Below are 144,179 nucleotides of genomic sequence, written 5' to 3'. Positions count from 1 at the left end.
AGTCTCGCGTTGTAAGATTCACTTCCCTACATTAAAATATGAAATACTAAATATATAATATAGTATTAAATATTTTAAGTGCCTTTTTTGCGTGTATTATCAGATGATTTTGCCCAGCCAAAAAACAACATAATTACAAGAATAATGCAACATATCATAAGTATATACATTTGATTCCCTTTTTTTTATATACAAAACCCAAAACCAGTGAAGTTGGCAAGTTGTGTAAATGGTAAATAAAAACAGGACACAATGATTTGCAAATTCTTTTCAAATAATATTTAATTTAATCGACTGCAAAGACAAGGTAATAATTGTTCGAACTGAGAAACATTTTTTTTATTTTTTTTTTTACAAATAATCATTAACTCATAATTTAATGGCAGCAACACGTTGCAAAAAAGTTGGCACACTGCCAGTTTTACCACTGTGTTACATGGCCTTTCCATTTAACAACACTCAGTAAACGTTTGGGAACTGAGGAGACCAATTTTTGAAGCTTTACAGGTGGAATTCTTTCCCATTCTTGCTTGATGTACAGCTTAAGTTGTTCAACTGTCGGGGTATTTGACGCTTTATAATGCGGCACACATTTTCAATGCGAGGCAGGCCAGTCTAGCACCCAAACTCTTTGACTACGAAGCCACGCTCTTAATTTAACACGTGCAGAATGTGGCTTAGCATTGTCTGGTTGAAATAAACAGGGGCGTCCATGAAATAGACGTTGCTTGGATGGCAACATATGTTGTTTCAAAACATGCACCTACCTTTCAGCATTTATGTTGCCTTCACAGATGTGTAAGTTACTCATGCCCTGGGTACTTATTCACCCCCATAGCATCACAGATGCTGTTTTTTTAACTTTGCACCTAGAACAGTCCGGATGGTTCTTTTTCTCTTTGGTCCGGAGGACACGACGTCCACAGTTTCCAAAAATAATTCAAAATGTGGACTCGTCAGACTACAGAACACTTTTCCACTTTACATCAGTCCATCTTAGATGAGTCTGGGCCCAGCGAAGCCGGCGGCGTTTCTGGGTGTTATTGATAAATTGGTTTCGCTTTGCATAGTCAAGTTCTAACTTGCACTTACAAATGTGGCGACGAACTAAAGTGGTTTTCTGAAGTGTTCCTGAGCCCATGTGGTGATATCCTTTACACATTAATGACATATTTTGATGCAGTACCACCCGAGGGATCGAAAGTCGCGGGCGTTGCCGCTTACGTTCAGCAATTTCTCCAAATTCTCTGAAACTTTTGATGATATTACGGACCATAGATGGTAAAATCCCTAAATTCCTTGCAATAGCTTGTTGAGAAATGTTGTTCTAAAACTGTTGGACAATTTGCTTGCGCATTTGTTAAGTAAGTGGTGAACATCGCCCCATACTTGTTTGGGAATGACTAGGCATTTCATGAAAGCTGCTCTCACACCCACTTATGGCACCCACCCGTTTCCAATTAGCCTGTTCACCTGTGGCATGTTCCAAATAAGTGTTTGATGAGCATTCCTCAACTTTCTCAGTCTTTTTTACCACTTATGCCAGCTTTTTTGAAAACATGTTGGGGGCATCGAATTCCAAATGAGATAAAATTTGCAAAAATTAACAAATTTTTCCAGTTTGAACAATGAATATCTTGTTCTTGCAGTCTATTCAAATGAATATAAGTTGGAATGGATTTGTAAATGTTCTATTCTATTTTTATTTACCATTTACACAACATGCCAACTTCACTGGTTTTGGGGTTTTTACAAAAGGGAATAATTTTAACAGAAATAATCTGTTCCAGTGTCAATCTGTCACCATCACAACCGCATCATTGGCTGTGCAGACTATAATTTTAAAAAATGAATTTAAAAAATGCCTCACAGGTACTTGAATTTGCTAAAAGTCACTTGTTCTTAAGTTGAAGTTGAAGTATCAATGATTGTCACACACACACTAGGTGTGGCGAAATTATTCTCTCCATTTGACCCATCACCCTTGATTACCCCCTGGGAGGTGAGGGGAGCAGTGAGCAGCAGTGCTGGTCGCGCCCGGGATTCATTTTTGGTGATTAAACCCCCAATTCCAACCCTCGATGCTGAGTGCCAAGCAGGGAGGTAATGGGTTCCATTTTTATAGTCTTTGGTATGACTCGGCCGGGGTTTGCACTCATGACCTACGATCTCAGGGCGAACTGTCATAAAGCGTAAAAAATAGAACAACCAAAATTAATAGTCCATATCAATCCAACTGTCATGATGAAGACATAAAGGGGAGTCGATTACTTCTTAGTAGTCTTAATTATGGCATATAAATGTAAAACTAAGTTAACCAGTGTCATGTTTTGTGGTCACGTTTTGTTTTGTTTTGGATTCATTGGGCACTCGTTTGTTTTGTCTCCATGCCAACCCATAAGTTTTCACCTGTATGTGTTCACGACTCGCGCACCTGATTTGTCTGGACTCACGCACCTGTCATCACTGCACTTATTTAAGCCTGTAGTTGCCAGGCAGTCAGTCTGGTGACGCCACCCTCGCTCCATGCTGATGATCCATGCTCTTTTCTCGTTCCCAGTAAGTTTTGTTATTCGTGCCATGGATGTAGTAATAGTTTCATAGCCATGTTTTGGACCTACTCTGAGAGCGCCTTTTGTTTACACACTTTGTTTTGTTTGTACTTTTCGAGTTAAAATTAAAAGATGTCATTACCTTCACGTTTTGCACCACGGGAAAACAAACCGCACCATAGTCCAAGTCATGACAACCAGGTGGTAGAACAAAAAAAACATTCTAGATTTGAATGGTCCTGTATCAAAAACGGAATTGTATTGACCTGGGTCTTCCCTCCACCAGCTCGACGGGCCCACCGGTACCGGCGCCACCACCACCGGAACCAGCACCAGCACAAGGGCAGACGGGAGCGCAGGAAGCACAAGCGACACGGCCACCGAGACGGAGCTCACCACCACGACAAAAACCAAGGCCAAGTCTGAACCAAAACAAGATCGCCTCCCTTCCCCTCCTATTCCTCTTTTCCTATTTATTACTCCTCCCACCTTTCCCTCATAACGTCATGTCCTACCTTTTGGCTCCGCCCCCTTGTATCATAGTCAATTCCGAGGCCTGCCAAACTGTTGCCAGGCACCACCGGGACAATAGCAATCCCTTTGTATCTCTTTTTACTTTCCCTTTCTCGTCTCGTGTGTCTTGACCCCAATTTCCTAAAATGACTCTCGTTTTTAAAAACTTTTTTTGTTTCCGGGCTTTGAGGGAGAAGGTTCTAGTTTTATTGTTTGCTGTTGTCTTGTATTGTGTACCTTTCACTTCTGGTTTAGGTCCGCCGTTCGGAGCTGGCTTTGTTTGCTTCCATTTTGCAGCGGTGTTGACATGTAAACAGCACTTCATCACCTCCGGCCGGTAAGAAGCTCCCACCGGCAGGAAGCAATAACCAGATTGAGACGTGTGGAATATTCCCACCCAGACGACGTGTCCCCGAGTCGGCAGTTCCCACTGAACCGTGGATGGCTGGAAAAGTGTTTGTTACTTTTCGCTGGCATCATTTTATCATTTGCCCATGATATAATACAAGTCATCTTCTTTCAAGAGTCTTTTGGAACTAATTTTACAAGGAAAATGGCAACAAAACTTAAGTTAATTAAAAAAAAAGCTCTTGGTTCTTAGAATTTTATTGTTTTTAAATTATTGTGGTTTTGTAGCAATATTACTCCTTTTATTTGAAGAAACTTTTTTTCTTGTAAAATTGCAGCTTTGTTCTCAAATTGCTATCATTCCTACACAATTATCAGCTTTTATTTTGTTTTAAAAGCTTGTAATATTGCTTATTTATTGTCATAATATTGTGAGTTATTTTGTTTTCATACTATTGAGGCTTTTATCGTATTTCCTAACTTTATTCTCATTGAATAAAATATCCATACAAAATGTATTGAGTTCTCTTCTTGTAACTTCATTTTCTTTTCACGAAAAGTCCGTACAAATATTTTTCAAAAATTCATGTTTAATTTCCATACCAGTGGCTCTCAAGTACCGCCTCAGAATATACTCGGCTCTCCAAGCACCACCACAATGACCGTCATTAAAATACAGTAGCGTAGTAGGCATAAGTGTTCATTAAAAACAAAGCAGAGGTTTTATTCAACTATTTTTGCCCACTGTCACATTACACACAGTTTGAACAGTAACACCGTCTTTCACTGGAGAAAAATAAAACACTGTACTTTGATCAAGTGATTCTTTGGCATACCACTCGATCTGGGGTCGGCAACCCAAAACGTTGAAAGAGCCATAAAGGACCAAAAATACAAAATTAAAAGCCGTATATAAAAGTTATAATGAAGGCAACACATGACGTAAGTGTCTATATTATCTGTATTTGCCTACTACCAAGATGACTTTATGTCGCAGACGGAAGCAAATGTTGAGATGTAATATTTATTCCACACATTTTTACAACATTAGACACCATTAGTAAATCAGATGCTACTCGGAAGGTGAGATAACTCCTGGAAATGACTGGCTTTTAATGACCAAAGGTATAGATGTGTGTGTCCAAGTTAAAGGAAATGGCAGGCTATCTTTTTTTTAATAGATTTATTACAATATTTGGCAAGTTAGGCAATGTTTGCTGTGGTCTGGAACAACATGGCACATAAAGAACTATCTGAAATTCTCTTAATATTTTTTTTTACAGAGAATGAGTCATGAGACACGCAAAACTAAATTATATACAAAGAGGAAATAAGTAAAGGATATTAAATGTGCTCAAATTTACCTGCAAATGAGGCATAATTATCATAAGTATCTACAGCTAGCTTAAATAGCATGTTAGCATTGATTAGCTTGCAGTCATGCACTGACTAAATATGCCTGATTCGCACTCAAACAAGTCAATAACATCAACAAAGCGCGCTTTGTGCATTCTCGCACAGTATACAACTTTTGGAGGACAAAATGAGACAAAGGAGGAGTGGAAGATTTTACATGTAAACAAGCTGTTGCATCACAGTCCACACTATGGTGAGTTCAAGAACCGCGAAAATTAGTAAGAAAAAATGTTCACCAAATACTCTCATCAGTGAAGCACACATACAAACATATTAAACAGTGGACTTTCTAACAATTGGGAAGGTTTGTGTCATGTTTGTCCTCAAACAAAAAAAACATACTAGAACAAAAACAACAACAAAATTCCCCCATCTTTTACCATTTTCAATCTTTTTTTAAAAATGCTCCAGGGTGCCACTAGGGCGGCACTAAAGAGCCGCATGCGACTCGAGAGCCACGGGTTGCTGACTAGATGGAGTCAAATCCCTGTTTTATAGTATTGTGAGTTTTCATAAAACAAAATCTGACTGTACTTTTCATCCAATTCTGACTTTTTTCATTCAATATTACAACTTTAATCCCGTAAATTTGTACAAACAATAAAATCCTTGCAAAATGTTCATGTTTCCCGCAATCCCCGTAAGGGACAAGCGGTAAGGATGGATGGATGCTCATGTTTTTTCTCACAAAAATGTTATTCGTCACTGACTTCTGACTTTTTTTTCTTGTAATATTTCTGTTTATTCTTCAGCAACATCATCATTTTTTGTTATATTGCCACATTATTTGCATGAATTGGAATTTTCTTCCATCACAGATTACCCTAACCCAGTGGTTCTCAAATGGGGGTACGCGTACCCCTGGGGGTACTTGAAGGTATGCCAAGGGGTACGTGAGATGTTTTCAAAATATTCTAAAAACAGCAACAATTCAAAAATCCTTTATAAATATATTTATTGAATAATACATCAACCAAATATGAATGTAAGTTCATAAACTGTGAAAAAAAATGCATCATTGCAATATTCAGTGTTGACAGCTAGATTTTTTGTAGACATGTTCCATAAATATTGATATTAAAGATTTCTTTTTTTGTGAAGAAATGTTTAGAATGAAGTTCATGACTCCAGATGGATCTCTATTACAATCCCCAAAGAGTGCACTTTAAGTTGATGATTACTTCTATGTGTTGAAATCTTTATTTATAACTGAATCAGTTGTTTATTTTTCCACAAGTTTTGAGTTATTTTTATATATTTTTTTCCAAATAGTTCGAGAAAGACCACTACAAATGAGAAATATTTAGCACTGTTATACAATTTAATACATCAGAAACTGATGACATAGTGCTGTATTTTACTTCCTTATCTCTTTTTTTCAACCCAAAATGTTTTGCTCTGATTAGGGGGTACTTGAATTTAAAAAATGTTCATAGGAGTACATCATTGAAAAAAGGTTGAGAACCACTGCCCTAACCCATCCATCCATTTTCTACCGCTTGTCACGTTCGGGGTCGCGGGTGTGCTGGAGCCCATCTCAGCTGCATTCGGGCGGAAGACGGGAAACACCCTGGACAAGTCGCCACCTCATCACAGGGCCAACACAGATAGACAGACAACATTCACAAACTAGGGCCAAATTACCCTAACATAATCTTGTAATATTACAATTGTATTCTCTTAAAATTATTTTTAATCAAAATGTAGACTACATTTTAGCAAAAAAGAATAATAAATAGTGTCATGGTCGATACAGACTTCATTCTTATAGCTTTGTATTTATTTATTATTTTTTTTTAATGAAATGTTTTTAAATGCTCATATTATGATTCAATGTCTACAATATTGTGATCTTTTTATTGCAAAATGACAACTATCTGGCCCTTTTTTTTCTGGTAATGTTCTTATAAAACTTCCATTTGATTCTTTAGCAACAAGATACATTTAAATATTAGGATGCTGTTTTTTTTTTTTTAATATAACTGTGTGAGGGAAGAGTGGATCGTGAGATCGACAGGCAGATTGGTGCGGCGTCTTCAGTAATGCAGACATTGTACCGATCCGTTGTGGTGAAGAAGGAGCTGAGCCGGAAGGCAGAGCTCTCAATTTACCGGTCAATCTACGTTCCCATCCTCACCTATGGTCATGAGCTTTGGGTCATGACCGAAAGGACAAGATCACGGGTACAAGCGGCCGAAATGAGTTTCCTCCGCCGTGTGGCGGGGCTCTCCCTTAGAGATAGGGTGAGAAGCTCTGCCATCCGGGAGGGACTCAAAGTAAAGCCGCTGCTCCTCCACATCGAGAGGAGCCAGATGAGGTGGTTCGGCCATCTGGTCAGGATGCCACCCGAACGCCTCCCTAGGGAGGTGTTTAGGGCATGTTCAACCGGTAGGAGGCCACGGGGAAGACCCAGGACACGTTGGGAAGACTATGTCTCCCGGCTGGCCTGGGAACGCCTCGGGATCCCCGGGAAGAGCTGGACGAAGTGGCTGGGGAGAGGGAAATCTGGGCTTCCCTGCTTAGGCTGCTGCCCCCGCGACCCGACCTCAGATAAGCAAAAGAAGATGGATGGATGGATGGATGGATAACTGTGTGAAAGCTCTAAAGCATTTACACCAAAATTCATATATTTATTATTATTCAACGACTTCAATTTCTTCTTCTCCATATTTTGCTCACTCTACTTTCCACATTTTTTACCTGATTCGAAGTGTTCCAACTTCAAACTGTTTAATCTATTCGGGCTTTCCCTTGACAAATTCAAAAAATTCCCAGATTTCCAAGAATTCCAGGTTTTCCGGGACATTCTCCCATTCAAAATGAATTGGCCATTTTTCAAACTTAAATCCATTTCCACATTTTTCAACCAATGCAAACTATTCCACTTTCAAAATATTCCACTTATTCTGTATATTCAAACTGTTACTTTTTTAAGTAAAAAAAAATTCCAGGAATTCCCAGAATTTCCTTTTTTTTTTCAAACTCTTTTTTGACCCTTTTTTCTGGCGACTACTCCTTCCACATTTTTCAATACATTTCAACGGTTCCACCGTCAAAACATTCCTTTTAATCAGGATAAAAAACAAAGTTGTTTTTTGAACTGGAAAAATTTCTTGTTTTCCCGAAATTCCAGGAATTCCGTAAGACCATTTCCCAATTCAACATGTTACTACTTCAACATTTCTCGACCGATTTGGAAAAACTTCAACACCAACCATTTCAACTATTTTCAAAAAAATTCCCGGTTTTCCAGAAATTTCCAATTTTTGTTGAAATTCCAATTGAAATCAATGGGACATTCTTCAAAGCTGCACAACTTCCACATTTTTCATCCGATTCAAAATGTTCCAACTTCAAAATATTCAGCCTGTTCAAGAATTGTGTGCTCTATTTCACCAATTCTGAAAAAAAAAAAAAAATCCCGGATATGCCATAATTCCCTTTTGATTTTTGCATTCTCCCCATTCAAAATGAATTGACGATTTTTCAAACTTCCACAATCCCCACATTTTTCAACACTTTGAAACCATTTCCCCCTTAGCACATTCTACCAGTCTTGAAATTCAAACTACCCTTTTTTCAAGTTCAAAAAAATTCCCGATTTTCCCCAAATTCCACAATTCCGTATACTACTTCAACATTTCTTGACCGATTTAAGCAATTCCAATACAAACCAATTCAGCTCATTCAGGACATCCATCCATCCATCTTCTACCGCTTATTCCCTTTTGGGGTCGCTGGGGGCGCTGGCGCCTATCTCAGCTACAATCGGGCGGAAGGCGGGGTACATCCTGGACAAGTCGCAATCATTCAGGACATTCATGTTCCTAATCATTTTCAAAAAATCCTGTTTTTCCCATTGAAATGAATAGGAAATTTTTCCAAGTTGCACAATTCCCACATTTTTCAACATGTTCAAACCATTCCAAAATCTATACATTCCACTCATCCTGGACATTCAATCTGTCATGATCTGTGGTTTGGATCATGTTTTCTGTTTCAGACTCTATTAGTTCCTGTTTGCACTTCCTTGTTTGTTTTGTCACCATGGTTACTCATTGTGTTCACCTGTCTCTGATTAGTGCTCGCCCGCTCACCTGCTGCCCGAGCACTAATCAGAGGCAGTATTTAAACCTGTCTCTGTCTATCAGTCGGTCTGGTGATATTGCTGTTTTTTTAATGCCAAAGTTCATGCTGCTCCTTCCTGCCATAGATCCATGCTCGATTTCCTGTCAAGTAAGTTTTGTTTAGTTTTGTCTAAGTTGGGTTTCCGCTAGTGATGGGTTGATGAGGCGTCATGTAGCGTTTCGACTCATTGCAAAACTGTATTGATACTGTGTCACTAAATACTGTCATCTGCTGGACATTAAAAATCCCTACAGGCAACCTATGGACCGACTCAACTGACACTGATTTTATGACCTAGTATATACAATAATAGAAACCAAGTCATTGTATTTCATTTAGGATTATTTCATATCTTCATTTGAATAAAGTATATAAGTATATGTTTATCTTTTTTAGATACAGTCAATAAATGTGAACATGTATCATGGGACGGCCTGGCGCAGTGGAGAGAGTGGCCGTGCGCAACCCGAGCGTCCCTGGTTCAATTCCCACCTAGTACCAACCTCGTCACGTCCGTTGTGTCCTGAGCAAGACACTTCACCCTTGCTCCTGATGGGTGCTGGTTGGCGCCTTGCATGGCAGCTCCCTCCATCAGTGTGTGAATGTGTGTGTGAATGGGTAAATGTGGAAGTAGTGTCAAAGCGCTTTGAGTACCTTGAAGGTAGAAAAGCGCTATACAAGTACAACCCTATAACATGGAACTCTAAGAGAATGTGTTGTGAATGAGGATACTTGTGGACTGGGATTTATTTATTTTACATGCGCTCTGAATACACGATTGATTGATTGAAACTTTTAGTAGTAGATTGTACAGTTGAAAAAAATTCCAGGAATTCCCAGGAGTTCCCAATAATTGCCGTTTTTTTCAAACCCTTTTTGACCCTTTTTTCTGGCGATGACTCCTTCCACATTTTTTCAACCCACCTCAACTGTTGCACCATCCTAACATTCCTCTTAATCAGGACAAAAAAACAAAGTTGTTTTTCGAACTGGAAAATTTCCCGGTTTTCCAGGAATTCCGTAACACCATTTCTCAATTCAAAATGTTACTACTTCAACATTCATCGACCCTTTTGAAAAATTCCAACACCAACCATTTCAAGTCATTCAGAACATTCACATTTTTTAGTAATTTCCTAAAAATTCTCGCTTCTGCCGTAAGTCCCTTTTTTATTTTATCCGTTTCAAACCGCTCCCACTTCAAATTATTCAGTCTGTCCGGTAATTGTGTGCTCCCTCTCAACAATTATTCAAAAAAATAATACATCCCGGATTTCCTACAACTCCCAGTCTTTAGGGACATTTTCCCCATTCAAAATGAATTATCCATTTTTCAAACTTCCACCATTTCCACATTTTTCAACCGATTCTAACGATTCCACCTTCAACATATTTTACTCGTTCTGACATTCAAACAATCATTTTTTAAATAAAATTAAAAAAAAACAGGAATTCCCGTTTTTTCAAACCCTTTTTTAAACCCTTTTTCTGGCAACGACTCCTTCCACATTTTTTAACCCACTTCAACCGTTCTACCTTCCCAAAATTCCTCTTGATCAGAACAAAAAACAAAAATGTTTTTCAAACTGAAAACTTCCCGGTTTTCCAGGAATTCCGTAATACCATTTTTCAATTCAACATGTTACTACTTCAACATTCTTCTACCCCTTTGAAAAATTCCAAAACCAACCATTTGAAGTCACTCAGAACATTCACTTTTTTTAGCATTTTCCCAAAAACGGTTCTCACTTCAAAATATTCAGCCTGTCCGGGAATTGTGTGGTCTCTTTCAACAATTAAAAAAAAATAAAAAATTTCCTAGATTTCCCAGGCTTTGGGGACATTTTCCCCATTCAAAATGAATTATCCATTTTTCAAACTTCCACTATTTCCGCATTTTTTTAACCGATTCAAACCATTCCACCTTCAACACCTTTTTTAGCATTTTCCCAAAAATTCCCGCTTCCCCCGAAATTCCCAAATTTCCATGAAATTCCCATTTTTTTTATCCGATTCAACTATTTAAACTATTCAGCCTGTTCGGGAATTGTGTGCTCTCTTTCAACAATTATAATAAATTAAAAATTCGCGGATTTCCTAGAGTGCCCAGTCTTTAGGGACATTTTCCCCATTCAAAGTGAATTATCCATTTTTCAAACTTTCCCCATTTCCACATTTTTCAACCCAATCTAAGGATTCCACCTTCAACATAGTTCACTCATCCTGACATTCAAACTATCATTTTTTTAAGTAAAAAAAAAAATCCAGGAATTACCAAGACTTCACGCTTTTTAATACCCTTTTTTGACCTCCTTCCACATATTTTCAACTCCCTTCAACCATTCAACCGTCCTAACATTCCTCTTAATCAGGGCAAAAAAAAAGTTGTTTTTCGAAAATTTGGGAATTGTGTGCTCTCTTACAACAAATATAAAATTAAAAAAAACTCCGGATTTCCTAAAATTCCCAGTCTTTAGGGACATTTTCCCCATTCAAAATTAATTATCCATTTTTCGAACTTCCACATTTTTCAACATTTAACATATTTCACTCATCCTTACATTCAAACTATAATATTTTTAAGTAAAAACAATTCCAGGAATTATCAAGACTTCCCGTTTTTTCATACCCTTTTTTGACCTTTTTATTCTGGCGACGACTCCTTCCACATTTTTTCAACCGTCCTAACATTCCTTTTAATCAGGACAAAAAACTTTGTTTTTTGAAAATTCGGGAATTGTGTGCTCTCTTTCAACAAATTATAATAAATAAAAAATTCCCGGATTTCCTAGAGTGCCCAGTCTTTAGGGACATTTTCCCCATTCAAAGTGAATTATCCATTTTTCAAACTTTCCCCATTTCCACATTTTTCAACCCAATCTAAGGATTCCACCTTCAACATAGTTCACTCATCCTGACATTCAAACTATAATTTTTTTAAGTAAAAAAAAAAATCCAGGAATTACCAAGACTTCCCGTTTTTTAATACCCGTTTTTGACCTTTTTATTCTGGCGACGACTCCTTCCACATATTTTCAACTTATTTCAACCATTCAACCGTCCTAACACTCCTCTTAATCAGGGCAAAAAAAAAAAGGTTTTTTTTCGAAAATTTGGGAATTGTGTGCTCTCTTACAACAAATATATATAAAAAAAAAAACTCCGGATTTCCTAAAATTCCCAGTCTTTAGGGACATTTTCCCCATTCAAAATGAATTATCCATTTTTCGAACTTCCACATTTTTCAACCTTTAACATATTTCACTCATCCTTACATTCAAACTATAATAGTTTTAAGTAAAAACAATTCCAGGAATTACCAAAACTTCCCGTTTTTTCATACCCTTTTTTGACCTTTTTATTCTGGCGACGACTCCTTCCACATTTTTTCAACCGTCCTAACATTCCTTTTAATCAGGACAAAAAACTTTGTTTTTTGAAAATTCGGGAATTGTGTGCTCTCTTTCAACAAATTATAATAAATAAAAAATTCCCGGATTTCCTAGAGTGCCCAGTCTTTAGGGACATTTTCCCCATTCAAAGTGAATTATCCATTTTTCAAACTTTCCCCATTTCCACATTTTTCAACCCAATCTAAGGATTCCACATTCAACATAGTTCACTCATCCTGACATTCAAACTATCATTTTTTTAAGTAAAAAAAAAAATCCAGGAATTACCAAGACTTCCCGTTTTTTAATACCCTTTTTTGACCTTTTTATTCTGGCGACGACTCCTTCCACATATTTTCAACTCACTTCAACCATTCAACCGTCCTAACATTCCTCTTAATCAGGGCAAAAAAAAAGTTGTTTTTCGAAAATTTGGGAATTGTGTGCTCTCTTACAACAAATATAAATAAAAAAAACTCCGGATTTCCCAAAATTCCCAGTCTTTAGGGACATTTTCCCCATTCAAAATGAATTATCCATTTTTCAAACTTCCAAATTTTTCAACCGAATCTAAGGATTCCGCCTTTAACATATTTCACTCATCCTTACATTCAAACTATAATATTTTTAAGTAAAAAAAATTCCAGGAATTACCAAGACTTCCCGTTTTTTCATACCCTTTTTTGACCTTTTTATTCTGGCGACGACTCCTTCCACATTTTTTCAACCGTCCTAACATTCCTTTTAATCGGGACAAAAAACTTTGTTTTTTGAAAATTCGGGAATTGTGTGCTCTCTTTCAACAAATTATTAAAAAAAAAAAAATTCCCGGATTTCCAAGAATTCCCAGTGTTTAGGGACATTTTCCCAATTCAAAATGAATTATCTATTTTTCAAACTTCCACCATTTCCACATTTTTCAACCGATTCAAACCATTCCACCTTCATGCTGGACATTTAAACCCTTCAACATTCCAACTATTCTTACATTCATACTACATTCTGCCAGCATCTCAGTTCAACTTCAGTATTGGAGCATTCACACGCAATTCCTTCAGTAATTGCCTCGGTTCATTGTAACTTTATTGACGTAAAAGTTGAGTTTGTTTATTCAGGACAATGCACATTGACGAATAATCAGATTTACAGACTGTAGATAAAACAGATTATAGCACAATTGGTATTTTGCATGTGTTAGCACCACAGCTTTTTCCTTTTGAGGGACATTTTCGGCTAATTGTGTGTGTGTGTGCGTGTGTGTGGGTGTGTGTGTGTGTGTGTGTCGGTGCATGTAGAAACAGATGACAGCGACAAATGCACCCCTATGTATCTCCAAAGCAGGGATTGAGTCCGACAGAAAAAGGCTTGCTTTTCCGCGCTTCACTGACAAGTTAAAATGATGTTGTTTTTTCTTCTAAATCCTCCAGTAAAAACTGCAGTTTGAGGGATTATGTCCAAACCACTGACTCCAATGTTATCATTTTCTTCTATTTCCCCTTCCCCTGCTTCTTACTTTCATGTGTTTATTTGATGGCTGGTCCTCACCGGAGACTCATTTCACCACCTCGACCGTCTTCTTTATGTGACCCACAGTGGAGGAGCACACACACTAATTCAACCATCTTTAATAAGTAGGAACAGAGAACCCTTTATGTTGTCTGGCTGCATGCTTCCACAGGTTGTGGGTGTAATTGCCATGCAGAATAGTGTGACATCATAGCTTGGAGTCTACTGACGGATATAAGTTTGAACTATATGCTATTTTCTAATAGAAATAGCAACAGCGGAGGATGAATGTGCATATACAAACCCCAAAGCCAGTGAAGTTGTCACGTTGTGTTAATCGCAAATAAAAACAGAATACAATGATTTGCAAATCCTTTTCAACCTATATATAGACTGCAAAGACAAGATATTTAAAGTTCGAACTGAGAAACTTTTTTATTTTTTTTTGCAAATAATCATTAACTTAGAATTGAATGGCATTGCGAAAAAGTTGTCGAAGGGGCATTTTTACCACTGTGTTACATGGCCTTTCCTTTTAACAACACTCAGTAAACGTTTGGGAACTGAGGAGAGCAAATTTTGAGGCTTTTCAGGTGGAATTATTGAATTATTTCCCATTCTTGCTTGATGTACAGCTTTAGTTTTTCAACAGTCCCTGGGGCTCTGTTGTGGTATTTTAGGCTTCATAATGTGCCACACATTTTCAATGGGGGACAGGTCTGGATTACAGGCAGGCCAGTCTAGTACCCGCACTCTTTTATTATGAAGCAATGCTGTTGTAACACGTGGCTTGGCATTGTCTTGCTGAAATAAGCAGGGGAGTCATTGATAACATTGCTTGGATGGCAACATATGTTGCTCCAAAACCTAAATGTACCTTTTCAGCATTAATGGTGCCTTCACAGATGTGTAAATTACCCGTGCCTTGGGCACTAATACACCCCCATACCATCACAGATACTGGCTTTCGAACTTTGCGCCGAGAACAATCTGGATGGTTATTTTCCTCTTTGGTCCGGAGGATACGACATCCACAGTTTCCTAAAACAATTTGAAATGTGGACTCGTCAGACCACAGAACACTTTTGTACTTACCATCAGTCCATCTTCGATGAGCTCGGCAGGCCCAGCGAAGCTGGCCGCGTTTCTGGGTGTTGTTGATAAATGGCTTTCGCTGTGCATAGTAGTTTTAATTTGCACTTACAGATGTAGCGACCAACTGTAGTTACTAACGGTGGTTTTCTGAAGTGTTCCTGAGCCTATGGGACGATATCCTTTACACACTGATGTCACTTTTTGAGAGATTGAAAGACACAGGTCTTGCCGCTTATGTGCAGTAATTTCTCAAGTCTGTGAACCTCTTGATGATATTACGGATCATTAATGGTGAAATCCCTAAATTCCTTGCAATAGCTCGTAGAGAAACATTGTTCTTAAACTGTTTGAAAATTTGCTCACGCATTTGGGGTGACCCTCACCCCATCCTTGTTTGTGGATGACTGAGCATTTCATGGAAGCTGCTTTTATACCCAATCATGGCACCCACCTGTTCCCAATCAGCCTGTTCACCTGTGGAATGTTCTAAATAAGTGTTTGATGAGCATTCCTCACCTTTCTTAGTCTTTTTTGCCACTTATGCCAGCGTTTTTGAAACATGTTGCAGGCATCAAATTCCAAATGAGCTAATATTTACAAAAAATAACAGTGTAGCACAGGGCTAGGGAACCTATGGCTCTAGAGCCAGATGCGGCTCTTTTGATGACTGCATCTGGCTCTCAGATACATCTTAGTTGACATTGCTTAACACGATAAGTAATGAATAATTCCGCTGGTAATCACAATGTTAAAAATAACGTATAAAATAAAAAACACTCTCATGCATTTTAATCCATCCATCCATTTTCTACCGCACCTGTTTAAGAAATAACAATGTTATTAAAAAGAATTAGAGACTTATTATACTCTAAAAATGTTGGTTTCACTTAAAAAATGCACGCATTTAGTTGTATTCAGTGTTAAAATATATGATATACATTTTCAAATTATTGGCTTTCATGGCTCTCTCAGCCAAAAAGGTTACCGACCCCTGGTGTAGCAGTTCGAACATTAAGTATATTGTCTTTGCAGTCTATTCAATTGAAATATAGGTTGAAAAGGATTTGTAAATCAATAAAATAACGTGCCAACTTCACTGGTTTTGGGTTTTGTATGAGCCAGTCTGCCCACAACAAGAGGACAGAGGAAATAAGGAAGTCCTTTGGCTACAGCGTCAGACTCCAATGGCAAACTCGCGCAAAGTTCTTCGGGTAAATCTCCCATATATGGAGATATCCGCTAATGTCACTTTGGAAAAAAACTCACGAATTGGGCAAGTTCCAAATGGCTCATTTGGAGGAAGTATAACGGAAGGCAAGATTGTTTTGTAAATATCTGTGCCATGCTTCCGCGGTTTGATTTCAAATTTTCGGGACTTTTGCAGATCCAAAATAGGTACCAATGAGTAAAAAAGAAGTTGGGTCCCCTTGAAGCATTTTTCTTTTGATATTAGGATGGGGTTTTTTCTGATCTAAAATTACAGTTTTCATTTAAAAATCATTACAACAATTAACAAACATTACAAAAATGCTAAATATTTACCATTTATGTAATATTTCATTATTATTTCATAATTAAAAAAATATTGCAAAACTACAGCAGTATTCAGTATTTACAATGTAAATTCCTTACTATACAACAATGTGGTCCTATTATTAGCACTTTATCATATTGGGAAATTTTAACATTATTTTCAAAGATTCACACTTTTTTCATAATACAAGTTTATATTTAAAAACATTGCATGCATTTTTCTCATTTTACTGCAACTTTAGTGTGCAATTCAACAATACAATTTTGTTGACATTTTTGTAAAAAATATTCATAAATAATTGTACAAAATTATTTTGTTGGAATAACCAATTCATGTTGGTCATATTATTAGCACTTATTTTTGATATTGGGAAATTTTACCAAGATTTTCAAAGAATTCAAGTTTTTTTCATAGTACAAGTTTATACTTGGCCCTGCGATGAGGGTGGCGACTTGTCCAGGGTGTACACCCGCCTTCCGCCCAAGTGCGTCTGGGATAAGCTCCAGCATAATCCACCCCCCCCCCCCTTCCCACCACCACCCATAAGGGACAAGCAATAGAAAATGGATGGAAGTTTAGATTTTTTTTAAATGCATGCAGTTTTCTCATAATGCTACAAATACAATTGTGTTGACATTTTAGGGAAAAAAATATTTTTGCTAGAATGACCAATTCATTTTTGGTCATTATTAGCACTTATTATGATATTGGGAAATCTTACATTATTTTAAAAAAATTCAAATTTTTTTCATAGTACAAGTTTATATTTGGCCCCGTAATGAGGGGGAGACTTGTCCAGGGAGTACCCCGCCTTCCGCCCATGTGCGTCTGGGATAGGCTCCAGCACCCCCACACCCTATAAGGGACAAGTCGTAGAAATGGATGAATGGAAGTTTAGATTTAAAAAAAAAATGCATGCCATTTTCTCATAATGCTACAACTTCTTTGTGCAATTCTACAATAAAATGTTGACAATTTTGTAAAAAATATTCATTAAAAATTGTACAAAATAATTTTTGTTAGAATAACCAATTCATTTTGGCCATATTATTAGCACTTCTTTATCATATTGGGACATTTTAACATATTTTCAAAGAGTTTACATTTTTTTCATGGTACAAGTTTATATTTGGCCCTGTGATGAGGTGGAAACTTGTCCAGGTTGTACACGCCCTCCGCCCATGTGTGGCTGGGATAGGCTCAGCACCCCTCACCACCCCATAAGGGACAAGCACCTCACCACCCCATAAGGGACAAGCGGTAGAAAATGGATGGATGGATTTAAGTTTATATTTTTTTTTAAACGCATGCATTTTTCTCATAATACTACAACTTTATTGTGCAACTGTACAATACAGTTATGAATTTTTATTTGTAAAATAATTTGTAATTTGTAAAAAAATAAAATATTTTAGGTGTACGTTATCCCTGGTGGTGCAATGTTACCTGCCTTTATTTGGAGATGTGTGGATTCGATTCCCAGCCAAGATTGTCAGGAAACGGAAAAAAAAAAAAATCCAAAAGCATTCATGCATCTGACTCTTTTCCCTATATGTCAAAACTAAAAACAAAATGTCAACTTTAGTCCTGTCATATTTTGAAATTTTTTTTCATTGCAGTACTTCATATTTACATAAATCAACCCTTAATATCTATTTTTGTGGATTCGCAAAGGTTTTTCTTGCAATATAACTGTTTTGCCATAATTTGATTCAGTTAAATTAGAACTGATCTATATATGACACTTACAATTAGTAGTCACAATTGTTTTGTAAAATGAATGTGTAAATAGAGCATCCTAATTTAGTTCGAGGTATTTTCATATCTAAAGTCACAGTCACAGGCCTACTGGAATAAGATTTTGTTATTTGAACGGGAATAGCAGGTCCACTCTGTGTCATACTTGATCATTTCGAGATATTGCCATATTTTTGCTGAAAGGATTTAGTAGAGAATATCGACGATAAAGTTCGCAACTTTTGGTCGCTAATAGAAAAGCCCTGCCTGTACTGGAAGTATGTGCGTGTGACGTCAAGAGTTGCAGGGCTCTACACATATTCACATTGTTTATAATGGGAGCCACCTGCAGTAAGAGCAATTCGGACCGAGAAAGCAACAATTTCCCAATTAATTTGAGCGAGGATGAAAGATTTGGGAATTAGGATATTGATAGTGAAGGACTGTGAGCGTTTCAGATGTAATTTGACATATTTACTAGGATAATTCTGGAAGATCCCTTATCTGCTTATTGTTTTAATAGTGTTTTAGTGAGATTGTAAAGACATACCTCGAGGTCGGATGGCTGCGGTGAACACGCAGTGTCTCAGAGAGGATCCAAGCTCACCGCTTCCTTTTTTGACAGCTGCTGCAGGATGACGAATAATCCAATGATGTCTCCAGTAAGATATGGATCACAATTTTCCCATCCAAAAACATGCTGGTTGACGTAGAGAAAACATGTTCGCTTTACCGCTCTGCTTCACAAACAAAGGAACACCGGCTGTGTCTCGGTGCTAAAGACAGCTGCAATCCACCGCTTTCCACCAACAGCATTCTTCTTTATAGTCTCCATTATTAAATGAACAAATTGCAAAAGATTCAGCAACACAGATGTCCAAAATACTGTTTAATTATGCGATTAAAGCAGACGACTTTTAGCCGCTAGTGACAGTCCGTGACGTCACGCGTCCGCGTCATCATTCCGCGACGTTTTCAACAAGAAACTCGCGGGAAATTTAAAATTGCAATTTAGTAAACTAAAAAGGCCATATTGGCATGTGTTGCAATGTTAATATTTCATCATTGATATATAAATTCAGACTGCGTGGTCGGTAGTAGTGGGTTTCAGTAGGCCTTTAATTAAAGTGTTTGGTTCCAAGCTGAATGACACAAGACATGTTATTCCACCACGCCAGCAGAGGGAGCCCTCGTATAGGAAAGGAGGGAAATGGGAGGTGCTTATTAGTGCTTCCATGTCTCAGTCAGGCCACACCCTGCGATGAGAACCAATTAAGCATTTTGTGTCTTCTTTTTATTCCTATAAAACAGGTCGGTAAAGTGTGATAATATTAACACATTTGTCTCCAAGCAATTATAAGTGTTTCTGAAAATAGAAATATTAAAGTATGTTTTTTAAAAGTGTGTATTAGTGCTGAAATTTGTAACGTAAAATAAGCAATGTCTCCCTTTGTGTGCGATCGCGTGGTTGGGCGGTAATGGCGGTGGCAATGGACTTGGTGAAGATAAACTCTGTTAAGACGTTTTATAGGTATAGTGAGGCAACCATATTTAGGGACTGAATGTCCCTTTGGGACGGAGGACCCTATTGAATTTCTATCGTTTTATTATTTCTTTCTTTCTTTTTCTTTCTTCATTTCTTTATTTATTTATTATTATTCCGCAGCTTTGAGCTGGGATTTGACCCCCTTAACATGCTTCAAAACTCACCACATTTGACGCACACATCAGGACTGGCGAACATTGCGATTTAGTCAAAAATCCTAACCACAAAACTAAAAATTGCGCTTTAGCGCCTCCTAGGAAGAAAACACAGACAAAACTGCCTGTAACTTCCAGTAGGAAGGTTGTAGCGACATGAAACATAAACTTCTATGTAGGTCTCACTTAGACCTAGATTTGATACACTGACATCCTTCAGCAAAAATCAACAGGAAGTTTGCAATTCCCCCTTTAGAACAAAAGTTTTGTAAAAATACTCACCTTGCCTCTTTGAGCTGTAATTTGACCCCCTTAACAAAACTCACCAAACTGGACACACACATCAGGACTGGTGAAAATTGCGATCCAATTAAAACACCTAACCCCAAAACTCAAAATCCCTATGAATAAAACACAGACAAAAAACTGCTCCTAGGAAGAAAACACAGACAAAACTGCCTGTAACTTCCAGTAGGAATGTCGTACAGACATGAAACAAAAACCTCTATGTAGGTCTTACTCAGACCTACAGTTCATATAGCAACAACTCCCAGCAAAAATCAACAGGAAGTTTGTAATTCCCCCTTTAGAACAAAAGTTTTGTAAAAAACACTCACTTTGCCTCTTTGAGCTGTAATTTGACCCCCTTAACATGCTTCAAAACTCACCAAACTGGACACACACATCAGGACTGGCGAAAATTGCGATCTAATCAAAACCCTTAACCCCAAAACTCAAAATTGCGCTCTAGCGCCCCCTAGGAATAAAACACAGACAAAAAACTGCTCTTAGGAAGAAAACACAGACAAAACTGCCTGTAACTTCCAGTAGGAATGTCGTACAGACATGAAACAAAAACCTCTATGTAGGTCTTACTCAGACCTACAGTTCATATATCGACTCCCAGCAAAAATCAACAGGAAGTTTGTAATTCCCCCTTCAAAACAGAAGTTTTGTAAAAAACGGTCAGCTTTTTTCAAACATTATCTCCTCTGAGCGTGTTTGTCGTGTCGGCTTCAAACTACCACAGGAGAGAGATTGAACCCTTATGATTAAAAGTTGATGAAAGAGTTTTTATAACTGCTACGGTTTTGATTTTATCAGCCTTCAAAGAACCGCTGCGCTGAAAACCATTTCAAAGATGGCCGCCGTGCGCAGACAGCGAGGAAGACGTTTTTTTCCGTACCGTCTGCTGCTGGTGCGCACGCACCAACATTCTTGAGCGAGGGGCTGTGATCGTCAATACCAAGATGGCTGCCATGTGCCGAAGCTAAGCCGGTATGTTTTAAAGTTGTCGTTTGCCTGCATATGGTAAAAACAACCGTCCAACATTTTAGAACTAATTGTAAACTTATATGTGCCGACCATCAGGGCTGAGTTGCGACGAGAGAGTGTGTCGATGTTAAGATATTACGCCGAGTTGGTAAGTCTGTTTGCTAATAGTAGCTACTAGCCGTACCCATGTATTTTAAATTGCCGGTTAGCATCTGGTTTTAATCCTGTTTCCTCCTATGTTTCTGCTACGATTGAATTTCTTTGTATGTCGAGTTTTTATTTTGGGTACTTACATATGGTGCCTGACTTTTGTGGCGTATCTGCACTTTTTATGCTACGGTAAAGACAATGAATGGTCCGGTTTTGATTTTATTAGCCTTCAAAGAATCGCTGTGCTGAAAAACATTTCTAAGATGGCCGCCGTGCGCTCCCACAGAGAGCTAGACGTTTTATTTTTTCGTTTTTTTTCCCCTACCGCTCCCATAATGTAACCGCTTATGTGGGCTTAGGTCGCGGGGGCAGCAGCCAAAGCGGTCCCGACCATCGCTGATTCTTATGTCAGAAGAATAGTGTTGGGGTATTTAACGATCAATGCAAAAAATGTTTGTGGATTTGTTTAATCATTTCAAAAGTAAAGATGTAATCAGTTAACGATGTGAATGAACAAATGTGGAATTGAAATAAAATTATCGAAACCATTTGGATGTGATTAAAAGTGCAATACAAATGCAATGGAGAGTAAATAAATCAAGAAATGTTTAATAAATATAAGAACGCAATCAAGCACTTCATGTCTTCTTTTTATTCCTATAAAACAGGACACACCTTTCCGAACACTGGGACCAGGCTACTCAGTCCGAGGCCTGTAACACATACATTACCAGTTGTCTAATGTTCATAAACTACAAGTCAAGAAGAAATAATGTCCTCCATTGTTGTTTTCTGTCTTTACTGGCTGCTCCCACTGTTATGATGTCACACTGTTTGCACAGGAGGAGTATCTAGAATACTTTAGACAACAACATTCATTCTCTGCCACTGTTCGCCTCCTCTCACCTTGGCGCTGACTGAGAATAACGGGCACCCTCCACCTCTTATCGTTTAATTAATCTTGTGCATGTCTAATTAGCAAGCTGCATTATCTGCAGCACTGCGAGCTGGGGTCATCACGGCGGACACACAGAGGAATGTCCGGCGCGCGAAAGTCATCCTAATCAGTTTTTTGCTGCTATCACAAAATACGTCCTGTGCATGTCATTTTATATTGAAGCAGAAAACATGCGGGCTGAAGACTACTACATGCATTAAGAGCTGCTTGTGATTGTCAAACAGGCAAGATTGTAGTCCTTCGCTTATTGTTTTGCAATCTTTTGTGCCCGCACACATCATAATTAGTGGCAAATTAGGACGGCGAACCAGTGCCACAAAGCAATAAAACATTTTTTTTTTAAGTCTTTATGATACTCGAATAAAATCATTATTTACTAAATAACAAGTTTTAGTTTGACAGGGGTGATTTCCTTCAGGTTTTTGTCTTAAAGGGGTACACATTGTTGTGGAAGAGGCTTCCTAGCAGCTCCACGGTAAACACGGCACGAGAGCCAAGCGTGCAGGTTTTTACAAGGTTTTAATGATCAATTGTTTTAACAAAGTCTTTTTCCAGCAGAACGTGACTTTTCGGTCACGTCCGTATCCTCTCGGTATCTCTCTCTGCTCTCGGCCGCTTACTGCCAGCTGTGTCTCGCCCACCGTCTGATGGTGCTCTGTCCTCTGCACCATGGACAGAGGTGGTAACCTTTGCTCCTGCAGGCAGCGCTGACAACATCGCCCCCCACAATTGTGTTTGAGGAAAAAGTTGCAGTCTGTTTTTCTCATTAAAAATGTATTTAGATTAAATTGCTGTTTTAAAAAAAAATTACACAATACTTTCTGGGGGAGGAAGTTCTTGTGCATTGTATGTTTTTTTTCCGCAAAAATCCAAACTTAATCTTGTAAGGCAGAGTTTGTTCCCATAATACCAAAATTCAAGCAATCAATCAATCAAAGTTTACTTATATGGCCCTTAATCACAAATGTCTCAAAGGACTGCAAGGGCCACAAACACATCCTCGGCTCGGATCCCACATCGGGGCAAGAAATAAAACTCAACCCAATAGGATACAATGAGCACCCTTGGAGGGGACCGCCCCGAGTGGATCTAGTTAATAGTTTGAGAGTCCAGTCCAAAGTGGGGCCATCAGCAGATCATCTTGAGTGGAGACAAATGCACCACCCAGGGTCCCGACTTTGAACAGCTAGCGCGTCATCTGTGGTAACCTAATAACCTGTCCACACAGGAGAGGGGGGCAGAGCAGAAAAGAGAGACGGCAGATCTACTGGTCTAAAAGGGGGGTCTATTTAAAGGCAAGCGTATACAAATGAGTTTTAAGATAGGACTTAAATGCTTCTACAGAGATAGCTTCTCGAGTACTGGAGCCTGAATAGAAAACGCTCGAAAGCCTGCACACTGTTTTTGGGCTCTGGGAATCACTAATAAGTCGGAGTTCTGTGTAGTATTTTATACGTATTTACACACTACAAGCAATAGGAAATGGATGGATGGATGGATTTCATATGTAAGTAGTAAAACCTTTATAGTCGCATCTTAATGAACGTGTTTTTCTCGGTGAATTAGTTGAGGGTGTCAAACGTACGGCAGGTTTTATGTGACCCGGAATATGAGTTTGATAAGTTTTAAAATTAAATGTCTACACTGAGAGGGGGTTGGCGCGATGTGCGGTGTTAAGGCAGGAAAATAGAGGCAAAACTTTCCTGTTTGGACACTGTGTATTTATACTGCTTCTTAGTGATGAGGTATTAGTCAAATATTTCTAACCTTGATTCGTACATTTTCAAAATGCGCTTGGTCTATTTTTGAACAAAAGAAAAAATCCGATGTTGTCTTTATTGGCTTTATTTTGAAGTTATCATCCCATGATTTTAACAGTCTGGCCCACTTGGGAATAGATTTTCCTCCATGCGGCTCCTGAGCTAGAATTAGTTTGACTAAAAACTAAATTTTTTACAAGCCTAAAAATACTATACAAAAAAAAGCTATAATGTGATGAAAACGTAATACTACGAAAAAATAAATCACTTATTTTTTGGGGGGGAGGGGGAGTCAGAATTCGCTCCCCCCAAAGTTTTACAACAAATACGAAAGCAACACCACACAAAAGTTTGTAACAAACAATATTTATTCCTCAAAAGTCATTCACACTGTCACTTTACTTACCAACCGTTCGATCCATATTGAACATTAAAGGCCTACTGAAATGAGATTTTCTTATTTAAATGTGGATAGCAGGTCCATTCTATGTGTCACACTTGATCATTTCGCGATATTGCCATATTTTTGATGAAAGGATTTAGTAGAGAAAATCGACGATAAAGTTCGCCACTTTTGATACTTCCTGAAAAAGCCTCGCCTTTACCGGAAGTCGCAGACGATGACGTCACATGTTGATGGCTTCTCACATATTCACATTGATTTTAATGGGAGCCTCCAACAAAAAACAGTTATTCGGACCGAGAAAACGACAATTTCCCCATTAATTCGAGCGAGGATGAAAGATTTGTGTTTGAAGGTATTGATAGCGACGGACTAGGAAAAAAAAAAAAAAAACGCGATAGCATTGGGACGTATTCCGATGTTTTTAAACACATTTACTAGGATAATTCTGGGAAATCCCTTATCTTTCTATTGTATTGCTAGTGTTTTAGTGAGTTTAATATTACTTGATATTCGGAGGGGTGTGTCCACGGGTGTGTTGACGCCATGTGTCCCGGGTGTCGACGGCAGCTGTACAGACGACACAAGCTCAGCTGATATCCGGTAAGTGACGACTTTTTAACCACAATTTTCTCACTGAAACCTGCTGGTTGACATTCGGTTGGGATCCATGTCTGCTTGACCGCGCTCTGATCCAGAGTAAATTTTCACCTCCGGGAATTTTAAACAAGGAATCACCATGTGTTTGTGTGGCTAAAAGCTAAAGCTTCCCAACTCCATCTTTCTACTGTGACTTGTCCATTATTAATTGAACAAATTGCAAAAGATTCAGCAACACAGATCTCCAAAATACCGTGTAATCATGCCGTTAAAGCAGCCGACTTTTACCTGTGTGTGTGTGCATAGCACTCATACTTCCTAAAAACGCGTGACGTCACGCGTACACGTCATTACACGACGTTTCTAAGACAAAACTCCCGGGAAATTTAAAATTGTAATTTAGTAAACTAAAAAGGCCGTATTGGCATGTGTTGCAATGTTAATATTTCATCGTTGATATATAACTATCAGACTGCGTGGTCGGTAGTAGTGGGTTTCAATAGGCCTTTAAGATGTTCAATACGTATTTACTATAACTTAAATTTTTGCCTACAGAGATGAGTCCATTCAATTGTTTTGGTTTATTTATTGAGAACAACAAAATTTTCCTTCCAATTACAGTACAATGGCAAACAATTCAACAGTAATGAGAAATAGAAGTTTATTTCCTTCTAAATGTTTTTTCGCAACTGGAATCTTTTGGGAGAAAAATTCCAATTGTTATTATTTTTTTCTCAAAATCGTGCTGCCTTTGGAATAATGCAAAATAATAACATGATTTCAGTAAAAAATAAAATCTTTGTTTGAAAAAGAATAAAGTTGTAATATTCAGATAAAAAATGTTGCACGAAAGTCACATTTTTCTCAAGAAAAAGTAAAGTACGTACAACATTTATTGATTCAAATACACACAAAGGCAAAGAGACAAAAAATCTATGTCTTTACACCCAAAACTTACTTTTTTCCACCCTAACCTTTCTGCTGCCGTTCCCTTGAGTCTTTCCCCTTTCACCTCGTCCCGTCCTAACACAAATGCATTGAGCAATTGCATTAACCTTTCTTGCTCTCTTATCTGATCCTATCTGGGATCGTTGAAAATGCCTGGCAGACGAGCGTGACCACTGGACGCGGCTTTGACTGTGCACACATGAGATAAGTTAAAGTCCCCGACCAAATGATGGCGAACATCCTTCCACTTAGGGCCTCATCTACTAAAATCCTGAATAATAAGCGCTAAATAGCGTGTGCAAACTAAAAAAAATGCACATACTATTACTCGGCGTTTTGCAGGTGATCTACTAATAATGCATGCACAGTTGATAACAAGTGCAAAAGTGGTGCAGACCGCCCTATTTAAATGTACCACTGGCTGTCACCATGGAGACACTCATTTCCTGCTCAGCTATGGCATCAAGCTGTGTTGTTTTGTAATGTAGAAAACCATATGTGCCACCTTTTGGGGCTTTTAGAAGCACTCTTACGGTGCAATCTACAACAGAACCGATACGTTTTAGCCCGTTCAAAGTTCTCACTGGGAGGATTGTGCCAGTGTCCTCCTCGCTAAATTTCACAAGGTCTATCCACTCACTGCATGCCATGCTGGGGACACATTTCCGTTTGTTCATTGCTATGCGCTCTGTGAAATCCCAGCGCCCAGGAAAGTACAAAACCCAAAACCTGTTGGTACAGATAGTACCAACAGGGCCCTCGCTTGGATTTCTGGGGCCTTCACTGTCCTTGTTTTTTGGTGTTCTTGAGATTGCCTGGTGTAATACACCCAATTAGTATCCTTCTTTATGATTAACCACTTTACGAGTTTTGTTAAATGAATTATGTACTATCTTATCTAAAATCTTTTAACTATTTTGTATTTAGGCTCGTTAAATTTCCCTACTTATAACACATTAGAGAAGACCACATCAGACACAACTCAATACCAAAGCCAACCATCGTCAGAATGACTACTAGATCGGTAGGTTGTGAGGTCAAACCCCAGCCGAGTCATACCAAAGACTATAAAAATAGGACCCATTACCTCCCTGCTTGGCACTCAGCATTAAAGGTTGGAATTGGGGGTTAAATCACTAAAGATGGTTCCTGGGTGCAACACTACTCCCCTCACCTCCCAGGAGATGATCAAGGGTGATTGGTCAAATGAGAGAATAATTTCACCGCACCTAGTATGTGTGTGACAATCATTGGTACTTTAACAGATGCTCATAATTACTTGGCACGTTGTGTAAATAAAAACAGATTTGCAAATCCTTTTCAACCTATATTCAATTGAATAGACTGCAAAGACAAGATACTTAACGTTCAAACTGGTAAACTTGTATTTTTGCAAATATTAGCTCATTTGGAATTTGCTGCCTGCGATATGTTTCAAAAAACCATGACTGAAAAGCAAAACGATGGACAAAGTTGAGGAATGCTCATCGAACACCTATTTGGAACATCCGACGGATGAACAGGCTCATTGGGAACAGGTGGGTGCTATGATTGGGTATAAAAGCAGCTTCCATGAAATGCTCAGTCATTCACAAACAAGGATGGGGCGAGCATCACAACTTTGTGAACAAATGTGTGAGCAAATTGTCCAACAGTTTAAGAACAACATTTCTCAAACAGCTAATGCAAGGAATTTAAAGATTTCACCATCTACAGTCCGTAATATCATGAAAAGGTTCAAAAAATCTGGAGAAATCACTGCACATAAGCGATTATATTACAGACCTTCAATCCCTCAGGCCGTAGTGCATCAAAAAGCGACATCAGTGTGTAAAGGATATCACCACATGGGCTCAGGAACACGTCAAAAAACTACTGTCAGTAACTACAGTTGGTCACTAAATCTGTAAGTGCAAGTTAAAACTCTACTGTGCAAAGCGAACACCATTTATCAACAACACCCAGAAAGGCCGCCGGCTTTGCTGGGCCTAAGCTCATCTAAGATGGACTGATGCAAAGTGGAAAAGTGTTCTGTGGTCTGACGAGTCTACATTTCAAATTGTTTTTGGAAACTGCGGATGTCGTTTCCGCCGCAACGAAGAGGAAAAGAACCATCCGGATCGTTATAGGCGCAAAGTTCAAAAGCCAGCATCTTTGATGGTATGGGGGTGTATTAGTGCCCAAAGCATGGGTAACTTACACGTCTGTGAAGGCACCATTAATGCTGAAAGGTATATACAGGTTTTGGAGCGACATATGTTGCCATCTAAGCAATGTCATTTTCATGGACACCCCTGCTTATTTCATCTAGACCAGGGGTGCCCATTATGTTGATCGCGAGCTACCGGTGGACCACGGGGGGGGTGTCAGTCGATCGCCAGCCAGGCTTTTAAAAAAAATAGACCTAAAAATTAGCGATCATTAATCTTCACCAAGACGTTACTTGATTGACATTCATGGCACCCGAAGGTCTTATGAGATGACGCTGGCTGCTGTGAGATCATTATTAAGAAAAAATTACCAAGAGGAAGGCGAGAAACACTTTTTAGCGATCGTTTGGAAAGCTGGCGTGCACCAGCGTCATCTCACAAGACCTTCGGGTGCTGTGAATGTCAAACAGGCAAGCTACGGAATTTGCCGCCAATGTTTTTCTTGTAAAGTGTATGGAAGCTGGATAAATAAAATGCCAAAAACCAACCACTTTCATGTGGTATTGTAAAGAAAGGAGGACTTTTTTTCTCCTCCAGTCGAAAATGTGGGCGTTATCATATACTGTCTGATTCCAATCAATGCAAAGCATCAGAATCAGGTAATACACCAACTTATATTCTTGTCTTCATGAAAGAAAGACATCTATATGTGTTACACATGCTTGTGTTATCATTAAACACATTTAACTTAACAAAAACGTCTCTTTCATAAATAAATAAATATAAATGATATATTTGAATGAGGTAGATCCCCTCCATTTGGTCAATTGAAAAGTAGCTCACCTGCAGAAAAAGTGTGGGCACCCCTAATCTAGACAATGCCAAGCCACGTGTTACAACAGCGTGGCTTCATAGTAAAAGAATGTGGGTACTAGACTGGCCTGCCTGTAGTCCAGACCTGTCTCCCATTGAAAATGTGTGGCATATTATGAAGCGTAAAATATGACAATGGAGACCCCGGACTGTTAAACAACTTAAGCTATACATCAAGCAAGAATGGAAAATAATTCCACCTTAAAAGCTTCAACAATTGGTCTCCTCAGTTCCCAAACGTTTACTGAGTGTTGTTAAAAGGAAAAACCATGTAACACAGTGGTAAAAATGCCCCTGGGCCAACTTTTTTGCAATGTGTTGCTGCCATTAAATTCTAAGGTAATGATTATTTGCAAAAATAAATAAAGTTTCTCAGTTCGAACATTAAGTATCTTGTCTTTGCAGTCTATTCAATTGAATATAATTTGAAAAGGATTTGCAAATCATTGTGTTCTATTCTTATATACCATTTACACTACGTGCTAACTTCACTGGCTTTGGGATTTGTAGTTCCAATAATCCTTAAAACGACCAAAATACTGTTACGTGTTACCATGAACTCACCTGTCACTGTTTTTGGAGGTTGTTTAGAGGATTTTATAGGCAGAGGGGGCTATAACAATGTTAAACCTAGCAGTTTTGTCTCTATCTAGAACAGTGGTTCTCAACCTTTTTTCAGTGATGTACCCCCTGTGAACATTTTTTTAATTCAAGTACCCCCTAATCAGAGCAAAGCATTTTTGGTTGAAAAAAAGACAATGTCATCAGTTTCTGATTTATTAAATTGTATAACAGTGCAAAATATTGCTCATTTGTAGTGGTCTTTCTTGAACTATTTGGAAAAAATATATATAAAAATAACTAAAAACTTGTTGAAAAATAAACAAGTGATTCAATTATAAATAAAGATTTCTACACATAGAAGTAATCATCAACTTAAAGTGCCCTCTTTGGGGATTGCAATAGAGATCCATCTGGATTCATGAACTTAATTCTAAACATTTCTTCACAAAAAAAAGAAATCTTTAACATCAATATTTATGGAACATGTCCACAAATTATCTGGCTGTCAACACTGAATATTGCATTGTTGCATTTCTTTTCACAGTTTATGAACTTACATTCCTATTTTGTTGAAGTATTATTCAACAAATATATCTATAAAGGATTTTTGAATTGTTGCTATTTTTAGAATATTTTTTAAAAAATCTCACGTACCCCTTGGCATACCTTCAAGAACCCCCAGGGGTACACGTACCCCTATTTGGGAACCACTGATCTAGAACACACAGAAAAAGTGTGTTTTTGTTTCAAATAAGGATTGTGGATGATGAGCATTCCCCAATTCCCTCAAAAAGTGCAGTTTGAATAAGCAACATGGACTTCATGTGCAATTTTCCGCCGTTGATGTGTCCTTAGACCCGGTTTATGAGCACCAAACTTAAGTCATTAGTTATTGCATGAGCAACTGTTTTGTGTGTTCCTTGAGCTAAACTTTGTCTTGTGTTTTTTCACTTTAGCAATTCTGTTAGCTTTCCTTGTGTTTTCTGTTTTTTTCCTGCCTGATTTGTTGGACAATAAATCATCTCCTTCCTGCACACCTTCTTCGTCGGAAGAACAATCCGCATCATTAAGCCTCCTCGTCCCCGACCCCGTTACACAGGGTGCTAAAAAAAAGCGGGTTCTGATGTAGATGCACTGCAGGACCGCTTCTAAAATGCTCAGGAAAACAACGCCACAGGTAGGAGCGTAACATGAATGAGCAGTAAATGTGAGTCGTTGGTGCAAAACCCCGTGCATGCTAAAATGTCATTTTGAATAAGGCGATGAGCACCACTTTCCCTAAACAGTAGGGGTGTCAAAATGATTTGCAATTCTTAGTTGTAATGAGTATTAAATCAATTAAAAAATAATCAATCTATTTATTTATTTTTTAGCTGTCCTGTCCAGCCACTCAGGCAGTCATAGTTCAGTGGTTCGCAAATGGGGGTACGCGTACCCCTGGGGGTACTTGAAGGTATGTAAGCGCAGCCATGCACCTTTAGTGGTTAAAAAATAATAATTTACAAAAAGTGGTGTCAATGTAGATGCACTGCATGACTCTTTCTAAAAACCCATAAAAAGTGGAAAATATCTTCTGCTTGTTTGAAAACAAAGCAAAACACCACAGGTAGATCGATAACATGGATGTGCAGTAAATGAGTGTCTCCATGGTGATGCCCTGTATAGTACACCTAGCTTATTAGTGATTTCCGGAGCACAAAGAGGGTCTGTGGGCTATAGAGCGTTTTCTAATCAGGCTCCAGTACTCTGGAATGCCCTCCCGATAACAGCTACTTTAGTAGAAGCATTTAAGTCCCATCTTATACTTGTATACTCCAGCCTTTAAATAGACGCCCTTTTTAGACCACTTGATCTGACGTTTCTTTCCCCCCCTGCCTGTACATTGGTTGGGGACATCTCTGTGCTGCTGACCTGTCTCCGCTCGGGATGGTCTCCTGCTGGCCCCACTATGGACTGGATTCTCACTTTTATGTTAGATCCACTATGGACTGGACTTTCACATCATTATGCTAGACCTACTCGACGTCCACTGCACCAGTCTCCCCTAGAAGGGAGGTTGGGGGGGGGGGGGTGTCACCCACATCCGCGGTCCTCTCCAAGGTTTGTCATTGTCATCCCACTGGGTTGCGTTTTTCCTTGCCCTGATGTGGGCTCTGAACCGGGGATGTCGTTGTGGCTTGTGCAGCCCTTTGAGACACATGTAATTTAGGGCTATATAAATAAACATTGATTGACATTGATTGAGAACACGCAAAATCCTAATTCAAATAAGGCAGCTGGCACCACTTTGCAAACACGCCGAGTAATAGTACACACATTTATTTTTTTATTTTTTTTAAGTAATCAGATTTTTTTGGGCTTCACGGTGGCAGAGGGGTTAGTGCGTCTGCCTCACAATACGAAGTTCCTGCAGTCCTGGGTTCAAATCCAGGCTTGGGATCTTTTTGGGCTTCACGGTGGCAGAGGGGTTAGTGTGTCTGCCTCACAATACGAAGTTCCTGCAGTCCTGGGTTCAAATCCAGGCTTGGGATCTTTCTGTGTGAAGTTTACATGTTCTCCCCGTGAATGCGTGGGTTCCCTCCGGGTACTCCGGCTTCCTCCCACTTCCAAAGACATGCACCTGGGGATAGGTTGATTGGCAACACTAAATTAGCCCTAGTGTGTGAATGTGAGTGTGAATGTTGTCTGTCTATCTGTGTTGGCCCTGCGATGAGGTGGCGACTTGTCCAGGGTGTACCCTGCCTTCCGCCCGATTGTAGCTGAGATAGGCGCCAGCGCCCCCCGCGACCCTGAAAGGGAATAAGTGGTAGAAAATGGATGGATGGGTAATCAGATTTTAGTATAAGACCATATGTGACCCCAGAAAGTTATATTGTGTACCGTATGCTCCTTTACATACACAGTAACTGGAATGGATCTCATGTATCAAATACAACAACATACAACCTACGAATGGGGCGAAAAATGAACGTCTGTAGCGGACTGAGGGCTTTATTTGAAGATATGTAGCAAAGCCTGTTTGCGTGGTGGGTGTAGAGTATACAAAGAGCGAGCTAAATGGGGCTGGTCAATTCGGTTTTATGTCCATTAGGAACAAAGTATTTCCATCTGAATATTATTAGGTTTGCCATCACCAGTCTTCATGCAAAAAAACCAAAGAAAAATTCAAATGACTGGAGGAATGAGGTGCAGAATGCATAATCTGCCTTCATGATGGAAGCCACAATGCATCAAGCAGGACTTGCTGACTAATTTAGTGGCAGCGAGTCAAAATTCACACAACTAACAACTCATTAAAACCTTTTGATCGTGGACGTCATGCTTTCAAACCATAAAGATGCGTCACACTTAATTATTCATGCGAGTTCTCTCCTAGCAGACACACAAATAGTGATGTTAATGATGGATCAAATATAAAACGGAATATTTTCTCTTAGCTCTGTAGGAAGCCATTTTAATTATACTTAATTCCTTACTAGGTGAAGTTTAAAAATTTGTAAAGGGTGTGTAATTGTTTTTAGCTTTTGAGGGGCTTGTAGCATGTGCTAAACTAACTGGCGAGTTGGACTTTCCGGTTGTTTAAGTAAAACAAATCCATGAATCCATCTTCTTCGGCTTATCCGAGGTCGGGTCGCGGGGGCAGCAGCCTAAGCAGGGAAGCCCAGTCTTCCCTCTCCCCAGCCACTTCGTCCAGCTCCTACCGGGTGATCCTGAGGCGTTCTCAGGCCAGCCGGGAGACATAGTCTACCCAATGTGTCCTGGGTCTTCCCCGTTGACACGTTGAGAAATGTTTCAAATCCTACCTGTTGCACCTTCCCGAAACACCTCCGACACCTAATCCTGCAGCAACCAAACCAGATCCCCTCAACGATTTGACTGTGCCTAGAAATTCTGTCCATAAAAGATATGAACAGAATCGGTGACAAAGGGCAGGCAACCCGAAAAAGTCAAATATCCAAGTAAAACAAATGAGAATCTAAATATGATGTTTAAAGGGCTGTTTGCAACATTTACACATTTAAAGGGCGCAACGGTTTCGAAGCATTTCACACAGTGCATCCCGCCCTCTTACGGCTAAAAGATGGGAAAAAGGGAAATGCTGGGGAAGGATGAGTAAAAAAATACAATCCAGACTGGGCTCCTAAGGGGACCCAGTCTGGAGTGGGAAAAAAAAACTCCATAGCAAAGCACATATACATATTACAACAGACATCTCGAGATATCTAGCAACAGAGGGAAGGTAGTTCAAGGTCACGGTGGTAGGCCGCAGCTCTCAGGCGCTGACCATCCAGTCATCATCCCTATGGGATTTGCGTCGAGGGTGTTGGGTTGGGGAGGTGGGGTGTGTATGTGTGGCATTAACTAATAACTATTTGGATAGCTATTGGTAGCTCTCAACATTGCCGTTATGTCTATTCTTCTTAAGCCCCCCTTAGATAATTCAGTTAGATTTTTATATTGATATTTACAAAAAATTGCAGAAAAAATCTATATAAATTTTCAGGAATATGAATTGAAATAATAACATAACATGTCATTATTCACCGATTATTAATCATTTAAAGACCCTTTGTCACCGCTTATTATCCAATCCGGTCCATCAGAAACACCCGCATTACTATACTGCTATACCAGTAGGCGTTTTCACTGTTACCTTAGCAAGGTGGAGCCAGACCACAGACGCACATCCTGCAGTGTTTACGAAAGTTATTTTACACCCCCGGGCCCCAAACTCCGCCCACCTTACCAACGCACGGGGAGGGGGGCGGGGTTTGGTGCTAGCGGGGTTTATAATATAGTAAGGAATAGTCATGGATGCAAAGGATTCTGGGTATTTGTGTTGCGTTTGTGTTGTTACTGTGAGGATGTTCTCCCGAAATGTGTTTGTCATTCTTGTTTGGTGTGGCTTCACAGTGTGGTGCATATTAGTAAGAGTGTTAAAATTGTTTATACAACAACCATCAGTGTACTCTGTGTCACCCAGTGTACGTGTGTCTGCGGAAGCTGCATATAACATGTTGCTGGACTGGCTATTAGTTTATACATGTCGTAGAAGGCATCAAAGGCAATGGCATCATAGCACGCCTTAATTCTTGTTAACTGGGTGACCGCCAGCAGATATTTGCGAGAATGTTTGCGGCCCCTGTTGTCTTATATACTTTGTGACGCAGGTCAAAATGGCCCTTTGTGTGGTAAAAGTTGCCGATCCCTGAACCATGTATATCAAATATTTCCGAATGGACCACCCGCTCGAATCTATTTAAAATCTAATTTTTTGTCATGTCACCCGCCCGACCCGCGGTTTATCCGCGGACTCCACGGATGAGACCGCAAACCGCGCATCTCATATATATATATATATATATATATGTGTGTGTGTGTGTGTGTGTGTGTGTGTGTGTGTGTGTGTGTGTGTGTGTGTGTGTAAATGTATATATGAATTTATATATATATATATATATGTGTGTGTGTAAACAGACACATGTATATATAGATATATCCATCCATCCCTTTTCTACCGCTTATTCCCTTTATTGGGGTCGCGGGGGGCGCTGGCGCCTATCTCAGCTACAATCGGGCGGAAGGCGGGATACACCCTGGACAAGTCGCCACCTCATCGCAGGGCCAACACAGATAGACAGACAACATTCACACTCACATTCACACACTAGGGCCAATTTAGTGTTGCCAATCAACCTATCCCCAGGTGCATGTCTTTGGAAGTGGGAGGAAGCCGGAGTACCCGGAGGGAACCCACGCAGTCATGGGGAGAACATGCAAACTCTACACAGAAAGATCCCGACCCTGGGATCGAACCCAAGACTGCATGACCTTCATATTGTGAGGCAGACACACTAACCCCTCTTCCACAGTGATATATAATATGTATATATATATATATATATGTATATATATATATGTATATGTATATGTATATGTACATGTGTGTGTGTGTGTGTGTGTGTGTGTGTACACCTACATGCAAAATGGTTCATACCTTTCGGTAGCAAACACAGCTTGGAACATTTCAGTGTTTGCTAAAATAATGTCTTCAAAGCTCACCTCTCATGCAATCAAGCTCAGCACTAATATTCGGAAACCAGGATGAGGTGAAAACAGCAATGTAGAAATTTTACAATTCATAGTCATGTTGAAGTTTCACTTTAATATCTTATAGCAGGGGTCGGGAACCTTTTTGGCTGAGAGAGCCAAAAAGCCAAATATTTTAAAAGTATTTCCGTAAGAGCCATATAATATTTTTCTGAACACAACTAAACGTGTGCATTTTTAAGTAAGACCAATGTTTCTAGGGTATAAGAGATCTCTTATTCTTTGTAATAACATTGTTATTCTGAAGCTAACTGTGGAGGGGGCGTGGCCTGCGGGCCTGCAGCGAACTGAAATCAGCAACAGGTGCGTAGATGGTCCACTTGGGCCTTGATATCTAATCACCTGTCGCTCTTTTATAAGCAGCAGCCAGTTGGAGAGACGGGGTTGGGGCTGGAGCCAGAGCGCGAGCGAGAACGAAAGACGAAAATACAATTGCTGGACACCAACTGAGAGACTTATTGAAAAATAAAACAATATTGTAACCCTGAAACAGGCTCTCATTTCGGTGCTTGGTGGTCTGAAGAACCCCCTGAGGGGCAAGCCCCACACTAACAAATAATAAATAAATAACTTCTTACCATTACGCAACCTCTTGAACAGGTGCGGTAGAAAACGGATGGATGGAATAAAAATGCATGAGAATGTTTTATATTTTGAACGTTATTTTTAACACTGTGATTACAAGTGGAATCATTCATTACTTATCATGTTAAGCAATGTCAGCTCAGATTTATCCAAGAGCCAGATGCAGTCATCAAAAGAGCCACATCTGGCTCGCGAGCCATAGGTTCCTTACCCCTGTCTTATAGCGTTTATAGAACCTTGATTGAAGGTTAAAACAGAGGTATTAGTTGGTTTTCTAACCCCCAGTAGAGTAGATGCACCAATATTAATATATTATTATTATTATTATTATAATCCACTGATGGTAATTCTACATGAAACAGGTACAATACATTATGAAGTAAAGAAAATATGTATAATCTTATTTAAGTGGATTATGACTACTTACATTGTTGCTCCTTTTTATTAAATTTGTTGGCACTTTCTTGTTGAAAAGTAAAAAAAATAAGGCGTGTTTAAGAATTTTTTAGCCCCCGTAAAAAGGCCCACTAGTTGGAACGCTTGATGTAAAACCTTACTGATGACACAAACATATAAATATTGTCAACTCTGATCTTTGCTGTACGGTAATATTAAAACACTAAAACATTGTGTCAGCGCTCAAGTTTTGAGTATTTAGCAAGTTATCTCTTTGCCACGTTTTTTTTTTTTTTTAGATAAAGCAATTTGTTTTTAAGCCACCTTGTTGACGAATTTGGGTCGTTTATTTGTTTTGTCCAAGCATCCATCAATGGAGCCATTGCAAACCCACTCGGTGTTAAAGGTCACCGCAGGCGACATTTATGGTGCAATCACCAGCCCGGAAACGTAGTCTGCGACGTGAGCAAAATAGGAATGATTGTTTGGCTTTGTGACATTTACGACCACAACAGGACAAATATTAACGCGAAATGCTGATATTTTCAATCCAGTAAGCCGCTTCACTGGGATCACACGTCCTTGTTAATTAGAAAAAAATTAGTCCCGCTCCAAAATGGGATGCTCACCAAACATGGCATTCAGTTACAGGCGATTACTTTTGGCATAAACAATACTTGCAACTGCCATCTTGGATTTTTTTTTTCCCCCATTTAGCCAAGCCAGCCTACTCGCTAATGCCTGGCATTAAGTCACACGTGGCTTAGACTAGCGCCAGAACATGTCCTCTCCCCACCCAGGACAGGAATATTGATTCAAAACTGCAACCATGAAGGTGTGGATGTGCTCATTAATAAAACTAGATTTTATTTTACCCTCCAAAAAGTCCTTGAAATGGTCTCACTCAACATGTCAGATGTAAATAAAAACTGCTATAAAAGTGATAAACAGTACTGGCCAAACGTTTTGACACAGCTTCTCATTTCAACGCGTTTAAATTTTTTTTTTCATGATTGGCAACACTAAATTGGCCCTACTGTGTGAATGTGAGTGTGAATGTTGTCTGCCCATCTGTGCCTTCCGCCCAATTGTAGCTGAGATAGGTACTAGCGTCCCCTGTGACCCCAAAGGGAATAAGCGGTAGAAAATGGATGGATGGATGGATTGCCACTAATGGCATCAAAACTGACACCTGTGAAGTGGAAAACACATTTATACTGTGCAATTTACTCATAAAAGTTTCATTCAATCAATCTAAAGTGTAAAGGAAAAAAGACACTTTATTTCAACCGTACTTCCCGTCAAAAGCATAAAGACTGATCGCACAGTTCCTGTCTTCACAATAAAAGGTGCCGCTCCATCGCGCCTGCGCTAACAAAATAAGAGGCCGAAAGCCAGCGCAAACAAGCTAGCAGGCTACGGAGTTTGCCGCCAATGTATTTCTTGTAAAGTGTATAAAAACAAATATGGAAGCTGGACAAATAAGATGCCAAAAACCAACGACTTTCATGTGGCATTAGACAGAAAAGAGGTGTTACCATTTAGTGGTCAATTGTAAGGAATATGTACTGTACTGTGCAATCTACTAATACAAGTTTCAATCAATCAATCAATAAATCAATCAATGAATGTCTACTGAGCCTATGGTGCTGTTAAGTTATTGTGGCTCAATGTGCCTTAATTTTTTTCATTTTAATGTACTATTATTTAATATATATTATTGTTTTAGTTGCTTAAGAGACATTCTTGGCTCTGAATTTGCTCATTGCAATTTTTTATGGTTTTGTGCATTTTTTGTTGCCGTAATCAGGTTACTCATCAGTTACTCAGTACTTGAGTAGTTTTTTCACAACATACTTTTTACTTTTACTCAAGTAAATATTTGGGTGACTACTACTTACTTTTACTTGAGTAATAAATCTCTAAAGTAACAGTACTCTTACTTGAGTACAATTTCTGGCTACTCTACCCACCTCTGCAAAACAGTAATCAGAGCAAAGGGTGTCTATTTTTTTGTTATTTTGTTTTCAGTTTTTTCACCTTTTTTTGTTAAGTACTTAACTCCACATGTGTTCATTCATAGTTTTGATGCCTTCAGTGACAATCTACAATGTAAAGATTCATGAAAATAAAGAAAATGCATTGAATGAGAAGGTGAGTCCAAACTTTTGGACTGTACTGTATATTGTTTTCCCATATCTCACTTTTTTTGGGGGGAGTTTGCCTATCATTCACAATCCTAACAAGACACAAGAACGTAAAAGGTGTTTTGTTTTGCAGTCTAACATAAAAAAAATCGGTTTGTTCTTAGTGGCGAGCAACACAGTTAATGGGAGCAATCAATCCTACCTCTAAATCACTTTCAAAATCCGTCAACAATACTTCTGTGGAGGTCTTGCTCCTCCGGGTTCTTTGGACCACCAAGGACGGACATGACAGCCTCGTTCATGGTTAAAAACAATTGTTTATTTTTCGACAATCGTCTCTTGTTCTACTTTTCAGCCAGCAGTTTCTCTCCGCTCCAACAACTCCCCCTTCTCCTTCCCGACTGCTGCATTTAACAGAGCGACAGGTGATAAGACACTCACAGCTGCGTCATCTACGCACCCGTCACTGATGTTGAAGCCGTTTTTGGCAAACCCCGCTTCGCAGCAGGCCACGCCCCCCCACAACTTAATTTACGTTCCGTTCTTCGGTGTTAGCCGTAAAAGCCAACGACGGCAAGAGATCAGCCACCTTCTACGTCAGCTCGAAACGCGTCTGAGTTTGTAACCGACAATACATGCCGATAAGACACCAATTTGTACTGACTGAAAAACATGAACAATCATATTACAGTTGTAAGCAATCCATTTATGTCCAAAAAGCAAGTCTTCAAATTCCACATTTTGCAGCTTTGAGTCACACGATCCCTATATCTCTCACTCTCTCTCTCTTTTTCTCTGAACCACAAACTTAACCCCCTGGTGTCTTTGCCGTCATCTCCCCTCCGTAACCATAACAAGAACAATGTTTTTGAGGTTTCAGTAACATCAAATATGCAAAGTTCACTGCTCTTTTCCATCCATAGTCCCTGAACGGGTACAAATACAGTCCATCCATTTTCCATACAGCCTGTTGTCATTAGGGTGGTAGGTAAGATGCTAAATGGCTGTGCCATGGCAGCAGAGCGGATACGTTTCTTTGCAGATCAATATGTCAGTTTCCACTTCCTGTGGACGCGTTACTCTGATCCACATCCCTTTTTTTGTCTAACAGTCATAGTTACTCTCCTGGAAGATTTCACAAGCATTTATTTGGGGCGGCGTGGCTCAGATGATAAGGCAGACGTCCAAAAAAGTGTTGTTTTTTTTGCTGAGAATCCAACTTCCGCCATCCTAGTCACTGCCGTTGTGTCCTTGAGCAATACTCGTAATATATCTTGGTCCCAGTGCCTCTCACACTGGTGTATGAATGTGAATGAATGTTTGGTGATGGTTCGAGGGGCCCCTAAGCACAATTAGCAATTAACACAAATAATAAATGAACCCACGCATCGCAACGGTAATACGATAGACCTAGTGCTTGTCAGGGGTATCACCGCTTCCAAAGTTACGATACTCCCGTATACTAAAGTATTGTCCGATCATTACCTTATAAAATTCGAGGTTCAGACGCATGTTCGTCAAACTAATAATAATAATAACTGCTATAGCAGCCGCAACATTAATACGGCCACAACGACAACTCTTGCTGACCTACTGCCCTCGGTAATGGCACCATTCCCAAAATATGTGGGCTCTATTGATAACCTCACTAACAACTTTAACGACGCCCTGCGCGAAACCATTGATAACATAGCACCGCTAAAATTAAAAAAGGCTCCAAAAAAGCGCACCCCGTGGTTTACAGAAGAAACTAGAGCTCAGAAATTATTATGCAGAAAGCTGGAACGCAAATGGCGCACGACTAAACTTGAGGTGCACCGTCAAGCATGGAGTGATGGTTTAATAACTTATAAACGCATGCTTACCTTAGCTAAAGCTAATTATCACTCAAATCTCATCCACCGTAATAAAAACGATCCTAAATTTTTGTTTAGTACCGTAGCATTGCTAACCCAACAAGGGACTCCTTCCAGTAGCTCCACCCACTCAGCTGATGACTTTATGCAATTCTTTAGTAAGAAAATTGAAGTCATTAGAAAGGAGATTAAAGACAATGCGTCCCAGCTACAACAGGGTTCTATTAACACTGACACGATTGTATATACGGCGGATACTGCCCTCCAAAATAGTTTCTCTCGTTTTGAGGAAATAACATTAGAGGAATTGTTACAACGTGTAAATGGAATAAAACAAACGACATGTTTACTTGACCCGCTTCCTGTGAAACTGATCAAGGAGCTCTTTGTATTATTAGGTCCATCAGTGCTAAATATTATAAACTTATCACTTTCCTCGGGCACTGTTCCCCTAGCATTCAAAAAAGCGGTTATTCATCCTCTTCTTAAAAGACCTAACCTCGATCCTGACCTCATGGTAAACTACCGACCGGTGTCTCACCTTCCCTTTATTTCACAAATCCTCGAAAAAATTGTTGCGGAGCAGTTAAATGAACACTTAGCGTCTAACAATCTATGTGAAACCTTTCAATCCGGTTTCAGGGCAAATCACTCGACGGAGACAGCCCTCGCAAAAATGACTAATGATCTATTGCTAACGATGGATTCTGATGCGTCATCTATGTTGCTGCTCCTCGATCTTAGCGCTGCTTTCGATACTGTCGATCATAATATTTTATTAGAACGTATCAAAACACGAATTGGTATGTCAGACTTAGCCCTGTCTTGGTTTAACTCTTATCTTACTGATAGGATGCAGTGTGTCTCCCATAACAATGTGACCTCGGACTACGTTAAGGTAACGTGTGGAGTTCCCCAGGGTTCGGTCCTTGGCCCTGCACTCTTCAGCATCTACATGCTGCCGCTAGGTGACATCATACGCAAATACGGTGTTAGCTTTCACTGTTATGCTGATGACACCCAACTCTACATGCCCCTAAAGCTGACCAACATGCCGGATTGTAGTCAGCTGGAGGCGTGTCTTAATGAAATTAAACAATGGATGTCCGCTAACTTTTTGCAACTCAACGCCCAAAAAACGGAAATGTTGATTATCGGTCCTGCTAGACACCGAACTCTATTTAATAATACAACTCTAACATTTGACAACCAAACAATTAAACAAGGCGACACGGTAAAGAATCTGGGTATTATCTTCGACCCAACTCTCTCCTTTGAGGCACACATTAAAAGCGTTACTAAAACGGCCTTCTTTCATCTCCGCAACATCGCTAAAATTCGCTCCATTCTGTCCACTAAAGACGCTGAGATCATTATCCATGCGTTTGTTACGTCTCGCCTCGACTACTGTAACGTATTATTTTCGGGTCTCCCCATGTCTAGCATTAAAAGATTACAGTTGGTACAAAATGCGGCTGCTAGACTTTTGACAAGAACAAGAAAGTTTGATCACATTACGCCTGTACTGGCTCACCTGCACTGGCTTCCTGTGCACTTAAGATGTGACTTTAAGGTTTTACTACTTACGTATAAAATACTACACGGTCTAGCTCCATCCTATCTTGCCGACTGTATTGTACCATATGTCCCGGCAAGAAATCTGCGTTCAAAGGACTCCGGCTTATTAGTGATCCCCAAAGCCCAAAAAAAGTCTGCGGGCTGTAGAGCTTTTTCATTTCGGGCTCCAGTACTCTGGAATGCCCTCCCGGTAACAGTTCGAGATGCTACCTCAGTAGAAGCATTTAAGTCTCACCTTAAAACTCATTTGTATACTCTAGCCTTTAAATAGACTCCCTTTTTAGACCAGTTGATCTGCCGTTTCTTTTCTTTTTCTTCTATGTCCCACTCTCCTTTGTGGAGGGAGTCCGGTCCGATCCGGTGGCCATGTACTGCTCGCCTGTGTATCGGCTGGGGACATCTCTGCGCTGCTGATCAGCCTCCGCTTGGGATGGTTTCCTGCTGGCTCCGCTGTGAACGGGACTCTCGCTGCTGTGTTGGATCCGCTTTGGAATGAACTCTCGCGACTGTGTTGGATCCATTATGGATTGATCTTTCACAGTATCATGTTCTCATATGTTCTCATAGTCATCAGTATCATCAGTATCACAGTATCACGTTCTCATAGTCATTATTGTCACCGATGTCCCACTGGGTGTGAGTTTTCCTTGCCCGAGGATGTCGTAGTGGTTTGTGCAGCCCTTTGAGACACTAGTGATTTAGGGCTATATAAGTAAACATTGATTGATTGATTGAACACAATTAGGTAATGATCCCTGGTCGGATCATGATTTGTGTTTTCTGTTAGTTTTGGACTCCTTTAGTTCCTGTTTGTGCACCTCTGAGTTTATTTTGAATGCCATGGTTACTTATTTCTACCTGTCTCTGATTAATGTTCACCCGCTCACCTGCTGATTATTTAAGCCTGCCTTTGCCGGTCCTTCGGCCTGGCTTCTTTGTTTGCTGTATGTACCTGTTACGTGAGTTTTGCCTTGTCTCTAGTTGTTTGCTTCATCCCTCGCTACGTAAGTCTTGTTTGTTTCATGCCACAGTTTTATGAATATTCCTTGTCCATAGTCTATGCTTAGTGATAGCGATAGCTCAAAGTGCGATCACTTCGGCTCGTTTTGTTGTACTCCTTTGATATTTTGAGGAATGAATCATGTTTTTACCTGCACGCCATGGTCCGTCTGCATTCCTGGGAGAACGACCCCGCAGCAAGATGCGACCCAATCGTGACAATTAATATCATTACTGGTTTTTTGCATGTCATCTTGTTTATTGCACAGTCAAAAATTGCGCCCAACAAAACGGTTAGTCAGTCTACATTTTTAAGTCATTTTACACCAGGGCAGCTTTAGCTGGTGTAGTATAGTAAATAGTTTAGATCTTTGAGTAGAACGTACGAAAAATCAGAGCAAAAACAAAAGTGTTGCGTTTATATTTTTGTTCAGTGTAAGATAAGCTACACGTTTTACCAGCTGAGTGCTAAACTGGTGCAGCTTTAGCTGCAGTAAGAGCTCAACAAGAAATACAAACCTATGAACATAATAAAACACTAAGTCACTTACTGTACAATGTCTGTTCTCATTAAAGTGCCACTGATGGGATATTTATATTTTTTCGTTTAATTCTTTTGCAGGTTAAGAAAATAAAAGTTGCAGCAAACAAACGTCTTTTCATGTCTTTCTTGCCATATCCGGGTATTGGATGTCAAAGTTGACCAGCTTCTCGGTTTATGGCTACAACCTTCTATGCAGGTGAGCAGCGTGATTTATAATATAGATTTAACTTTCACCAACTTAGAGGCAAAGCAGCAGCTCACTTGCTCATTATGTGAATATAGCAACATAAGATAGTTACCTCCTGTGTGACCAATGCACCCTTAAATATACAGCAGTCCCTGAACCTTATGGCTTCTAAAAACAATATTGTAATATTAATACTATATTTTCTGGACGGCAGGGCGCACCGGATTAAAAGGCGCACAGCCGATGAGTGGGTCTCGTCAGGTATATTTTCCTACAAAAGGCACACCGGTTTATAAGGCGCATTGAAGGGGTCATATTTTTATTTTCTAAATGTAAAACACTTCCTTGTGGTCTACATAACATGTAATGGTGGTTCTTTGATCAAAGTGTGGCATAAATTATATTTTACATATCTTCTTCAAGTCGCTTTCTGACAGTCGCTTCAGAATGCGCGTTTTGTGGGCGGGTCTTATTGACGTGGCTCACCTTTGGCAGCATCTTTTCTCCATCATCTTTATTGTAGCTGTGTAGCGTGCAAGGACGGGAGCGGAAGAAGTGTCAAAAGATGGAGCTAACTGTTTTAATGATATTCAGACTTTACTTCAATCAATAACGGAGCAGCATCTTCTCATCCGTGGCTCACTAGTGCAATAACAACAAATGTGTCCCGTGAAAAATCAGAACTCTTTAATAACTAAAGTTCCTTGGGTGAATAATGTAAACTCATTACACGGGTATGTTTTGGCGCTTTATTGGCGAATTTACTGACAGATACAAGTAAGAACTTTACACTACTTTATATTAGAAATGGCAACAGTGGAGGATGAATGTCCCATAACTAGAAGATAAACTTTTTCTGTTTGTTTATCGACTACGGTGTCGCCACGGACTACAAAGGCACATACGCGCAAATTTTCAGGACTTATGCAGATCCAAAATACAGATCAGCAGGTATCAGAAGGTAAGAAAAGTTGCTTTATATATACAAAGTATATTGCGAAACAAAACGCCAGATAATGTCTTACCTTATACATACACCATGATAATACTCGTATGATGAAGCATAGTACAGTCCATCAAGCGGCGCGGCTTAATAGCTTACCAAAGTCACACCAAAACATTTTAATAGATTGTGTTTCAATGGAACATATAACATTTTGGTGTTTACTTGAGTCATATTGTAGTCTACACATATGTCTTATGTGTGACTGCCATTTACTGGATCATTACACCATGTACCAAATCAAATAGTGTTGAGGTTTTGCTCATTCGGGTTCTTCGGACCACTAATTACCAACATGCCAGGCTCTTCCAGGTTGACAACCCTGTTTAATTTCATTATAAAAGTGCAATGTCTTTCGGGGTGCTTTTCAGCAGCTGTCTTTTCTCTCAATCGAACACACGAATGGTTTCTCTCCAGAGTGTCGTCTGTCTTGCTCTCGTGCTTGTTCATGCTCGTTTTTCACCAACCGCCATCAACAACTCTCCCTTCACTCCTTCCCGGTTGCTGCCTTTAACAGAGCGACCGGTTAATTAGATAGAAGCTCCCAGATGGGCCATCTGTGCACCTGTCGCACACCCCACTTCGCTGCAGGTCCGCAGGCCACGTCCCCCACAAACAGCTTCGAGGTTGGTAAGCACGAACAAAATGATGCCGTACATTAGGCACACCGGGTTATAAGGCGCGCTGTCGATTTTTGAGAAAATTTAAGGATTTTAAGTGGGCCTTATGGTCTGAAAAATATGTTACTTTGTTAATATTCTGGTCACAAGATGTAAATGGAGTATTGTGGGTGGTTTTGGGATGTTTTTTTACAAGGATTTATGGGCACAGTAGACTGAATGGCGTCATAAATCCCATTACCTCCATTGTTGGCTAACTAGAAAGCATAAACTTATGTGGTCTTGTCTTACAGGGACATTGTGAATGATAGGCAAATATTCACATTTGTTCACATGTATTCCCATTGTGTTATTTGCATGAAGATGCGGATCAATACAAGGCCCACTCGAGATAAACACACCCACACAATACACTTTCCAGCATGTGTTTACATTTGCGCCGCCCCTCTTTATGATGAATGGCGGAGGACACAAGCGTTCCTCCAATACAAATTGATCTATTACTTGACTCTGGGTCAGAATCATCATGACAACAAAATCCAGGAGTTAAGTGGCTGTGTGTGTGTGTGTGTGTGTGTGTGTGTGTGCGTGCGTGTGTGTGTGTGTTGCACTGCTGGAAGTCTGCAGTGTTTGTATCCACATAACGCTGCTGCAGCAATTAAATGCAAAGACAAACCCCAGAGGCTGCATCAACTAACAGCTGCTACAATACATGCAGTCGATAAACAGGCCTGCCGCATCATTAAGTCGGTCCAGTAGTGGTCATCCCTGTGGTTTTACATGCGGAACAGAAGCACAGAAGTCAACTTAGGAGCATGTTCGCTGCTGTGCATCACTTAAGTCCTGAGGCGTGCTAAATGTAGTTCTCCAACCACTCATCCTATTACTAGACCTAGAAATTAACAGTAAGGAGGCCTTTTAAGACATTTTTATTAAGCTTCATGTAATGCATGCATGTTTTTTTTAAACATGTCTTACTGTTTTTATCGCTTTTAAGCATTTTTAATTGTTAGTCAACACCTAACTGTTGCTGATGCTAACTTTGAGATTTCTGTGAAATGCAAAGTGCATTACAAAAAATGCATTATTATTTTTACTTAATAACAGATGTTCAAAATGTCAGCTGCTGTCAAAATAATCCAATCCAATTCACTTTGTTTATATAGCACATTTAAACAACAAGAACGTTTCCAAAGTGCTGCACAGCCATGTTAAAAACATTAAAAAACAATATCATGCTCCACCAATGACTGAATTCAAACAAAACATAAATAAATATAAAAACAATATAAAATAATTATGATTAAAAACAATTTTAAAGGGTAAAATCAATTAAAACAGTAAAATAAAAATCAAAGTGTATAAAAAACACAGAGGACAGAGGACCATAAAACTCACGTAGTGTTAAAAGTGGGTCTTAAGACGAGACTTAAAACACTCCACTGTGGAAGCAAAATACTCTATTAATTTAATAAAATGTCATTCTCCCTAAAATTGGTTGTAATTGTTGCTACTAATAATTTGTATAATTAGTGACCGAATGTCCCTTTGGGACAGAGGACCCTATTGTATTTCTAAGGTTGTATTATTCTTTAGTATTATTTTTATACCTCCGCCTCTTTGAGCTGTAATTTGACCCCCTTAACATGCTTCAAATTTTACACACACATCAGGACTGGCAAAAATTGCCATCTAATAAAAAAACCAAACCCCAAAACTCTAAACTGCGCTCCAGCGCCCCCAAGGAAAAAAACACAGACAAAACTGCTTGTAACTTCCGTTAGGAATGTCGTAGAGACATGAAACAAAAACCTCTGTGTAGGTCTGGCTTAGACCTACATTTAATTAACAGACACCTTTCAGCAAAAATTAACAGAAAGTTGGCAAACACACCTTAAAAACAAAAGTTTCCTAAAAAATGTCATTTTTGCCTCTTTGGACTGTAATTTGACCCCCTTAACATGCTTCAAAACTCACCAAATTTTACACACACGTCAGAACTGGCGAAAATTGCCATCTAATAAAAAAACAAACCCCAAAAATTTTGCTCCAGCACCCCCTAGGAAAAAAACACAGACACAACTGCTTGTAACTTCCGTTAGGAATGTCGTAGAGACATGAAACAAACACTTCTGTGTAGGTCTGGCTTAGGCCTACATTTCATTAACTGACACCCTTCAGCAAAAAATAACAGAAAGTTGGCAAACACACCTTAAAAACAAAAGTTTTCTAAAAAATTTCCTTTTTGCCTCTTTGAGCTGTATTTTGACCCCCTTAAAATGCTTCAAAACTCAACAAATTGGACACACACATCAGGACTGGCGAAAATTGCGATCTAATTAAAAAATAAATAAATAAAAAAATGAATAAAAATTGCGCTCTAGCGCCCCCTTGGAACAAAACACAGACAAAACTGCTCCTAGGAAGAAAACACAGACGAAACTGCTTGTTTGTTTTATTTCTCTAAAAACAGAACAATAAGTTCAAAAGAAGGCTTTATTTAAGTTATTACGGTTCAAATATCATTTACTGCCTTTTTGTTAAGTTTGTAGTCATACTTTTATTTTGAAGTGTCGCGTGTGGTCTGTCGTCTGATGTAAGGAAGCTACTTCCGAGTATGAGTAAACATTTTTGACCCAATGTGAAGGGAGTAAGACAGATACTGACTGTTACAAAGACTATAAAGTGTCACAAGGACTTTAAGCATTTGGGCTATAAGAGCCTGAAGATCACAATTTCTTCCTAAAAGAAGCATGCAGGCCAACGAAGTATTTGTCATTTCTGTTTTATTTTACTTCGGTAAAATGTTTGATCCACATGCTGTGCATGTTGTTATTTTCACGTTTGTAACGTGCTTTATTTATTACGGTTTTCACAGTGAATTTGAAGGGAAGGGAAGCCTTCAAATAAATCAGTTTAAGAAAGCCATTGTGTCTGTGCCATTTGGAGGGCGTTGCACTGGTGTCAAAACATACAGTATCATTAATTTGCTAGAGCGTGGGTGTCAAACTCTGGCCCGCGGGCCAAATTTGGCCTATCATGTAATTTCATTTGGCCCTTGAGGCAAAGGCAGAATCAAATTAACATTAGAGCCGTCAATACTATACAGCAGCGGTGCCACTGTAACACCGCATTCACCGCTAATACTCATACTGGTCAACCCTCTTGATTTTCTCGGGAGAATCCCGAAGTTCAGTGCCCCTACCGCAAACCTCCCGGGGCAACCATTCTTCCGAATTTCTCCTGATTTCCACCAGGACAACTATATTGTAGCAAAATCCTACAACCTGTCGTAACGTCCGCTTTTCCTCCAAGTCGCATAATGTAAGCGGCTTGTACACACAAACACAAATGAATGCAACGCATACTTGGTCCACAGCCATACAGGTCACACTGAGGGTGGCCATATAAACAACTTTAACACTCTTACTAATATGCGCCAAACTGTGAACCCACACCAAACAAGAATGACAACCACATTTCGGGAGAACATCCGCACCGTAACACAACATAGACACAATAGAAGCCATTGCAGCACTAACCCTTCCGGGACGCTGCAATGTACACCCAAACCCCGCCCACCTAATTGTTGTTTTATTTTCAAATGTATTAGCCCGTGGAGTAAGTTAATGTTGATATTTACCTCAGAAAGCTGCAAATAGAAAAGAGGCCTTATCTTTTTTATTTAAATTGTATTTAATATACCATTGATGTTTTTTTGGTTGTTTTTTGAAAGTTGATTTTGCTGTATATAAGCGTTGCTTGTTCCATATTCTGTGTTCAAGCAAATCAGATTAGCAAACTGAGCAATAATTAAGGTTTTATTCACGCACTTTCTCTTACGACTTCAAGGCTTGAATGTTTGATTCATTCATTATTGTTATTTTATTTTCTAATTTATTATTAGCCTGTGGAAAAAGTTTATTTTGATATTTACCTGAGAAGGCTGCAAATAGGAAAAGAGACATTACATTTTTATGAAAATTTGGTTGATATGCCATTGATATTTTTATTATTTGAAACTGGATTTTGCATGTCACTATAAAGTTATATAAGCCTTGCTTGTTCAATATTCAACGCAAAAAACTTGTTTGGGTCCTTATTAAAAGGTTTATTTGTTCAACCTTGGCCCGCGGCTTTGTTCAGTTTTAAATTTTGGCCCACTCTGTATTTAAGTTTGACACCCCTGTGCAAGATTAAGGTTGCATTTCACGATTCAGCGTTGCGTCTTGAGGAGACGCGTCCATGTAAACAAACTAGCACCTGACAGCTGGACACCCGTGACTGCGTTCTCGTTCGCATTCAGTTTCTCTGTTCCGATGGTTGGAGGCCAGGATTGATTTGATTGATTGATTGAGACTTTTATTAGTAGATTGCACAGTACAGTACATATTTCGTAAAATTGACCACTAAATGGTAACACCCGAATAAATTTTTCAACATGTTTAAGTCGGGGTCCACGTTAATCAATTCATGGTAATTGTGTCGATATCTAGCTATAGAATGTGAACAATCACCACTTCTACCAGAGACTCGCGATCTAAAGCGTAAGAAAAGTCAACAGACAGCTCCTTTCTTCAAAACACTCATACATTTTAAAGTAAAACCATATTTATTCTCCATGAAATACATTTAGTGTTCATGTTCAAATGTCTGTTTATTTTTGATAGAGCACATTACTGAAATTAAAGGCCTACTGAAATGAGATTTTCTTATTTAAACGGGGATAGCAGGTCCATTCTATGTGTCATACTTGATCATTTCGCGATATTGCCATATTTTTGCTGAAAGGATTTAGTAGAGAACATCCACGATAAGGTTCGCAACTTTTGGTCGCTAATAAAAAAGCCTTGCCTTTACCGGAAGTAGCAGACGATGTGCGCGTGACGTCACGGGTTGTAGAGCTCCTCACATCCTCACATTGTTTATAATGGGAGCCTACAGCAGCAAGAGCTATTCGGACCGAGAAAGCGACAATTTCCTTATTAATTTGAGCGAGGATGAAAGATTTGTGGATGAGAACATTTAAAGTGAAGGACTAGGAAAAAAAGAATAACTAAATAAAAAGTTAATAAAAAATAAAAGGCGAAAATCGCATTGGGAGCGATTCAGATGTTTTTAGACACATTTACTAGGATATTTCTGGGATATCCCTTATCTTTCTATTGTGTTGCTAGTGTTTTAGTGAGTTAAATAGTACCTGATAGTCGGAGGGGTCCACGGGTGTGTTGACGCCAGTCTTTGAGGGAAGTCACGAAGCTGCAGCAGGACAGAAGCTCCGCTGATCTCCAGTAAGAGGCGACTTATTTCCACAATTTTCTCACAGTCAGGATCCATGTTCACTTGACCGCTCTGATCCATAGTAAAGCTTCACCTCCGGGAATTTTAAACAAGGACACACCGTGTGTTTGTGTGGCTAAAGGCTAAAAGCTTCCCACCTCCATCTTTCTACTTTGACTTCTCCATTATTAATTGAACAAATTTCAAAAGATTCAGCAACACAGATGTCCAAAATACTGTGTAATTGCGTGATGAAAAAAGACGACTTTTAGCCGTAAGTGGTGCTGAGCTATGTTCCCTCCAACCAATAACGTCACAAACACGCGTCATCATTCCGTGACGTTTTCAACAGAAAACTCAGAGGGAAATTTAAAATTGTAATTTAGTAAACTAAACCGGCCGAATTGGCATGTGTTGCAATGTTAATATTTCATCATTGATATAAAAACTATCAGACTGTGTAGTCGGTAGTAGTGGATTTCAGTAGGCCTTTAAGCAAACTGCCATTCAACATAGAGCCTGGTCAAAAAAAATCATATTTTACAGAAAGAAAAGAAAAAACCTTGACCTTGATTTCTGGTATTTTAATCTTTCACATATTTCAGTTTTTGCAGTGTAGCTCCAAGAATGACTTATTTTTATGGATTGCTGTTTGGACTCAGTCTGGGCTGTTTTCTATGTAAGCAGAAGGCTTAAGGCTCAAATTAATTATGTAGCCCACAAACGACTATTCAAAATAAACCAAAATGTTGGAGATCAAAGTAGGGACGTTTTCCGTCTTGCTGTGGCTATTAAGCATGTTGTTTTTTTTCATTACAGTTTTTGCCATTTTCTACAAGTCATATTTTTTTTTACTTTCAAACCATCAATTTAAAGCTCATTTGGACTCCCTCTCGTTCCTTTTCATCGGGCTTTCCATGTTCTCTTTCTCCATCCAACCAATCAACTCTCTTCCAGAAGTCATGCGCCAGCACCTGTGCCATCTCATTAGTTTGAAAAGACAGGACTGCTTTTCCGCAAACCACATGTTCTAGTACTTACAAACCCCGTTTCCGTATGAGTTGGGAAATTGTGTTCGATGTAAATATAAACAGAATACAATGATTTGGTAATCCTTTTCAACCCATATTCAGTTGAATGCACTACAAAGACAAAATATTTAATGTTCAAACTCATGAACTTAATTTTTTTTTTTTTTTTCAAATAATATTTAACTTACTATTAAATGGCTGCAAGACGTGCCTAAGTGGTTGGGAAAGGGTATGTTCACCACTGTTACATCACATTTTCTTTTAACAACACTCAATAAACGTTTGGGAACTGGGGAAACTATTTGTTGAAGCTTTGAAAGTGGAAATCTTTACCATTCGTTCTTGATGTACAGCTTAAGTTGTCCAACAGTCCGGGATCTTGTTGTCGTATTTTATGCTTCATTATGCGCCACACATTTTCGATGGGACACATGTCTGGACTGCAGGCGGGCCAGGAAAGTACCCGCACTCTTTTACTACGAAGCCACGCTGTTGTAACACGTGGCTTGGCATTGTCTTGCTGAAATAAGCAGGGGCGTCCATAATAACGTTGCTTGGGTGACAACATATGTTGTTCCAAAACCTGTATGGACCATTCAGCATTAATGGTGCTTTCACAGATGTGTAAGTTACCCATGCCTTGGGCACTAATACACCCCCATACCATCACAGATGCTGGCTTTTGAACTTTGCGCCTATAACAATCCGGATGGTTATTTTCCTCTTCGTCCCGGAGGACACCACGTCCACAGTCTCCAAATATAATGTGAAATCTGGACTCGTCAGACCACAGAACATTTTTCCACTTTGCATCAGTCCATCTTAGATAAGCTCGGGCCCACAAAGCTGGCGGCGTACCTTGGTGTTGTTGATAAATGGCTTTCGCTTTGCATAGTAGAGTTTTTACTTGCACTTACAGATGTAGCGACCAACTGTAGTTACTGACAGTGGTTTTATGAAATGTTCCTGAGCCCATGTGGTGATATCTTTTACACACTGATGTCGGTTTTTGATGCAGTACCGCCTGAGGGATCAAAGGTCCGTAATATCATCGCTTACGTGCAGTGATTTCTCCAGATTCCCTGAACCTTTTGATGATTTTATGGACCGTAGATGGTAAAATCCCTAAATTCCTTGCAATAGCTTGTTGAGAAATGTTCTAAAACTGTTCGACAATTTGCTTACAAATTGGTGACCCTCGCCCCATCCTTGTTTGGGAATGACTTAGCATTTCATGGAAGCTGCTTTCATACCCAATCATGACACCCACCTGTTCCCAATTAGCCTGCACACCTGTGGGATGTTCCATACAAGTGTTTGATGAGCATTCCTCAACTTTATCAGTATTTATTGCCACCTTTCCCAACTTCTTTGTCACGTGTTGCTGGCATCAGATTTAAAAGTTAATGATTTGCAAAAAAAAAAAATATGTTGTCTTTGTAGCATATTCAACTGAATATGGGTTGAAAAGGATTTGCAAATCATTGTTTTCCGTTCATATTTACATCCAAGACAATTCCCCAACTCATAGAGAAACAGGGTTTGTACTTGTTGGTTTAATTTGAAAAAAAAAAAAAAAAAAACATAGCCCCATAACTCTTAAGCACTGTTACTATCATTTTGTGGTCAATAATGTGTTGTGTAGTGAATAATGCTGTATAATAGGCTGTATTTATATTATTCACATGTGAATAATGCTGTACAATATACTGTATTCATATTATTTACATGTGAATAATGTTGTATAATAGACTGTATTTATATTATTCACATGTGAATAATGTTGAATAATAGAATGTATTTATATTATTCACATGTAAAAAAAATACCTTATTGTTTATTGTGAGCGAAATGTGATGCTGAATTTCCCCCCGAGATCAGTAAAGTACTTTCTAATGTATTCTATTTTATTCTATAATAGTCTTTAGCTTGCTGCCTGTCCTCACAAGCCCTACACTTTCCTCTCTGCTTGTTGGTCAATTGAGCGTGTTTGTTCATCCACAGATCGCTCATTTCGTGCTTTTTTTTTTCCCCCTTTTTGAAGGCTGTGATGGAAATCATTAAGCAAGCCACTCACGCAGAGCGTGGCGGTGACGGTGAATACTGTGGAAGAATGCAATGTGCACACATAATGCACAATGCCTATTTTCTCCACAGACGTTTGCTTGAAATTGTAATGCATATCAAGGTGAGTGTGATTTCGTGCTTGGAAATTCTGTGCAACTGGCTTTTTCTCACTGCATTGTTGCATATTCATATTGGTTTTGGATTTCTCACAAATATCAATCAATCAATCAATGTTTACTTATACAGCCCTAAATCACTAGTGTCTCAAAGGGCTGCACAAACTACAACACAAACCACTACGACATCCTCGGTAGGCCCACAAGGAAAACTCACACCCAGTGGGACGTCGGTGACAATGATGACTATGAGAACCTTGGAGAGGAGGAAAGCAATGGATGTCGAGCGGGTCTAACATGATACTGTGAAAGTTCGATCCATAATGGATCCAACACAGTCGCGAGAGTCCAGTCCAAAGCGGATCCAACACAGCAGCGAGAGTCCCGTTCACAGCGGAGCCAGCAGGAAAACATCCCAAGCGGGGGCGGATCAGCACCGCAGAGATGTCCCCAGCCGATACACAGCCAAGCAGTACATGCCCACCGGATCGGACCGGACCCCCTCCACAAGGGAGAGTGGGACATAGCAGAAAAAGAAAAGAAACGGCAGATCAACTGGTCTAAAAAGGGAGTCTATTTAAAAGCTAGAGTATACAAATGAGTTTTAAGGTGAGACTTAAATGCTTCTACTGAGGTGGCATCTCAAACTTTTACCGGGAGGGCATTCCAGAGTACTGGAGCTCGAAATGAAAACGCTCTATAGCCCGCAGACTTTTTTGGGGCTTTGGGAATCACTAACAAGCCGGAGTCCTTTGAACGCAGATTTCTTGCCGGGACATATGGTACAATACAATACAATATTTAAAATTCAAAAACTGTTTTCAATGCTCTTTAAATAAATGAAAGTACCTCAAATTAAAGGTGTAAGATGCGGACTGCATGCAAAAGTAACACACACGCACACACTTTTATTTATATATATATATGTATATATATATATATATATATATATATATATATATATATATATATATATTTATTTATTTTATTTATTTATTTTTTTATTTTTTTTTAATATTTAGAACACAAAAATAAGTTTGAAATACCATCCGTTATGTCTTTCACAATGATTGTGAACTATAGTCAAAATTCAGAAAGAAAAAAAAGTGCAGTTCCCCTTTTAAAAATACTTGGCCAAAAAAGCTGATTCCTTTTTTTTGAATATCTGCACAAACCTAATGTCATGTTCTGTTGTCTAGATTATGTTTTGTTATTGATTGTTAGTTTTTGAACTCCATTTGTTCCTGTTTATTTTAGTTTCCATGACGGCTGATTAGTTTCACCCGTCTCATGTGTTTTGATCACGCACCTGCTCTAATCAGAGACCATTATTTAAGCCTGTCTTTGTCAGTCAGTCTGCCTGGCGACATTGCTCTTTTCTTGCTCTGTTGATGTGCTTATCATGCTCTGTTTATACCTGGGGTGCTCACACTTTTTTCTGCAGGCGAGCTACTTTTCAATTGACCAAGTCGAGGAGATCTACCTCATTCATATTTATAATTTATATTTATTTATTTATGAAAGAGACATTTTTGTTAACAAGTGAATTGTGTTTAATGGTAATGCAAGCATTTTTAACACATATAAATTCCTTTCTTTCATGAAGACAAGAATATACGTTGGTGTATTACCTGATTCTGATGACTTGCATTGATTGGAATCAGACAGTGGTGCTGATAACGTCCGCATTTTCAAATGAAGGAGAAAAAAAGTCCTCCTTTCTGTCCAATACCACATGAAAGTGGTTGGATTTGGATTTGGCATCTCGTTTGTCCAACTTGCATACTCCTTTTTAAACACTTTGTTATGAGAGTAGTATATGTGTGTGTGGCCCTTTTAAAGTGTTACATCAGGTGAGTGACATCAGTGAGTGTGTGGGCGAGCGAGGAGAGGGAGCGGCCGCTGAGGGCGGGGGAGAAATACATTGGCATCAGACTCCGTAGCTTGCTAGCTTGTGCACGCTAGCTTTCTGAGACTCTTATTTTGTTAGCACAGGCAAGAAGAAGCAGGTCTTTTATGATGAAGACAGGAACTGTGCAGTCGGACTTTATAGTTTTGACAGCAGGTACGGCCCAAGAGTCTGTTGAAATAAAAAGTGTTTCTCTCGTCATGTCAGTGTTTTTTTTTTTCTTAATAATGAGCTCGCAGCAGCCAGCGTCATCTCACAAGATCCTCGGGTGCCGAGAATGTCAAACAACTGACGAAAGTGAAGTCTTGGTGAAGATTGATGATTGCTCTAATTTTTTAATGCCTGGCTTGTGATCGACTGACACTCTCCGAGATCGACCGGTAGCTTGCAATCAACGTAATGCCCACCCCTGCCATAGTGCATGCCGTGTCTACGTAAGTTTTGTTACCTTGCCAAGTAAGTTTTGTTTATTCATGCCACAGTTAGCAAGTTTTGTTTCTTCTCCATAATCCTGTCTTAGTGTTAGTTTTTGTATCCTACGCTAAGTAATGCCTTCGCCTTGTGCGCCCTTTTGTTTTCACTTTTTGAGTCTGGATAATTGAATAATGTTCCTACCTCCAAACCGTGTCCAGTATAGTCCGATTGCATCCCGGGAGAACAATCCTCGCAGTAAGCTGCGAAAACCTCCACGTCATGACACATAGCAAGGCTTGCGGAAGAGGTAGAGGTCATGGCTTATTGACAGGTCTGCTTGTCACAATTACGCTGAAATGTTTTTACACATCAATTTGTAGTTTGTACACTGTAGAATCTACAGCCTGTTTAATGTTTTTAACGTAAGTGTGACATTATTCTACATAATCACACCATAGAGAAAAGAGACAATGTAGTCTGTGGAGTCCTGAGTCTCTACTCACCACTCTGGGAGGCGTGGGTGCGATCGTGAGCTGGCAGATGCATGTTACTAGGATTGTCTCTATTACAGTATTTTGGTACCGTTACCAAAATGGTTTTCAATGCATTTCTAAATAAAGGGGACCACAAACAAATGGCATTATTGGGCAATCTTAGGGTTCATTAAACATATGTGTCCTATTGCTATCCAAGCACGAGTTTGTCCTTAAATAAAATAGTGAACATACAAGACAACTCGTCTTTTATCAGTAAGTAAACAAGCAAAGGCTCCTATTTAGTCTGCTGACATATGCAGTTACATATTGTGTCATTTATCATTCTGTTATTTTGTCAAAATTATAATGGACAAGTTGTAAAAATGGATTATTAATATACTTGTTCATTGACTGTTAATATCCGGTTGTTTTCTAATTTAACATGTTCTATCTACACTTCTGTTAAAATGTAATAATCACTTATTCTTCTGTTTTTGATTCTTTGCATTAGTTTTGGATGATACCACAAATTTAGGTATCAATTTGATACCAAGTAGTTACAGGATCGTACATTGGTCATTATTTAAGTTCTCATGTGTCCATGGACGCATTTTAGAGTTTATGAATATAGTATGAATTCAAAAAAAAAAAAAAGATTTTATGATGATAAATAAATATTGATGCAATCATAGTAGTATCGACCAGATATGCTATTGTACATGGTATCATTAGAGTGGATATCAGGTGTAGATCCACGCACGGGGTTTGTTTACATTTTGATGGCGGTGAGCTATTGTATCCTCCTATAGAGTGTAGTGAAGCATGTTTAGCTAGTCCTTGTCCTTCAGGGATGATACTTGTAAAAAAGAAAAAAAAAAACTCACTTCATTTGTCGTTTGGAGACGAGGATTAGTGATTTAGAAGTAACTAAAACACTGCGGATGGACATTAGTCACCAACTAGCTAGCCATGTCTTAAAGCACCTCTTCCTAAGGGCGTTTCAGTGTTACAACTTTACCTTTATCGTTAGTTTTCAAGCCAAAATGTGTCCGTTCTACCTTTTCTGTCAACATACTGTCTGCCTGTAAGTTCTCGGTGATTGTGCGCTGCCGAACATGCTCCTCTGCTCGTAAAAACCAGCAATGTCACGACTGTAAAAAAATATGGCGAACCGGTACTTTTCAGAGTATAGTACCGTTTTTGATTCATTTGTACCGTGATACTATACTAGTGCTGGTATACCACACAACCCTAGTTGCTACCATGTGTTATCAACGAGGAACAATGTTCCATCTCATCTATGACCCGAACAAAACTCAACTTAAACTCCGTTGCTGACGTGGTTTCCAAGGCACGGATTCGAATTTGTGTCTCTCATGCTTCTGAGTGTCACAATTCCTCCTCTGGCTGTTCACTTGGAGACGCCCCCGCTCTAGCTTGGGCGCCGCACGCCCACGCGGCGACTAGGCTGCAGGCAATCACTCATCAGCGCACCTGGCATTAACAAGAGGGAGCAGCATAAAGAGTCAGCGAAGCCAGGAGACCTTAGCCAGAATGTAGCCAATCTTACCTGAGAAAGCATCACGTCTGGCACCTCTCCCTCGTTCCTTGTTCGCCTTTTTTGTGCTCTTCCTCACTCCTGTCTTGATGTCCTTTGTGTCTTCCACAGTGTCTTGCCTCACAACCGCCACCCCGATTTTTGCTTGCCATCCCCGATCCTTGACCACTGTTTGGACCCGGACATTGTTGCCTCTCTCCAGCCCCCGACTGCTTGCCTCCCTGCTGACTGATTTTACAGTAAAAAGTTTGCATTTACAAAATGTTACTGTAAAATAGTGTTTTTTTTTCATTTCTTACATTTTACGGTATGTATAAAAAGAGTACCACTGTTTCATTTTTTACAGAAAATGCTGCATCTTAGTTGCTAGACGTTTACTATAACAATTTTTTTAACGTTATATTGTTAATGGAAAAACGGTACATGTTCCTTTTTTTTTATTCTGGCAACTTAGCTGCCAGTGTTTCTACCATTAAAAACAAATGTCATTTTTAAATTTTCAGTAATACACTGTGAAACTGATTTTACAGTAAAAATGTGGCAGCTCAATCAACAGAATTTTTACGCAAAAAAAGGTAGGTTTTTTTTCCACTTTACAGTAATATGCTGTAAAGCAGTGGTCCCCGACCACCGGGCCGCGGACCTTCAATTGGTACCGGGCCGCAGAATTTTTTTTTTTTTTTTTTTTTTTTTGTAATTTTGAAAACAAATTTTTAAAAAAATTGTAATTTGGTTTTTTATTAAATCAACATAAAAAAAACACAAGACACACTTACAATTAGTGCACCAACCCCAAAAAAAAACCCTTTTCATGACTAAAACATCCCTTTTTCATGAAAAATACAAAATAAATCCCCCCCTCTCTTCCGCGAATGAGCTAAATAATTCTATTTGATATTTTACGGTAATGTGTTAATAATTTCACACATAAGTCGCTCTAGAGTATAAGTCGCACCCCCGGCCAAACTATGAAAAAAACTTTGACTTATAGTCTGAAAAATACGGTACTCACACACATGAAACATTAGGGGGAACAATGGCAAAGAAGCCATGTAAGAACATGTTTTAATGCTTTCCTGAATGAATGAGTGAAACATATCACAAGTATTTTTCCTACCCCCAGGCCCCCACCCCCAACGTAAAAAATGTATAGTCTCTATTTTTGATTGAATTGACCCCCCACACATTTTAAATATAGTGCGGATCGGTGCGGCGTCTTCAGTAATGCGGACGTTGTACCGATCCGTGTGGTGAAGAAGGACCTGAGCCGGAAGGCAAAGCTCTCAATTTACCGGTCGATCTACGTTCCCATCCTCACCTTAGGTCATGAGCTTTGGGTCATGACCGAAAGGAGAAGATCACGGGTACAAGCGGCCGAAATGAGTTTCCTCTGCCGGGTGGCAGGGCTCTCTCTTAGAGATAGGGTGAGAAGCTCTGCCATCCGGGAGGAACTCAAAGTAAAGCCGCTGCTCCTCCACATCGAGAGGAGCCAGATGAGGTGGTTCGGCCATCTGGTCAGAATGCCACCCGAACGCTTCCCGAGGGAGGTGTTTAGGGCACGTCCAACCGGTAGGAGGCCACGGGGAAGACCCAGGACACGTTGGGAAGACTATGTCTCCCGGCTGGCCTGGGAATGCCTCGGGATCCCCCGGGAAGAGCTAGACGAAGTGGCTGGGAGAGGGAAGTCTAGGCTTCCCTGTTTAGGCTGCTGCCCCCGCGACCCGACCTCGGATAAGCGGAAGAAGATGGATGGATGGCATTTTAAATAGAAACCATTGAAGCACAACATAAAAGTGCATCTGTTGTAATTATAACATTTTATTTTCAATTCAAGTCATCGCATATTTTACAACGTTGACTATTTGTCTTTGTACTTGGTGTCTTTCTCCTCGCTGTTTGGCAGACCAGTTTGCCCAGGGAAGGAGGCGATCTTCAGGAAGAAGTACGGGTTGCTGCGAACACGAAAGGCCACCAGGAGCGGAGTGAGAGCGTACAGCAAGTTGGCTGCCAGAACGTGGTAGAAGACATCGTTTGGGACACGAAACGGAGCCTGGGTGTGAGGATGGAAGGACCCCCCAATGTGAGCCCACTGGCACTGTGGACAACAAAGAGGTTAGTTTTTGATTCATGAATTTTACTGAATTGTTTGGCGGATATAACGCTTTAAAACCCCACAATGGGTCAACGCTATAACGGGGCAACCTTCTGTTTGCTGACAATGTATCCTGTTTGGATACTTTGCATTAGTTTTGCATGATACCACACATTGATGTATAAATCTGATAGCAAGTAGTTACAGGATCATACATCGGTCATATTTAAAGTCCTCATATGTCCAAGGCCGTATTTCCTGAGTTTATGAATACAATAAGAATTTTAAAAGAAAAAATATTACAAAAAATATTGATGTAATCATAGTATGGATTAAATGCGCTCCTGTACTTGGTATCCTTGGTACCTGGCACAAATAAACTAAAAAACAGCTTTTACCCAAGAGCCATACTAGCATTAAACAGGCACTGAGTGAGCACAATATGTCCATCATGTCCTCATGTGTCATGTCTTGGACTATAATGTGCAATAATGTTATATGTATGTGTGTATGTATATTCATATGTATGCATATATGCATGTGTGTGGATATATATATATATATACATATATATATAGATACATCTCTTATTTCCATCTTTTTTTTACTATTTATATTACCATATTGCAGTGGTTCTCAACCTTTTTTCAGTGATGTACCCCTGTGAGCATTTTTTTTTTTTAATTGAAGTACCCCCTAATCAGAGTAAGGCATTTTTGGTTGAAAAAAAGAGATAAAGAAGTAAAATACAGCACTATGTCATCAGTTTCTGATCTATTAAATTGTATAACAGTGCAAAATATTGCTCATTTGTAGTGGTCTTTCTTGAACTATTTGGAAAAAAAGATATGAAAATAACTAAACACTTGTTGAAAAATAAACCAGTGATTAAATTATAAATAAAGATTTCTACACATAGAAGTAATCCTCAACTTAAAGTGCCCTTAATTCTAAAAAATTCTTCACAAAAAAAGAAGTTTTTAACATCAATATTTATGGAACATGTCCACAAAAAACCTAGTTGTCAACACTGAATATTGCATTGTTGCATTTCTTTTCACAGTTTATGAACTTACATTCATATTTTGTTGAAGTATTATTCAATAAATATATTAGTAAGGATTTTTGAATTGTTGCTATTTTTAGAATATTTTTTAAAAATCTCACGTACCCCTTGGCATACCTTCAGTACACCCAGGGGTACGCATACCCCCATTTGGAACCACTGCCATATTGTATATGCACCTTAGGGGATTTGCTCCAATTTCGTTGTTCTCTGAACCTGTTCACTGCAATAATGACAATAAAACTCTATTCTATTCTATATTCTATCATTACGGTGGATGTCAGTGCGTTTTCCACCTAGGCCTTCAGTGATTGCCGACTTCAATGAATACCTCCCAAAATACCATCATTGATGTCACCACATGACCATTGCTGGAGAAATACTATACAGGAATACATTTACACACTACTTGGCATTGAAACACATCAACAGTGTACAAAACGGGCATTTAAAAATCAATTAGAACGCATCAGCAATTAAAACATATCTTATTTGGTGCTGTGAAAATGTAAAATTGCAAAAACATATCAAACGAGAAAAAATTTAATTTTAATTCACAATATTCATCCATCCATTTTCTACAGCTTATTCCCTTTGGAGTCGCGGGGGGCGCTGGAGCCTTTCTCAGCTGCATCCAGGCGGTAGGCGGGGTACACCCTGGACAAGTCGCCACCTCATCGCAGTAACTCGCAATTTGTAGGAGCTATTCGACCTATTTCCCCATTTCATCGCCAGAACAGCTGAGCTAGCTTCTGGAGTTGGCTGACATCGTCTCACAAGATGTAGTTTCTCTTTAAATATCCTTCTTGAAAATGGCCTTGCAAATATATACAGTCGTGGTCAAAAGTTTACATACAATTGTAAAGAACATAATGTCATGGCTGTCTTGAGTTTCCAATCTTTTCTACAACTCTTAATTATTTGTGATAGAGTGATTGGAGCACATACTTCGTGGTCACAAAAAACATGCATGATGTTTGGTTCTTTTATGAATTTGTTATGGGTCTACTGAAAATGTGAGCAAATCTGCTGGGTCAAAAGTATACATACAGCAATGTTAATATTTTATTACTTGTCCCTTGGCAAGTTTCACTGCAATAAGGCGCTTTTGGTAGCCATCCACAAGCTTCTGGCAAGCTTGTGGTTGATTTTGTTGACCACTCTTCTCGACAAAATTGGTGTAGTTCAGCTAAATGTGTTGGTTTTCTGACATGAACTTGTTTCTTCAGCATTGTCCACACGTTTAAAGGCCTACTGAAACCCACTTATACCGACCACGCAGTCTGATAGTTTATATATCAATGATGAAATATTAACATTGCAACACATGCCAATACGGCCGGTTTAGTTTACTAAATTACAATTTTAAATTTCCCGTGGAGTTTCCTGTTGAAAACGTCGCGGAATGATGACGCGTGTTTGTGACGTTATTGGTTGGAGGGGACATATTAGCCCAGCACCACTTGCGGCTAAAAGTCGTCTCTTTTCCTCACGCAATTACACAGTATTTTGGATATCTGTGTTGCTGAATATTTGGCAATTTGTTCAATTAATAATGGAGAAGTCAAAGTAGAAAGATGGAGGTGGGAAGCTTTTAGCCACACAAACACATGGTGTTTCCTTGTTTAAAATTCCCGGAGGTGAAGCTTTACTATGGATCAGAGCAGTCACGCAAACATGGATCCCGACCACATGTCAACCGGCAAGTTTCGGTGAGAAAATTGTGGTAAAAAGTCACCTCTTACCGGAGATCAGCGGAGCTTCTGTCCTGCTGCAGCTTCGTAACTTTTCTGAGACTGGCGTCAACACACCCGTTGACACACCCCTCCGACTATCAGGTACTATTTAACTCACTAAAACACTAGCAACACAATAGAAAGATAAGGGATTTTCCAGAATTATCCTAGTAAATGTGTCTAAAAACATCTGAATCGTTCCCAATGCAATCGCCTTTTTTTTTTTTACTTTTTTTTTTTCTTCTTCTTTTCTAGTCCTTCACTCTAAATTTCCTCATCCACGAATCTCTCATCCTCGCTCAAATTAATGGGGAAATTGTCGCTTTCTCGGTCCGAATAGCTCTTGCTGCTGGAGGCTCCCTTTATAAACAATGTGAGGATGTGAGGAGCCCTCACACCGGTGGCGTCATCGTCTGCTACTTCAGGTAAAGGCAAGGGTTTTTTTATTAGCGACCAAAAGTTGCGAATTTAATGGTCGATGTTCTCTACTAAATCATTTCAGCAAAAATATGGCAATATCGTGAAATGATTAAGTATGACACATAGAATGGACCTGCTATCCCCGTTTAAATAAGAACATCTCATTTCAGTAGGCCTTTAGTCAGGACTTTGGGAAAAGGCCATTCTAAAACCTCAATTCTAGCCTGATTTAGCCATTCCTTTACCACTTTTTACGTGTGTTTGGGTCATTGTCCTATTAGAACACCCAACTGCGCCCAAGACCCAACCTCCGGGCTGATGATTTTAGGTTGTCCTGAAGAATTTGGAGGTAATCCTCCATTTTTCATTGTCCCGTTTACTACCTGTAAAGCACTTTTTTGGCAGCAAAACAGGCCCAGAGCATAGTACTATCACCACCATGCTAGATTATACCAGTGGTGTTCCTGGGATTAAAGGCCTCACCTTTTCCCCTCCAAAGATATTGCTGGGTATTGTGGCCAAACAGCTCAATTTTTGTTTCATCTGACCTCACATGGACAAAGATAAGACCTTCTGGAGGAAAGTTCTGTGGTCAGATAAAACAAAGTGTATGTAAACTTCTGACCACGACTGTATCTGCCACCTAATCAACGTTCTGTTCTCCTTCTCTGTTATCCCGGTGTGGCTACTGTGCAACACTTCCTGCTTCCTGCTAAATTGTAACTTGTGATTGGATACTCCATTTGGAATGACACTCACTTTGGAACCTAGATAGGCTACTGTCAACAACTTGTGATCTGATTGGCTATTGCAACTGTCTATCAACTATGTGTTCTCAAATTCATCCGCTAACGGTCCAAGTGAATATCTGATCACAGGACTCGTAATTGTCAGCTAGAAGGCCTTTCTGACAAGTACTTGTGATCTGATTGGCTATCGCAACTGTCTCTCAACTGTATGTGCCCGTTCATGTATATACTTTTAGATATTTAGGGAAAGTAGATAAAAAGAATATTTTCTATCTTTAATTATAATCATGATTTCTGGTTATCTTAGGCCAGCAGAGAAGGCTTTGCTGGCCCAGACGGCATACCACTGCCTCATAGTCGTACCTGAATCATTGCTCCTGAAAAAAAGATAGTCCAGTCAGACATCCATGTGCAGCCTGGCTTCAGGAGACCGTAAACAAACGCCCCCAGCAGTGGTAGTCCATAGAAGAACATGTGCAGCATCTGTCAGACAAACATGGATACATGACGTAAAAGAAGCTGCAAAATAGTGTCTAAAAGTGAAGTGAGATTTTCCATGTAAAAATTCAAATCAGGATAATACTGTAAATGGTCAAATTTACAATTCTATATCGGGGATGTCAAACTGGTTTTCATTGAGGGCCACATCGCAGTTATGGCTGCCATCAGAGGGCCGCTTGTAACAGCGAATAATGTATGCATTTGCCTCTGGATTTCATTATTAATTATATGAATATTTGGTAACACTTTAGTATGGGGAACCTATTCACCATTAATGAGTTGCTTATTAAAGTAACAAAGACTTAATTTAGAGTTATTTGGACACTAGGGGAACATAAGGGTTAGGGTTAAGGTTACTAATAAGCAATAACTCTGAGGTTAATAAGGGAAGACTCTTGGTTAATGGCTTACTGGTTGTTGTGGCACACGCGCAGTCTGCGTCTTCTCCGCTGCCGTTCCACCCAGAGGTGAAAGCACACCCGGACACGCTCACGCTTAGCGTAGCAGGTCCACGCAGCGACAAGCCTGCACTCATTTTCCAATCTGCTCACCTGGTACTGATGAGGGCATGCTGAATAAAAGAGCAGTGGACCCAAAGATCGGCACGGAAACTTAGTTCTCTAATCGGATACCGTAAAGCTTATGCTCTCTCTCTCTGCGCCTTTTCCCTCGTGTTCTGACATCCTTGTTTGTTCTTCCTTGTTTTCCGCAGTTTTTCCCTTCCGTTGCCCTGGATCTGGACTGTATCTCTCGTTCGCCCCCGGACTACGACGACTCGCTCCTGCCTATCGGCCCCGTTTCCTCCCCTGAACAATCCTGCCTGCCTTGCCCTTGTCTGACAGCACCACGTCTCCAACACTTATGGTAAAACGCTCCAATTAAATACTTGGCTTAGTCTTACACCATACACACTCTTGGATTTTTGACACACATCATTCTATAGTTGTATAATTGATTATTATTATTATTAGTAGTATTATATATATATTTACTATATATCAATCAATCAATCAATGTTTACTTATATAGCCCTAAATCACTAGTGTATCAAAGGGCTGCACAAACCACCACGACATCCTCGGTAGGCCCATATAAGGGCAAGGAAAACTCACACCCAGTGGGACATTGGTGACAATAATGACCCAGTGGGACGTCAGTGACAATGATGACTATGAGAACCTTAGAGAGGAGGAAAGCAATGGATGTCGAGCGGGTCTAACATGATACTGTGAAAGTTCAATCCACAATGGATACAACACAGTCGCGAGAGTCCAGTCCAAAGAGGATCCAAGACACAGCAGCGAGAGTCCCGTTCACAGCGGAGCCAGCAGGAAACCATCCCAAGCGTAGGCGGACCAGCAGTGCAGAGATGTCCCTAGCCGATACACAGGCGAGCAGTACATGGCCACCGGATCGGACCGGACCCCCTCCACACGGGAGAGTGGGACATAGAAGAAAAAGAAAAGAAACGGCAGATCAACTGGTCTAAAAAGGGAGTCTATTTAAAGGCTAGAGTATACAAATGAGTTTTAAGGTGAGACTTAAATGCTTCTACTGAGGTGGCATCTCGAACTGTTACCGGGAGGGCATTCCAGAGTACTGGAGCCCGAACGGAAAACGCTCTATAGCCCGCAGACTTTTTTTGGGCTTTGGGAATCACTAACAAGCCGGAGTCCTTTGATCGCAGATTTCTTGCCGGGACATATGGTACAATACAATCGGCAAGATAGGATGGAGCTAGACCGTGTAGTATTTTATACGTAAGTAGTAAAACCTTAAAGTCACATCTTAAGTGCACAGGAAGCCAGTGCAGGTGAGCCAGTACAGGCGTAATGTGATCAAACTTTCTTGTTCTTGTCAAAAGTCTAGCAGCCGCATTTTGTACCAACTGTAATCTTTTAATGCTAGACATGGGGAGACCCGAAAATAATACGTTACAGTAGTCGAGGCGAGACGTAACAAACGCATGGATAATGATCTCAGCGTCTTTAGTGGACAGAATGGAGCGAATTTTAGCGATGTTACGGAGATGAAAGAAGGCCGTTTTAGTAACGCTTTTAATGTGTGCCTCAAAGGAGAGAGTTGGGTCGAAGATAATACCCAGATTCTTTACCGTGTCGCCTTGTTTAATTGTTTGGTTGTCAAATGTTAGAGTTGTATTATTAAATAGAGTTCGGTGTCTAGCAGGACCGATAATCAGCATTTCCGTTTTTTTGGCATTAAGTTGCAAAAAGTTAGCGGACATCCATTGTTTAATTTCATTAAGACACGCCTCCAGCTGACTACAATCCGGCGTGTTGGTCAGCTTTAGGGGCATGTAGAGTTGGGTGTCATCAGCATAACAGTGAAAGCTATTACCGTATTTGCGTATGATGTCACCTAGCGGCAGCATGTAGATGCTGAAGAGTGCAGGGCCAAGGACCGAACCCTGGGGAACTCCACACGTTATATAATAAAGCTCTGTACTCTACTGCCACCTGGTGTCCATTTGCCGTCACTCCCCTTACAAAGCATAACAGTAAGTTCCCGCCAAATTATATAGGACCTGGGCGCAGTTTTTTTTTTTTCTTTAGCTCCGCCCCGGTGACATTTTTTTTATTTTTTCTTCTTCCTCCTTTGCCCTTCTCAAGATGTTTTTTTCTTTTCATTCCACCCGGGAGAATTTTTCTAACCCTCAACACTCCCTTTGCAAACCATTACACTGGTTGCAGAATAAAGCATTAATAAGTACTTAATGATATCTAATCAAGAGCCAATATGTTACTATTTTCCATGTTAATAAGCAACTGATTAATGGTGAATATGTGTTCCCCATACTAAAGTGTTTCCAAATATTTTCTAATTGGACTGTCGATTTTACAGTAAAAACTATACATTTACAAAATGTTACTGTAAAATAGTGTTTTTTTTTTTCATTTCTTACATTTTACGGTATATATAAAAACAATACCACTGTTTTGTTTTTGACTGAAAAAGCTGGCAGCTTAGTTGCCAGAATTTCCATCCATCCATTTTCTACCGCTTATACCCTTTGGGATCACAGGGGGCGCTGGTGCCTATCTCAGCTACAATCGGGCGGAAGGCAGTGTACACCCTGGACAAGTCGCCACCTCATCGCAGGGCCAACACAGATAGACAGACAACATTCGCACTCACATTCAAACACTAGGGCCAATTTAGTGTTGCCAATCAACCTATCCCCAGGTGCATGTCTTTGGAGGTGGGAGAAAGCCGGAGTACCCGGAGGGAAGCCACGCGTTCACGGAGAGGACATGCAAACTTTTACTATAACATTTTTTACATTATATTGTTAATGGAAAAACGGTGCAAGTTCCTTTTTTTATTCTGGCAACGTAGCTGCCAGTTTTTCTACCGTTAAAACTAGTTGTTTTTCCATTTACAGTAATACACCGTTGAACAGTTTTTACAGTAAAAATGTGGCAGCTCGATCAAGAACATTTTAACACAAATTGTTTTTTTGTTTTTTTTTTATTTACACTAATATGCTGTAAAAAAAAAAACACTGTAAAATGTTTTGTCATTTGTATTAATTTGATGGGTAGTTTGCTGTAAAATCATAAGTCAAGCAGATATTTATTTTTTGAATTTTTATGTCGACAAACATTTTGGGAAAGTTTGTTGCAACATTGGATCGTTTTAAAGTTTAAAAGGCATGCAATACATATTTTTTCTGTCAAAATAAAAAAAAATCAATTACATTTAGTGATAAAATATAAAGTACTTTATTGACACATATCATTTCCAGGTGTTTGCCTTGGGTTTGACATCCTTGTTATATACCATTAACCTCAAAGGCCATGTAACACAGTGGTAAAAAATGCTCCTGAGCCAACTTTTTTGCAATGTGTTGCTGCCATTAAATTCTAAGTTAAAAGAAAAATTTGTTTCTCAGTTCGAATGTTAAATATCTTGTCTTTGCAGTCTATTCGATTGAATATAAATTGGAAAGGATTTGCAAATCCTCATATTCTGTTTCTATTTACCATTTACACATCGTGCCAACTTCACTGGTTTTGGGTTTAGCACAACATTGGTTCTGTTGTATGATATTTCATGACTGTCTTAAACTTTTATTGTTTCTCCATTTTCTGACCAGCGTTCTTATTTTTTATTTACACTTCCTGTTTGCCACCACCATTTCTGTCGTCTGAGCCCTGGCTCCCTCATTGGCACTCCCTAATTGGCAATTGGGAAACGCCTCTCTGGTTGCCAATCAGGATGCTTTTTATGTCAGCCCCTATCCTGTAGATGGCACTGGCTTATTTTGCTTTGGACCTCGATTTGCAGCAGAGCGTTCCTTGTCCTCCCTGTGCGTCTTTTCTCTTTTATGCACTTGCCTGCTGCACTACTTGTTGTTTTGTCTGACCTAATTAAAGGGATTTTACCTGAAGCTCTGTTTCCAGACCCTGCACTTTGCAAACTATATTTTAGGAAAGAAATACTTAAAATGAGTGAAATTATCTGCTCATCATGAAGATGGTTATTTTACTTTATCAGATTTGATTTTGATATGCTTATCTACACTGCAAAAACTGAAATCTAAGTAAGATTAAATATCTCAAATAAGGGTGCTATTTGCTTATTTTGTGTCTGATAAGATAAATCTTCTCACTAAGCAGATTTTATGTTAGTGTTTTACTTGTTTTAAGGGTTTTGGTCGGTCCTAAATGAACTCCGTAAGATATTACAGCCTGTTGCTGAGATTGTATGACCTATATTGAGTAAAACATGCTTGAAACTGGAATATCAACTGATGCAAAGCTGTGTCATTAACACTTAAGTATAAAACTACTTTTGTAAAGTAATCATTTTGAACTTCAAACATGAAAAAATCATGACGCCGAATGCATATCATTATGTAAGATAATGGCATTAGCATTTACTTAATTTAAGAATATTTTTCAACATATTGAGCAAAAAGGTATTTTTTTTTTAACGAGAAGTGCACTTGTTATTAGTGAGACCATACTTATTTTAAGGTATTTTTGGGTTCATTGCGGTTAACTAATTGTACTTGTTTTGGAAAGTCTTGACAAGACAAATGTTCTTGTTCTATTGGCAGACAATATTTCTTAGTTGAAATAAAATACCCCTCATTTTTGTATTTTTTTTATTGTTTGTTTGTTTTTGAACAATGAGTATTTTAACCTGATAACAAGCATTATTCAACATGCAATTCTACAATCAAGCATCCTTGGGATGTTGCAGAATCTGTAAAAAAAAAATGTTATATATCTATATATTTTTTTCTATGATAGGGAAACCAAAATATCTTATTAGAAGTTTTTTTCTCAATTTTTATATTTTGAAACTAAAATAGACAACATTCATGCTACAATTAAGATTATGATGCAGAACAGGGGTATCATAGCGAATGATTATATTTGATTAGTACTAGAACCAGCCCGCAGGCCACAGCCGCCTGCTGCATTTTTGCATGCTACCAATACTCAATCAGTGTTGGCGTTTGGAATTTTCAAAATGGGGTCCCAGGGACCCCATCAAGTCATAAAAATGGGGTCCCACAGTCAATTTTTGGAGACCCAATTTTTTGTAACCGCTTTGAAAACAAATGATGAATGTATGCATTATCCTGTTATCTCACAATTTATATTATGTTTTGGAAAAAGGTTGTCATAAATGTCACTTAATTCATTAAAAAAAAATCATACAAAAGAAAAATCCTTTGCATACATATGTAGATTTATTCAGTTCTAAACATTCATTCACTTTCTTCTTTCCTGCATGGATCTAAACTTTGCTGCCGGTATTTTTTTCCATATTTTTATTGTAATATTTTCAGAATGTGTGTGTTCTATTTTCGGCCAAAGTAAGACAAATAAAACAATCGGAAGGTGTCTTTGTTTTTTTATTTAAATGCCACAATTTTAATAATCCGGCCCGTGTGTGCACAGATTTTCCTCCATGCGGCCCCTGAGCTAAAATGAGATGGACACCCCTGTAGCTTCTAAAACTAGGGAAATAAATCCAATTCAAATTAAGATCTTGGCAAGTGGCAAATTTAGTAGTGCATCCTGGGCTCCAGACCAGTACCAAGTTGAAACTAATATATTATAAACGAGTGGAGTTAAAAACTCAGAAGTGTCAGTATTCCATGCGCTATATCAGTGGTTCTCAAATGGGGGTACACGTACCCCCGGGAGTACTTGAAAGTATGCCAAGGGTTACGTGAGATTTAAAAAAAATATTCTAAAAATAGCAACATTTCAAAAATCCTTTATAAACGTATTTATTGAATAATACTTCAACAAAATATGAATGTAAGTTCACAAACTGTAAAAAGAAATACAACAATGCAATATTCAGTGTTGACAGCTAGATTTTTTTTGTGGACATGTTCCATAAATAGTGATGTAAAAGATTACTTTTTTTGTAAAGAAATGTTTGGAATTAACTTCATGAATCCAGTTGGATCTCTATTACAATCCCCAAAGAGGCCACTTTAAGTTGATGATTACTTCTATGTGTAGAAATCTTTGTTATATATAAAGATTTCCACTTGTTTATTTTTCAACAAGTTTTTAGTTAGTTTTATATCTTTTTTTTCCAAATAAGTTCAAGAAAGACCACTACAAATGAGCAATATTTTGCACTGTTATACAATTTAATAAATCAGAAACTGATGACATAGTGTTGTATTTGACTTATTTATCTCTTTTTTACAACTAAAATGCTTTGCTCTGATTAGGGGGTATTTAAATTTAAAAAATGCTCACAGGGGGTACATCACTGAAAAAAGGTTGAGAACCACTGCCCTATATGGTCAAAATCATTTTAAACTACAATTCCCAGAATGCCAAGGTAAAATGGCCGCCAAATTACTGATTGAAGGCACCTTCAGCAAACAAGCTGTATTCAAAGAAGAACAGCAAGCAGCCACAACCGCAGGATCTACTCTACAAGTTTCTGCCGACACAAATGGTCGATGAATATGCTTGTTCATTTAATGACCATCGAAATGCTCACTTAGATAGGCTTAACTTGTACCTGCAAGCTTCTTAATTTGCTTACTCCATTATCTTCATTTGTTTGTTTGAACTGCTGGGTTCAAGTTAAACAACTGCATTGCTGCATTTCACTTTGAGGATTGATTGCATACTTGACCAGTTTAAAGCTGAAGTTAAAATGGTTTAAGCTGAACTTTAAATGTTAAATGGTTTAAGCCAGGGGTGTCAAACTCAAACACAGAGTGGGCCAAAATTTCAAACTGAACAAAGCCGCGGGCCAAGGTTGAACAAATTTACCTTTTAATAAGGAACCAAACAATTTTTGCATTTAATATTGAACAAGCAGGGCTTATATAACCTTATAGTGACATGCAAAATCGAGTTTCAAATAATAATTGAAAAATATCAATGGCATATCAAATAAAATTTAGATGAAAAATTGAATGCCTCTTTTCTATTTGCAGCCTTCTGAGGTAAATATCCAAATAAACTTTTTCCACAGGCTAATAATACATTTGAAAATAACACTAATGAATGAATCAAACATTCAAGCCTTGAAGTAGCAAGAGAAAGTGCCTGAATAAAATGTTAATTATTGCACAGTTTGCAACACTGATTTGCTTTCACACTGAATATGGAACAAGCAACGCTTAAATAACTTAATAGTGCAAAATCAACTTTCACAAAATAAATGAAAAACATCAATGGTATATTAAATAAAATCTGAATAAAAAAATTGAATGCCTCTTTTTCTATATGCAGCCTTCTGAGGTAACCATCAACATTAACTTTTTCCACAGGCTAATAAATTTGAAAATATAATAACAGGTGAGCGGGGTTTGGTGGTAGCAAGGGGTGTATATTGTAGCATCCCGGAAGAGTTAGTGCCGCAAGGGGTTCTGGGTTTTTGTTCTGTTGTGTTTATGTTCTGTTACGGTGTGGATGTTCTCCCGAAATGTGTTTGTCATTCTTGTTTGGTGTGGGTTCACAGTGTGGCGCATATTTGTAACAGTGTTAAAGTTGTTTATGCGGCCACCCTCCGTGTGACCGGAATGGCTGTTGAGCAAGTATGCAGGGCATTCACTTGTGTGTGTGTAGAAGCCGTGTTTATCATGTGACAGGGGCCGGCACGCTGTTTGAATGGAGGAAAAGTGGACGTGACGACTGGTTGTAGAGGACGCTAGAGGCAGTGCCTTTAAGGCACGCCCCCAATATTGTTGTCCGGGTGGAAATCGGGAGAAATTTGGCAGAATGGTTGCCCAAAGAGACTTTCGAGAGGGTCACTGAAAATCGGGAGGGTTGGCAAGTATGAGTGTTAGCGGTGAATGCGGTGTTATAATACCGGCGGGCCAGCTCTAATGTTAATTTGGTATTACCTCAAGGGCCAAATGAAATTACATGGCGGGCCAAATTTGGCCCGCGGGCCAGAGTTTGACACCCATATTTTAAGCTAAAAGGTTTCAAGTCAAAACTTATGGTTTGTTTAAAGTTAAAACAAATTTTTCATTTTACTGAAGGAACTCTCCTGAAAGAATAAATAAAGTACTATCTATCTATTTATAAGTAGAAAGTTTTTTAGAACATTCTTCAGTGGTTTAAAGGATACATTTATGTTTAACTCTTGCTATACACTGCAAAAAGTCAGTGGAAAAAATACAAAAATTAGAGGTATTTTGTTTGAACTAAGCAAAATTATCTGCCAAAGAACAAGAAAGTGTGACTTGTCAAGACTATCCAAAACAAGTAAAATTGGCTAACCTCAATGAACCCAAAAATACCTTAAAATAAGTATATTCTCATGAACACCAACTGGACTACTATATGAATACATATTTTCTATTCTTTCATTGAAAATAAAACTGCAAAGTCCATTTGGCTATCATCTGTTTTTAATTACAAGACACAATTGTGTCAAAGTCATGATTTGTTTTTTTTCAAACTTGAAATAAGAAATTAGTACTTTCAAAAAGTAGTTTTATACTTGTGAGTGTTGATGACACAGCTTTGCAACACTTGATATTCTAGTTTCAAGCGTGTATTACTCAATATAGGTCATCAAAATCTCAGCAACAAGCTGTAATATCTTACTGAGATCATTTAGGACCAAAACCCTTAGAACAAGTAAAACTAACACAAAATCCACTTAGCGAGAAAAAGTTTATTTTCAGACAGAAAATAAGAAAATATCACCCTTATCTGAGATATTTAATGTTACTTTCAGTTTTTGCCGTGTAAAAGTTAAAACATTGTATAAAAAGTTCAAAGTATTAAGAGGTATAAAAGCATTTGTAAAACATAGTTTGAAAATACCTCTGCAATTAGACTTATTCTCTGTTTCTATGTTTTTAAAGGTTTACAAACTGCTGATGATTATTTGAAGATCAACTGAAATTAAACCAACAATTCTTCAAAAGTTGATTAACTGGAAATCATTAATTGTCCGTGGGTCCTTTTTGGAGTAGAAGAGTGGAACTTAACAATGGGAGGTACATTTTCCTTTTCATTTTCTCATGCACTCCAAAAACATTATTGAAGTTTTAAATCATTTTCAAAGAAAATGCTAGGTTATTTTCTAAAACGAGAAGGAATAATACGAAATTATTAACTTTAACACCCCAGTCGCAACATTGCAGAATACCCTAACACTTCTAAAGCAGGACGACATCCATCCATCCATTTTTGTACCGCTCGTCCCCTTCGGTACACACTGGACAAGTCGCCACCTCATGACCAATTTAGTGTTGGCAATCAACCTATCCCCAGGTGCATGTCTTTGGAGGTGGGAAGATTTCGGAGTACAAACAGTCAGGGGGAGAATATGCAAACTCAACACAAAGACCCAGAGCCCGGGAATCGAACCCAGGACCTTCGTATTATAAGGCACATGCACTAACTCCTGTTTCACCGAGCTGCCCAGCAGGAAGACAGAAAAGGCTAATCATTATTTGCATTTTTCTGTATTTTTTTTTTTGCCGCTCATATGTCACGTCAACTTAGATCATTACAAAGAATTTGGTCGTCTTTATCTTCAAATATATTCCTCATGAAAGCCATTTTTTCTGCTTCATAAAGTCGTCAAATGATTCAACTTACTGGAGCGGTTCTCATTATTTCAGCCTGAGGTGGAGATGAATGCAAGTGTGCCCAGCCAAAAAAGCCATTCATAAACGCCCCCAAGAACATTTTCGGAAGGCATTTATTTTTTTGTTTAGTTTTAGGTTTTGATAGAGCAGGGGTTGGCAACCCAGCCTACTCAGTGGCCTAGTGGTTGGAGTGTTCGCCCTGAGATCGGTAGGTCGTGAGTTCAAACCCCGGCCGAGTCTATAAAAATGGGACCCATTACCTCCCTGCTTGGCACTCAGCATCAAGGGTTGGAATTGGGGGTTAAATCGCCAAAAATTATCGGGCGTGGCCACCGCTGCTGCTCACTGCTCCCCTCACCTCCCAGGGGGTTAACAAGGGGATGGGTCAAACGTAAAGGACAAATTTCCCCACACCTAGTGTGTGTGTGTGTGTGTGTGTGTGTGTGTGTGTGTGTGTGTGTGTGTGTGTGTGTGTGTTTGACTCTCATTGGTTTAACTTCAAAATGTTGAAAGCGCCATATTAGACCAGAAATACAAAACAAATCTGTCAGTTAAAAGCCTTTTATGTAAGTGTTATAGTGAAGGCAACACATTAAGTGTCTTAGAGGGTGAGATAACTCCTGGAAATTACTGGCTTAAAGGGGAACATTATCACCAGACCTATGTAAGCGTCAATATATACCTTGATGGTGCAGAAAAAAGACCATATATATTTTTTTAACCAATTTCCGAACTCTAAATGGGTGAATTTTGGGGAATTAAACGCCTTTCTGTTTATCGCTCTTTTGGCGATGACGTCAGAACGCGACGTCACCGAGGTAATACAGCCACCATTTATATTTTAACACATTGCAAACACCGGGTCTCAGCTCTGTTATTTTCCGTTTTTTCGACTATTTTTTGGAACCTTGGAGACATCATGCCTCGTCGGTGTGTTGTCGGAGGGTGTAACAACACTGACAGGGAGGGATTCAAGTTGCACCACTGGCCCGAAGATGCGAAAGTGGCAAGAAATCTGCCACCAGACCCTCATTGAATGTGCCGGAGTGTCTGCACATTTTACCGGCGATGACAGACATGGCACAGAGATGTATGGATAACCTGCAGATGCATTTGCAACGATAAAGTCAATGAAATCACAAAGGTGAGTTTTGTTGATGTTGTTGACTTATGTGCTAATCAGACATATTTGGTCGCGGCGTGACTGCCAGCTAATTGATGCTAACATCCTACGCTAATCGATGCTAACATGCTATTTACCGGCGGTGCTAAAGCAGACATGGCACAGAGATGTATGGATAACCTGCAGATGCATTTGCAACTATATTACGTTTCCTTCCACCCACTTTTAATGCGAAGAAAACACTTACCAATCGACAGATTTAAGTTGCTCCTGTGTCACAAGATGCAAAAGTCCTGATAGTTTGTTCCGCACATTTTACCGGCGTTGCTAACGCAGCTATTCGGCCACGCTATGGCTATGAATAGCGTCGATAGCTTTTCGCTCAATAGCTTTAGTTTCTTCTTCAATACTTTCATACTCCAACCATTTGTTTCAAAACATGCGTAATCTGTTGAATCACTTAAACTGCTGAAATCCGAGTCTGAATCCGAGCTAATGTCGCTATATCTTGCTGTGCTATTTGCCATTGTTTATTTACATTGGCAGCACTGTGTGACGTCACAGGAAAATGGATAGTGTCTTCGTAGAGAGCGAAAAAAAGGCACTTTACAGCTTTTTTTTTAGGGATATTCCGGGACCGGTAACATTTTGAAAAAAATTTTAAAAAAATGCAACAAACCACTGGGAACTGATTTTTTATTGTTTTTAACCCTCTTGAAATTGTGATAATGTTCCCTTTTAAATCTGCCAAAGGTATAGATGCGTGTGCCCAAGTTAAAGGAACTGATAGGCTGTCTTCTTCTAATGGATTTGTTACAATCTTTGCAAGCTGGGTAATGTTGCTGTGGTCTGGACCAACATTGTAACGTTTGCTGTGGTCTGGAACAACATGGCACATTTAGAATTGCAGCCAATTTCCCATGCAGATAATGTCATGAGGCATGCACATATAAATCAAATACAGAGGATGTAAGTATAGGAAATTAAATGAGCTCAAATATAGCTACAAATGAGGCATAATGATGCAATATGTACATAAAGCTAGCCTAAATAGCATGTTAGCATGGATTATTAGCCTTCCATGTGTGTCAATTACATCAACAAAACGTACCTTTGTGCATTCACGCACAGCATAAAACGTTTGGACAAAATGGGACAAATGAGGAGCGGCATAAAACATGTCTTTCTGTGGCAGTGACGGAGAAAGTTGTACATGTAAACCAACTATGGTGAGTTCAAGGACTGCCAAAATTAGGACAAAATGTCGCTGGCCAAATACTGTCTTCAGTGAAGAATAAACACAAACATATTAAACAGTGGGCATTCTAACAATTAGGAAGGTTTGTGTCATGTCTGTCCTCTACATAAAAATGATCAAATTATTAAATCAAATATTTTCCCCATCTTTTTCCATTTTTGAAAAAGCTCCAGGGAGCCACTAGGGCGTTGCTAAAGAGCCGCATGCGTCTCAAGAGCCGCGCGTTGCTGACCCCCGTGCGAGAGTAATCTGTCACACATTGAATAAAGAGGTCATCAGGTGTGTACATATTGCCAAAAGTATTTGGCCACCAATCCAAATCAAGTGTCCTAATCACTTGTCATCCTTGTTTGGTGTGGGCTCACAGTGTGGCGCATATTTGTAACAGTGTTAAAGTTGTTTATACGGCCACCCTAAGTGTGACCTGTATGGCTGTTGACCAAGTATGCATGGCATTCACTTGTGTGTGTGAAAAGCCGTAAATATTATGACTGGGCCGGCACGCTGTTTGTAAGGAGGAAAAGCGGACGTGACGACAGGTTGTAGAGGATACAAAAGGTAGTGCCTTTAAGGCACGCCCTCAATATTGTTGTCCCGGTGGAAATCGGGAGAAATTTGGGAGAATGGTTGCCCCGGGAGATTTTCGGGAGGGGTCCTGAATTTCCGGAGTCTCCCCTGAAAATCGGGAGGGTTGGCAAGTATGACAACGTGTGTTTGGGTCCCTTTTTTTTCCAGGAACACTAATACAAGTCACAATGTCCGATATAATTCTAAAAATGTTATGGCAGACCACCTCAAAAAACGGAATGGATTTTTACAGTTTTTTACTAAATGGGACACCCACAATGTACATGAAAATAAAGTGGGATTTGCAATATTAACTATGAATATAGATTTTACTGCATGCTAAATTGGCCTTAATGTGTGAATACTGTCAAGTGTGTATTGGCCCTGTGATGAGATGGTGACTGACTCAGTGGTCTAGTGGTTAGTGTCCGCCCTTAGATCGGTAGGTTGTGATTTCAAATCCCGGCCGAGTCATACCAAAGACTTTAAAAATTGGACCCATTACCTCACTGCTTGGCACTCAGCATTAAGGGTTGGAATTGGGGGTTAAATCACCATAAATGATTCCCGGGCGTGGCACCGCTGCTGCCCACTGCTCCCCACTGCTCCCCTCACCTCCCAGGGGGTGATCAAGGGTGATGGGTCAAATGCAGAGAATAGTGAAGTGAATTATATTTATATAGCGCTTTTCTCAAGTGACTCAAAGCGCTTTACATAGTGACACCCAATATCTAAGTTACATTTAAACCAGTGTGGGTGGCACTGGGAGCAGGTGGGTAAAGTGTTTTGCCCAAGGACACAACGGCAGTAATTAGGATGGCACAAGCGGGAATCGAACCTGCAACCCTCAAGTTGCTGGCACGGCCACTCTACCAACCGAGCTATGCCGCCCAAATGCAGAGAATAATTTTGCCACACCTAGTGTGTGTGACAATCATTGGTACTTTAACTAGATTTCCAGCGTGGAACTGTCATAGGAGGCACCTGTGCAACAAATCCAGTCGTGAAATGTCCTCGCTCCTAAATATTCCATAGTCAACTGTCGGCTTTATTGTAAGAAAATAGAAGAGTTTGGGAACAACAGCAACTCAGCCACTAAGTGGTAGGCCACATAAACTGACAGAGAGGGGTCAGCGGATGCTAAAGCGCATAGTGCAAATAGGTCGCCGACTTTCTGTGCAGTCAGTTGCTACATAGCTCCAAACTTCCTCTGAACTTCCAATTAGCCCACGTACAGTACGCAGAGAGCTTCATGGAATGGGTTTTCAAGGCCGATCAGCTGCATCTAATGCAAAGCGTGGGATACAGTGTTGTAAAAAACGTTGCCACTGGAGTCTAGAGCTGTGGAGACTTTTCCATCTGGCAATCTGATGGACCAGTCTGGTTTTGGAGGTTGATGACACAGCTTTGCAACACTTGATATCCTAGTTTCAAACATGTTTTACTCAATATAGGTCATCAAAATCTCAGCAACAAGCTGTAATCTCTTACTGAGATCATTTAGGACCAAAATCCTTAAAACAAGTAAAACACTAACACAAAATCTGCTTAGTGAGAAAAATTATATTTTCAGACAGAAAATAAGCAAATATCACCCTTATCTGAGATATTTAATGTTACCTAGATTTCAGTTTTTGCAGTGTAAAAGTTAAAACATTGTATAGAAAGTTTAAAGTATTAAGAGGTATAAAAGCATTTGTAAAACATAGTTTGAAAATACCTCTGCAATTAGACTTATTCTCTGTTTCTGTGTTTTCAAAGGTTTACAACCTGCTGATGATCAATAGATCAACTGCATTGTGCCGAATGTGAAATTTTGGTGGAGGAGGAATTATGGTGTGGTGTTGTTTTTCAGGAGTTGGGCTTGGTCCCTTAATTCCAGTGAAAGGAACTTTGAATGCTCCAGGATACCAAAACATTTTTGGACAATTCCATGCTCCAATCCTCGTGGGAACAGTTTGGAGTGGGCCCCTTCCTCTTCCAACATGACTGTGCACAAAGAAAAATCCATAAATACATGCATAGCAGAGTCTGGTGTGGATGAACTTGACTGGCCTGCACAGAGTCCTGACCTGAACCCTATATAACACCTTTGGGTTGAATTAGAACGGAGACTAACATCAGTGTGTGACCTCACCAATGCACTTTTGGAAGAATGGTGGGAAATTCCTATAAACACACTCCACAACCTTGTGGCCAGCTTTGCCAGAAGAGTTGAAGCTGTAATAGCTGCAAAAGGTGGACTGATATATTAAACCCATGGGTTAGGAATGAGATGGCACTTTAAGTTCATATGTGAGTCAAGGCAGGTGATCTAATACTTTTGGCAATATAGTGTATTACTTTATGCAACCAGTAACATTTGCCTGTTTTTCAGCTGCACAAAAGCCTGGGCTGTTTGTGTTTATATTCAGCACACACATCCACACTGACAGTGACGAGGGGGGAGGTCTATGTGAAGGATTATCTTATCAAGTTCTCAGCATGCAACGGGCTCCCTCTGATCAATGAGTGTGCGGACCGCCGCCCCGACAATGTCTTCGGATAACCTATTGACAAGGTTGTGTACACAAGTGCGTGGGGTCGTCGCTGGGAGCAAATAAAAGCATAAACAATGGCTTATCCATCTGGAACAAAGCAAAGACCGAGTCTACACCGAGGCAACCACCCTCATCCGTCGAGGCTGCAGTAATAAAAGTGTCTCTTTAATCAGTGAAGTGGGCGAGATAAGGGTACTCTTGTGGAAGTGGCCCACATTATAGGGTCTGTTATGACTTTGGAGAGACAATCGTGGAGCACGTAGTAAACAGAACCCACCATCACCCTGGGGTAGCCCACTGGATCCCTCAAGTAGGGCTCGTAGTGCTTCACGTAGAAAGTACAGGCTCCTACCGGCGAGTCCAGCGCCGCCTACGGCGAAACGCACCATGGTCAGTACCGTCTTAGACGTGCATTTTGAAGGAGGCGTTCTCTCACCAGGCCTCGGAGGACGGTGAAGGCCATGGCTGCCAACAGGAGAAACACCAGGATCAGATCAGAGGGTCGCCAGATGAGCTTCATGCTCTGCGCGTGCTGAGCCTGCAGGTGGAAGGACGCCAGCGTTACAACACAGCGTGCAAGGGTAATTGATTTTGGCAGGAACGATGGCTTATCATGGGCGGTACAGCTCGGTTGTTAGAGCGGCCGTTCCAGCAACTTGAGGGTTGCAGGTTCGATCCCCGCTTGCACCATCCTAGTCACTGCCGTTGTGTCCTTGGGCAAGACACTTTACCCACGTGCTCCCAGTGCCACCCACACTGGTTTAAATGTAACTTAGATATTGGGTTTCACAATGTAAAAGCGCTTTGAGTCACTTGAGAAAAGCGCTATATAAATATTATTCACTTCACAATTCACATCCAGCAGGAAGAGGTATTGTTTTCAGCACTGGTAGTTTGCTACTTAGTTGGTAGTTGGGGGAGAAAATGTGTACTGCTGGGCACTATCAAACTTTGTTGGGTTTACTTTATTAAGGATCCCCATTAGTCTAGACCAGTGGTTCTCAACCTTTTTTCAGTGATGTACCCCCTGTGAACATGTTTTTAATTCAAGTACCCCCTAATCAGAACAAAGCATTTTGGGTTGAAAAAAATAGATAAAGTAAAATACAGCACTATGTCATCAGTTTCTGATTTATTAAATTGTATAACAGTACAAAATATTGCTCATTTGTAGTGGTCTTTCTTGAACTATTTGGAAAAAAAGGTATAAAAATAACTAAAAACTTATAAACTAAGATTTCTACACATAGAAGTAATCATCAACTTAAAGTGCCCTCTTTGGGGATTGTAATAGAGATCCATCTGGATTCATGAACTTAATTCTAAACATTTCTTCACAAAAAAATAAATCTTTAACATCAATATTTATGGAACATGTCCACAAAAAATGTAGCTGTCAACACTGAATATTGCATTGTTGTATTTCTTTCACAGTTTATGAACTTACATTCATATTCATAGTATTATTCAATAAATATATTTATAAAAGATTTTTGAATTGTTGCTATTTTTAAAAAATCTCACGTACCCCTTGGCATACCTTCAAGTACCCCCAGGGGTACGCATACCCCCATTTGAGAACCGCTGGTCTAGACCAGTATTTTACACCCTTTTTTTGAAAGGAGGCACATTTTTTGCGTTGAAAATATCCGGAGGCACACCACAAGCAGAAATCATAAAAAAATGAAACTCAGTTGACAGTAAAACGTCATTGTCGCAATTGTTGGATATGACTTTAAACCATAACCAATCATGCATCACTATAGCTCTTGTCTCAAAGTAAGTGTACTGTCACCACCTGTCACATCACGCCGCGACTTGTTCCGAGGTTTTTGCGGTTTTCCTGTGTGTAGTGTTTTAGTTCTTGTCTTGCCCTCATATTTTGGTGGCTATTTGTCTTTCTTTGGTTTTTTTCCTGTAGCAGTTTCATGTCTTCCTTTCAGCGACATTTCCCGCATCTGCTTTGTTTTTGCCATCAAGAATATTTTAGTTGCCTTTATCCTCCTCTGTGTGGATATTGTCGTGTCATGTTTGGATGTACATTGTGGATGCCGTCTTTGCTCCAAAGTAAGTCTTTGCTGTCGTCCAGCATTCTGTTTTTGTGTACTTGGTACCCAGTTCAGTTTTAGTTTCGTTCTGCACAGCCTTCCCTAAGCTTCAATGCCTTTTCTTAGGGGCACTCACTTTTTTTTCATTTTTGGTTTAAGCATTTTTTTTTTTTTACCTGCACACTGCCTCCCGCTGTTTCCAACATCAACAATGTAATCAGTTACCTGCTGCCATCTACTGATATGGAAGAGTATCACACAGTTACTCTGCCGAGCTCTCGACAGCATCGACACTCAATAACACATAATTTGCAGACTATAATTACTGGTTTGGGGCAGCATAGTGGCAGAGGGGTCAGTGTGTCTGCCTCACAATACGAAGGTCTTGGGTTCGATTCTGTGCTCGGCATCTTTCTGTGTGGAGTTTATGTTCTCCCAGTGACTGTGTGGCTTCCCTCCGGGTACTCCGGCTTCCTCCCACCCCCAAAGACATGCACCTGGACATACACCGCCTTCTGCCCGAACGCAGCTGAAATAGGCTTACCAAAGTCTTACTAAAACATTTTAATAGATTTTTGAGCGCCATCTGTAATGTTCTATATTTTCAATGGAACCTATAAAATGTTGGTGTTTACTTGAGTCATATTGCAGTCTCCTTGTATCTGTGTGTGCCTGCCATCATATTTCAATCCACTTGTATCTTTTATGTTTGACTGCCATCTACTGGTCACACTTTACATTATACCATGTGCCAAATAAAATAGCTTTGAGGTCGGTAAGCATAACTAGAATTATTCCGTACATTAGGCGCACCAGGTTTTAAGGAGCACTGTCGAGTTTTGAGGGGGGAAAAGGATTTTAAGTGCGCTTTGTAGTCCGGAAAATACAGTAAGCCACAAAATCAAAGCTGTAGAAGTGGCAGCTGCATAGCATATTTGTCTTATTTACTGCAATTATTCTCAGTCATTCAGTTACTGTAAATGATAGCTGCCACCTTGCTCAATAAAATAAGCAGTACAAACAGTTCAATACTTCATTGTGGAGGCAATGTGTGGCCAGCGTGCTTGCAGGAGCAAAGGTCCCCGCCGCTGTCTATGGTGCTGAGGATGAGCACCATCGGATAGGGGCGGTGCATGTGCTGACGGCGAGACACAGCTAACAGGTGATTAGATTTCACAGGTTGCACGCGTTAATCTAATCATCTGTTTAACAGTAAGCGAGTAAGGGCAGGAGGGGAGAGGATACGGATGTGGCTGAAAAGTCACATCCTGCTGGAAAAAAAAAATGTGAGAAAATTCCATGGAAATTAAATTATGTTAAAAAATGCAAGCTTGGCTCTTGTGGCGTGTGTAACAGTAATCTAATCATGTTTAGCGAATGCAGTTGAATCCATACAAATACGTCAATGCATGTCACACTTACATTATACCCCCCGATCAGAGGTCGGTCCTTAGGTCGAGCAAACAGTCTGAGCGCGCCCAACAGCGGCATCAACAGGAAGAGGAAGTTGAGCCAGAAAGCCGGACGGATCTCCGAGCCGTATTTCCCTGCCAGAAAAGTTTAGGACAGAGACAAACGTGTCTTTCAGTCTGGTTTTGATCTTGCAACACGACTCGTGATGTTGATGCTACGTGACACTGCAGGTGTCGGCCTGATAAAAATGCGCCATTCGGGAAATGCCAAAAGTCTGCTAACGATCACCTGCCACAATGCCGATGATGAAGACGCTCATGTTGGCGCACAGGGAGCCCGCCCAGAACAGGCCCAGTGTGCGGTACCCTTTGCTGGGAGAAAAGACAAAAGACAGGTAACTCTCCTCACATCACAGACCATTAGCTGCAATTTTAAGATCACTGGGATTTTTATTTTTATTTTTTTTTGGAAGAAAACTTGTGGAACACTAAGTAGTCTGCACGTATTGTTACCCGGTGAGTATAGTTTTTTTGGGCTACTGCGGCTTCCTCCTACAAACCAAAAATGTGCATGTTGGGATAACTGTGCTCCTGAGTAGTAAGTTGCTGATCAATTTGAATGTATTATTTTTAGAGTTTATTAAATTTTATTTTTCAAATGGTTCAAGTCTGTCAAAATTTTTTCTTTTGTAGTTTTCAATGACAGTTTTTTTTTTATTATTATTTTAGGCAAATTGATGCACTTTAAATATTTTCTGTTACAGACATAAATACTGTTAATAGTGTTGTCACGATACCAATATTTTGGTTCAATCCATTTTCTACTGCTTGTCCCTTTTGGGGTCGCGGGGATCGCTGGAGCCTATTTTAGCTACATCCGGGCGGAAGGCGGCATACACCCTGGAGAAGTCGCCATCTCATCGCAGTTAATTTGGTACCGGTACCAAAATTATTTTGAAACTTTTTGGTAGTTTTCTAAATAAAAGGGACCAGAAAAAATTGCATTATTGGCTTTATTTTAACAAAAAAATCTTACGGTACATTAAACATATCTTTGTTATTTCAAGTTTGTCTTAAAATGAAATAGTGAACATACAAGACAACTTTTTTGGAGTATAAATCGCCCTGGAGTATAAGTCGCACCTGCTGAAAATGCATAATAAAGAAGGAAAAAAACATATATAAGTCGCACTGGAGTATAAGTTGGGTTTTTGGGGACATTTATTTGATAAAACCCAACACCAAGAATAGACATTTGAAAGGCAATTTAAAATAAAGAGTAGTGAACAACAGGCTGAACAGGTGTGTTATATGACGCATAAATAACCAACTGAGGAGGTGCCTGGTATGTTAACGTAACATATTAGGATAAGTCATTCAAATAACTATAACATAGAACATGCTATACGTTAACCAAATAATCTGTCCCTCCTAATCGCTAAATCCCATGTAATCTTATGCGTCTAGTCTCTTACGTGAATGAGCTAAATAATATTTGATATTTTACGGTAATGTGTTAATCATTTCACACAAGAATAATATAGAGAGACAAGATGGCGTCGTGACTAGTCGCAGAGGCTGAACGCTCTCCCGTTCGGTGCTTTTTTGTTATTTATGTACGTCTTTATTTGACTTTTTACATCCTGTCGGGCAAACAACGTTTACACCAGGCAGGATCTTATAGAAGTTGGATCTCCCGGAGAAAGAGCCGTCACGGCCGAGTTTATTTGTGTAAACAACGTCCCGTAAGAAATTGTGCGACAACCCGGATCTCCACGGTACACCATACCCGGAACAAAGCGACGCAGGCGGCGTAGAGATTGTAAACAGAAACGAGGCTGCATAGCTGGTCTGCTGGAGAGGCTAAGACAACGCCCGAACAAACCACCACTGCCGAGTATATTTGTCACAAATGCAAGATCACTTGCAAACAAGATGGACGAACTGAGGCTACAGGTAGCAACGAACACCACCGTGAGGAATAGCTGTGTGCTAATAGTCACAGAAACCTGGCTCCATTCGTCCATCACGGACCTAGGTATCGAGCTAATAGGCTACACTCGGCACCGCCTGGACAGGACAAAAGAGGCTACAGGGAAATCGCGGGGAGGAAGACTATTAATATTCACAAAGGACACATGGGGAACACACACAAGCATTGTGAGTAGCCACTGTTGCCCTAATCTGGAATATCTGACTATTAAATGCCGAGGGAATACAATGCCATGGTGCTAACCGCAGTGTACACAGTGCCAGATGCTAACGCTAGCACGGCGCTAGGTCAGCTGCATGATACAATCAACCAGCAACAAAGCATGTATCCGGAGGCTGCTCATATCATCGCAGGAGACTTTTTAATCATGCTAACCTTAAGGTAGTGCTCCCCAAACTACACCAGCATGTAAAATGTGCCACAGGAGGCAAAAACACACTGGACAGGGTTTACTCCAATATTAAGCTGGGCTACAGAGCTAAACCATTAGCACACATGGGCCAGTCAGACCACATATCCCTGCTACTCATTCCAGCATACACCCCCACCCGGATAAGTGCTCCCACCACAACAAAGACCATTAACACCTGGCCTGAAAAGCTGAAAGACAGCTTTGGCACCACTGCGTTGGAGGTCTTTGAAGACGTGGACCTGGGGCAATACACATCAGGAGTACTGGGCTACATAAAACACTGCACAGACTATCCTAGCACAAAGCTGTGGACGACGAAGTCGGTGCATAGGCTGCTGAGGGAGAGGGACACCGTGTTCAGATCTGGCGACGGGGAGCTCTACAGCACTGCCAGAGCCAGCCTGAAGCGTGGTATCAGGGAGGCTAAGGACTACAAAACAAAGATTGAGGACTGCTTCCAAAGCAACGACTCCAGGAGGGTATGGCAGGGGGTCCAGCACATTACCAGCTACAGGCCCAGCAACCTCCCGGCCGGCAGGGGATACCCCCAGCTGGCAGAGGAGCTGAACTCCTCCTACGTCCGCTTTCAGGTAACACCATCGGAAGCAGTCCCACCTCACTCAGTAGTCACACCTCACCCAACAGCCACACCTCACTCAGCAGTCACACCTCACTGGCAGACCACAGCAGCCTCACCCTTTCAGTGACGGAGCACGAGGTCAGACGCTCACTGAAAGCTGTGAACCCGAGGAAGGCTGCGGGACCGGACGGCGTCTCCGGACGGGTGCTGAGAGACTACGCTGATCAGCTGGCTGGTGTCCTCACCGACATCTTCACCCGGTCCCTGTCCCAGGCCACCGTCCCATCCTGCCTGAAAACCTCTATCATCCCGGTCCCCAAGAAAAACACTGTCAGCTGTCTGAACGACTACCAAGCAGTGACACTCACTTCCATCACAATGAAGTGTTTCGAGAAACTGGTCCGGACCCACATCCTCTCATCCCTACCGCCCGCATTGGACCCCCATTAGTTTGCCTACCGAGCCAACAGGTCTACGGAGGACGCCATTGCTACAGCTCTCCACTCCGCCATGTCCCACATGGAGGATGGGGGGGGCTATGTACGGCTGCTCTTTGTAGATTTCAGCTCTGCATATAATACAATTTTACCTGACAGACTGGTGACCAAACTAGCAGACCTCGGAATATCCAACCCCACCTGTCTCTGGATTAAAGACTTTCTGACTGACTGCCATCAGAGGGTGAGGATGGGCACCCACACCTCCACAGCCCTCAGCCTCAGCACCGGCTCACCTCAGGGCTGCGTGCTGATCCCCCTGCTCTACTCACTCTACACCCACGACTTCACAGCCACCCACCTCACATCATAAAGTTTGCCAATGACACAACGGTGGTGGGCTGCATCTCTGGGGTCGACGAGACGGCATACCGGGACGAGGTGGAATAGCTGGCAGTGTTGAGCAGGGTGTACAACCTGAAGCTGAACCAGCTCAAGACCCAGGAAGTGATCTTGGACAGCAGGAGGAGAAAAACTACCATGCAGCCCCTGTACATTGGTGGGGGCTGTGTGGAAAGAGTCTCATACCTACGCTTCCTGGGAGTTCACCTGGAGGAGGACCAACACCACGGCCATCGTCAAGAAGGCACAGCAGAGGCTCTACTTTTTGAGAGTACTCAGGAATCACCACCTGAGACAGGATGTACTGGTGTCCTTCTACCACTGTTCTGTGGAGAGCATCCTCACATACTGCATCTGCGTATGGTTCTGCAGCTGCACAGCAGCAGAGAGGAAAGTTCTCCAGAGGGTCATCAAATCGGCCCAAAAAATCATCGGGTGCCCCCTCCCCTCCCTGGAAGAACTGTACAACTCCCGCTGCCTGAAGAAGGCAGCCAACATACTCAAGGACCCATCCCACCCCGGCAACAGCCACTTCGAACGTCTGCCTTATGGCAGCCGTTTCAGAACCATGCGAACCCGCACAAATAGACTCAAGAACAGTTTTTACACCTGGGCCATAACTGCACTAAACGCAGCTGGAATGTAAAAAAATAAAATTAAAATAAAAACTCCATGTGCAACATGAGGAAGCCAACGGTCAATCACGATCCGGGACTGTGCAATCAGTGGTTACATGCCAACTGGACAATATTTACCATATTTATTTACATATTTAATCCACAACAAAAAGCCTGCAAAGCATAGAAGGTAGGAAATATTGACTCCCACCCCCTCAGCACACTGGGAATCAGCATTACTCCTCTCTAGTCAGTTTTACTAGTCACTTTATACTTTTTATTGTCTCATTTTTTACATTGCCTCTTAGTGGTCTTAGGCCATATTGTATATTGTGTTGTTTCTGTATATTGTGTGGTTTCTTCTTTCTTTAAATGCAAAGCACCTCAGGGAAGCAACCTAAATTTCGTTGGACCTGTACATGCACAATGACAAAGATCATTCATTCATTCATAAGTCGCTCCTGAGTATAAGTCGCACCCCCGGCCAAACTATGAAAAAAACTGTGATATATAGTCCGTAAAATACGGTAAATAAGCAAACAAAGGCTCCTAATTTAGTCTGCTGACATATGCAGTAACATATTGTCATTTTCCTTTATATTATTTTGTCACCATTACTAAGGACAAGCGGTAGAAAAATAAATATTAATCCACTTGTTTTACGGTTAATATCTGCTTTCTCTCAACATGTTTTAGCTACACTTCTGTTAAAATGTAATCACTTATTCTTCTGTTGTTTGATACTTTACATTAGTTTTGGATTACACCACACATTTTGGTATCAATCTGATACCAAGTCGTTACAGCATCATACATTGGTCATATTCAAAGTCCGGACCAGTACTTTAGAGGCAGGTATAGTACTGAATATGATTCATTAGTATCGCGCTACTACACTAATACCGGTATACATTACAACCATAATTAATAATGTATTTTTGTTGTAAATTCATCTATATTTCTCTCATTTCCATAATGTTAATAAGGAGACCCAGAGGGGTACTTTTAATGATTTTATAGACAAATGATACTATTTATACTGTAGTCGCGGCGGACTATAAATGTTTTCTTCTACCTATTATTGAAAAGATTCCAGTACCATTAATGTAATTATAGCTAAAGTTGTACTGTTTTAAAAGACTGAAGATAAACACCAATTTACAAATTATAGACCTGTTTCTTTACTTTCACAATTAAAAAAAAAAAATTTTGAAAAAGTGTTCAATCACAGATTGGACAATTTCATGGACACACAAATACTCTCAAAGAACCAGTATGGCTACAAAGATAATATTTCAACATCACTAGCTTTAATCCATAAAACGGAAGAGATTACCAATGCAATAGATGGTAAACAGTGCGCAGCGGCAGAATTTATGGATTAAGTAAAGCACTTGACACAATCACATTATTTTAATCAAAAAAATTTGAATCGTATGATATTAGAGGATTGGTCTTAAACTGGGTAAAAAGCTACTTAACCAACAGGAACCATTACGTGAAGCTCGGCGAAAATACATTTTTGTTTGTACAACTCTAAATATATTTTGTGGCGTACCACAAGGATCAATACTTGGACCAAAATTGTTTTATATGATTGATATTGGCAAAGTCACAAAGGACTTAAAGTTAGTATTATTTGCGAAAAATACAATTGTTTTGTTCAAGAGAGAACACACAGAAGATAATACAAATAACAGAAGAAACTAACATTAAAAAGATGGTTTAACAAAAACAGACTATCCTTTTAACCTCAGTAAAACCAAAATAATGCTCTTCAGTAACAGTAGAAGACATACAGCATAAACATTGAAAGAGTAAATCAAATGAAATGTTTGGGTGTAATAGATGAGCAAATGAACTGAAAGTCAACTAAAACCTAAATATACATTAGGTGGCAATACTACATTAATAAGGAGTAAAGCAAAAAAATGTGTTGGACAAAATATTACTCCATATTCTCTACTGCTCGCTAGTGTCATCTGAGTTGGTGTTCAGAAATATGGGGAAATGACTACAAAAGTCAGCACCTCCAAGTCCGAGTCCATGGTTCTCGCCCGGAAAAGGGTGGAGTGCCATCTCCGGGTTGGGGAGGAGACCCTGCCCCAAGTGGAGGAGTTCAAGTACCTAGGAGTCTTGTTCACGAGTGAGGGAAGAGTGGATCGTGAGATGGACTGGCGGATCGGTGCGGCGTCTTGAGTAATGCGGACGTTGTACCGATCCGTTGTGGTGATGAAGGAGCTGAGCCGGAAGGCAAAGCTCTCAATTTACCAGTCGATCTACGTTCCCATCCTCACCTATGGTCATGAGCTTTGGGTCATGACCGAAAAGATAAGATCACGGGTACAAGCGGCCGAAATGAGTTTCCTCCGCCGGGTGGCGGGGCTCTCCCTTAGAGATAGGGTGAGAAGCTCTGTCATCCGGGAGGAACTCAAAGTAAAGCCGCTGCTCCTCCACATCGAGAGGAACCAGATGAGGTGGTTCAGCCATCTGGTCAGGACGCCACCCGAACGCCTCCCTAGGGAGGTGTTTAGGGCACGTCCAACCGGTAGGAGGCCACGGGGAAGACCCAGGACACGTTGGGAAGACTATGTCTCCCGGCTGACCTGGGAACACCTTTGGATCCCCCGGGAAGAGCTAGACGAAGTGGCTGGAGAGAGGGAAGTCTGGGATTCCCTGCTTAGGCTGTTGCCCCCGCGGCCCGACCTCGGATAAGCGGAAGAAGATGGATGGATGGACTACAAAAGTACGCTTCAGTCATTAACTGTTACAAAAGAGGTCGGTTAGAATAATACATAATGTTGGATATAGAGAACATATACACTTATTTAATGAATCAAAAATATTGATATTCAACAATATAGTGAATTTGCAAACTGCCAAAATTGTGCACTTAGCAAACTACAATCTGCTACCCAAGAATGTACAACAATTCTTAACAAAAAAAGGAGTAATAGTTTTATTTGGGGTTTGTATTCACTTTTTGTTTCAGTTCTGTTTAAGCACCCCTGTTTTGTGTTTCTTGGTTGTCATGGGTGCTGGTTGTTTTAGGAGGGGGGTACTGTTAGGATCCAGTGTCGGATCATAATTTATTTTGGGTTTTTATTCACTTGTTTTTTAAGTTCTGTTTCAGCACCCCTGTTTTGTGTTCCTTGGTTGTCATGGGTGCTGATTGTTTTCCCCTGCCTCTGATTAGTGTTTGGGTCGCTCACCTCCTGCCGGACACTAATCAGAGAGCTATTTAGTCCTGATTTCCCCCTCACTCAGGCTGGTGCTTTTGCTTGCTTTTAAGCAAATAGCTCTCTGATTAGTGTCCAGTAGCAGGTGAGCGTCCGAACACTAATTAGAGGCAGGTGAAAACGATCAGTACCCATAACAACCATGAAGCATGTAACAGGGGTGCTCAAACAGAACTTAAAGTGAATCAAAACCCAAGATAAATTATGATCCGGTACCGGATCATAACAATAACCTCAGAGAAAAATGTAACTTAAAACATTTGTATGCATTTGTAAAACCTTAATTATACTGTATCTGTACACGGAACCAAATTATGGAGAGTCATTATAAACAATTTGAACTTATTGATAATCCTATTTATCATACTATATAAAATACAACTTCAGTATTTATTTATTAAATGTATTATGTATGGAATATTTTCTGTACAAAATTGAGAACAGGAAGTGAACACAAGTGTTAAGCTATGTAATGAAAAAGGGGCGGGATTAAATAAACTCTGCTTCTTCGTACTCTGTCAAACATGTTGAAAAGAGAAGCTGGAAGATGTGATGCATCATGTTGTAATTATATGCATGTATCATGTTGTAATTATATGCATGTATCATGTTGTAATTATATGCATTTTCGAAATGAACTCAAACCATAAACCTTAGGGAGGCGTAAGAGAAAATAATTGAGAAGCACTGCTCTAAATTGTCCATACAATAGATGTGGTTGTCTGTATGTATGTTCCCTGTGATCCCCTGCCAACCAGTACAGGATTTATTTACCCTACTTGTCACCCAAAGTCAGCTGGGGTAGGCTCTAGTGTACCCGTGACCTTGAAAGAACAATAGCGGCATTTAAAATGAATGTGTGACTGGAGGAAATGTGTGTTTTGATTCTCGATTATGGTCATGATAAATGATGATAAAGAAATTGCTGAGGTTGCATTGTTCCGAGGAGACTGAATATGCAAATTAACTATGAGACTTTATACTTTTTTTATTGTATTTTCTTTTTTGACGATAGTGCAAATAACACAAATCATGTGTGATTAGATACAAAACTTAAAAATGGAATAAAAATTGTACAGTGCAGCAAAACATGTCAACACAATTTAATCTATAGTTGGCTTTGCTTTTTGTAGCAAGGCAGATTTCCTGGAGTAAACAATTATGACAAACTATAGAGACTGATGCAGAATAAGGACATTTTTGTGCCGAAATAAATGGAAAAAAAATCCAATTAGATACGTCGCTCAAATATGAAATGGGGAATTAAAATGTAAAATGTATTACAGTTAAAATTCGGTTTATTACTGATATCTGTCATTTCAGTTATTCCACTAAATTACACATTGTTAATTTCCTGTTCAATTTGTTCATTCCAATAATTGATTAACAGATTTCAAGATCTTTATTTATCAACACATTAATTTATTCTCTATTCTGTATTCCCCAGTGTCTCCCTGGAGCTTTTTCAAAAATATATAAAAATCGAAAAAAATTAAGAAAATTATATTTTTGTTTTAATATGCTTTCTGTAGGAGGACAAACATGACTCAAACCTTCCTAATTGTTAGAAATCACACTTTTTGTCCTGATTTCGGAAGTCCTTGAACGCACCGCCGTTTGTTTGCATGTTCAACTTTCGTATTTGTCCACTAAATGTTTTATGCTGTGTGTGAATGCACTAAAGTGAGTTCTGTTGATGTTGACTTGTTTGGTCAGTGCATGACTACAAGCTAATCGATGCTAACATGCTATTTATGCAAGCTTTATGTACATAACGCATCATTATGCCTCGTATTTTAGGTATATTTGTGCTCTTTTTATTTGTAGTTTCCGTTTCCTTTAACTTGAACATACACGCCTTTTACCTTTTTGGCCATTCTACGCCAGTCATTTCCGGGAGTTATCACACCCTCTGAAAAGCCTCGTCTCCAGAAAGATTTATGTTTTGTATTTTTGGCCCAATACGGCTCTTTCAACATTTTGGGTTGCCGACCCCCTCCCTACACCCTCAGCACTTGTATTGATCTCATTCCTTTGAAAGAAGAAGACATCAATCTGGCATGATGAGCGCATTAAACTGGGTGCACATTTTTGAAAAATATCCAAAAGTTATGAGTGTAATAATAGTGACAATAAAAGACATTAGTGACTATTAATGGTGCCATATGCATCGATTCATGCACTTATATTTGTCCAACTTGGGATTTTTGCAACATTATTTCTGTAGACCTTTCCACGGGTGTCAGTTGTACAGACAACTGGTTTTCCCCAGCCTGCGAAATTATTTTGCCAAGAATAAAAATGAGCTGAAATTGTTATAAGAATCTGCTATCCTAAATGTGTCCACTAGATGTCACAAAAGCAAGTCCGTCTCTCCTGCACAGGAGCGTGCATTAATTCAGAGGGGGCGGAGCTATGTGTTGTGTACAGAGACTAGACCTGGGCAAAACACAGCCCGCAGGCCATGTGCGGCCCATTAAGATTTTTCAACCCGGCCTGCGGGGACATTCTACATAATTTTTTTTAGACCTTTAACATCACAACTGTAGCCACCATTATGATGTGCAGTGTTGTTCTTAAAAGACCGTCAGTCTCTAACTATAGAAAGAATTTCAACAGTCGAAATCTGCATTTATGGGTGTTATTACGGTAATCAGAGTGGACAGGGTTTGTTTCCAGAGCAGCCAGCCCGAAACGCGTGTGTCAGGAAAAGATACTGAAGCGAATTTTTACAACAGATTTCTGCATAAAAGTGATAATATATCATATTGTAAGTGTTTGTCATATTTTGCTGTTTGTTACATTTTTATGTTTTGCGTGATTGTAAAAGATACACAACTATCGAAGAGTTGGTCTAAGAGGTAAAAGAGGAGCGTCGTTCGTATGTTTTTTTTAAAGGGGAACATTATCACCAGACCTATGTAAGCGTTAATATATACCTTGATGTTGCAGAAAAAAGACCATATGTTTTTTTAACCGATTTCCGAACTCTAAAAGGGTGAATTTGGCGATTTAAACGCCTTTCAATTGTTCGCTGTCGGAGCGATGACCTTTCACCCGTAACGTTACAATTGGAAGCAATCCACCATTTTCTCAAACACAGTACACACACCAAGTCAAATCAGCTCTGTTATTTTCCGTTTTTTCGACTGTTTTCCGTACCTTGGAGACATCATGCCTCGTCGGTGTGTTGTCGGAGGGTGTAACAACACGATGAGGGACGAATTCAATTGTCTTATGTGGAGTGTGCATCGATTAGCACGACATGCTAATCGATGCTAACAGAGCAGAAAGGGCAAGAATGTGTGGATATCCTGCGACACTCAAAGCAGATGCATTTTCAACGATAGTCAACGAAATCACAAAGGTGAGTTATGTTTATGTTATTGACTTATGTGCTAATCAGACATATTTGGTCACGGCATGACTGCCAGCTAATCGATGCTATTTAGGCTAGCTGTTTGTACATTTGTAGCTATATTTGTATCCAGCCTTTGCCTCCACCCACATTTAAAGCCAAACAAACACTTACCAATCGACGGATTTAAGTTGCTCCAGTGGTCAAAAGATTCAATCGTTGGTTAGAAGGCGATCGCCGAATAGCTTCAATAGCTATTCGCTCAATAGCTTCAGTTTCCTCTTCAATTTCGTTTTCGCTATCTGCCTCTACACTCCAACCATCCGCTTCAATACATGCGTAATTTGTTGAATCGCTTAAACCGCTGAAATCAGAGTCTGAATCCGAGCTAATGTCGCTATATCTTGCTGTTCTATCCGCCATGTTTGTATTGGCATCACTATGTGACGTCACAGGAAAATGGACAGCTGGATTTACAGATAGCGATAATCAGGCACTTTAAAGCCTTTTTTCAGGATATTCCATGATAGGTAAAATTTTGAAAAAAACTTCGAAAAATAAAATAAGCCACTGGGAACTGATTTTTATTGGTTTTAACCCTTCTGAAATTGTGATAATGTTCCCCTTTTAATTTTCAGTGTTTTATTGTTCATGGTTAATATTGCAAATCCCACTTTCTCTATTTTCATGTACGTTTTGGGTGTCCCATTCAGTAAAAAACTGTAAAATTCAATTACGTTTTTTTGAAGTGGATCTGTCATAACGTTTTTAGAATTCTATCGGACATGGTGACTTTTGTTATTAGTGTTCCTGAAAAAAAGGGACCCAAACACACCGTACAGCAGATTTTTACAACACATTTTGGCATAAAAGTGATGATATATAATATTGTTGGTGTGTATTGCCCTTTGCATTCGTATTTTGCTGTTTGTTACATTTTTGTTAAGTTTTGCTTGCTGTAAAAGATACACAACTGTCGAGGAGCTGGTGTGAGAGGAGAGACGTTCATATGTTAATAAGATGGTCTGTAAAAGCTTTTTTTAGAATTTTATCGGACATTGTGATTTTTGGTATTGGTGTTCCTGAAAAAATTGACCCAAACGCACATAATCTACAGTAGGTTTTTAAAGCTAAATGTGTACGTATAATGTATAAATGCATACACATTGGCTCCCCAGACACTTTTTTTTTTTTTTATCTCAATGTGGCCCCCGAGCCCAAATGTTTACCATGAATTGATTAACGTGGACCCTGACTTAAACAAGTTGAAAAACTTATTCGAGTGTTACCATTTAGTGGTCAATTGTACGGAATATGTACTGTACTGTGCTATCTACTAAAAGTTTCAATCAATCAAAAACTCTGAAGTAAAGGAAACCCTTCTGTGTTTGGGAACTACCGTATTTTTCGGAGTATAAGTCGCTCCGGAGTATAAGTTGCACCTGACAAAAATGCATAATAAAGAAGGAAAAAAACATATAAGTCGCACTTTTTGGGGGAAATTTATTTGATAAAACCCAACACAAAGAATAGACATGTGAAAGGCAATTTAAAATAAATAATAGTGAACAACAGGCTGAATAAGTGTACGTTATGGTATGCCTGGTATGTTAACGTAACATATGGTAAGAGTCATTCAAATAACAACAAACCCCGTTTCCATATGAGTTGGGAAATTGTGTTAGATGTAAATATAAACAGAATATAATGATTTGCAAATCCTTTTCAACCCATATTCAATTGAATACACTACAAACGCAAGATATTTGATGTTCAAACTCATAAACTTTTTTTTTTTGCAAATTGTAATTAACTTAGAATTTCATGGCTGCAACACGTGCCAAAGTAGTTGGGAAAGGGCATGTTCACCACTGTGTTACGTCACCTTTTCTTTTAACAACACTCAATAAACGTTTGGGAACTGAGGAAACTAATTGTTGAAGCTTTGAAAGTGGAATTCTTTCCCATTCTTGTTTTATGTAGAGTTTGTCGTTCAACAGTACGGGGTATCCACTGTCGTATTTTACGCTTCATAATGCGCCACACATTTTTGATGGGAGACAGGTCTGGACTGCAGGCGGGCCAGGAAAGTACCCGCACTCTTTTACTACGAAACCACACTGTTCTAACACGTGGCTTGACATTGTCTTGCTGAAATAAGCAGGGGCTTCCATGATAACGTTGCTTGGATGACAACATATGTTGCTCCAAAACCTGTATGGACCGTTCAGCATTAATGGTGCCTTCACAGATGTGTAAGTTACCCATGCCTTGGGCACTAATACACCCCCATACCATCACAGATGCTGGCTTTTGAACTTTATGCCTATAACAATCCGGATGGTTATTGTCCTCTTTGTTCCGGAGGACACCACGTCCACAGTTTCCAAATATAATTTGAAATGTGGACTCGTCAGACCACAGAACACCTTTCCACTTTGCATCAGTCCATTTTAGATGAGCTTGGGCCCAAGGAAACTGGCAGTATTTCTGGGTGTTGTTGATAAATGGGTTTTGCTTTGCATAGCAGAATTTTAACTTGCACTTACAGATGTAGCAACCAACTGTAGTTACTGACAGTGGTTTTATGAAGTGTTCCTGAGCCCATGTGGTGATATTCTTTACACACTGATGTCTGTTTTTGATACAGTACCGCCAGAGGGATCAACGGTCCGTAATATCATCGCGTACGTGCAGTGATTTCTCCAGTTTCTCTGAATCTTTTGATGATTTTACGGACCGTAGATGGTAAAATCCCTAAATTCCTTGCAATAGCTCATTGATAAATGTTGTTCTAAAACTGTTCGGCAATTTACTTACAAATTGGTGACCCTCGCCTAATCCTTGTTTGTGAATTACTTAGCATTTCATGGAAGCTGCTTTTATACCCAACCATGGCACCCACCTGTTCACAATTAGCCTGCACACCTGTGGGATGTTCCAAATAAGTGTTTGATGAGACGTTCTTAACTTTAGCAGTATTTATTGCAACCTTTCCCAACTTCTTTGTCACGTGTTGCTGGCATCAAATTCTAAAGTTAATGATTATTTGCAAAAAAAAAAAATGTTTATCTGTTCAAACATCGCATATGTTGTCATTGTAGCATATTCAACTGAATATGGGTTGAAAATGATTTACAACTCATTGTATTCTGTTTATATTTACATCTAACACAATTTCCCAACTCATTTGGAAACGGGGATTGTATAACATATAGAACATGCTATATGTTAACCAAACAATCTGTCACTCCTAATTGCTAAATCCAATGAAGTCTAGTCTCTTACGTGAATGAGCTAAATATTTGATATTTTACGGTAATGGGTTAATTTCACACAAGTCGCTCCTGAGTATAAGTCGCACCCCCGCCCAAACTATGAAAAAAAATGACTTATAGTCCGAAAAATACGTTTTTTACTTACTAGAACTACATACTTACATACATACATCCCATCCATCCATTTCCTACCGCTTATTCCCTTTTCTGGGTCGCGGGGGGCGCTGGCGCCTATCTCAGCTACAATCGGGCGGAAGGCAGGGTACACCCTGGACAAGTCGCCACCTCATCGCAGGGCCAACACAGATAGACGGACAACATTCACACTCACATTCACACACTAGGGCCAATTTAGTGTTGCCAATCAACCTATCCCCAGGTGCATGTCTTTGGAAGTGGGAGGAAGCCGGAGTACCCGGAGGGAACCCACGTATTCACGGGGAGAACATGCAAACTCCACACAGAAAGATCCCGAGCCTGGATTTGAACCCAGGACTGCAGGAACTTCGTATTGTGAGGCAGACGCACTAACCCCTCTTCCACCGTGAAGCCCTACTTACATACATACATACTTTATTAGTTATACAATAAAAAATGTGGATTGTTACGTTCATGCTTTGATTTGCAAATATATTGTTGGTAGAGTAACTTGTGACACTCAAATCAATACTTTGGATAATCTGTGCATTTCTTGTTGTACTCATGACTGCATGGGGACCCTTTTTCCAGGCGCACATAAATATACTAAAAATATATGTATCTCATTCTAACTTTACGTGTGATTAATTAAATGAAATTGCCTGTTTGAAATTCACAAGTTTTGTTGTAGATCAGAGTTGGGCAAAAACTTTCACTCGGGGGGCCATATTGAGAGGAAAAAAAGTGTCTGGGGGGGCCAATGTGTATATGTGTATAAATGATATGAACATATTTAGCTGTAAAAATGTGTTGTACTGTATGCATACTAGTCAACCTTGAGACCTCCGAATTAGGGAGATGGGTTAGGGGGGCAATGTTGAGGTGGGTGGAGTTGGGGGGGGGGGGGGTAGCGGGGGTGTATATTGTAGTATCCGGAAGAGTTAGTGCTGCAAGGGGTTCTGAGTATTTGTATTTATGTTGTGTTACAGTGCGGGTGTTCTCCCGAAATGTTTGTCATTCTTGTTTGGTGTGGGTTCACAGTGTGGCGCATATTTGTAAAGTTGTTTATACGCAGAGGTGGGTAATAACGCGCTACATTTACTCCGTTACATCAACTTGAGTAACTTTTGGGATAAATTGTACTTCTAAGAGTAGTTTTTATGCAACATGCTTTTACTTTTACTTGAGTATATTTATAAAGAAGAAACGCTACTTTTACTCCGCTCCATTTATCTACAATCAGCTCGTTACTCGCTACTTTTTTTTTATCGATCTGTTAATGCACGTTTTGTTTGTTTTGATTTTGTCAGATACACATTCAAAGTAGGAACTACGCATGCCTGCGTTTCACCAATCAAATGCAGTCACTGGTGACGTTGAACCAATCAAACAAAACCAGGCCACACGTCGAATCCGACCTAAAAAGTTGAAAAACTTATTGGGGTGTTACCATTTAGTGGTCAATTGTGCAGAATATGTACTGTACTGTGCAATCTACTAATAAAAGTTTCAATCAATCAATCAAAAGTGTAAAGGAAAAAAGACACTTTTTATTTCAACCGTACTTCCCGTCACAAGCCTAAAGACTGATCGCACAGTTCCTGTCTTCACAATAAAAGCGCCGCTCCATCGCGCCTGCGCTAACAAAATAAGAGTCTCCGAAAGCCAGCGCAAATAAGCGAGCAACCTACAGAGTTTGCCGCCAATGTATTTCTTGTAAAGTGTATAAAAACGAATATGGAAGCTGGACAAATAAGATGCCAAAAACCAACGACTTTCATGTGGCATTAGACAGAAAAGAGGAACTTTTTTTCTCCTCCATTTGAAAATGTGGACATTATCAGCACTATACTGTCTGATTCCAATCAATGCAAGTCATCAGAATCAGGTAATACACCAACTTATATTCTTGTCTTCATGAAAGATAGGAATCTATATGTCAAACATGCATGTATATTCATTAAAACACCTTTAACATTTCAACAAAAACGGCAAAATAAAAAACTATAAATGATATACTGTGTATATATATATATATATATATATATATATATATATATATATATATATATATATATATGTGTGTGTGTGTGTGTGTGTATGTACATATGAGGTAGATCACCTCGACTTGGTCATTTATTAAGTAATTGATTAACGTTGAAAAACTTATTGGGGTGTTACCATTTAGTGGTCAATTGTAGGGAATATGTACTGTACTATGCAAACCAATTAATACAAGTTTCAATCAATCAATCAATCAATCAATGCCTACTGAGCCTATGGTGCTGTTAAGTTATTGTGGCTCAATTACCCTTAATGTTTTTATTTTAATGTATTATTATTTAATATATATTATTGTTTTAGTTGCTTAAGAGATATTCCTGGCTCTGAATTTGCTCATTGCTATTTTTATGTTTTTGTGCATTATTTGTTGCCGTAATTGTTAAACGAACAGGTTAATCATCAGTTACTCAGTACTTGAGTAGTTTTTCCACAACATACTTTTTACTTTTACTCAAGTAAATATTTGGATGACTATTCCTTACTTTTACTTGAGTAATACATCTCTAAAGTAACAGTACTCTTACTTGAGTACAATTTCTGGCTACTCTACCCACCTCTGTTTATACGGCAACCCTCAGTGTGACCTGTATGGCTGTTGACCAAGTATGCATGGCATTCACTTGTGTGTGTGTGTGTGTGTGTGTGTGTGTGTGTGTGTGTGTGTGTGTGTGTGTGTGTGTGTGTGTGTGTGTGTGTGTGTGTGTGTGTGTGTGTGTGTGTGTGTGTGTGTGTGTGTGTGAAAAGCCGTAGATGTTATGTGACTGGGCAGGCACGATGTTTGTAAGGAGGAAAAGTGGACGTGATGACAGGTTGTAGATTATACTAAAGGTAGTGCCTTTAAGGCACGCCCCCAATATTGTTGTCCCGGTGGAAATCGGGAGAATTTTGGGAGAATGGTGGCCCCGGTAGATTTCTGGGAGGGGCATTGAATTTCGGGAGTCTCCCGGGAAAATCGTGAGGATTGGCAAGTATGACAGCATGTGTGTTTGGGTCCCTTTTTTTTCCAGGAACACTAATACCACAAGTCACATGTTCGATAGAATTCTAAAAACGTTATGACAGACCACCTCAAAAAACAGAATGGAATTTTACAGTTTTTTACTGAATGGGACACCCACAATTTACATGAAAATAAAGAAAGTGAGATTTGCAATATCAACTATGAATATAGATTTTCCTCTATGCGAAATTGGCCTTAATGTGTGTATATTGTCTGTGTGTATTGGCCCTGTGATGAGGGGGTGACCGACTCAATGGCCTAGTGGTTAGAGTGTCCGCCCTAAGATCGGTACGTCGTGAGTTCAAATCCCGGCCGAGTCATACCAAAGGCTATAAAAATGGGACTCCGCATTAAGGGTCGGAATTGGGGGTTAAATTACCATAAATGATTCCCGGGCGTGGCACCGCTGCTGCCCACTGCTCCCCTCACCTCCCAGGGGGTGATCAAGGGTGATGGGTCAAATGCAGAGAATAATTTCGCCATATCTAGTATGTGTGTGACAATCATTGGTACTTTAACTTGTCCAGGGTGTACACCGCCTTCCACCCGAATGTAGCTGGGATAGGCTTCAGCCACCCCGCAACACACAGAGGGACAAGCGGTAGGAAATGGATGGATAGGTGGCCCCTGAGCTAAAATGAGTTTGACACCCTTGCCTTTGATACTTACCTCTCTGTTATTTTGCTGATCATTATGAGGTACATAATGAAATGAGCTATTCCGTCCCAGTAACACATCATGATGGCATAGGCCGTGCCCAGGTAGGGCTCCCCCTGGAATTCAGACATACACAAATCCTCAACTACAGTAAATACATTGATCGTTTTAAATTTTGGAAAAGATCATGTTTACACTCACTGTTTTACGATAGAACTCCATGAAGCCAGAGATGAAGCCATCGTACTCCAAAGCGCTGGTCAGGTCAATGACACACGTGAAGGAAAATTCTGCAAAAACTGCAAAACACACGTGTGACTGTTGAGAATATTTCATTTTATTACCGGAAGCAAACACTCAATTTTACTATGCATTTTTATACACAAACTGAATGGGCAATTTTAGGATGATTCACAGTTTATAGAGAAGTCATTCAAAATGCAGAAATAGATTCCAATTGAAAAAAATATATGTAAAGACAGAACAATACGGTTATATGGACAGCCATAAGTGTTTACATTTTTGCTTTATATTAATTATTAATTACTTTTTTTTTTTGTCTGGTTTTGTATTTGTTTTGTATCATCCCGTGAGGTGTACTGTATTTTCCGGAGTAAAGGTCGCTCCGGAGTATAAGTCGCACCTGCCTAAAATGCATAATAAAGAAGGGAAAAAACTTGAGTTGCATTTTTGGGGGAAATGTATTTGATAAAACCCAAAAGCGAGAATAGACATTTGAAATGGAATTTTAAATAAATAAAGAACAGTAAACAGGCTGAATAAGTGTACGTTATATGACGCATAAATAACCGAGAGGGTGCCTGGTATGTTAACGTAACATATTATGGTAAGAGTCATTCAAATAACTATAACATATAGAACATGCTGTATGTTTACCAAACAATCTGTCACTCCTAATCGCTAAATCCCATGAAATCTTATACGTCTAGTCTCTTACGTGAATGAGCTAAATAATCCATCCATCCATCAATCTTCTTCCGCTTATCAGAGGTCGGGTCGCGGGGGCAACAGCCTAAGCAGGGAAACTCAGACTTCCCTCTCCCCAGCCACTTCGTCTAGCTCTTCCCGGGGGATCCCGAGGCGTTCCCAGGTCAGCCGGGAGACATAGTCTTCCCAACGTGTCCTGGGTCTTCCCCGTGGCCTCCTACCTGTTGGACATGCCCTAAACACCTCTCTAGGGAGGCGTTCGGGTGGCATCCTGACCAGATGCCTGAACCACCTCATCTGGCTCCTCTCGATGTGAAGGAGCAGCGGCTTTACTTTGAGTTCCTCCCGGATGGCAGAGCGTCTCTCCCTTTCTCTAAGGGAGAGCCCCGCCACACGGCGGAGGAAACTCAATATCCTTTCGGTCATGACCCAAAGCTCATGACCATAGGTGAGGATGGGAACGTAGATCGACCGGTAAATTGAGAGCTTTGCCTTCCGGCTCAGCTCCTTCTTCACCACAACGGATCGGTACAACGTCCGCATTACTGAAGACGCCGCACCGATCCGCCTGTCGATCTCACGATCCACTCTTCCCTCACTCGTGAACAAGACTCCTAGGTACTTGAACTCCTCCACTTGGGGCAGTGTCTCCTCCCCAACCCGGAGATGGCACTCCACCCTTTTCCGGGCAAGAACCATGGACTCGGACTTGGAGGTGCTGATTCTCATTCCGGTCGCTTCACACTGCTGCGAACCGATCCAGTGAGAGCTGAAGATCCCGGCCAGAAGAAGCCATTAGGACCACATCTGCAAGAAGCAGAGACCTAATCCTGCGGTCACCAAACCGGAACCCCTCAACGCCTTGACTGCGCCTAGAAATTCTGTCCATAAAAGTTATGAACAGAATCGGTGACAAAGGACAGCCTTGGCGGAGTCCAACCCTCACTGGAAATGTGTTCGACTTACTGCCAGCAATGCGGACCAAGCTCTGGCACTGATCGTACAGGGAGCGGACCGCCACAATAAGACAGTCCGATACCCCATATTCTTTGAGCATTCCCCACAGGACTTCCCGAGGGACACGGTCGAATGCCTTCTCCAAGTCCACAAAGCGCATGTAGACTGGTTGGGCAAACTCCCATACACCCTCAAGAACCCTACCGAGAGTATAGAGCTGGTCCACAGTTCCACGACCAGGACGAAAACCACACTGTTCCTCCTGAATCCGAGGTTCGACTATCCGGCGTAGCCTCCTCTCCAGTACACCTGAATAAACCTTACCGGGAAGGCTGAGGAGTGTGATCCCACGATAGTTGGAACTTACCCTCCGGTTCCCCTTCTTAAAGAGAGGAACCACCACCCCGGTCTGCCAATCCAGAGGTACCGCCCCCGATGTCCATACGATGCTGCAGAGTCTTGTCAACCAAGACAGCCCCACAGCATCCAGAGCCTTAAGGAACTCCGGGCGGATCACATCCACCCCCGGGGCCTTGCCACAGAGGAGCTTTTTAACTACCTCAGCAACCTCAGCCCCAGAAATAAGAGAGTCCACCACAGATTCCCCAGGCACTGCTTCCTCATAGGAAGACGTGTTGGTGGGATTGAGGTCTTCGAAATATTCCTTCCACCTATCCACAACATCCGCAGTTGAGGTCAGCAGAACACCATCCGCACCATACACGGTGTTGATAGTGCACTGCTTCCCCTTCCTGAGGTGGCGGACAGTGGTCCAGAATCGCTTCGAAGCCGTCCGGTAGTCGTTTTCCATGGCTTCCCCGAACTCCTCTTATGTCCGAGTTTTTTCCTCCGCGACCGCTGAAGCTGCACACCGCTTGGCCTGTCGGTACCTGTCCACTGCCTCCGGAGTCCTATGAGCCAAAAGAACCCGATAGGACTCCTTCTTCAGCTTGACGGCATCCCTCTCCGCTGGTGTCCACCAAGGGGTTTTAGGATTGCCGCCCCGACAGGTACCAACTACCTTGCGGCCACAGCTCCGATCAGCCGCCTCGACAATAGAGGTGCGGAACATGGTCCACTCGGACTCAATGTCCATCACCTCCCTCGTGACATGTTCGAAGTTCTTCCGGAGGTGGGAATTGAAACTTTCTCTGACAGGAGACTCTGCCAGACGTTCCCAGCAGACTCTCACAATGCGTTTGGGCCTGCCAGGTCTGTCCGGCATCCTCCCCCACCATCGCAGCCAACTCACCACCAGGTGGTGATCAGTAGAAAGCTCCGCCCCTCTCTTCACCTGAGTGTCCAAAACATAAGGCCGCAAATCCGATGACACAACTACAAAGTCGATCATGGAACTGCGGCCTCGGGTGTCCTGGTGCCAAGTGCACATATGGACACCCTTATGTTTGAACATGGTGTTTTTTATGGACAAACTGTGACGAGCACAAAAGTCCAATAACAAAACAACACTCGGGTTCAGATCCGGGCGACCATTCTTCCCAATCACGCCTCTCCAGGTTTCACTGTCGTTGCCAACGTGAGCGTTGAAGTCCCCCAGTAGGACAAGGGAATCACCCGGGGGAGCACTTTCCAGTACTCCCTCGAGTGTACCCAAAAAGAGTGGGTACTCTGAACTGCTGTTTGGTGCGTAAGCACAAACAACAGTCAGGACCCGTCCCCCCACCCGAAGGCGGAGGGAGTCTACCCTTTCGTCCACCGGGTTGAACTCCAACGTGCAGGCTTTGAGCCGGGGGTCAACCAGAATTTCCACCCCAGCCCGTCGCCTCTCCCGTCGCCTCTCACTGCCGGCAACGCCAGAGTGGAAGAGTGTCTAGTCCCTCTCGAGAGAAGTGGTTCCAGAGCCCTTGCTGTGCGTCAAAGTGAGTCCGACTATATCCAGCCGGAACTTCTCCACTTCGTGCACTAGCTCAGGCTCTTTCCTCCCCAGTGAGGTGACGTTCTATGTCCCAAGAGCTAGCTTCTGTAGCCGAGGATCGGACCGCCAAGTGCCCTGCTTTCAGCTGCCGCCCAGCTCACATTGCACCCAACCTCTATGGCCCCTGCTATGGGTGGTGAGCCCAATGGAGGGGTGACCCACGTTGCCCTTTCGGGCTGTGCCCGGCCGGGCCCCATGGGAACAGGCCGGGCCACCAGGCGCTCGCCATCGTGCCCCACCTCCGGGCCTGGCTCCAGAGGGGGGAAATCTGGGTCCATGTTTTGTCTTCTTCATAAAGGTCTTCGAGCTGCTCTTTGTCTGATCCCTCACCGAGAACCGGTTTGCCTTGGGAGACCCTACCAGGGGGCTTTATGCCCCCGGACAACATAGCTCCTCGGATCATTGGGACACGCAAACTCCTCTACCACGATAAGGTGGCAGCTCAGAGAGGAGGAGCTAAATAATATAATTTGATATTTTACGGTAATGTGTTAATCATTTCAAACATAAGTCACTCCTGAGTATAAGTCACACCCCCGGCCAAACTGAAAAAAAACTGTGACTTATAGTCCAAAAAATACGGTATATTGCTTTTTGTTCGCTTCTTACTTCATGAAGTTTTGCACTTGCGTTTTTTTTTTTTTGTGTGTGTTTTTTGTTTGTTGTCATTATATTTGGATGTATTTGTTTGATGTGTATGCTATCCATTAAAGGCCTACTGAAACCCACTACTACGGACCACACAGTCTGATACTTTATATATCAATGACGAAATATTAACATTGCAACACATGCCAATACGGCCTTTTTAGTTAACTAAAGTGCAATTTAAAATTTCCCGGGAGTTTCTTCTTGAAAACGTCGCGTAATGACGTATACGTGTGACGTCACGGGCTGTTAGGAAATATGAGCGCTGCGCACACACACAGCTAAAAGTCGTCTGCTTTAACCGCATAATTACACAGTATTTTGGAGATCTGTGTTGCTGAATCTTTTGCAATTTGTTCATTTAATATTGGAGAAGTCAAAGTAGAAAGATGGCATTGGGAAGCTTTAGCTTTTAGCCACACAAACACACGGTGATTCCTTGTTTAAAATTCCCGGAGGTGAAACTTTACCATGGATCACAGCGGTCAAGCGAACATGAATCACAACCGAATGTCAACCAGCAGGTTTTGGTGAGAAAATTGTGGTAAAAAGTCTCTTCTTACCGGAGATCGGCTGAGCTTGCGCTGTCCATAAAGCTGCCGTCGACTTCCCTGAGACATTGGCGTCAAAACACCCGTGGACACACACCTCCGACTATCAGGTACTGTTAAACTCACTGAAACACTGGCGACACAATAGAAAGATAAGGAATTTCCCAGAATGATGTCTAAAAACATCTGAATCCGTCCCAATGCAATCGCGTTTTTTTTCTTTCTCTACTTTGTCGCTATCAATATCCTCAAACACGAATCTTTCATCCTCGCTCAAACTAATGGGGAAATTGTTGTTTTCTCGGTCCGAATAGCACTTTTTGTTGGAGGCTCCCATTAAAAACAATGTGAATATGTGAGGAGCCATTAACATGTGACCTCATCGTCTGCGACTTCCATTAGAGGCAGGGCTTTTCTGTTAGCGGCCAAAAGTTGCGAACTTTATTGTGGATGTTCTCTACTAAATCCTTTCAGCAAATGATCAAGTATGACACATAAAATGAACCTGCTATCCCCGTTTAAATAAGAAAATCTCATTTCAGTAGGCCTTTAAGTAAGACTACGTTATGTTGAAGGAGGCAGGAAAATATAACATTTTCTTCAACTTTATTTTTTGCGAATATTAGCTCATTTGGAATTTGATGCCTACATGTTTAAAAAAAGCTGGCACAAGTGGCAAAAAAAGACCTGCGAAAGTTGAGGAATACTCATCAAACACTTATTTGGAACATCCCACAGGTGTTCAGGCTAATTGGGAACAGGTGGGTGTCATGATTGGGTATAAAAGCAGCTTCCATGAAATGCTCAGTCATTCACAAACAAGGATGGGGCGAGGGTCACCACTTTGTGAACAAATGCGTGAACAAATTGTCCAACAGTTTAAGAACAACATATCTCAACCAGCTATTGCAAGGCATTTAGGGATTTCACCATCTACGTCCGTAATATCATCAAAAGGTTCAGAGAATCTGAACATAACATTGAATGCCCGTGACCTTGGATACCTCAGGCGGTACTGCATCAAAAAGCGACATCAGTGTGTAAAGGATATCATCACATGGGCTCAAGAACACTTCAGAGAACCACTGTCAGTAACTGCAGTTTGTCACTACATCTGTAAGTGCAAAATAAAACTCTACAATGCAAAAACAAAGCCATTAATCAACAACACCCAGAAACGCCCCCTGTTTTTGCTGGGCCCGTGCTCATCTAAGATGGACTGATGCAAAGTGGAAAAGTGTTCTGTGGTCCACATTTCAAATTGTTTTTGGAAACTGTGAACGTCGTGTCGTCCGGCACAAAGAGGAAACGAAGCATGCGGATTGTTCTAGGTGCAAAGTTCAAAATCCATCTGATCCAGGCTCGGGATCTTTCTGTGTGGAGTTTGCATGTTCTCCCCGTGAATGCGTGGGTTCCCTCCGGGTACTCCGGCTTCCTCCCACTTCCAAAGACATGCACCTGGGGATAGGTTAATTGGCAACACTAAATTGGCCCTAGTGTGTGAATGTGAGTGTGAATGTTGTCTGTCTATCTGTGTTGGCCCTGTGATGAGGTGGCGACTTGTCCAGGGTGTACCCTGCCTTCCGCCCAATTGTAGCTGAGATAGGCGCCAGAGCCCCCCGTGACTCCGAAAGGGAATAAGCGGTAGAAAATGGATGGATGGATGGATGGTATGGGGGTGTATTAATGCCCAAGGCATGGGTAACTCTACACCTTAAATCAGTGAAGGCACCATTAATGCTGAAAAGTACATACAGGTTTTGGAGTAACGTCTTTTTCATGAACGCCCCTGCTTATTTCAGCAAGACAATGTCTAGCCACATTCTGCACGCGTTACAACAGCGTGGCTTCATAGTAAGTGTGCGGGTAATAGACTAGCCTGCCTGTAGGCCAGACCTGTCTCCCATTTGAAAATGTGTGGCGCAATATGAAGCCGAAAATACCACCACGGAGACCCCGGACTGTTAAACAACTTAAGCTGTACATCAAGCAAGAATGGGAAAGAATTCCACTTGAAAAGCTTTAAAAATTGGTCTCCTCAGTTCACAAACTGTTACTTAGTGTTGTTAAAAGGAAAGGCCATGTAACAGAGTGGTAAAAATGCCCCTGTGCCAACTTTTTTGCGATGTGTTGCTGTCATTAAATTCTGAAATTATTTGCAAAAAAAAAGGTAGGTTTCTCAGTTTGAACATTAAATATCTTGTCTTTGCAGTCTATTCAATTGAATATAAGTTGGAAAGGATTTGCAAGTCACTGTATTCTGTTTTTATTTACGATGTACACAACGTGCCGACTTTGCTACTTTTGGTTTTTGTAATATCGCTTAAAAAAAAAAAAGGAATAAATGTGGAATGAAAGAGCAAACAAGTGAAATGTAAGTGGAAAAAGTTAAAAGTTGACGTTAAAAAAGCTGACATGCAGGCATTTTTTTAGTTAAAAGTATTTTCAAATCATTGAATTCTTATTTTTATTTACCATTTACACAATGTGCCAATTACACTGGTTTAGAGTTGTGTTATTTTCTATTGTGATTATTATTATTTATTCATCTATTTATCTACATTTTTGTTTTTAATCTGTACAGCCAATTGGGGCAGTAGTGGCTATGTTTTTAAAGTTCACTATATCAATAAATAAAGGGCTTCACGGTGGCAGAGGGGTTAGTGCGTCTGCCTCACAATACGAAGGTCCTGCAGTCCTGGGTTCAAATCCAGGCTCGGGATCTTTCTGTGTGGAGTTTGCATGTTCTCCCCGTGAATGCGTGGGTTCCCTCCGGGTACTCCGGCTTCCTCCCACTTCCAAAGACATGCACCTGGGGATAGGTTGATTGGCAACACTAAATTGGCCCTAGTGTGTGAATGTTGTCTGTCTATCTGTGTTGGCCCTGTGATGAGGTGGCGACTTGTCCAGGGTGTACCCCGCCTTCCGCCCGATTGTAGCTGAGATAGGCGCCAGCGCCCCCCGTGACCCCGAAAGGGAATAAGCGGTAGAAAATGGATGGATGGATGGATATATCAATAAATTAACCTTGACCTGTATTAAAGTGTGTGTGTGTGTGTGTGTGTGTGTGTGTGTGTGTGTGTGTGTGTGTGTGTGTGTGTGTGTGTGTGTGTGTGTGTGTGTGTGTGTGTGTTGTGTGTGTGTGTGTGTGTGTGTGTGTGTGTGTGTGTGTGTGTGTGTGTGTGTGTGTGTGTGTGTGTGTGTGTGTGTGTGTGTGTGAGAGTGAGCGAACAGGGCTGAAAATGCGTGTTACAGACTACAATTAGCCATTTTGTCATATAGGAATGCAAAAAGGGGCAACTTTAGGGCCTTTGAACGTCACATTGAGTCCCAGAAAATGTCACAATGGCGCATTGCGATTGGTGGCATGAACGTGCAGGTGAAATGAGCCCCTATAGGAACAGCTGACAAAAATAACAGGTTGTGCAGGTAGACATTCAGTGTGGCACACGAGAAACAATGCACCAATGTCGAGGGGCAGGTGACTCTGGTATATAAACCCTCCCTGATTGCCAAGCAGGAACAGGCGAGGACGAAGCGTTTAGAAGCAGGGGTAAGTCACTGTAGAACAGGGGTCGGCAACCAAAAATGTAGTAAGAGCCATATTGGACCAAACATACAAAAAAGTAATCCGTCTGGAGCCGCAAAAAATGTGTTATAATGAAGGTGACACATGATGTGTCTATATTAGCAATATTAGACTACTATCAAAATGACTGTGTCGCAGGCTGACGCAAATCTTCATTGACAGAAATGTTGAAATGTAATATTTATTCTACATATTTTTACAACATTGGAGAACATTAGTAAAACTTTTTAGAGGGTGATAACTCCTGGAAATGACTGGCTTTTAATGTCCAAAGGTATAGATGTGTGTGTCCAAGTTAAAGAAAACGGCAGGCTTTCTTCTTCTAATGGATTTATTACAATCTTTGCATGCTGTGTAATGTTTGCTGTGGTCTGGAACAACATGGCACACAACTATCTGAAATGCAGCCAATATTACATACAGATAATGAGTCATGCAAATAAATACACACCCAACACAAAGGAAATTATATGAGCTCAAATATTCCTACAACCAAGGCATAATGATGCAATATTTACATACATCTAGCCTAATTAACATGTTAACATCGATAAACTTGCAGTCATGCAGTGAGCAAATGTGCCAGATTAGCACTCTGTAACAAGTCAATATCAAAAAAGGCCACTTTTGTATTTTCACGCACAGTATAAAATGTTTGTTGGACAAAATGAAACAAAGGAGTGGCATAAAAGGCGTCTGTGTGGCAGCGTCTGAGAAAGTTAAACACGCAAACAAACTGTTGAGTCACAGTCCACACAGTGAGTTCAAGGGCCGCTGAAATTAGTGGGACAAGACAGCGCTCGCCAAATACGTTCACCAGTGTTATAATGAAGGCGACACGTGTCTATATTAGCAATATTAGACTACTATCAAAATGACTGTGTCGCAGGCTGACGCAAATCTTCATTGACATGTTGAAATGTAATATTTATTCTACATATTTTTACAACATTGGAGAACATTAGTAAAACTTTTTAGAGGGTGAAAACTCCTGGAAATGACTGGCTTTTAATGTCCAAAGGTATAGATGTGTGTGTCCAAGTTAAAGAAAACTGCAGGCTTTCTTCTTCTAATGGATTTATTACAATCTTTGCATGCTTTGTAATGTTTGCCGTGGTCCGGAACAACATGGCACACAACTATTTGAAATGCAGCCAATATTACATACAGGTCATGAGTCATGCAAATAAATACACACCCAACACAAAGGAAATTAAATGAGCTCAAATATTCCTACAACCAAGGCATAACCATGCAATATTTACATACATCTAGCCTAATTAACATGTTAACATCGATTTGCTTGCAGTCATGCAGTGACCAAATGTGCCAGATTACCACTCTATAACAAGTCAATATCAAAAAAGGCCACTTTTGTATTTTCACGCACGGCATAAAATGTTTGGTGGACAAAATGAAACAAAGGAGTGGCATAAAAGGCGTCTGTGTGGCAGCGTCTGAGAAAGTTACACATGCAAACAAACTGTTGAGTCACAGTCCACACGGTGAGTTCAAGGGCCGCTGAAATTAGTGGGACAAGACAGCGCTCACCAAATACGCTCATCAGTAAAGCATAAACACAAACATATTTAACAGTGGGTTTGTCCTCCTACAGACACCATATTACGACTAAAAATATATTTTTCATCCCAAATTTTTTCCCATTTCCATACATTTTTGAAGAAGCTCCATGGAACCACCAGGGCGTCGCTCAAGAGCCGCATGTGGCTCTCGAGCCGCAGGTTGCTGACCCCTGCTGAATTAACCATAAAACAGAAGTAAGAGCGCTAGACGGGAATAAACAAAGGAAAAACAACACAAAACCCCAAAACTGCCATGCAAACTGTAACACAAAATATGTATATTGACTAACAAAATAACAGTTTGGAATTGGAGGCTATTAGAAAAACAGTTATGTTACTTTTATGTGACACTGAACCAGAGGATTTTGACATTGCATTAGAAGACGTTAGTACAGTAGTTTGATTTCTGCATCAGAGAATAAGAAAATTGCATTACACTTTTGATGGATGGTAACTGGCAACTTTAAAGCCCCACTTAAAGGCCTACTGAAATGAGAATTTCCTATTTAAACGGGGATAGCAGGTCCATTTTATGTGTCATATTTGATCATTTCGCAATATTGCCATATTTTTGCTGAAAGGATTTAGTAGAGAACATCGACGATAAAGTTTGCAACTTTTGGTCTCTAATAAAAAAGCCTTGCTTGTACCGGAAGTAGCAGACGATGACGTCACTCGTGTGAGGCCTCCTCAGAGAAAGCGACAATTTCCCCATTAATTTGAGCGAGGATGAAAGATTCGTGGATGAGGAAATTTAGAGTGAAGACCTAGAAAAAAAAGGTTAAAAAAAAAAGTGATTCAGATGTTTTTAGACACATTTACTATGATAATTCTGGGAAATCCCTTATCTGCCTATTGTGTTGCTAGTGTTTTAGCGAGTTAAAGAGTACCTTAAAGTCGGCGGGGTGTGGCCACGGGTGTTTTGACGCCAGAGTCTCTGAGAGAAGTCACGGCAGCAGGTGGACGCTGGCTCCGCTGATCACCGGTAAGAGGCGACTTATTTCCACAATTTTCTCACAGAAAACTGCCGGTTGACATGTAGTCGTGATCCATGTTCGCTTGACCGCTCTGATCCATAGTAAAGCTTCACCACCGGGAATTTTAAACAAGGAAACATTGTGTGTTTGTGTGGCTAAAGGTTAAAAGCTTCCCACCTCCATCTTTCTACTTTGACTTCTCCATTATTAATTGAACAAATTGCCAAAAAATTCAGCAACACAGATGTCCAAAATACTGTGTAATTGCGCGATGAAAAGAGACGACTTTTAGCCGCAAGTGGTGCTGGGCTAATAAGTACCCTCCAACCAATAACGTCACTAACACGCGTCATCATTCCGCGACGCTTTCAAGAGGAAACTGCTGGAAATTAAAAATTGTAATTTAGTAAACTAAAATGGCCGTATTGGCATGTGTTGCAATGTTAAGATTTCTTCATTGATATATAAACTACCAGACTGTGTGGTCGGTAGTAGTGGGTTTCAGTAGGCCTTTAAAAGAACTTTCAGTTTTGGTTGATTTTGTCGGCGCCAGTGGGCCAAAGCGGTAGTGTTTTGCCTGAAGGAAGACCACATTTCCCATGAGGACCAGCCAATAGCGTCGTAAATAACCGTCAGAAACTCCTGTCACGTACATGCAAACCGACACAATAATACCACAATCTGAGACTAAGACTGATCTTCTTCCCACACTAGGAACATACTTATTTTACCCAAACTTTGCGATCATCGCATTGCTCTTTCTTTATACGGTCATTTTGACTTTGTTGCGTAGCTGGTCGTGTCAGTGTGGAACTGTGAACTATTTATTGCTACCACGAATATTTCCGATAGCTCACATTAGCAGTTTAATTTGAGCATTGAAAGGTATTTACTTGGGTTGTCCCTATACCAATATTTTGGTACCAGTACAAAAATGTATTTTGATACTTTTCGGTAACTTTCGATGCTTGTCTGAAAAAAGGGGACCACAAACAATGGTAATGTTGGCTTTATTTTAACAAAAAAAATTACAATAGCTGAGATAGGCGCCAGCGCCCCCCGCGACCCCAAAAGGGAACAAGCGGTAGAAAATGGATGGATGGATGGATTAAACGCATGTCTTATTATAATCAAATAACAATTTTGTCCTTAAATAAAAGAGTGAGCATACTATACAACTTGTCTTTTAGTAGTAAGTAAAAAAAACAAATTCTCCTAATTTAGCTGGTGACATATGCGGTAAACTATTGTGTCATTTATCATTCTACTGTTTTGTCAACATCGTGAGGGACAAACTGTAAAAATTAATAATTTATCCACTTAATTTACTTTTATATGCTTAGTTTCTGTTTTAACATGTTCTATCTAAACTTCTGTTAAAAATGTAATCACTTATTCTTCTGTTGTTTGGATGCTTTACATTAGTTTTGGATGATACCACAAATTTATGTAGCGATCCGATACCAAGTTGTTACAGGATCATACATTGGTCATATTCAAAGTCTTTGTGTGTCCAGGGATGTATTTCCTGAGTTTATAAACATAATTTTTTAAAAAGTAAAAAAAAATTTGTGACAATAAAAAATATCGATGTCATCCACAGTAGTATTGCCTAGATACACTATGGTACTTGGTATCATTGCAGTGGATGTCATGTGTACACTTATACAGATCAGCAGGTACCACAAAGTAAGAAAAATTGCTTTTGCATAATATTGCGGAACAAAACTGTGGAAGACTTGCCCTTCTGGGTTCTTCCGACCACCAGTCACTGACATGACAGCTTCGTTCATAATTCTGAACAATGCTTTATTTTGCAATATGAGTCTTTTTTTTTTGGTGCTTTCCAACTATCATCTTTTTACTTAAATGAGCACACAAATGGTTTCCCTCCGGTGTGTCGTCTGTCTCGCTCTCGCTCGCACTCCACCACCAACTGCCCTTTCCTTTCCGCCTACTGCCTTTTAACAGAGCTACAGGTGATTAGATAAGCAGTCCCAGGTTTATCATCCACGCACCTGTAGGTCCGCAGGCCACGCCCCCACCAACACACACACACACACACACACAAAAACACCAGATAATTTCGTACCCTATACACACACCATAATAATACTCGTATCCATCAAGCGGTGTGGCTTTATAGCTTACCAAAGTCGTACTAAAACATTTTGATATATTTTTGAGTGCTGTGTGTAATGTTCCATATTTTCAATGGAACATATAAAATGTTGGTGTTGTTTGAGTCATATTGCAGTCTACCCGTATCTCTTATGTTTGACTGCCATCTACTGGTCACACTTATCATTACATCATGTACCAAATTAAATAGCTTCATGGTGGGTAAGTTCAACCAAACTTATTCCATACATTAAGCGCACCGGGTTATAAGGCGCACTGTCGGGTTTTGAGAGAGAAAAAAAAAAAGATTTGCATCAGAAATAAATTCAAGTTTGACTAAATAAATGGGGTTAGTGCGTCTGCCTCACAATATGAAGGTCCTGAGTAGTCCTGGGTTCAATCCCGGGCTCGGGATCTTTCTGTGTGGAGTTTGCATGTTCTCCATGCGACTGCGTGAGTTCCCTCCGGGTACTCCGGCTTCCTCCCACCTCCAAAGACATGCACCTGGGGATAGGTTGATTGGCAACACTAAATTGGCCCCAGTGTGTGAATGTGAGTGTGAATGTTGTCTATCTGTGTTGGCCCTGCGATGAGGGGCCACTTGTCCAGAGTGTACCCCGCCTTCCGCCCGAATGCAGCTGAGATAGGCTCCCGTGACTACAAAAAGGGACAAGTGGTAGAAAATGGATGGATGGATGTTTGATGCGCCGACAATCTTTCAAGCGGTGCAGCTTCATAGCTTACCAAAGACATACTTAAACATTTTGATAGACTTTTGAGCGCTGTGTGTAATGTTCTATATTTTCAATGGAACATATAAAATGATGTTTATCCATCCATCCATCCATCCATTTTCTATTGCTTGTCCCCTTTGGGGTCGCGGGGGGTCGCTGTAGCCTGTCTCAGCTCCGATGAGGTGGTGACTTGTCCAGGGTCTACCCCGCCTACCGCCTGATTGCAGCTGGTGTTGTTTATTTGAGTCATATTACAGTTTACACATATCTCTTATGTTTGACTGCCATCTACTGGTGACACTTATTACACCGTGTACCAAATAAAATTGCTTCAAGGTGGGTAAGCTCAATCAAACTTATTCCATACATTAAGCGCCCCGGGTTATAAGGCGCACTGTCGAGTTTTGAGAGAAAAAAAAAAAGATTTGCATCATAAATACATTTTAAGTTGGATTAAATAAATGGGATTAGTGCATCTGCCTCACAATATGAAGGTCCTCGGTAGTCCTGGGTTCAATCCCGGGCTCGGGTTCTTTCTGTGTGGAGTTTGCCTAAATTGGCCTTAGTGTGTAATTGTGAGTGTGAATGTTGTCTGTCTATCTGTGTTGGCCCTGCGATGAGGCGGCAACTTGTCCAGGGTGTACCCCGCCTTTGGCCCGAATGCAGCTGGGGTAGGCTCCAGCAACCCCAAAAAGGGACAAGCGGTAGAAAATGGATGGATAAATAAATATAAAAAATTGTTTCACATAAATGGAAAAAATTTGAAATTGTTTGGTAATGTCCTCCATAATTAAATTCTGTGTAGGGTCCCAATTAGTGTGCTAGACAGATACACAACACTAGATTGCGAAGCTTTAGGGGTTTTTTTGTGTTTGCATGTGGGTGTAGCATGGCAACAAATTTGCCTTTTGTTAAACGACTATTAATTCTATTAATAACTTTGTTCCATAAGGTCAAACATTTGTATGTGATAAAAGTCTTGTGAAATTTTCGACTATTATCACAGTACCAAATGCTGGTGACGGTAAAAGTCTAAATATTATAGGTGTTGTGCATTTAAAAACCCCTCTTGGACGTCATTGCAGCTCCCTCGGGACACATTTCACATGAACCGCGAAATGAGGCGAAGCGTGGGTGTAAATATCAACAAGTGCATCAATAAGCTATGATGGTGAATTAGCCCGCACTGCAACGAATGCGCACAACAGCAATTAGAGCGGTTGTGAGTCGAAATGTGAGCGGTGAAAGCTGCTCATCATCTCCAAGCAGCAAATAAATGATTTATACCAAGGTGTTCATTATAAATTAAGCCTGGAGTAGTGAGACGGGGGCTGCTTTGCATCGGCTCTATGGTAAACAGTCTATTCTAAAGCGCTTATTTCAGCTCAGAGCAAAACAAACACTTGAATGAAACATCTTTGTTGTCTGAATAATCTTTTGTGTACCGGAACTCTTAATTTTCCAAAGTGTCCCAATAGGTTGCACTTCAAAATATATGAAACCCATGAAAAAGTGAGGAACACATCGGCAATGAATGATAACTGATTAAATAGTAAGCACTATCCTCTCAACTTTAATACAGAAAAAAGCAGAAGTAGTCAAATAAGGAGTAAAATGTACTAATATTAGATCTGCTGTTGGTTGCATTCTACCCTTTCAAAGCTAACTGTCCGAGGCAGACAGCCACCTCACCCTCAAGTTCTGTTTGGTTCAGGGTAGGGTTGTCCAGATTCCAATATTTTGGTACCGGTACTAAAAAGCATTTCGATACTTTTCTAAATAAAGCGGACTGCATTTTTGGCTTTATTTTTAACAAAAAATCTTAGGGTACATTAAACAAATGTTTATTATTGCTAGTTTGTCCTTAAATAAAATAGTGGACATACAAGACAACTTGTCTTTTATTAGTAAGCAAACAAAGGCTCCTAATTTGTCTGCAGTAACATGGTGTCATTTCTCATTGTAATATTTTGTGAAAATTATGGGAGACAAGCTGTAAAAATGTATTTAATCCACATGTTCATTTACTGTTAATATCTGCCTACTTTCTCTTAACATGTTCTATCTACACTTCTGTTAAAATGTAATAATCACTTATTCTTCTGTTGTTCGATACTTTACATTAGTTTTGGATGATACCACAAATTTGGCTATAAATCCGATACCAAGTAGTTACTGGATCATACATTGGTCATATTCAAAGTCCTAATGTGAGTTTATAAACATAATATGAATTTTTTTTAAAGTAAAAAAGATTTTTGTCAGGCTTGGCTCTGACAGTCTGGTTATGTTTTAGTTTTTCCTGTTTGTGTTACTTCCTGTCAGCACTCTTATTTTGGTTCAGTTTCCTGCTTGTCTCCCTGAGCGCTGTTTAAACTTACCTGCTGCTGTTTGGCACCTGGCCACACCTGGTGTCAATCAGCCAGCTGCTATTTAGACCTGCCTTGCCCTCCAGTGTAGGCTGGAGTATTGTCGTTTAAGCTGTAGCTACTACCTGTATGCTGAATCCTTATAGCTGTTAGCCGTTTCCTGTGAGCTGTCTTCTAGTTCCTCATTTCCTGTTTTCCTGGTGTTTTGGTGTTTCCTGTCTCCTAATTCCTGGTTTGTGTTGTATCTTTATTTTGGACATTAAGTTATGTTTTCCTGCACCAAGCCTACCGTCTCTGCATCTTGGTGTTCATCACCACCAATTTGTGATAATGTAATCATAATAGTATCCACGAGATACGCTATCATTACAGTGGATGTCAGGTGTAGATCCACCGATGGCGTTTGTTTACATTCAGGCGCGCAAGCTTTTGTTAGCGGTGACGCCGGTGAGCTGTTTTGTCTTACTACAGCGTGTAGTGAAGCATGTTTAGCTATTCCTCGTCCTGCAGGGATGATACTTCTAAGAAACTCACTTTATTTGTCGCCATGGAGGCGAGGATTAGTGATTGAGAAGAAGCTAAAACACAGCAGACTGCGGATGAATGTTTGCTGCTAGCTTGCTAGCTAGCTAGCCATGTCTCAAAGCACCTCTTCCTGAGGGCATTTCAGTGTTATAAGTTCACCTTTATCGTCAGTTTTTAGGCCAAAATCTGTGATTGTGCGCTGCCGAACATGCTCCTCTGCACCTAGAACCAGCAATGTGGCGCAACGTCATGCCCTGGAACTGGTACTTTTCAGAGTATAGTACCGTTTTGGACTAATTAGTAACACAATACTATCCTAGTACCAGTAAACCGTACAACCCTCGTTCAGGGGCGTAGCACCTAATTCTGGGCCCCGATACGCAAGACTCCTAAAGCAACCACATCGCAACCTAAACCCAAACGTTGCTGCACCATACAAACACACACTTAAGGCCTGATCTACTAAAGGTTTGCGTGTATTAAAACACGTGCAAACTGGATTTTGCACGGGAAGCTGATCTACTATGAAATTACAAAAATGCAGATATATTAGATTTTTTTGTGAATGTGACTGTGTAGACATTTTCCTCTTGTGGTGGGCTCTCTATTCTATGAAGAATTTTGAAGTAATCTTCCTTTTTCTTTTTTAGCTCAATTTTTGTTTCATCTGACCAGAGAACTTTCCTCCAAAAGATAGATAGATAGATAGATAGTACTTTATTGATTACTTCAGGAAAATTTAAATTCCAGCAGCAGTGTACAGAGTTGAGATCAATTTAAAAAGTAAATCATGGGGGATAAATGGATACAAAATTGAAAAATATTACAATAAAAATAAAAAGCAACAATTGGAATAAAAATATAACAGTAAATTAAGAACATAACAGGAGAAACTACGCCTAAAAAGGTCTTATCTTTGTCCATATGATGTCAGATGAAACAAAAATTGAGCTGTTTGGCCACAATACCCAGCAACAGGTTTGGAGGAGAAAAGGTGAGGCCTTTTAAGCCCAGGAACACCTGGGCTTATGCTCTGGGCCTGTTTTGCTGCCAATAAAACTGGTGCTTTTCAAAGAGTAAATGGGACAATGAAAAAGGAGGATTACATCCAAATTCTTCAGGATAAGCTAAAATTATCAGCCCGGAGGTTGGCTCTTGGGCGCAATTGGGTGTTCCAACAGCACAATGACCCCAAACACACGTCAAAAGTGGTAAAGGAATTGTCTAAATCTGGCTAGAATTAAGGTTTTAGAATGGCCTTTTCTCAAAGTCCTGACTTAAACATGTGGACAATGCTGAAGAAACAAGTCCATGTCAGAAAACCAACAAATTTAGCTGAACTGCACCAATTTTGTCAGGAGTGGTCAAAAATTCTACCAGAAGCTTGTGGATGGCTACCAAAAGCGCCTTATTGCAGTGAAACATTTTCAGTAGACCCATAACAAATTCATAAAAGAACAAACTTCATGCATGTTTTTTGTGACCAACAAGTATGTGCTCCAATCACTCTATCATTTAAAAAAAAAAGTTGTAGAAATGATTGGAAACTCAAGACAGCCATGACATTATGTTCTTTACAAGTGTATGTAAACTTTTGCCCACGACTGTATACGATCACTCTTGAAGAAAACTACTTCCAGACATATTTGTTGGTATGTACTGTAATGTGTTGTGCAGATAGCAGACGTCAAAACAAACACATCCTGATAAGTGAAGCTCGCAAAGGACAAAAACACATATCGCCGCTCGGGTGTACGAACATCCCCTTAATCCTTGTCACAAACCAGTTTATCTCTGGCATCAGACAGGTGAGATAAGGAGATTATGGCTCTCTATCAGAACCGAGAAGCGGTCTGAGCTTTCCTTCTATTCACTAGACACTACACGAACATTGTTTTTGGACACACACAGTAACACTAAGTTGTGCTTTGCTGCTCCAGCCAGCTGTGGAAAATGAGGCCAACAACACAACAATGCAAGTATAAATACATGACACAGAGTGGGTGGACTTTCACTTCGGAGCAGTTTTAACTCGTTTGACTTAATTAAGAATGTTTCACACCTGTGTGACTGTTAAGATTGATAAAATGCTTCATGACGTATAAAATTAACTATCTTTGCTTTCAGTTCCTTCCGGTGGTTTTATATTCTGAGTACCAGTGTCCTCTGCAGTGGACTTTTGGGTTTGCATAAGAAGGCTTTTTCAGGAAAAATTTAATTGACTTAAAGGTGCCATATGTAATTTAATGTCAAGTCATCATTAAATAGCCCTGATATGTCAAAAGGCACTCATAAATTATGTTCTTTTCGAATACCTCTATAACGGATAAAAGTAGTTCAAAATTTGATTTACAGCCCCGAAATATTGTTATTGTTTGAATTTCGAAAACCTACCCTCCATCGTTTGACCGATTCGAAAGTGTGTGAGTTGCCAGTTATGCACCACCCTCTTTGTCGAGCTACGGCCACTGGTAAAGTTACTAAACATGTCAAAATTCAGTATACCCAAAAGGCGTTGTTAGGATTCTCAATAGAGATGTCTGATAATGTTTTTTGACGATATTCCAATATTGTCCAACTCTTAATTACCAATTCAGATATCAATCGATACCGATATATATACAGTCGTGGAATTAACACATTATTATGCCTAATTTTGTTGTGATGCCCCGCTGGATACATTAAACAACGTAACAAGGTTTTCCAAAATAAATCAGCTCACGTTATGGAAAAAATGCCAACATGGCACTGCCATATTTATTATTGAAGTCACACAGTGCATTATTTTTTTAACATGCCTCAAAACAGCAGCTTGGAATTTGGGACATGCTCCCCCTGAGAGAGCATGAGGAGGTTGAGGTGGGAGGAGGTAGTGGGGGGGTATATTGTAGCGTCCCAGAGGAGTTAGTGCTGCAAGGGATTCTCGGTATTTGTTCTGCTGTATTTATGTTGTGTTACCGTGCGGATGTTCTCCCGAAATGTTTGTCATTCTTGTTTGGTGTGGGTTCACAGTGTGGCGCATATTTGTAACAGTGTTAAAGTTTTTTATACGGCCACCCTCAGTGTGACCTGTATGGCTGTTGACCAAGTATGCATTGCATTCAGTTGTGTGTGTGAAAAGCCATACTTATTATGTGACTGTGCCGGCACGCAAAGGAAGTGCCTTTAAGTTTTATTGGTGCTCTGTACTTCTCCCTATGTCTGTGTACACAACGGCGTTATAAAAAATCTGAAATTTTACTTTTTAAAACCGATAACGATAATTTCCGATATTACATTTGAAAGCATTTATTGGCCGATCATATCGGCAGTCCAATATTATCGGACATCCCTAGTTTTAACTTGTTTCACTTAATTAAGATTGTTTTACACCTGTATGACAGTTAAGATTAATAAAATGCTTCATGATGCATAAAATCGACTATCTAATCGACAAAGAAGGCTTTTTCAGAAAAAAATAAATTGACTTAAAGGTGCCATATGTAATAATTTCATGTCAAGTCATCATTAAATGACCCTGATATGTCAAATGGCATTCATAGATGATGTTCTTTTCGAATACCTCTAACTGATATGCTCATTTCAAAATTAAATTTACAGCCCCGAAATATTGTAATTGTTTTCATTTTCGATGCCCCACCCTCCATCGTTTGACCAAGTAGAAAGTTTGAGCTACTGCCACTGGTAAAGTTACTAAACATGTCAGACCTCAGTAAATCTAAAAGGCGTCGTTATTCATGACAAAGCCAGAAACAAAACAAGGATTTTAATCAGGGATGCCTTTGAAAGATGGAGATGATTGAAGGCAGAGAACATTTTTTTCATCTGACGCCAAATTTGCTCAAAGTCAGGCATTTACGTTTTCTTGTAATAAATGGAAATGGACATGTAAACTATATTGTCCAATACGGTCTATGCGACATACAGGCTAACGGGGGGAATATTTGCCTGTTAGCCTGTATGTCGATGTGTATTCCAACTGACAGACCAAACTATATTTTCAACAAATAAAACCTATGTGGGTATGGGTAGTGTCAGTGCCTATTTTGTTTTCAATATGCTGATACGCTGAGAAAATGTGTTCCAATATTAGGACGGCTAATTGCGGTTTCTGGTACTGTATGTGCATCAGGCACATATGGGGTGGTATTTTCTTGGCACAATATAATGCATTACATGAAATTATGTCCTCTGTGTATTGACATGGTAGTAGGCTATAGGGATTTATGCATAACGTTGTTTTTGGGTAATGTGGGTTGGTGCATAGAATCACACTCTGTGTTACGGCGCACACTCAGTCGGCTTCTCCCTCCTCTGCGGGAGCATCTAGAGCAGGGGTCGGCAACCTTTACCACTCAAAGAGCCATTTTGACCCGTTTCACAAAATGTAAATTTGTTTTAACTATCAAACAAACCAAAAATATGACTTATTTTATCTTTGTGAAAACATTGGACACAGTGTGTTGTCAAGCTTATGAGATGTGATCCAAGTGTAAGCCACTGTGACACTGTTGTTTTTTTTTGTTGTTTTTTTTTAGAAATGTCTAATGATAATGTCAATGAGGGATTTTTAATCACTGCTGTGCTGAAATTATAACTAATATTGATAATATCGTTGATTATATTCATTTTTGTTTCACTACTTTTGGTTTGTTCTGTGTCGAGTTTGTGTCCTCTCAATTGCTCTGTTAATTGCAGTTCTGAGTGTTGCTGGGTCAGGTTTGGTTTTGGAATTGGATTGCATTGATATGGTATTGCTGTGTATTGTTTTGTTGGATTGATTAAAAAAAAAAAAAAAATCGATTTTTAAAAAAATGAGAATCGATTTTGAATCGCACAACGTGAGAATCGCAATTCGAATTCAAATCGATTTTTTCCCACACCCTTAATATATATGTATACATATATAATATGTACATATATATATATGTATGTGTGTGTATATATATATATATATATATATATATATATATATATATATATATATATATATATATATATATGTATGTATGTATGTATGTATGTATGTATGTATGTATGTGTGTGTGTGTAATTTGTGTATATATGTGAATGAGTGAAGTGGAAAAAATAAAGTCTATCCTTTTTATATTTATTTTGAATTTATTATATTTACAGGTCTCGAACTTTAACTTTTTATGGTCAAAGAAAGTGTTGCCTTAAAAGAGGGCTCATACTTAAGGGCACCAAGGCAAAATAGAAGGGCACCAAGGCAAACATTATTTTCTTTCGAGGCAGGGGCTCCAAAGCAAACATGCATGCATATATATATATATATATATATATATGTATATATATATATATATATATATATATATATGTATATATATATATATATATATATATATATATATATATATATATATATATATATATATATATATATATATATATATATATATATGTATATATATATATATATATATATATATATATATATATATATATATATATATATATATATATTATGTGCGAATGGCGCTGCTGAAGTGGCAGTTGATTGCCGCAGCTCTGTGCTCTTTGACGTCCTCCTCTGTATTCTTTGTTTCCTTTTGTGTTTTTTCCTTATTCTTTGTGGACTTTTTGAACCGGTTCTGTCCATCCACCCATGTAACTACATCGTTTCCCCATTTAAGGATGAATATAATCTATCCTATCTTATGTTAAATGTGTTATTTTTGCACTAAAAACAGTAATTTCCCATGAATTCATGCATTAAATTAAATTACCGTATTTTCCGGACTTTAAGGCGCACTTAAAGTCGTTTTTTTTTTTCTTATCGTCCTTATAACCTGGTGCGCCTAATGTAAGGAATAAGGTTGATTGAGCTTATCCACCTCTAAGCAATTTTATTTGGCACATGGTGTAATGACAAGTGCGACCAGTGGATAGCAATCAAACATAAGTGATAAGTGTAGATTGCACTGTTTGATGTTCTTCCACATAAGAGTATTAATATGGTGTGTGTAACAGGTAAGACATTATCTGGTGTTTTGTTTCGCAAATGTAAAAGCAACTTTTGTTACCTTCTAGTGCCTGCTGATATGTATTTAGGATCTGCTTAAATCCTGAGAAATTGTGCGCTTCCGCCTTTGTAGTCCGTACCGACATCGTAGTCAATAAGCTTCTTCTTTTTCTCTATCTTCTTGGTATGGGACATTCATCCTCCTCTGTTGCCATTTCTAATATAAAGTAGTGTAAAGTTCTTACTTATATCTGTCATTGAACTCGCCATGAAAGTGCAAAAACATACCGGTGTAGTGAGTTTAGATTATTCACCCAAGGAACTTTAGTTATTAGAAAGTTCCGGTCGGACGGTTTTTCCGGTGTTGTTGATTCTGGATGAGAAGATGCTGCTCCGTTATTGATTGATTAAGTCTGAATGGCATTAAAACAGTTAGCTCCAATTTTTGACACTTCTTCCACTCCTTTCCTTGCACGCTACACCGCTACAACATATGTAACATTTTGACCAAAGAACCACCATTACATGTTATGTAGACCACAAGGAAGTGTATTACATTTAGAAAAAAATGATATGATTCCTTTATGCGCCCTGTAATTCAATGAGCCTTATATATGAAAAAAGATCAAAAATAGATAATTCATCGTCAGTGCGCCTTATAATCTGGTGTGCCCTTCAGCCTGCGATTTGCTTCAGCCTGCGACAGTCATTTTGATAGTAGGCTATTATAGCTAATATAGATATGTGTTGCCTTCATTATAACATTTATATACGGTTTTTCATTTTTCGCGGCTCCAGACAGAGTTTTATCTTTTTATTTTTGGTCCATTAAGGCTCTTTCATCGTTTTGGATTGCCGACCGCCGCATTAGTGTTACGCCCAAGAATCACTAGATTAAAGTTCACTTTTCAATATTCAAACACAGTCTTGCTGTTCAAACTGTGTGTAGTGTTACAATGGGAAAAAATATTATGTATATATTTGTCTCTGCCTTGTTTTTTAATGAATATTTAGGCCGACTATGCTACTGTATTTTGATATTGGTCTTTATGGTGGTATGGAAGAGCCAAGTTGTTTTTTTTGAGGAGGTCCTTGGTGAAAGAAGTTTGCCAACCTCTGTTAAAACTTACTTAATCGTAGGGAATTCACAGTCGTGAGCGACATACCTTCTGATTTGACTTTTTTACAAGCTGACAAATTACTGCACATCCTCACTTTTGTTGTGGAAACTGGAGTTTAAACGACACAACCTTGACACAGCTGAGACTTGCTTATACATGAAAAAAGATCAAAAATAGATCATCGGCAGGGCGCCTTTTAATCTGGTCTGCCCTATGGTCAGGACAATACAGTATTAGATCAAATAAGTTGAAAGCAAATTAAATAAATTGCAATTAAAATTAAACAAAGGATCTCAGATTTAGCCAAAGTTACTGAAATGCTTATACATGTTTTATGATGACTCCAGCTACACTATGGAAAATATTTTTTTTTTTTAATTATTATTTCCTATGGAGAGCATTAATTGTGAATCCGAACAAAGGGATTTTATGTAACCTTAAAGGCTCCCAGTTAATGACACCCATCCATCTTCTTCCGCTTATCTGAGGTCGGGTCGCGGGGGAAGCAGCCTAAGCAGGAAAGCCCAGACTCTCCTCTCCCCAGCCACTTAGTCCATCTCTTCTCGGAGGATCCCGGGGCGTTCCCAGGCCAGCCGGGAGACATGGTCTTCCCCGTGGCCTCCAACCGGTCGGACGTGCCCCGAAACACCTCCCTAGGGAGGCGCTCGGTTGGCATCCTGACCAGATGCCCAAACCACCTCATCTGGCTCCTCTCGATGTGGAGGAGCAGCGGCTTTAATTTGAGCTCCTCCCGGACGACAGAGCTTCTCCCCCTATCTCTAAGGGAGAGCCCCGCCACCCGGCTCAGCTCCTTCTTCACCCCAACGGATCGATGCAGCGTCCGCATTACTGAAGACACCGCACCGATCCACCTGTTGACCTCACGATCCACTCTTCCCTGACTCGTGAACAGGACTTCTAGGTACTTGAACTCCTCAACTTGGGTCAGGGTCTCATCCCCAACCCGGAGATAGCACTCCACCCTTTTCCGGGCGAGAACCATGGACTCGGACTTGGAAGTGCTGATTCTCATCCCAGTCGCTTTACACTCTGCTGCGAACCGATTCAGTGAGAGCTAAAGTTCTTGGCCAGATGAAGCCATCAGGACCACATCATCTGCAAATAGCAGAGACCTAATCCTGCAGCCACTACCAGATACCCTCAATGCCCTGACTGCGCCTAGAAAGTCTGTCCATAAAAGTTATGAACAGAATCGGTTACAAAGGGGATCCAACCCTCAGTGGAAACGGGTCCGACTTACTGCCCGTGATGCGGACCAAGCTCTGACACTGATCATACAGGGAGCGGACCGCCACAATAAGACAGTCCGTTACCCCATACTCTCTGAGCACTCCCCACAGGACTTCCCGAGGGACACGGGTCAAATGCCTTCTCCAAGTTCACAAAGCACATGTAGACTGGTTGGGCAAACTCAACGAGTCTACATGTGCTTTGTGGACTTGTAGTTACACTTTGTGTTTCATTGAAACAAAAAAAATGGGTGGGTCATCAAGGTATCCTGAACCTGCAGAATTGGAGTCAGTCGTCTCGTATAACAATCCAACAAGCCATGCGTTTATAAGCAGCTTTCAGGCAGACTCGCACAGAATACAATTAGTTATTTTCGCTGTGGCACACAACGTTGCAGAAGTTGGAAATAATTTAAACTTTTTTTGGTTAAATTTGATTTACCTTGGTTGGTTGTAAACAGCTATATAAAGGGATGTGAGCCGGGGATATCATTGTGGCTTCTGCAGCCCTTTGAAACACTCGTGATTTAGGGTTATATAAATAAACTGTCATATCCTGGTGATCATGTTTAGTTTGGCTATGTTCTATTTGGTTTTTGCACTCCGTCAGTTCCTGTTTTTTCACTCCCTGCTTTGTTTCCATTACAACCCATTAGTTTGCACCTGTCATGTCACGCACCTGATTCATTTGGACTCATGCACCTGTTAATCACCACAGCACTATTTAAGCCTGTAGTTGCCAGGCAGTCAGCCTGACGACGTCACCCTCAACACACCCTTGTTATTCATGCTGATGATCCATGCTGCTCTTTTTCATGCTCTTTTCTCGTTCTAAGTAAGTTTTCTTTATTCATGTCCTAGTTTGCAAGTTTTGTTTTATGTCCATAGTTTTGCCTTTGTGGGAGTTTTGTTTTCTTAGCCAAGTTTTGAACCTTTGCTGAGGGCGCCTATCGTTCGTTCCTTTTTTTTTTTTAAATAAAGATTACAATCATGTTTTTACCTTCACGCCATGTCCGATCCCGTCGTTTTGCACCATGGGAAAACAAATCAGACCAAAGTCCATGTCTTGACATCAACATTGATTGATTGATGTGCGCATACATTGCAAACGACAAGTGTATTATAATTACCAAAGAACAGGACATCTTTCGGTCGGTTTCCCCGAGTGACGATGAGGTAGAGCAGGAAGACGAACACCAGCACAGCCGTCCCAATCACCAGGATCACATATGGCCTGCAGGAACAATGCATCATTTTTGCATATTTGCGGACACTGCATCAAACACCCGTACATCCCTATGATTTCTGCTTTGGACTAATTGTGATTCCCTCATGGAAGCTGTGTTATCCTGCCAATGCTACTAAATGATGCAGAGAGGGGGGAGAAGACGGCCATTATGCAAGAACAAAGAGATATAACTATAGTGTGGGGAACATTTTTAATCAGAGATAACTAAGTTGTGCTATATAAAACTGCATCTTCACGTCGCTCTCTCACATGCCCCGCATCACCTCTGCCTCGTTCAATTCTGCGGAAGCCTGATTTACTAGAATCCAAATACCTAGAGCTAAACAGCGCGTGCAATCTATAAAATAACACTGCACGTGCAATTGACAGGTGGTGCAGACCGCAGTATTTAAAAGAGGATTTTGAGTGTACTGTCCGGGTCATCACCATGGAGACGCTCATTTACTGCACATTCATGTTACCATGCTATCGGTGGCGTTTTTGCTATGTTTTTAAACAAGCAGGAGATGTGTACCACTTTTTATGGGCATTTTAGAAGCAGTCCTCCAGTAACACCTACTTTTTATCATATATGATATGCTAGTGAGATGTAATTTGCGTGAGGGAGAAAACAAACATCCATCCATCCATCTTCTTCCGCTTATCCGAGGTTGGGTCGCGGGGGCAGCAGCCCAAGAAGGGAAGCCCAGACTTTCCTCTCCCCAGCCACTTCGTCCAGCTCTTCCCGGGGAATCCCGAGGCGTTCCTAGGCCAGCCGGGAGATATAGTCTACCCAACATGTCCTGGGTCTTCCCCGTGGCCTCCTACCGGTCTGACGTGCCCGAAACAACTCATCTGGCTCCTCTCGATTTGGAGAAGCAGTGGCTTTACTTTGAGCTCCCCCCGGATGGCAGACTTTCTCACTCTATCTCTAAGGGAGAGCCCCGCCACCCGGCGGAGGAAACTCAATTCGTCCGCTTGTACCCGTGATCTTGTCCTTTCGGTCATAACCCAAAACTCATGGCCATAGGTGAGGATGGGAACGTAGATCGACCGGTAAATTGAGAGCTTTGCCTTCCGGCTCAGCTCCTTCTTCACCACTATGGGTCAATACAGCGTCCGCATTACTGAAGACGACGCACCGATCCGCCTGTCGATCTCACGATCCACTCTTCCCTCACTCGTGAACAAGACTCCCAGGTACTTGAACTTCTCCACCTGGGGAAGGGTCTCCTTCCAACCCGGAGGATGGCACTCCACCCTTTTCTGGGCGAGAACCATGGACTCGGACTTGGAGGTGCTGATTCTCATGCCAGAAAACAAACATGATTGGAAAAAATAAGAAGTGACACCAAAATGCATCAACGGAATTTGTTTTAAGCATCCCCTTCAGTCTTCTAACAGTTATGAAGTTATAAAACAATGTTGCTGAATAGACAAATTCTTTCTAACTTACATTCAATTGAAAAAGACAAGCTATTAATTGTTCGAACTGAGGAACTGTATTTTTTTTTTGCTAAAGATCTTTAACTTAGAATTTAATGGCAGCAACACATTGCAAAAAAGTTGGCACAGGCACTTTTACCACTGTGTCACATGGCCTTTCCTTTTAACAACACTCCGTAAATGTTTGGGAACTGAGGAGACCAATTTTTGAAACTTTTCAGGTGGAATTATTTCCCATTCTTGCTTGATGTACAGCTTAAGTTGTTCAACAGTCCGGGGTCTCCGTTGTGGTATTTTAGGCTTCATATTGCGCCACGCATTTTCAATTGGGGACAGTGCTGGACTGCAGGCAGGCCAGTCTAATACCCGCACTCTTTTTACTTTGAAGCCACGCTGTTGTAACACATGGCTTGGCATTGTCTTGCCGAAACAAGCAGGGGTGTCCATTATAACATTTCTTGGATGGCAACATATGTTTTTCACCATTAATGGTGCCTTCACAGATGTGTAAGTTACCCATGTCTTGGGCACTAATACACCCCCATGCCATCACAGTTGCTGCCTTTTAAACTTTGCGCCGATAACAGTCCGGTTGGTTCTATTTCTCTTTGGTCCGGAGGACACGACGTCCACAGTTTCCAACAACAATTTGAAATGTGGACTCGTCAGACCACAGAAATCTTTTACCATTTGCATCAGTCCATCTTAGATGAGGTCGGGCCCAGCGAAGTCGGCAGCGTTTCTGGGTGTTGTTGATAAATGGCTTTGGCTTTGTATAGTATAGTTTGAACTTGGACTTACAGATGTAGCGACCAACTGTAGTTACTGACAGTGGTTTTCTGAAGTGTTCCTGAGCCAATGTGGAGATATCCTTCACACACTGATGTCGCTTTTTGATGCAGTACCGCCTGAGGGATCCAATGTCTGTAATATCATCGCTTACGTGCATTAATTCTTCCATATTCTCTGAACCTTTTGATGATATTACGGACCGTAGATGGTGAAATCTCTAAATTCCTTGCAATAGCTGGTTGAGAAATGTTGTTCTTAAACTGTTGGACAATTTACTCATGCATTTGTTCACAAAGTGGTGACCCTCACCCCATCCTTGTTTGTGAATGACTGAGCATTTCATGGAAGCTGCTTTTATATCCAATCGTGTTCCCAATTAGCCTGTTCACCTGTGGGATGTTCCAAATCAGTGCTTGATGAGCATTCCGCAGCTTTCTCAGTCTTTTTTGCCACTTGTGCCAGCTTTCTTAAAAAGGTGTTGCAGGCATCAGATTCCAAATGAGCTAATATTTGCAAAAAATAACGTTTACTAGTTAGAATGTTAAGTATCTTGTTTTTGCAGTCCGTTCAATTGAATGTAGGTTGAAAAGGGTTTGCAAATCATTGTATTCTGTTTTTATTGACCATTTACAGAACGTGCCAACTTCACTGGTTTTGGGGTTTGTATTTGCATTTTCTCCTCCCGGTATTGTGGGCGTTTTGATGATCAGCATATATTTTTTGCTTATCAAACACGACAGAGTCGCAAAATAGATTGCACGCTTCATTCTGCACACTTGAGAGCAGAATAAACGTGTTTAGTAGATCAGCTTTGCGTGTGTTATCACGTTTGCAATTGTTTTTGGTACATGCACTGTATGTTCCTTTGTTGTAGCACACTTTGATTTATAAAGGCAAAATCAATCAACTGCATGTAAGAGTGGGACGGAGCCAAGCGAGCCGATGCTTTTGTACAATAGGAAAAGAAAAATGAGCTCAGGGTGTCTTTCCTGCATACAACAACATCACAACACCCATGTGAAAAGGAAGAAAAACAAATGCACGGGAAGATTTATGCACACAACACTGCTTGTTTGCAGAGTGGGAAGAGCTCAGGGGGTTGACTTTATGTCAAGAGGTTTTCACTATTCACTCTTGGCTGCATTTTGTATTGATCGGCAATGTCCACAATCAAAAAAGAGCTTGTTTGAGTGTGTGTTTAACCACTGACTTTGTCTATATAAGCCTTGTTGCTCCTGCAAGTGTGTATATTTCAATCCAATAATGTCTTGTGCATTTATAGTCCAATACGTTCCATTAAAGGTAAATATGTGACACTATCTATCTATTGAGATGATCTCAAGGGAGTATTGTCATTGTGTAATTATTATTATTATTGTGTAGTAGCAAAGTTGAACATGCTCACTTCACTGGTCTTTTGGTTTGGTTACAGAGTAGATAGTGTCCTCTAGTGGAGGGAAAACAAAAGAGTATATTTTAAAGTCCCTACAACTGCAGTCATTGTGTGTGCTCCTCAAATCTTTAATGAGGTATAGTGGAACGTTTTAATGGAGAGCATGATTCAATAGGAATTCATGCAGTCAAGGTGTCATTTGCAGGCCGTGACCGTGCCTGCCTGCAGAGTCAGTCGTGCCCGCCCTGCGCTGGGATCTGTCTATTGTACAAAACCCAAAACCGGTGAAGTTGGCACGTTGTGTAATTTGTAAATAAAAACAGAATACAAGGATTTGCGAATCCTTTTCAACTTATATTCAATTGAATAGACTGCAAAGACAAGATACTTAATGTTTGAACTGAGAAACTATTTTTTTGATTTTTTCTGCAAATCATTAACTTAAAATTTAATGGCAGCCACACATTGCAAAAAAGTTGGCACAGGGGCATTTTTACCACTGTGTTACCTGGCCTTTCCTTTTAACAACACTTAGTAAATGTTTGGGAACTGAGAAGCTTTTCAGGTGGAATTATTTCCCATTCTTGCTTGAGTTGTTCAACAGTCCGGAGTCTCCGTTGTGGTGTTTTACGCTTCATAATGCGCAATAGGAGACAGGTCTGGACTACAGGCAGGCCAGTCTAGTACCTGCACTCTTTTACTATGAGGCCACGCTGTTGTAACACGTGGCTTGGTATTGTCTTACTGAAATTAGCAGCATATGGCAACATATGTTGATCCAAAACCTGTATGTGCCTTTCAGCATGTAAACATTTGGGAACTGAGGAGACCACTTTTTGAAACTTTTCAGGTGGAATATTTTCCAATTCTTGCTTGATGTACAGCTTAAGTTGTTCAACAGTCTGGGGTCTTCCTTGTGGTATTTTAGGCTTCATATTGCGCTACACATTTTCAAATGGGAGGCTCTATTATGAAGCCACGCTGTTGTAACACATGGCTCGGCATTGTCTTGCTGAAATAAGCAGGGGCGTCAATGAAAAAGACGTTGCTTGGATGGCAGCATATGTGGCTCCAAATCCTGTATGTACCTTTTCAGCATTAACAGTGCCTTCACAGATGTGTAAGTTACCCATGCCTTGGGCACTAATACACCCCCATACCACCACACATGCTGGCTTTTGAACTTTGCGCCTATAACAATCCGGATTGTTCTTTTCCTCTTTGTTCCGGAGGACACAACGTCCAGTGTCCAAAAACAACTTGAAATGTGGACTCGTCAGACCACGGAACACTTTTCCACTTTGCATCAGTCCATCTTAGATGAGTTTGGGCCCAGCGAAGCCGGCGGCGTTTCTTGGTGTTGTTGATAAATGGCGTTGGCTTTGCATAGTAGAGTTTTAACTTGCACTTACAGATGTAGCGACCAACTGTACTGTTACTGTGTTACTGACAGTGGTTTTCTGAAGTGCTCCTGAGCCCATGTGGTGATATCCTTTACATTATCATTATATTCTGGTTTTATTTACGGATTACACAACGTGCCAACTTCCCTGGTTTTGGGTTTTGTACATGTGGTCAACAGAACTACATATTCCCGTTTTATTTTCCTGTCCACTAAATTTTATAAAGTAAAAGATATTTGGTTTTATTAGTATTTAAATGTTTAAATATAACAACCTCTTGCCAATTATGTCCTGATTCTAATTAATAGCCCACAGTTTAGGTAAGCAGACCTGTGTCCATTCATTGTTCTGTGGCTATCATCATATCCTTCTTTTTTGTTAATATCATCGGTAAACTTCTGTGTTAGCGTCACAAAAACAGGATACGTTTTGTAATAATGACAACTTGTGGAGTTTCACAACATCTTGGCTAATATCACGTTTTACTACTGTTTGTTTACTTTCAAGGAATGTTTCCCACTTCTTGTAGGCTTCCAATTTTGGGTGTTTCCTCTGGAAATGCAACTTAACGATTGTTCTGTAAACAACCTTAGCAGTGTGTCTAATAATAACGCCACAGACTGACTAGAAAATCAATGGAGGTCACGACTTACTGTTGGAGTGCCGGAACTGTGTTCATGGCGTAGAGAATGCCCAGGGCAGAAAAAGAAAAGAAAAAGACAAAAGTCTCCATCGCTTCGGTTCAGAAAGCCGTGCGGCCTGACTCCCAGAAGTGGAACCCTGGGGGAAAACACCAGTAAAACGTTGAGAAAACAACAAATAGGAAACTATTGATTTAACAACCACCATGCATAACTAGAAGCAATATCATGGAAAATGTCAAGTAAGTAAAAGAAAGCCGGGCGGGCTAACACCGTGTGGCTGCTCTCGGGGAGGATTAATAAAAGCTCAGCATGCCTGAAGCAGGGGGGAAATAGTGGCACAAAGACAAAGAGGCTTTGGGGTGAAAACTTACGCAATTTTCATCCGCTCATGCATTTGCATAAGTCATATGTGCGAATAGACCGGCTGTGTTTCTAAGGGAAAGTGGGACTCACTTTTAAGAAGTGCCTCAAAAGTCAAAACTTGCCCATTCAGAGCAGAAATGTACAAATGTTCCCCCCTTGAGATGCCACACACGGAACTATCAATGGGTGCGGAGCCATTTCGATCAATCGATCAATCAATCAATCAATGTGTAATTAATCACTAGTGTCTCAAAGGGCTGCACGAGCCACAACAACATCCCCGGTTCAGAGCCGAGCCCACAAAAGGGCAAGGAAAAACACACAACCCAGTGGGACGTCAATACAAATGACGATAGGAAAACTTGGCAAAGACCGCAGGGGTCTAACATAACAGTGAGAGTCCAGTCCATAGTGCATTTAACATAATAATGAGAGTCCAGTCCATAGTGGATCTAACATAATAGTGAGAGTCCAGTCCATAGTGGATCTAACATAATAGTGAGAGTCCAGTCCATAGTGGATCTAACATAATAGTGAGAGTCCAGTCCATAGTGGATCTAACATAATAATGAGAGTCCAGTCCATAGTGGATCTAACATAATAGTGAGAGTTCAGTCCATAGTGGATCTAACATAATAGTGAAAGTCCAGTCCATAGTGGATTTAACATAATAATGAGAATCCAGTCCATAGTGGATCCAACATAATAGTGAGAGTCCAGTCCATAGTGGATCTAACATGATAGTGAGAGTCCAGTCCATAGTGGATCTAACATAAAAGTGAGAGTCCAGTCCATAGTGGATTTAACATAATAATCAGAGTCCAGTCCATAGTGGATCTAACATAATAGTGAGAGTCCAGTCCATAGTATATCTAGCATAATAGTGAGAGTCCAGTCCATAGTGGATCCAACAGAATAGTGAGAGTCCAGTCCATAGTGGATCTAACATAGTAGTGAGAGTCCAGTCCATAGTGGATCTAACATAATAGTAAGAGTCCAGTCCATAGAGGATCCAACATAATGGTTATATTCCAGTCCATAGCAGCTCTAACATAATAGTGAGAGTCCAGTCCATAGTGGATCTAACATAATAGTGAGAGTCCAGTCCATAGTGGATCTAACATAATAGGGAGAGTCCAGTCCATACTGGATCTAACATAATAGTGAGAGAGTCCAGTCCATAGTGGATCCAACATAATAGTGAAAGTCCAGTCCATAGTGGATCTAACATAATAGTGAGAGTCCAGTCCATAGTGGATCTAACATAATAGTGACAGTCCAGTCCATAGTGGATCTAACAAAATAGTGAGAGAGTCCAGTCCATAGTGGATCTAACATAATAGTGAGAGTCCAGTCCATAGTGGATCTAACATAATAATGTGACAATCCAGTCCATAGTGGATCCAACATAATAGTGAGAGTCCAGTCCATAGTGGATCTAACATAATTGTGAAAATCCAGTCCATGTTGAATCCAACATATTATTGTGAGAGTCCATTCCATAGTGGATCTAACATAATAGTGAGAGAGTCCAGTCCATAGTGGATCCAACATAATATTGTGAAGGTCCAGTCCATAGGGGATCTAACATATTATGAAGAGTCCAGTCCATAGTGGCTCTAACATAATAGTGGCAGCCCAGTCCATAGTGGATCTAACATAATAGTAAGAGTCCAGTCCAAAGTGAAAATGGATCTAACATAATAGTGAGAGTCCAGTCAAAATTGGATCTAACATAATAGTGAGAGACGAGGTTCATAGTGGTTCTAACATAATAGTGAGTGTCCAGTCCATAGTGGATCTAACATAATAGTGAGAGTCCAGTCCATAGTGGATCTAACATAATAGTGAGCGACGAGTCCATAGTGGTTCTAACATAATAGTGACTGTCCAGTCCATAGTGGATCTAACATAATAGTGAGAGTCCAGTCCATAGTGGATCTAACATAATAGTGAGAGTCCAGTCCATAGTGGATCTAACATAATAGTGAGAGTCCAGTCTGTAGTGGATCTAACATAATAGTGAGAGTCCAGTCCATAGTGGATCTAACATAATAGTGAGAGTCCAGTCCATAGTGGATCCAACATAATATTGTGACAATCCAGTCCATAGTAGATCTAACATAATAGTGAGAGTCCAGTCCATAGTGGATCTAACATAATAGTGAGAGTCCAGTCCATGTTGAATCCAACATAATATTTTGAGAGTCCATTCCATAATGGATCTAATATAATAGTGAGAGTCCAGTCCATAGTGGATCTAACATAATATTGTGAAGGTCCAATCCATAGTGGAACTTACATAATATTGAGAGTCCAGTCCATAGTGGCTCTAACATAATAGTGACAGTCCAGTCCATAGTGGATCCAACATAATAGTGAGAGTCCAGTCCAAAGTGAAAGTGGATCTAACATAATAGTGAGAATCCACTCCATAGTGGATCAAACATAATAGTGAAAGTCCAGTCAAAAGTGGATGTAACATAATGTGAAAGTCCAGTCCATAGTGGGTCTAACATAATAGTGAGAGTCCAGTCAAAAGTGGATGTAACATAATGTGAAAGTCCAGTCCATAGTGGGTCTAACATAATAGTGAGAGTCCAGTCCATAGTGGATCTAACATAATAGTGAGAGCCCAGTCCATAGTGGATCCAACATAATAGTGAGAGTGCAGTCCATAGTGGATTCAACATTATAGTAAGAGTCCAGTCCATAGTGGATCTAACATAATAGTGAAAGTCGAGTCCATAGTGGATCTAACATAATAGTTAGAGTCCAGTCCATAGTGGATCTAACATAATAGTGGGAGTCCAGTCCATAGTGGATCCAACATAAAAGTGAGAGTCTAGTCAATAGTGGATTTAACATAATAATCAGAGTCCGGTCCATAGTGGATCTCAATCAATCAATCAATCAATGTTTATTTATATAGCCCCAAATCACAAATGTCTCAAAGGACTGCACAAATCATTACGACTACAACATCCTCGGAAGAACCCACAAAAGGGCAAGGAAAACTCACACCCAGTGGGCAGGGAGAATTCACATCCAGTGGGACGCCAGTGACAATGCTGACTATGAGAAAACTTGGAGAGGACCTCAGATGTGGGCAACTCCCCCCCCTTCTAGGGGACCGAAAGCAATGGATGTCGAGCGGGTCTAACATGATACTGTGAAAGTTCAATCCATAGTGGCTCCAAGACAGCAGCGAGAGTCCCGTCCACAGGAAACCATCTCAAGCGGATCAGCAGCGTAGAGATGTCCCCAACCGATACAGGCGAGCGGTCCATCGTGGGTCCAGACGAGCGGTCCATCCTGGGTCTCGACTCTGGACAGCCAGTACTTCATCCATGGTCATCGGACCGGACCCCCTCCACAAGGGAGGGGGGGACATAGGAGAAAGAAAAGAAGCGGCATATCAACTGGTCTAAAAAGGAGGTCTATTTAAAGGCTAGAGTATACAGATGAGTTTTAAGGTGAGACTTAAATGCTTCTACTGAGGTGGCATCTCGAACTGTTACCGGGAGGCCATTCCAGAGTACTGGAGCCCGAACGGAAAACGCTCTATAGCCCGCAGACTTTTTTTGAGCTCTAGGAATCACTAATAAGCCGGAGTCTTTTGAACGCAGATTTCTTGCCGGGACATACGGTACAATACAATCGGCAAGATAGGCTGGAGCTAGACCGTGTAGTATTTTATACGTAAGTAGTAAAACCTTAAAGTCACATCTTAAGTGCACAGGAAGCCAGTGCAGGTGAGCCAGTACAGGCGTAATATGATCAAACTTTCTTGTTCTTGTCAAAAGTCTAGCAGCCGCATTTTGTACCAACTGTAATCTTTTAATGCTAGACATGGGGAGACCCGAAAATAATACGTTACAGTAATCGAGACGAGACGTAACAAACGCATGGATAATGATCTCAGCGTCTTTCGTGGACAAAATGGAGCGAATTTTAGCGATATTACGGAGATGAAAGAAGGCCGTTTTAGTAACGTTTTTAATGTGTGACTCAAAGGAGAGAGTTGAGTCGAAGATAATACCCAGATTTTTTACAGAGTCACCTTGTTTTATTATTTGGTTGTCAAATGTTAAAGTTGTATTATTAAATAGAGGTCGGTGTCTAGCAGGACCGATAATCAGCATTTCCGTTTTTTTGGCATTAAGTTGCAAAAAGTTAGCGGACATCCATTGTTTAATTTCATTAAGACACGCCTCCAACTGACTACAGTCCGGCGTGTTGGTCAGCTTTAGGGGCATGTAGAGTTGGGTGTCATCAGCATAACAGTGAAAGCTAATACCGTATTTGCGTATGATGTCACCTAGCGGCAGCATGTAGATGCTGAAGAGTACAGGGCCAAGGACCGAACCCTGGGGAACTCCACACGTTACCTTAACATAATCCGAGGTCACACTGTTATAGGAGACGCACTGCATCCTATCAGTAAGATAAGAGTTAAACCATGACAGGGCTGAGTCCGACATACCAATTCGTATTTTGATACGCTCTAATAAAATATTATGATCGAAGGTATCGAAAGCAGCGCTAAGATCGAGGAGCAGCAACATAGATGACGCATCAAAATCCATCGTTAGCAATAGATCATTAGTCAATTTTGCTAGGGCTGTCTCAGTCGAGTGATTTGCCCTGAAACCGGATTGAAAGGTTTCACATAGATTGTTAAACGCTAAGTGCTCATTTAGCTGCTCTGCAACAATTTTTTCGAGGATTTTCGAAATAAAGGGAAGGTGAGACACCGGTCGGTAGTTTACCATGAGGTCAGGATCGAGGTTAGGTCTTTTAAGAAGAGGATGAATAACTGCTTTTTTGAATGCAACGGGAACAGTGCCCGAGGAAAGTGATAAGTTTATAATATTTAGCACTGATGGACCTAATAATACAAGAAGCTCCTTGATAAGTTTCCCAGGAAGTGGGTCAAGTAAACATGTTGTTTGTTTTATTCCATTTACACGTTGTAACAATCCTTCTAATGTTATTTCATCAAAACGAGAGAAACTATTTTGGATATTTGCAGTATCCGCCGTATATACAATCGTATCTGTGTTACTATAACCCAGTTGTAGCTGGGACGCATTGTCTTTAATCTCCTTTCTAATAAGTTCAATTTTCTTATTAAAGAACTTCATAAAGTCATCTGCCGAATGGGTGGAGCTACTGGAAGGAGTCCCTTGTTGGGTTAGCGATGCTACTGTACTAAACAAAAATTTTGGATCGTTTTTATTAATGCGGATGAGATTTGAGTAATAATTAGTTTTAGCTAAAGTAAGCATGCATTTATAAGTTATTAAACTATCACTCCATGCTTGATGGTGCACCTCAAGTTTAGTCGTGCGCCATTTGCGTTCCAGCTTTCTACATAATAATTTCTGAGCTCTAGATCCAACATAATAGTGAGAGTCCAGTCCATAGTGGATATAACATAATAGTGAGAGTCCAGTCCATAGTGGATCTAGCATAATAGTGAGAGTCCAGTCCATAGTGGATCTAACATAATAGTGAAAGTCCAGTCCATAGTGGATCTAACATAATAGTGGCAGCCCAGTCCATAGTGGATCTAACATAATAGTAAGAGTCCAGTCCAAAGTAAAAATGGATCTAACATAATAGTGAGAGTCCAGTCCATAGTGGATCAAACATAATAGTGAGAGTCCAGTCAAAAGTGGATCTAACATAATAGTGAGAGACGAGGTCCATAGTGGTTCTAACATAATAGTAAGAGTCCAGTCCAAAGTAAAAATGGATCTAACATAATAGTGAGAGTCCAGTCCATAGTGGATCAAACATAATAGTGAGAGTCCAGTCCATAGTGGATCTAACATAATAGTGAGAGACGAGTCCATAGTGGTTCTAACATAATAGTCACTGTCCAGTCCATAGTGGATCTAACATAATAGTGAGAGTCCAGTCCATAGTGGATCTAACATAATAGTGAGAGTCCAGTCCATAGTGGATCTAACATAATAGTGAGAGTCCAGTCCATAGTGGATCTAACATAATAGTGAGAATCCAGTCCATAGTGGATCCAACATAATATTGTGACAATCCAGTCCTTGGTAGATCTAACATAATAGTGAGAGTCCAGTCCATAGTGGATCTAACATAATAGTGAGAGTCCAGTCCATGTTGAATCCAACATAATATTTTGAGAGTCCATTCCATAATGGATCTAATATAAATGATAAATGGGTTGTACTTGTATAGCGCTTTTCTACCTTCAAGGTACTCAAAGCGCTTTGACATTACTTCCACATTTACCCATTCACACACACATTCACACACACTGATGGAGGGAGCTGCCATGCAAGGCGCCAACCAGCACCCATCAGGAGCAAGGGTGAAGTGTCTTGCTCAGGACACAACGGACGTGACGAGGTTGGTACTAGGTGGGATTTGAACCAGGGACCCTCGGGTTGCGCACGGCCACTATCCCACTGCGCCACGCAGTGAGAGTCCAGTCCATAGTGGATCTAACATAATATTGTGAAGGTCCAAGCCATAGTGGATCTGACATAATATTGAGAGTCCAGTCCATAGTGGCTCTAACATAATAGTGACAGTCCAGTCCATAGTGGATCCAACATAATAGTGAGAGTCCAGTGCAAAGTGAAAGTGGATCTAACATAATAGTGAGAATCCAGTCCATAGTGGATCAAACATAATAGTGAAAGTCCAGTCAAAAGTGGATGTAACATAATGTGAAAGTCCAGTCCATAGTGGGTCTAACATAATAGTGAGAGTCCAGTCCATAGTGGATCTAACATAATAGTGAGAGTCCAGTCCACAGTGGCTCTAACATAATAGTGAGAGTGCAGTCCACAGTGGATCTAAGATAATAGTAAGAGTCCAGTCCATAGTGGATCTAACATAATAGTGAAAGTCGAGTCCATAGTGGATCTAACATAATAGTGAGAGTCCAGTCCATAGTGGATCTAACATAATAGTGGGAGTCCAGTCCATAGTGGATCTAACATAAAAGTGAGAGTCTAGTCAATAGTGGATTTAACATAATAATCAGAGTCCAGTCCATAGTGGATCTAACATAATAGTGATAGTCCAGTCCATAATGGATCTAACATAATAGTGAGAGTCCAGTGCAAAGTGAAAGTGGATCTAACATAATAGTGAGAATCCAGTCCATAGTGGATCAAACATAATAGTGAAAGTCCAGTCAAAACTGGATGTAACATAATGTGAAAGTCCAGTCCATAGTGGGTCTAACATAATAGTGAGAGTCCAGTCCATAGTGGATCTAACATAATAGTGAGAGTCCAGTCCATAGTGGCTCTAACATAATAGTGAGAGTGCAGTCCACAGTGGATCTAAGATAATAGTAAGAGTCCAGTCCATAGTGGATCTAACATAATAGTGAAAGTCGAGTCCATAGTGGATCTAACATAATAGTGAGAGTCCAGTCCATAGTGGATCTAACATAATAGTGGGAGTCCAGTCCATAGTGGATCTAACATAAAAGTGAGAGTCTAGTCAATAGTGGATTTAACATAATAATCAGAGTCCAGTCCATAGTGGATCTAACATAATAGTGATAGTCCAGTCCATAATGGATCTAACATAATAGTGAAAGTCCAGTCCATAGTGGATCTAACATAATAGTGACAGTCCAGTCCATAGTGGATCTAACATAATAGTGACAGTCCAGTCCATAGTTGATCTAACATAATAGTGAGAGTCCAGTCCATAGTGGATCTAGCATAATAGTGAGAGTCCAGTCCATAGTGGATCTAACATAATATTGTGACAATCCAGTCCATAGTGGATCCAACATAATAGTGAGAGTCCAGTCCATAGTGGATCTAACATAATTGTGAGAATCCAGTCCATGTTGAATCCAACATATTATTGTGAGAGTCCATTCCATAGTGGATCTAACATAATATTGTGAAGGTCCAGTCCATAGTGGCTCTAACATAATAGTGGCAGCCCAGTCCATAGTGGATCTAACATAATAGTGAGAATCCAGTCCATGTTGAATCCAACATAATAGTGAGAGAGTCCAGTCCATAGTGGCTCTAACATAATAGTGGCAGCCCAGTCCATAGTGGATCTAACATAATAGTGAGAGTCCAGTCCAAAGTGAAAATGGATCCAACATAATATTGAGAGTCCAGTCCATAGTGGATCAAACATAATAGTGAGAGTCCAGTCAAAAGTGGATCTAACATAATAGTGAGAGACGAGGTCCATAGTGGTTCTAACATAATAGTGAGTGTCCAGTCCATCGTGGATCTAACATGATAGTGAGAGTCCAATCCATAGTGGATCTAACATAATAGTGAGAGACGAGTCCATAGTGGTTCTAACATAATAGTGACTGTCCAGTCCATAGTGGATCTAACATAATATTGGGAGTCCAGTCCATAGTGGATCCAACATAATAGTGAGAGTCCAGTCCATAGTGGATCTAACATAATAGTGAGAGTCCAGTCCGTAGTGGATCCAACATAATAGTGAAAGTCCAGTCCCTAGTGGATCCAACATAATAGTGAGAGTCCAGTACATAGTGGATCTAACATAATAGTGAGAGTCCAGTCCATAGTGTATCGAACATAATAGTGAGAGTCCAGTCCATGTTGAATCCAACATAATATTTTGAGAGTCCATTCCATAATGGATCTAATATGATAGTGAGAGTCCAGTCCATAGTGGATCTAACATAATATTGTGAAGGTCCAGTCCATAGTGGATCTAACATAATATTGAAAGACCAGTTCATAGAGGCTCTAACATAATAGTGGCAGTCCAGTCCATAGTGGATCTAACATAATTGTGAGAGTCCAGTCCAAAGTGAAAGTGGATCTAACATAATAGTGAGAGTCCAGTCCATATTGGATCCAACATAATAGTGAGAGTCCAGTCCATAGTGGATCCAACATAATAGTGAGAGTCCAGTCCATAGTGGATCTAACATAATATTGTGACAATCCAGTCCATAGTGGATCTAACATAATAGTGAGAGTCCAGTCCATAGTGGATCTAACATAATAGTGAAAGTCCAGTCCATGTTGAATCCAACATAATATTTTGAGAGTCCATTCCATAATGGATCTAATATAATATTGAGAGTTCAATCCATAGTGGATCTAACACAATATTGTGAAGGTCCAATCCATAGTGGATCGACATAATATTGAGAGTCCAGTCCATAGTGGCTCTAACATAATAGTGGCAGTCCAGTCCATAGTGGATCTAACATAATAGTGAGAATCCAGTCCATAGTGGATCAAACATAATAGTGAAAGTCCAGTCAAAAGTGGATCCAACATAATAGTGAAAGTCCAGTCCATAGTGGATCTAACATAATAGTGAGAGTCCAGTCCATAGTGGATCTAACATAATAGTA

At 40.2% G+C, this 144,179-nt stretch overlaps 2 protein-coding genes across 2 annotated transcripts in view; one reads left to right on the top strand and one right to left on the bottom strand.

The window, feature by feature from the left end:
• ncanb (neurocan b) overlaps positions 1 to 3,917 on the top strand; it is a 470,747-nt gene extending 466,830 nt beyond the window's left edge. Inside the window, 1 exon segment of the mRNA XM_061888041.1 lies at positions 2,839 to 3,917. Within this exon segment, the coding sequence (XP_061744025.1) occupies positions 2,839 to 2,978 (140 nt within the window). The 3' untranslated portion in view covers positions 2,979 to 3,917.
• A 56,396-nt stretch (positions 3,918 to 60,313) lies between these two features.
• On the bottom strand, positions 60,314 to 134,727 carry tm6sf2b (transmembrane 6 superfamily member 2b). Its single transcript, XM_061887920.1, has 10 exons — positions 134,447 to 134,727; positions 128,662 to 128,765; positions 102,441 to 102,538; positions 102,252 to 102,355; positions 84,354 to 84,436; positions 84,075 to 84,199; positions 81,041 to 81,142; positions 80,882 to 80,974; positions 64,907 to 65,026; positions 60,314 to 60,575 (listed from the first exon to the last, which is right to left on the bottom strand). The coding sequence occupies exons 1-10, from the start codon at positions 134,524 to 134,526 to the stop codon at positions 60,339 to 60,341; spliced, it is 1,146 nt and encodes a 381-aa protein (XP_061743904.1). The 5' UTR covers positions 134,527 to 134,727; the 3' UTR covers positions 60,314 to 60,338.
• Positions 134,728 to 144,179: the final 9,452 nt, after the last annotated feature.

This window comes from Nerophis ophidion, linkage group LG26, assembly GCF_033978795.1.
Source record: "Nerophis ophidion isolate RoL-2023_Sa linkage group LG26, RoL_Noph_v1.0, whole genome shotgun sequence".
Lineage (NCBI taxonomy): Eukaryota > Metazoa > Chordata > Actinopteri > Syngnathiformes > Syngnathidae > Nerophis > Nerophis ophidion.
This window is presented reverse-complemented; position numbering and strand designations above follow the sequence as displayed.

What these genes read in the sequence shown, in the direction of transcription:
- tm6sf2b (XM_061887920.1), bottom strand. Translation starts at nt 134,526, where the DNA reads ATGGAGACTTTTGTCTTTTTCTTTTCTTTTTCTGCCCTGGGCATTCTC. An exon ending in ACAGTTCCGGCACTCCAACA is followed by an intron (nt 128,766 to 134,446) that starts GTAAGTCGTGAC and finishes TTGTTCCTGCAG; the next exon opens with GCCATATGTGATCCTGGTGA. An exon ending in CATCATCGGCATTGTGGCAG is followed by an intron (nt 84,200 to 84,353) that starts GTGATCGTTAGC and finishes CTTTTCTGGCAG; the next exon opens with GGAAATACGGCTCGGAGATC.